Below are 103,041 nucleotides of genomic sequence, written 5' to 3'. Positions count from 1 at the left end.
CTGGGTTTAACAGCTCAGCAACACTGATTCCACTCCCCTCACTTAAAAAAAGATATGAAGAGGGACTGCTGGGTTGCCCAGTCAGTTAAGAGCCTGACTTTTGACTTCGGCTCAGATCATGATCTCGGGGTCGCGGGATGGAGCCCCATCGGACTCCACGCTCAGCAGGGAGCCTGTCTGGTCCCTCTCCGTCTGCCCCCCTCCCCAATCATGTGTACTCCCTCTCCCTGTAAAATAAATGCATAAAAAAAAAAAGTATAAAGACGTACAATGAGTTCTTAAGGTAATACAGCAGCTCCAGACACAAAGTCCTCGTTTTTAAAACCCATCCCCTATGAGAATTCAGGTGGGACGCTTCACACAGGAAACTGCTGGGTGACCTGAAGCCCCAGAGGGGCCCTGGAGGCGGCCTCAGCCTGGGGACGGCGGCCACCACCAGGGTCCCTGAGACTCAGAGTGGGGGCTCCCTGCCCTCCTGCTGCAGAGTCGGCAACGGGGAGACTGCAGCCTGGCCCCGGGGCTCCAAGGGACGAGGGAGAGAGGGACGGGCACACCCGTACACCCCGCCGTCTGGCGAACGGGGTCAGTGGCTGCGCTCCGCCGGCTCCGCAGGCCAACCACGGGGCTGCGGTCAGAGGAGGGAACGGAGGTCCGGGCGCACTCACCCGGGGGCGAAGTCGGCCTGGCACATGGGGCAGCTCCGCAGGGTCGGCGCGTTCTCCCACAGCTGCTCCCGGGCGCCGGGGGTCCCGCGGGGCTCCGGCGCGGGGCGTCGCTGCGGGGACCGGGCCGGGGACCCCGAGCGTCCCCGGGCCCCAAGGAGCACACAGTAGGATCGTCCTGGGCCCCCGCCTCCCCTCGGGGCCGGCGGGAAGGGCGTCCAGGAAAAGGTGCGCGCTCCCACGGTGAACACCTCGGGGGGCGCGCTGCGCTCCGGGCCGCCGCCGGGCTCCTGCCGAACGGGGTCGTCGGGCCGCGTCACCCGCGCCCCCCCGGCCAGGGCCCCGCCCCCTTCCACGCCCGGCCGCCCCGGGGGCCCCCGCCACGCACCGGGCCGGGGAAGGCGGGCAGCGGCGGCAGCTCTCCGTCGGGGCTCAGATCCGCGCTCGCGGCGCGCAGCAGCTCCGTCCACGGCCGCGCGCACTCGCCGCCGTCCCCCGGGAGGGGGCCCCCGCGGCCGCTGGGGGTGCGGGGAGCAGTCAGCGGGGGCCCCGGCGGAGGAGAGGGGTTCGGGGGGGGACAACCCCGAGGGGGCGGGCGGGCGCGGAACCGACTCGGGTTCCGGGAAACACGTGGGTGCGCGGCCCCGGGCCCCAGAGCGGCCGGGGAGCGCGGGCCTCCTCTCCCACCCCCGGCCCGCCCCACCCCCACCCCTCTCTCCCCACCGGCCTCCGGCCTCACCCGGCCCCCGAGGACGGCCTCCGGCGGCGTAGCCCAGGCCGCGGCCTCCGCGCAGCCTCCATGCGCCCCCAGCCGCGCGTCCGGCGGAAGTGAGAGGTCCGCCGCGGACCCCGCCCCCGCACAGCCTTCCCCCGCCCCGCCCCCCGCCGGGGACCCCGCCCCCGGCACAGACTGTCCCCCCCGCCCCGCCCCCGCCAGGGACCCCGCCCCCGGCACAGACTGTCCCCCACCGCCCCGCCCCCGCCAGGGACCCCGCCCCCGGCACAGACTGTCCCCCCCCCGCCCCGCCCCCCGCCGCGGACCCCGCCCCCGCAAGCCTTTCCCCCGCCCCTCCCCTCGTCGGGGACCCCGCCCCCCGCGCCAACCTCCCGTCTGAAGTCCGCCGTGGACCTGGACCCGCCCCCTCCCCGCGCGCCCCGCCCCTCCCCGCGCGCCCCGCCCCTCCCCGCGCGCCCCGCCCCTCCCCGCGCGCCCCGCCCCCTCCCGTGTCAGCGCTGGACACCGCCCCTGGACCCCCACCCCACCCCGCGGCCCGCTCCTCGGGCCGTGAGGCGGCCTCCCCTTTGGGACGCTGTCGGAGGGGAAGGTGTCCTGACCTCCACCTTGGAGGGGCGGAGGCCGCCGTTCCTTCCTGCTCCGGAGGTGGGACCGAGGTGGGGAAGGCCGGGCGGCCCTGGGGGGCTGACTTCCAGCTGAGACAGACTTGCGGGGGGGCCCGTCTCCGGCTGTGGTCTGGAGGCTTGGGGTCCGCAGAGGCTTGGGAGGCGGAACTGGGCGTGGAGTCAGGTCGCGGGACCCCTTCCCCTTCGGCCCGGGCAGCTCCCCTCGGCTGGAGCCCACCTGCCCCGCGGCTCCGCCGCCTCCGCGGCACCGCACAGCTCCCGGCTTCGGTCTCCCGCTCCGTCCAGGGGGGCTCGGCCTGCCCTTCTCAGGACCGTTGTGTTTCCCTCTAACGGGAGGAACTTGGTTCTCGGAGTTAAGAAAAAGAGAAGAGAGGCAACGAGTTCCGGGTGGCCCGCCGAGGCCGGCGTCCTGGGCCAGCGGCCGGGTGGGGTGGCGGGGGTCCTCCGGGTTCAGGGCCTGGGAGGGGATTCCCAGAGACTCGGGGCCCAGGTGCTCGGTCCAGCCGCCGCTCGACCCGCCACTAGGTGGCAGCAGACGCCCAGGGCACTCTCGGCCGCTTCTGCTCCTGCAGAGCCCTGCCCGGTGGGCCCCGAGGTGACCCCCACCCTCACCAGGGCTGCCGTTTGCAGGGGCCTGGGCGGCAGGGACTCCCCTCCATAGACAAGCAGATGTGCTGGGGTGCGGGGATCCCTCGGCTCTCCCCAATCCCAGCAGCTTTGGGGCTCTGCACCCCGTTCCTCAGGGGCTCCCACGGCACTGCTCCAACCTCCTCACCTTCGCCCCTCCGCAAGCCACCGTCCTGCCCTCCTCTAGTCCCAGGCCTTGGGCACCCCCTCACTGCACACTCCAGTCCAAGGGCCCCCCATCCCTGAGTCAACATTGTTCTCCGTGGCGCTGAGGTCACCCTGCCTCCAGTGGCCAGTGCAGACCTCCACAATGGGGACGGGCTCGTTCACCGAACACTCCCTACGTCAAGGATTGTTCTAGATCCTGGAGGCCTCCAGGGGAAGGAGACCTTGATCCTGACCAACCGGAAACAGGCCCCACGTGCATAAACGAGCAGAGTCACCATGCGGGGTGGTCCCCGGAGCGCCTGAAGGAGGTGGCCCGCAGTCGGGCCTGCTCCCAGGAAAGGGCACCCCAGATGTGAGGGCTCCCGGGTGGGGCTCAGTGCGGGTGTCCGGCGGACCCAGGACCACCAAACAGCTTGCGTCAGCGGCTCCCAGACATGGGCCCGTGGCCCGGCTCGAGGTTCAGCAGCTTCAAAGCCTTAGCCGGGCGCCACCGCACGTCTGCAGTCTGGCCCGTGGGGACACTCAGGGAGGAAGGCACAGCCGGGCCTCGGAGAGTCAGCGCGCACTCAGCTCCCCGGCCGTGCCGGGAAGGCGCGTGGGGACATTGGTGCGAGCAGCTACTGCTCCTGAACGGGGCTCCTGGAGATGGACACTGGGGTCTTCAGAGTCCCAGCCACTCCTGCCACTTCCCGTCCCCTTCTCTACAGGCCTCACACGGCCCCACCACCCGACTGAGAAGGGCGGAGCAAGGCATTGGCACGGAGGGGCCTTGAACGGGCCACAGACAAGGGCCCGGGCCTGAAAGCAGGTGCCCCAAGTCAGGGCTGGCCTGAAGGAGCCTGGCTGCAGCCTATGGCACAGAGGTGGGGGGGGTGCCTTGCTCCTTGCCCTAAGCCAGCCAGGGGGTCCTCGTTTGCCTTTGATGGCCAAGGGTGAAGCTGGGACCCCCAGGCCAGGCCTGCACTCACTGGCAGAACAGAGGCCCTCAGGACCTGGTCTTTTTTTTTTTTTTTAAAGATTTTATTTATTTATTTGACAGACAGAGATCACAAGTAGGCAGAGGGGCAGGCAGAGAGAGAGGGGGAAGCAGGCTCCCCACTGAGCAGAGAGCCCGATGCGGAGCTCGATCCCAAGACCCTGGGATCATGACCTGAGCCAAAGGCAAGAGGCTTAACCCACTGAGCCACCCAGGCGCCCCAGGCCCTGGTCTTCTGGGGGAAGCCGCACCGGAGCCCTGCGTACAAGCTGTCCTCCTGGGGGGCTTCTCCTCTCTGGTTTCATCCAGCTGCTGGGGATTAGCTCCCCTGTCAGGGCTGGACCCAGGGCCTGGGGCGCTTCCACGGAGCACGGACTGGGGGGAGCCGTCAGGAAGTCCTGCCCGCGCCACACACCTCCCTCCCCGCAGCTGCTCACCGCCCCTGCCCGCCCTGGGGCCTTCTGGAGCAGAGCACAGTGTGGATGATGGGACAGACCCACCTTGCTGCAGCTGTCCCCGAGTCACCGGCAAGACGCTGGAGGCTGACCAGTTGAGCGGGCTGGAAAGGCTGAGCCTGCCGCCGGGACAGGTGCTGAGTGGGGCTGCCCTGGAGAATAACTTCGGACTGGGACTGAGGCTGAGCCCAAATTCCCGTTTGCGGCGACCGTTTCAGCCAGGCCCCATGGGCAGAGCAGCAAGTGCTCCAGGGGCCAGGGTGGGGACGCCCGCCCCGCAGCCCCGTGCAGCCCACTCTCCGCTCCCCCGGCTTTGTCCACAGGGATGGGAGGAATCTGTGGGTGATGACCTGGACCTCCTCCCCGCCCAGGGGCCTGGCCCAGGACTGGACGTGTGTGGCCAGCTGGTCAGGGGCCTGGCCCAGCCCAGCACCTTCCAGCAAATGTCTCGGCTCCCGGTGCTCTCAGAGCCAGGGCAGGAACGGGGTGCTTGTTCCTCTGGCCAGTGCTAGCCCCAGGAGCCCAGCAGGTGCCCCCCAGCCGCCTCTGCTTCCCAGCAGGGCTTGGCCCAGGGCAGACCCATTAGCCTGATCCTGGCCTGGAGCCAGCCGCAGTGGTCTGAGCCCCGTTTAGCTTCTCCGCACCCACCTTGGAATTGGGGGGGGGCCTGGGTCAGCCGTCAGGCCACGGTGCAGATGGGGTCAAGATGGCGAGGATGGACAGACGGGGACTGAAGCTGGCAGGCGTGACCTGGGAAGCCCTGGAAAGCAGGGTGGCCTTCCAACTTCTAGGCGGTGTGTGCGCTCCCGGCAGCGGGGGGGGGGGGGGGGGGGGGCTGCCACCGCCTGGGCTGTGTGGCCCTCAGGGTGGCCCAGCTGCACCTGCTCACCAGGTGAGGACAGCCTCGAACGCTGGGCTGCCTCCTCCCCAGAGCCAGGCCTTTGGACGAGTCTAGCCGGCAGGTGACACTGGCCGGCAACTGCCAGCCGGGGTGTGCCAGGCAGCAGCATTCGCGGGGGCGTGGAGGGCCAGGCGGACAGGCCAGATGGAAATGGTTGCCTGGGAAGTGTGGCAGGGCCCAGGGGGCAGTAGGGTGGGGGTGTGGGGCTCACTCACCGGTTTGAGAACCAGAGGCCCTCAAACTTCCTCAAGGCATCGCCTTGCCACGGGGGGTGGGCATCCGTGGCCGAGCCCCACCAGAGCTCACTGGGCTCAAGCCCTGGGCTGGCACAGCCTCCAGCCGCCACCTAAGAGCCCCACAGCCAAGGAACAGCTGGGGAGTTGGCCCAGGAGGGATGGCAGCCCTGTCTCCACACCCCATCCAGGCCACCGCCTCTCTCCCGACAGCCCCCCTCTCCCAGCGGTCCTGACAGCCCCCCTCTCCCAGCGGTCCTCTCAAAGCCGGCTGTGAGGTCCCCATCTGCCCCACCATCCACTCCCTTCTCGGCTGCTGCCCTCTACCCAGTCACAGTGGTCCTTTCTCTGTCCTGGTCGAAGTCTGCAGCTCAGGCTTCTGCCCTCACTGTGGCCTGCAGGCGGGAGATCCTGCTGGCCCTGGGGCTCTGCTCTGGTGTCCCCTCCACCGAGAAGCCCTCCTGGCCCAGCCGAAGCTCCTCCACAAGGCCTCCCTCCACGCGGTGGGTGCTCCTGGGTTTTCCTGCCCCACGAGTGGGAACTGGAGGCTGGGGCTGCGGTGTGCCTTCCCAGGATGGGGAGCCCACACTCTACACCCAGAGCATCCCCAGGACCTCAGGGGACCAATGCAGAGGGACCCAGGTTGAAGTAGCCAGCCAGTCCTGAGGGTGACCCGGGGTGGGGGGAGTGAAAGTCAAGCAGAGACCAAGCTTTGGGGATATTGGGGGTTAAACAGCGTTGAACGAAATTCCGCGTCTGCTGGGAACCTGTGAGTGTGACCCAGTTAGGAAGCCAGGTTTTTGCAGATGGAATCTGGTTACGATGAGGCAGCACTGGGTTAGGTGGGCCCGCGATCCAGTCGGACTGACGTCCTGGTAAGAAGACGGGAGCTTGCACACGCAGCCACGAAAACACAGAGGCCGGGCCGGAGCCGTGCAGCCCGGAACCCAGAAAGCCCAGGGGGGCCGGAAAGTCCTTCCCGGGGCCTTCCGAGGGAGCCCCGCCCCTCCCACACCCTCGGTTTGGACTTGTGGCCTCTGGAGAGGTCCTGTGGTACCAGGCAGCCAGTTCCAAGCCCTTGTGCCACAGGCCCGGGTGCTCTCCTGGCTGCCAGCACCGAGGACAGTCTGGGCAGCTGCGGGCAGCTGGGCAGCCCGAACCCCCCTCTCTTATTCCCCCCTCCCTGGGTCCTGCCAGCCACCCCACAGAGCAGAGCCCGCTCAGCTTCCAACCCACGTGTTTCCTGGGAAGGGCCCAGGACGGGTGATCCCGGGCCGGAGCCCTCCCGGAGAGCCTGGCTTCGGCTCTAAGGGGAGCGGCTCTCCCCATCGGCCGCAGGCTGCGGGCAGATCTGCCCGCGGGGGCCTCGACTTCCTGAGATGCCCGCAGGTCCCTGTGCCTTCCAGGCCCCAGACGAGAACCACAGCCCCCAGGAGCCGGGGCCGTGTCACCCCCATGTCTGTGTGGGAGAGCTGGGACCTGGGAAGCTCCTGTCTCCTCCCCTGGAGGTGTGCTTGGGCCGCCTGCGCCCCTGGTGTGGCCCGCAGTGCAGGGGCGCGGCTGTGCTGTCGGAGGAGCTCCTGGGCTTCCCTCCTCCCGGCCTCTCCCTCCTCATTCTCCTTGCTCCTCCCCTCCCCTCCTCCCCTCTCCCTCCTCCTCTCCCTCCTCCCTCACCCCTCTCTTCTCTCTCCTCCCACTTCTCTCCTTCTCCTCCCCCACCCCCGCCCTTTCCCCTCATCCTCCCCCTCCTTCCTGTCTTCCCCTAACCCTGACCATCTTGCTCTGCCCTCCTTCTCCGTTTAAGGGCACAGAGGCCTGGGCCCTGTGTGGTGACACAGAGGCTGGGGCAGGGGCCAGTGGATGGCTATTGGACCTCCCTGGCGATAACAGGTAGAGGTCTTTGGGGACAGGGGTAGGGCGCACAGGCCCGGAGAGCAGCTTCTCTCTTACCCCACCCCCAGGAGTTATGGACCTAAAGTTATTTCATAATCTGAGTCTTACTGGGACCCTTTGGCCAACCAGAGGGCCAGGCTGCAACTAGAGGTCATAGGGTCATCAGCCTGCAACCCAGTGAGGGACACCAGTCCCAGCAGAGGGTCTGTGTCTCCCCTTTCCACTTGCCAGGTTTGGGGCAGGAAGCTCGTAGGGGCGGGGGTGGGGCAGAGGGCCAGGCTGGGGTTCTGCCCCGAGACCCTTGGCTTTACCCTCCAGGAGGCAGGAGCAGCTGGGACCCCCCCCTCCAGGGCCCACCCACCCGCTGGGCTTCTCCTGCCTCTGCTGCCCAGTCCTCAGACTCAAAGGCAACCTGGCCCCCCGAGGATCCCGTCTGAGGCCCGCAGGGGATGTGTGGCCAGTGGGAGCCCAAGCCGGGCGTCAGCCACCCCAAGCCCTCTTGGGCCACTGAGATGCGCCTGCCCTCCATCCTGCGGCCAGTCATCCCCCCTCCCCGCCCCCTCCCTCCAGCCCCTAAGCCACGGATGCATGGCGGAGGGGTCCTGGCCAGAGCAGCAGCCCAGGGAGCCAGCCAGCCCCTCAGTCCGAGGCACCTTCAGGCCCATCCGGCCACTCCAGTGGAGGAGGTTGGGGGCGGATGCCCGTGCGGAAAACACCGGGGATGGGGAGGGGAGGGAGAAGGGCCCTGCGGTCTGGAACACGGGACACGTGTGGGGTTGTTCTTGGGCATATCGGGGGCAACCCCCTCCACTCCACGGAGTCCTGCCCCCACCCCCCAGTCAGAGCTGGAAGGATTGAGGGAACCGCGGAGGCCCCTCCAGGCAGCCCCTCTCCTCCTCTGAGGCCTCCCCTTTTCCCACGGGGGATGCTGGCTTCTGTCTCCGGGACTCTGCTCACCCACAGCCGGGCTCAGGTCTCTGCTGTCGGTCATCCCACCCAGGCCAGGGCAGCTGAGTGGGGGGTCCCAGCCACCACCGCACATGGGGTTGCCCTTCGGGGGGCAGGCTTGGCCCGGCACAGTCCACGCTTTCGGGGAGGGCGTGGTGGGTAGCTGGGGTCTGAGCAGCCCCTGGCCTCCCAGTGGTGGGGCTGGTGGCCCCACGCCCTGCCTGGAGTGGAGGTGGGTACAGGTCCCTGCTTTCTCAGAGCCCTGCCCGGTGGAGGATCGGAGCCCGTGGCAGGGCAGAGCTGCTGGGCCACCCTCTGCGAGCTGCTCCCCTCCCCTCTCCCCCGACCCTGCCCTGCGAGCAGCGGCAGCCGCGCCGAGGGCCCGGGGCCTCAGGCCACGCTCACATCGGGGCCCAGCCCATTTGCCCACATGCAGCCCCGCGATGGAGGTGCTACTGTTCCGCCCCATTTACAGACAGGCCTACCGGGGCCCGGAGCCCTCCGTCCCTGTGCCCCAGACGGCAAGACCGAGAGCACAGAGCTCGCACTTGAACCCAGCCCTCCCCCGCGGCCGCCCAGGCTCCAGGTCTCGCTGACTCCGTGGCAGCCCGGGGCCTTGCACAGGAGGGCTGGAGGGCACAGCACCAAGCGAAGTGTGGGGGGCTGTGGGTACTCAGGAGACCCAGCCCAAGGCTGGGCAGACCACGAGGCTCATTCCTCCTGTTTGGGGACTCCCGAGCCTCGGAGGTCCCCCTGCCAACCCCCCAGACCCTTATGGAATGACTGTCCCACCCAGGCTCTGCGCCCAGGCCAGCCTGCCCCGCCCCGTCTGCCGAGGTCACCCTTCCGAGGCTGACACCCGGCAATCCCAGCTGCCCGGGGCCGCTGCCTCGCATCCCGCAAGCGTGGCCGGCGACCCCCCCGCGCCCCAGCCTTGGGGGCAGCAGGCCCGCCTCTCGCAGGCCTGTCCTGGCTCCGGCTGCGTCTGCGACCCGAGAAGACCCAGAAAGGAGTCGAACTGATTCAGGCTCCCCACAGTCGCTATCTTGAGGGGCTGTCCCCGGCTGGGAGGCACACTGGGACGGGCAGTGCCCCTCAGGGAGCAGCTTCTCTTCTCCACCGGATGAGAGCATCTGGCCTTGGGGGATGGGCAGAACAAGGAAAGGGCCACCAAGCCAAGTGGACAGGGAGGTTGCCGCCGAGGCCTTGGTCTGCCAGGACTCTCGGCCATAGGACCCCCACGGGGACAAAGAGAGGCCCTGGAGTCCTGTCGCTGCCCAGCCGTCCTCCTGAGGGCCACCCACTGGGGGGGTTTGTGCCCCACAGAAATGTCTTTTTCACGTGGCAGAGGCTGGAAGTCTGAGACCAGGTGGCTGGCAGGGTCGGCTTCTGGTGAGGACCCTCTCCTGGGTGACAGGAGGCCGACTTCTTGCTGCATCCTCGCATGGAGGAAGGGGCGAGGGAGCTCCCCGGGGTCCCTTCTGTAAGGGCTCCTGTCCCGCCTTAGAACCTACTCGCCTCCCGCAGGCCTCACTTCCCCACCTGTGGGTTAGGCTCCGACGTAGAAATTTTGGGGGATGCGCACGTGCAGACCAACTTGGCCCCGGCTACGCCCCCAGGTGCGTGGCCCCCAGGTGCGTGGCCCCCAGGCGCGTGGCCCCCAGGCGTGTGGCCCCCAGGCGCGTGGCCGGCTGCTACCGAAGGCGGGAGCGGGGCCCTAGATGCAGGCTTCGACGCGCAGTCACACGCACATCGTGGAGGGAACATCCTTATTCCGTCTAGGCCCTTTGTCCAGCTCACAAGACAGGTCACAAATCCGGAATTCTCAAGGAGAAAGTTCAAGTTTGTCTTTAGTGAAAGGGCAGAGGCTGAGGGGAAAGGGGCTCCCTTCAAGCATCTTCCATTGACGCGTGTTACTACGTGAGGGCGGGTCCGCCACTCTACTGGTCCTGGGGGCCCACCCAGCAGGTCCAGGCCCCCCGAGGGTAGAGCCAATCAGCAAAAACTCTGGGGTTGGGGGGGCGCATCTTCCCCTGGGGAAAACGCATGTTGGTGGGAAATGCGTCGTCTTAGATTTGCAGAGCGGCTGAGGGGTGGGGCCGGCCTCTGGCCTGGTGCGAGGAACTGGGCCCAGCTCAGGGCAGGCTTCTGGTGAGGGAGACAGGCAGACCCCATGGACCATGGGGACCCAGGGCGGCCTGTCCCTGATGCGGGGTCAAGCAGAAGCCTCTCCCCTTGGTCATTGGGAGTGGAGCCCTCCCCAGCACCCCTCAACCTTCTCGGGTGTGCCTGGTGGACGCCTGGAGCCGGGAGACCGCAGGGCTGGAGGGAGGGCGGCCCGGCAGAAGCGGCTACAGACGCCCACCTAGGGGCCCTGTCCTGACTGCGGCCCCGCCCCCGAGCCCCCTACCCACCTCCCCCCCCCCCCCCCCCCGTCCCAGGCTTCATCCTCACTTCCTGTGTTCAGGCCTCAGGACTGCAGGGGCCCAACGGCCACAGAAGATGTGTGTGTTTGCATGTTTGCTCGTGTGCGTGTCTGTGTGTGTGTGTCCGTGTTGCTGTATGTGTTGCGTGTCTGCATGTGTGATGTGTGTGGGTACTTGTCTGTGCTCTCTTCCCCCGAGCTGGATCCCAAGGCTCCTCCCGACCAGAGTGTTTCCCACAGGGGAAACTGAGGCCGGAGGGGCTCTGCCGCATGTCCAGTACATCTTCTAGGCATTTGGCCTGAAGCTCCCGCTCCCACGGGGTGGGCGCCTCGGCGGGCCCCAGCTCTCAGGGCAGGTCCCCGGGGGGGCAGCCGTGGTGAGAGCCCTCAGACCCGCCTCCCGCCCCTTTCCTCCCTCTCAGCGGTGCCCTTGCTCCCTGCCTCTCCCCCTCTGCCCCTCCTGGCAAGCAGACTGCAATCCAGACTTGTTGCTAACTTCTCCGCTGTAGCCCTTCCAAGTTAAACATTACTCACGGAGACAAGGCCGCTGGGCAGCACTTGGCCTGGAGGTGGGATGGTCCGTGGAAGGTGCTGGGCGGAGGCCTCTGCCAGGCCTGCGGCCATAGGACCCTCCCTGCGGTGTCTGCGGGGCGCGGGGTGGCAGGCCGGGCAGCCGGCTCCCCGTACACACGTCCCTCCCACCGCACGTCCGACTTTGAAGGTCCTGGGCAGGGCTGTGGGCGGGGGTCCCTGGGCAGGCCGGGAGGGGCTTCCCAGGGACCACAGAGGGGCAGGCCTGGGCCAGGTAAGGGCCCTCCTCTTGGCCATCCCCCCAGCCCCGTGGCAGGCTGGGAACAAAATGTTCAAAATGTTCAAAAGAGTAGTCTCGGCTGCTCCGAGTCGATTCTCTGTGCCCAGGCCTCAGTGTTCCCAGCAGCCAAGTGGGGCCAGGTGCTGTTTGCTGAACTTCCCTCCCGTTTACCCCACCTGGCAGCTGCTCCGCCCTGGCCTGTCAGCGATGGACCGTGGGGCTGGGGGCCTCTCGGGCTCAGAGCAGTGCCTCCCAAGACCCCTCCCCTGGAGGAGCTAAGCTGGGGCTGAGCAGCAGGCTTAGTAAGTCATCTAAGTGCCCCCCATCCCCCCCATCCCTCCTGCATACTCCCCTGCCGTCCCCCACCCCCCGACCTCAGCCTGAGCAGAACTCGTTGGCTGAACAGAGCTCAGCCTGGGGGCCTCCCATGGGGCCCGGCAGGGGCCCGGATGGTCGGGTCAGGAGGAAAGGGTAAGGGCAGTGGCAGCCCCCGGAGCCTGCCCGCTACATACAGACCGCGAGGGAGAAGGGCGGAAGGGCAGAGCCACACAAAGTCCGGGCAGGGCGGCCTGTGGGTGCTGGGGTGCCCTCTCCCCACCTGTTCCGGCGCCACGAGCTGTTCATCCTCGAATTTCACACTGCTCGTGAGGAGTCTGCTCTCCCGCCCTCCCTGTCCAGTGGCTCCCAGGACCCCGCGTGCCCCTTCGCGTCCTGTCTGGACAGAGCCTGTTGGAACAGGTGTTTCCCCAGACAAGCCTCGTCCACCTCCTGCGAGGGTTACCCCCACCTCGGGAGGCGCGGCGGCCCGCCCCGGGCCCCTGCAGGGCCTCCCCCAACTCGGCGCCCTGGGCCACGACCGCGGGACAGCGAGGCCCCCGGGGAGGGGCGGGCGGGAAGGCCCACCTGCGCGGCCCCCCGCGCTCCCCGCACGCCGTCTGTGAGTGCGTCTGTGTGGGGCTCCGGAGACAGGGCCGCCCACCTGTGTGCCTCGTGCCCGGGCCTGCGCGTGTGCCTGCCCACGTCAGACGGGGCGAGTTGGGGCTTCGTACCTCAGATGGAGCAGGAGGACAGGAATGTGAGCCTCGAAAACACCTTCTTTCAATACTGTCCCTGGGAGCAGAGAAGGAGGCTAACAGCACGGCGGCTGGGCGTCTCCTTTGCCCTTCCGGATGTCGGCAGGATGGACTGTGGCCCCGACCCCCCGACAGGCCGAGGCCAGGGGTGGCACACCCCCACGACGCGCTCTCTGCCCTCCCTGGGTCACTTCTTTCTTTGAACCCCAAGCCCCCTGTCTGCTTTCAGGGAGGGGGAGACTGCTGGGGCGGGGCTGGGGTTTATTTTGTTGTGGTCCCTTGGGGTGGTGGGGAGGAGCAGACTCTGCTTAGGGGCAACCCCCGCATCCCAGTAGGCCCCGTGACGGGCCTGCCCGACCTGGTGGGCTGCTTCGGGAAGGGAGAGAACGGTCCCGGTCTGAGCAGGAGGGGGTGCCCCCAGGAAGCTCTTCCCACCCCGAAGGCCAGCAAGGATACTTCGGCCACTTCCACTGGGGAGACAGCAAGTTCCCAGCGCAAACTAAGCACCCCCCCATCCACTACGTGAGGTGTTTCTCCAGGAGGGGCCGCACTCCCACCAGGTCCCAAGTGCCCTCGGACTGCGTCGGGGCTGATGACGGACCTTGGGCTGGGCGTTACAGGGACGGCTGGGTAGTGTGGCCCTGACAGACATAGCCTATTGATGGACTGGAGGGGACCCGGCCCCCCGAGAACGGGCCACAGCCCCTCAGTTCAGCTGCCCGATCAGGACCAAGGTGTAGAGCATGTGGCCCACGACAGGCCTGGACAGGGCAGCCGGGTGTGGGAGGGACCGCAGGCCCACGGGCACAGCCCCGGGGCCTCCGCCGACCAGGCCACAGGCCCTCCCGGCACCGCAGCCACCTCCGAGGCCCTCCGCCACGGTCCCCGCTTTCTGATGAGGGAGCCGCGGGGCCTTCCCAGGCCAGACAGGCGGCTGCCCCGGCAGCCAGCGAGGCCTGGCGCCGGCCTGCCCCAGCCTCCCCAGCCGCTAGGGCCCGCGGCAGCTCCCACAGGGCAGCCGGCGTGGCAGGGAGCCCGGAGCGGGAGGGAGGGCCGCCCCTGGGCCTGTGCCCTCCGCCACGGGGCTCCGGCGGCCGCGCGCGGGGAGGGACAGGGCCGCGGCCGCCGAAGGCGCCACCGCCGGGCCGGCAGGGGACAGGAGAGGCCACCGCGACCGCGGCCTCGGGGGCTCGGCCCGGGGCGCCGGGGGGGGGGGGCTCGAGCTGGGGTCCCGCGCGGCGGCGCCCGGGGGGCCTGGGCGGCAGGAAGGGGAAAGGTGACGTCATTGCCGCCTGGAATCTGCTGTTTGGAGGCGTCGCCATGGAGACCGGAAGGCTGGGGCGGGTAAAAATAGCAAACCCAAGAGGGTGTGCGTTCCAAGAACTGAGTCTCTGAAAAGAAAGGAGCCGTGGTCTTGTTTCGCGCGGGGACAGAGGCCGGGGCGGGGGCCGGGGAGGGACGGCGGCGTTTCCGGCTCCCGGTGTCCCCGCCGCCCAGGGGAGCTTTGTCCCCAAGCAGGGCCCGGCTGGGGCACAGCGGTCTGGAAGTCCCGAGCCGTGGGCTCCCTTGCGGGGTGCGGGGGTGGCGGGGACCCTTAGCTCCGGGCTGGACTTGGTTTCCTCCCGACTTGGTTTCCTCCCGACTTTTCCTTCGAGGCAAGAGGAAGCAGAGGGCTCCCCACCCCACCCAGGCCCAAGCCCGCCCCCGCCCCCCGCCAGCAGCCCCCCCAAGGAGCAGAGAGCTCAGAGTCCCCCAGTCCCCCCAGCAGCCCCCCAAGCCGACTGCCCCCGATTTTCCTTCCAGGCCGGCCGGGGCCCTGCCTGCTGCTGGCCGGGCCAGGAGAGGGCTCGGCCGCCCCTGAAATGCCAGGCTAGTGCTGCCTGCATGTCCCTTTAGCTGTGTCCTTTGGGGGTCCACTGTGTCCTCACGGGTCACCCTCAGTCCCAGCCACAGAAATGAGGCAGGGGGGCCAAGGTCCCCAGGCCCGTCTCCTCCAACAGCTGAGAACCAAGGGTTCTGGGAGGAGCTGTGAAGTGCTCCCTGGGCTGGTGCCCCCCCCCCAACCACGGCTGTCCTCCTGGGGGCTCCTCTCCTCCAGGTGGCCGTTCACCGGGGGGGCCTCTGTTCTGACCAAAGTGAAATCTGGTCGCCGTTCCTCCCAGCTGAACTGTCCCGGCTGAACCGTCTTTGGGCTTCGTGCCCATGGATGACCAGGTGTCCTCAGAGGAGCCCAGAGCCCCCAGCGGTGGGTGCCGACGGGGGGCGACTCCCAATCCAGAGAGAGAGGAAAGCCCGAGCTCCTCCTGGGGGCAATGACCAACGTCGCCCTGGGGAAACACCTGCTTTCTTCCTGAGGCCGAGGCGGGCTGGGTCGGCACCCCTGCCCTCCAGGGTGTCCCTGCCGAAGGACCTGCAGTCTCTTCTGTGCAGGAGACCGGCTTGTTCTCAGAGAGGTGCCGGCGGGACAGGGGCTGAGCAGCCCCTCCCTCTGCACGGGGCGAGGGGACCCTGGGAACAGGGGAGTCTCCCCTCTTAGGCCCAGACCCCCTTGGCTGGTGGCGGTTGGCGGCTGGAGCAGGAGAGGGAAATGGAGCCCCGTGCAGGGGGAGCTCATTCCCCCAAGAAATAGCTCACATGCCTTATGTAATGCGTGAGCTCACTCGAAGGCCTGCCAGGAATGAGGCGGGAGGGCGGGAGGGGGCCTGCTCAGGGAACCCAGTGTGTCTCTGATTTGCAGTTTCCAATTTTCAGGGAGAGGAGCCTGCGGCCTTGGCTCCAGGAGAGAGGGGCCCTGGGCCCTGGGTCCCCCTGGTGTGGGAGGAGGCCCAGGAGGGGCCCAGCACAGTGGCCAGGCCTGGGGTGCAGGCCCCGCTCCCCTCACCAGCCAGGTGCCGACAGGACCCCTGGAAGTCATCTAAAATTCTCTTGGGAGCATCTCAGGGAGGCCTGGAGGAATGGGCACTCCGCCCTCGCCCTCCTGCCCTGCCCTCCTCGTCATGGGGCGATGCCGCGCCGAGGATGTCTTCCCCATTTCTGCCTTCCCGGCCCCTCCCCACCGTGTGGTCTCTCCCCTTTGGGGTGTGTGGTGTCCCCCACATCCTCTACAGGAGGCTCGAACTCTAGACCCAGCCCAGCCACTCTGTCGAGATCTGGAGGGGCCGCCTGCCGTGGGGCTCGGGTGGCTCTTAGGGCGTGGGGGTCACAAGGGCAGTGCCTTGCAGCTGAGAGGGAGCCGGGCGGGGGGTGTCACTGGGCCACACAAGTCGCTCGTCTCATCTGATTCTGTCCGTGGCTCAGTTAGTTCACCAAGATTGAAGGAGTGTCTGTCTACTGGCCACTCACTGCTGGAGGGACAGAGCCCCCAACAGGCAAGGGCAGGTGACAGGCCCAGGCCGAGTGCAGCTGGCACCAGGCAAGAGGAGGCGGACCCAGCGCCCCGGTGGGGGGCACAGGAGGGCTGAGGACAGTACTGGGAGCCCAGGAAGTGTGGTAGAAAGGACAGAAAGGGGGGCAGCGGGAGGAGCCGTGGGCCCAAGGGAGGGAAGATGGCCTGTGTCCTGGTGCTGGGGGGGCGGGGGGGGGCAGAGGCGGGGGGGGGGACGTCACTGGTGGGTGTGGGAGCCCGGGAGGTGGGATGCCCTCTGCTCGGTTGGAAGGCAGACCCCGCGCCCTCCCCTGCTGCTGGGAAGTAGAGGGGCTCTCTGGAGGGACAGGCCTGCACGCAGGGCCAGGTACGGTCCCCCACAGCACGGCTCCTTGCTGGCCCTCTCCGGATGCTGGGGTCATTGGAGTCTGGCCCTCGGAGCTCCCACCAGCCCCTGCCGGCTCACCACAGCCTGCCTGTCCAGACCCTGGACACCACAGCCTACCTGTCCAGACCCTGGACCCAGACCCTCCCACCCCTGGACCGCTTGGCGCCTTGGGCAGCTCCCGGGCTGCCTGAGCCTCCTCGTGTGCCGCTTTGACAGGGGGATGGTAGCACCCCCATCCCCAGCGCCGGGAGGGAGCCGTACTTGAGTGGGCTTATAGCCCCTGGCACCCAGACCCCACTTCTTCTGACCACGTGGCCTTCTGCTGTCACCAGCAGTGTGGCTGCTCTGGCCCCGGGACGACTGTCTTCGGAAGGTGCCGGAGGAAAACTTCCTGCAGACCAGAGCTGGCCCTTCTGGCTCCCATCAGGGTCTCCACACCCACTGGGTGGCACTCAGCAAGGTCTGCAGGACAGAGAGAGAGCGGGGTTGGCGGCCTTGAAGAACACTGGTAATGTCCTGGCCCTGGCGTCCCCTCTGCCCTGCGGCGCCGTGCCCTCACCCCTCACTGTTGACGTGGAAGGGGCTGGGACTGTGGGCGGGCGGTGGCTGCCCTGTGATCGGTGGGGCACGGCCGGAGCCCTGGGCAGGTCATGCCCGGCAAGGTGCACATTCCAGAGCAGCACAAGGTGCTTGGGGGGACAGGGTCCTGGGGGCGGGGATGGGCCCGCAGGGGAGACCGCCCACACAGGCTCTCTGTGCACCCCTCCAGGCTGAGTCCTCTCTGGAGTGCCCCACCCAGAGCCGGGTCAGCAGGCCCCTGAGCGTGGAGCCCTGGCAGGGGGTGGGAGTGTCTGTCCCCCTCCCTCATTTCCGCTCAGCTTTCCTTCTGCTCTGGCTCCTCGACCTCAGGGTGCTCCGTGTTGGCTGAGCTGTTCTTCCCACCTGGACCCTGGGGCCTGGGCCAGGCCCCCTCCCAGGCTGGTGTGGGCCCAGAGGTGGGAGCTAGCAGCCACCTGGGTCCCAGGCAGGACTGCCCAGTCTCCCAAGAGCCCCAGCCAGCTTCCTCCAGCCAGTGAGGCCAAACGTGCCACGGTGGGGGGCTGCCAGGCTGGTAGTGCCATGGAGAAGCAGGATAGTTGTTTGGCATGGGAAAGGGCACCCTGCTTTTCCCTCCTCCCACCTCCAGGAAGACAAGGGCAGCTCCTGGGCAGGGGACAGGGGCATGGGGGTGTTGCCCATGGAGGGAGACAAGCAGGATTTAAGGGCACAGGGTGAGGCCGTCAGCCCCTACAGCAGTGTTCTGAGCTCACCTTCTCATTCCCAGTGGCAACCAGAGTGGGACCCCCGTGGCCACGGTCGGATCTCTGCTCAGCTGCCCAGGTGCTACCTTGGTTGACCCCCACAAGGCAGGTCTTAAGTGCATGCTGGATGCTGGGACCCGTGTGTGACCCTGCACAGCGCCTGGCCCCTGACCATCCCAGGGGAGGCAGATGCACCCCCTCAACCATGTGGGACGAATGGGCCATGAGGCCGACCCCACAAAATGTCCCATGGGGAATGGCGGGGGGGGGGGGTCCTTCCTTGCCAGAATGGGCCAGGAGACACAACAAGGGAACGTCAACAAAGCCAAAAACAGCTTCTTTGGAAAACTAGGAGACGCAGGTTGTCACAAAGAAGAAATTAGAAATATCTATAGTTCCCTCACTTGGCAAAAACCAGAATCTTGTTTTCTGATACAGGAACTGAAGTCTGTGAAAGTCTAAGCACCATGTCCGTCGCGGCCGGGAATTTTGATCGGCACCATTTTCATTATCGTTTTGCTTTAAAACATTTTGTAATTCCCATTTTAATTCCTTCTTTAATCAGTGACGTATTCAAGGTATCGTCTCCTGAACTGTGAATTTCGTGGTGGGAACGTGAGTTCATTTTTCTTTGTCATTTATTTTCAGTTTAGAGTTCTGGTTTGTGTGTTTTAATTCTTAGCAAAGAAAGACAGATACGTGGATGAAAAGAAGAGAAAGAACCCCAAAGGTTAGGGCACTTTCATCGAGTCTGTGGTGGTCCCTGAGCCCCGCTCTGGACTCTGGGTTCAATGGCCTGGCCTCGGCCTCTCTCGATTCTTTCTCCATTTCTTGTTTGAGTTTTCCCCACATTCTAACTTATGCGCTCTTGCTTTTTTTTTAAACCAGTTTTAGACATTCTGGGGGGTCACTGGGGGAGCTCTCACCGGTGCCCTCTGCTCCCACCTGCTTTCTTTTCTTCCGTCTTCCCAAGTGAACTATTTCATAACTTTGGTTCTTTTGTTTACACTATTTTAATTATGTAAATACTGTTCTCTGGTGATCCAAGGCGTGAACTCTGTTTAGATATTTTGTTTTTCCTGGAGTTAATATTTGTTTTTATGTTTTCGCCTGCTGAGTTCTCTCTGTGCCTATAGCTAACCCCTCCTACATCTTCTGACAGGCACCAGTTTCCCATCTAGTCGAACGCATCCTACATTCCATCGGTTCTAAGTTTCCCTGGCACCCTCTTTCCTGTCCTGGTCTGGGCGGGTTGCTCCCTGGACTCTGCCTCTAGACTGATGGGCAGAGTCGGAAGTCCCCGTCACAGACGGGACACCTGCATCTTTTTTTTTTTTTTTTAAAGATTTTATTTATTTATTTGACAGACAGAGATCACAATTAGGCAGAGAGGCAGGCAGAGAGAGAGGGGAGGAAGCAGGCTCCCCGCTGAGCAGAGAGCCCGACGCAGGGCTCGATCCCAGGACCCTGGGATCATGACCTGAGCCAAAGGCAGAGGCTTTAACCCACTGAGCCACCCAGGTGCCCCGGGACACCTGCATCTTAACTCGCGCTGTCGTGACGGTTCCAACTCCCGTTTCAGAAACGGCCTGTGACCTCAACTCTGTCCCACGCTGGCCTAAACTCTCAGCCCACAGTGGGCGTAGGGCCAGCCCCAAGCCTCATGTAGGCTGCTCGGTCTCCACTCTCCTCACCACTGTGGCTCGTGTGTCCAGCTCTGCAGAGCTGCCTCCCCTGGGCATTGTCACGGGACATTTAAAATACACGCCCCTATTCTCCGGCGTATGCGCTGCAGCGGGAAGGGGGCCGTCTCCTCTGCCCCCGTGGTTGAAGCTGGAGCCTATGCTCTTGGTGTTCTGCGAGTGTCCCCTCAGGCCTTACCCCGCAGGCACAGTGGTGAGCCTTCCAGCTGCCTCAGGCTAGAGCAAGCTCCGCCAGGCATCTCAAACTAAGCAGGGCTGAAAAGAGAATTTATGCTTCCTCCCTATAACATTCTTAAAAATACTTTTTGTGTTTTCTAACAATCTCGAACTTAAAGAAAAGTTGCACAACTAGCACAGGAGCCCCCGCCCCACCTCCCACAATCCGGAAGCACTGGCGATGGCTGGCCCGTTGCTCTATCACACGCCAAAGCGAGGGTGTCCTCGGACATAACCAGAGCACCTCGTCCAAATCGGGGACACTGCCGTCCAGTCTTAGATCGCATCCAAGACTTTCTGGTTGTCCCAGTAACGTCCTCTGCGGCAACAAGACCAGCCCAGGGCCACACGTCCTACTGAGCCATCACCTTTTTAGTCTCCAAAGGTCCAGAACATTCCTTGGCCTTTCCCTAACTGCTGAGACCCTGACCCCTTTAAAGGTTCTGGGCCCTCTCTCTGCAGAGCCCCTCCTTGCGGGTGTCCGAGTTTTCACCCGATCAGATGCGGGTTATGCTGCTTTGGCGGGAGAATCACAGAGGGGATGTGTGGTCTGCCGTCCCCGTTGGTGAGGCAGGATCGCCTCCGACAGAGTGATGGTGCCCACCTAGACCGCTGGGTTACGGTGGTGTCCGCCGGCCTCTCCCTGGGAACTCACTCCTCTTCCCTTGGTGATTAATGGGGACCTTGTGCGAGGAACTTGAAAACTAGGCAAATAGCATATTTCTCATCAAACTTCCAACTCACAAATCCATTTATTTTAATAAGTATCTGAATATGCGTGGACTTGTGGTTTCCTATTTTATTCCATGATCACAGCTCATGCCTGTAATTATGACCTCTGATTTGCCAGTGGGGGGGGCCCTTCGAGCTGGCACACGTCCTTCTGACACGTCCCCGTTATGCTTTGAGCCCTTCCGTACTTCTGGGCACTGGAAGGCATTCCAGGATCGTCCTGCACGCTCCCCGCCTGAGCCCTGAGATCAGCCATCCTGCCAAAGAATTCTGGTTCCCGCTCGTGGGGGATGGGATTTAGAAACCAGGATGCAGGTTCTTGTGTGCTCACTGCTGTTGGGGTGTCACTTCTCTCAGGCCCTCTCACCAGACAGAGCTAAGAATTACACAGATGTTTGTACAAACACGTTTACATCTATAGTTTTTCTCTTTGTTTATAAATATTTAAACTTGTGGGTTCACACTGGTATTGCTAATTCCAATTCAACACACACGATTCATTTATCCCTCTCCATATCTGTAATGCCCATCTCTAACAGCGAGAACCTGGACTCCTGTGACCCCTCAAGTCTCCACAGCACCCGAGGGACCTTACTCCTTTACCAGCAGATGTGTCCTTCCCTTGCCAGTCTTTCCACAGGGGATCAAAGCCATGTGGGTAGAACTTGCTCTCCCCCCACCCCATTGCTGCCAGCACTTGTCTCTGTGCCTTCAGGGGTACGAGCTCCACAAATGTGAACACACATGAGCTGCTGCCCACAATCGTCAGCCAGAGAGTTGGGGGGGGGTAGTGGTGGCACACAGGTGTAGTGGGTCCCTGTCCCTGCCCTCTGATGGAGCTGTGCCCGTGGCCTGGACCTTCTACCTGGCAGCCTGGTGTCTGGTCATTGGCAGTGGGAGAAGTGGAGGAGTGAGCCACCCCACCATCCAGCTGCACGGGTGGGTTGGAGGTTGAAGGAAGGACAGCAGGGTTGAGAGGCCCCCCACTGGGCCAGGAAGAAGACAGGGGGCCTGGCTGGCTCTGTCTAGGCATGGCTAGCCTGTGAGGTGGGCTTCACGGCTCCAGAGAACATCGCTTGGGGAGGAGGCCTCAAAGTCCACCGAGAAGGAAACGTTTCAGAGGCAATCCAGTCCCTTCCTGCTTCCCAGGGCCCTTTGATGCTCACCTGTCCCCCATCACATGCCCCCTGCAGCTCTGGAAAAATGCTGACCCCTGCCTTCGTGGAACTCGTCCCTAGACTCCTATAAAGCCAGAGGATGTAGAGGGAAGTGGCCCATTTGATCCAGGCACTGCCCATCAAGAGGACCACGGGCTCAGGGCCCCCAAGGGAGGGCCCGCTTGGCCAACAGAGCGAGAGAAATTCTGCGCTTGGCTGGAAACCGTTTCCAGCTCCCCCCAACCAGTGCCCCAGCCACCTCATTTGGATTACAGGTTGCCTGAGCTGTGTGGAATTCAAGTCCACATAGAAGGAACCAACCCTCTCAGGGTGCAACATAAATGAACTTTTTTGGCCCAAAATGTGGGCCAAGAGAATGATGTCCCCAAACAAGCACGAAGTCCCTTTTGTTTGGTTTTTAAATACCCCTTCTGAGTTTCATGTCGCAAGAGACAAACCTCTTGTAGGGCGGCTGCTCCTGGGGGGATCAGAGAGAAGGGTGGGAGGGACAGCCCTAGGACACAGGCGACAGAGAGAAGGGTGGGAGGGACAGCCCTAGGACACAGGCGAGGGGAGGGGAAGGCTCGTGCTCACAGAGGAGAGTGGTTGGTTCCGGACCGAGCTCGGCACCGAGTCTCCAGCCCCTCCTGGGTGTCTCTGTGCACCTGCGGCCATGCAGGGCTGGGGTGGTTGCCCGTCCTCGTGGCCTCTCCAGACACCTGCCTGCATCTCAGGGCATCATGGGCCTGTAGAGATGACAGGTCAGCACCTCAGGGCCGGTGCCACCCCCCAGGAGCTCTGGACTGGGGGCAGCTTCAGCCTGCACTGGGGAGGCAGGAGCAGGGGGTGACAGGCTGAAGTCAGGTGAAGCTCACCCAGGCTGAAGCGGGCTCGGCCCTCTCGCCTGCGCCCTGCTCCGTGGGTGTTCTTCACGTGTCACCCAGTGCAATACTCAGAAGGGGTATTTAGAAACTTGGGTGCCCTTGTCCTGTGGCGGAGAAGGTGCCACCACCTAGCTCGGCTGGACTGTCCGTCCGTGTCCGACTGGAGCACAGACACATCCTCTCTGGGATGTCCAGTCCCCAACCCGTCGGCCCCCATTAAGACGCTGCCTCACCTGGGGGCTACCTAGCCAGTCCCGCTTGGGGGGGCCCGTCTTCTCCCACCCCGGGAACACCCCAGTCCCTGGAAGGACCCACAGCGGGGTGTGTCCCCCCAGCTCTGCCGCAGACGCCCTCCAGACGCTAAATGGCTGTCCTGCCGGGGTCGGGGGTCAGGCCACCTGCCCGAGGTTCCCGGGACTCCCCCCAGGCTTGGCCCCGGCCAGGGCCGGAGGGCGCAGCGCGCGGCCGGCGCTCCCGGAGAGGGCTTGGCCCCCGCGGAGCCGGCCGTCCTGCCCTGCGGCTGCTGGCCCTGCCGGCGGCGCGCGGCGACCAGGGCGCGGGGCACGGGGTGGCAGGGCGCTCGGTCGGGGGGGGGGCCGCGGCGCCTGCACGTGCGGGGGCCGGGGACAGGCTGCACTGTGTGCGCGCCCGCGCGGGGTCCTCGGCCGGGGCAAGCCTAACGTGCAGGGACCCCCTTGTTGTCCCCGTCCTTCGACGGGACCCGGGTCGGGCCCAGGGCTGCCCCCGTCGTGTGCGGGGTTCCCTACGGTCGCGTGGCGTGGCACCCCCGTCCTGCCCGCCCCTCCGCGAGCCTGCGGTTGTGGCGGGGGCCGCGTGTGGGTTTCTGGGCCCCCGCGGCGGCGGTGGCGGCGGCGGCGGAACCGGCGCCTTCCCAGCCACGCAGGAAGCGGCCTCGGCCGGAAGGGGGGCCCCGGGCGCCGCCGCTGCCCCCGCCGAGCGCCCTTCCGGCGGGCGGGGCCGAGCGGAGCCGAGCGGGGCCGAGCGGGGCCGAGCGGGGCGGAGCGGGGGGCCGAGCGGGGGCCGAGCGGGGCCGAGCGGGGCCGAGCGGGGGCCGAGCGGGGCCGAGCGGAGCCGAGTCTCGGCCGAGCGGAGCCGAGTCCCTGGCGGACGGGCCCGAGTGCGGCCGAGCCGGCCCGAGCCCCGGGCTGGGTGGTGGCGGCGCGGGGGGAGCGCGCGTTCCTGGAAGAGCCAGGCCGGGAGGCGGTCGCATTCCTGGCCGGCGCTCGGCTGAGGCGGACGCGCGGCTCCAGACGGCGCGAGGGGCGGGGCGGCGGCGCGGGGCGGGGCGGCGCGGGGCGGGGCGGCGGCGTGAGCTCAGCGCTCGGCGCTCAGTCCGAGCCGGAGCGAGCCGCCGGGAGGATGTGCGCCGAGCCCCGCGCCTCCGCCGCCGCCGCCGCCGCCGCCGCCGCGCTCTGAGGGCCGCCGCCACAGGCGCTCCCGCCGCCCCGGAAGCCGCGCGCGCGCAGGCGGGCGGGCGGGCCGCGGAGCCGGGCGCGGGCGGCGGGGTGGGCGCGGGCCGGGCCGGGGCGGCCGGCGGCGGGCGCGACGCGGCCGGCCAGCGCCGCCGGGACGAGCCGGGCGGGCGCCGCGCGGTGGGAGGAGCGGGGCGGCGGCGGCGGCGCGCCGCGCGAGGACGGCCCGGCGGGCCCCGCGCCCGCGCCCCCGCTCCTCCCGGGCCCCTCGGCCTCGGCCGCCGCGGCGATTCGCGCCTCGCGGCGCCGGCACCTGCCCGCGCGCCCCCCGCGAGCCCCGGGCCCGCGAGCGTTGGCGTTGGCGTTGGCGGCGCGCGCAGGGGCATGCCCCGCGCCTAGGGCCCGGGGGGCGCGCGGGGGGCGCGCGGGGGGCCCGGGCGGCGGCGGCGGCGGCGGCGGCGGCGGCGGGCGCGGCGCGGGGCGCGTGGATGTGGCGCCGGGCCCGGGTGCCGGCGGGCTCCAGCGGCGGGACCCCTTCGCCCCGCCCGCCTACCCCTTCGCGCCCCCGGGCGAGGCCGAGGCCGCGGTCGTGATCGGGCGGGAGCCGGCGGCGGGGGGGGGCCGGGGCCGGGGCCGGGGGCGCCGCCGGGGCGCGCGGGGCGGCGGCGGGGGCCGCGGGGGCCCGGGTGCGCGGGAGCGGGAGCGGCCCGGGGAGCCGGAGCGCACCATGGAGGCGGCGGCGGGTGGCCGCGGCGGCTTCCAGCCGCACCCGGGGCTGCAGAAGACGCTGGAGCAGTTCCACCTGAGCTCTATGAGCTCGCTGGGCGGCCCGGCCGCCTTCTCGGCGCGCTGGGCGCAGGAGGCCTACAAGAAGGAGAGCGCCAAGGAGGCCAGCGCGGCTGCGGTGCCGGCGCCGGTGCCCGCGGCCGCGGAGCCGCCGCCCGTGCTGCACCTGCCAGCCATCCAGCCGCCGCCGCCGGTGCTCCCCGGGCCCTTCTTCATGCCGTCCGACCGCTCGACCGAGCGCTGCGAGACCGTGCTGGAGGGCGAGACCATCTCGTGCTTCGTGGTGGGCGGCGAGAAGCGCCTGTGCCTGCCGCAGATCCTCAACTCGGTGCTGCGCGACTTCTCGCTGCAGCAGATCAACTCGGTGTGCGACGAGCTGCACATCTATTGCTCGCGCTGCACGGCGGACCAGCTGGAGATCCTCAAAGTCATGGGCATCCTGCCCTTCTCGGCGCCCTCGTGCGGGCTCATCACCAAGACGGACGCCGAGCGCCTGTGCAACGCGCTGCTGTACGGTGGCGCCTACCCGCCGCCCTGCAAGAAGGAGCTGGCCGCCAGCCTGGCGCTGGGCCTGGAGCTCAGCGAGCGCAGCGTGCGCGTGTACCACGAGTGCTTCGGCAAGTGCAAGGGGCTGCTGGTGCCGGAGCTCTACAGCAGCCCAAGCGCCGCCTGCATCCAGTGCCTCGACTGCCGCCTCATGTACCCCCCGCACAAGTTCGTGGTGCACTCGCACAAGGCGCTGGAGAACCGGACCTGCCACTGGGGCTTCGACTCGGCCAACTGGCGGGCCTACATCCTGCTGAGCCAGGACTACACGGGCAAGGAGGAGCAGGCGCGCCTTGGCCGCTGCCTGGACGACGTGAAGGAGAAGTTTGACTATGGCAACAAGTACAAGCGGCGGGTGCCCCGGGTGAGTGTCCCTGCCGGCTGTGGGGGTGGGAGGACACCGGGGCGCTGGGTCCCAGGGCCTGGAAGCTGGGGGGCCCTCCTGGGCCGGGGACTCAGTCTGTGCAATTTGGGGTTTTTCTCAGCATTTGGGTTTATTTTGAAGAAATTCAGGGTAGCGTCGGCATCCCCGTCGACAGTCGTGTGGGAAGGTCCTCCGGCTCGACCCCTGTGATGAGCCAGCTGGCTTGGCGTGGGGGGGGGGGCTCGGTGGTCTGGGGGCTGGCTTGCTGGGTGGAGAAGCCTTCCCGAGGCCGCAGCCGCTGCCCGGGTGGGCTGGGAAGGGCAGGCTGCAGCGCTCGAGTGCTCTTGCTCTACGTCCTGGGCAGTTAGATCCGGGCTGGGCCCAGGCTGCAGCCTCAGGCCTAGGCCTTCCTCGGGGGCTGTGAGGGGGTGTGCAGACCGAGGCCCCCCCGCCCCCCGCTCACAGGCAGTGGGGTGCCTGCCGCTGGTCCTCCGCAGACAGAACTGGGCCGGATGGGGCCTGTTTGCGCCTTGCAGTCTTGGGAGACAGAGTCAGAAACGAGGCCAGGTGTCCAGGCTGCAGTGGCGGGGGCTGAGACTCAGCGGCTGCGGGTGTGTTTCCGCGGGCCTGCCAGGATGGGAGTCCCAGAGCCCCCCTGTATGGGGGCCGGGGCTGCTTGGCCCTGGGCTTGAGGCCTGGTCAGTGGGCACCTGGGGCCCTGAGTAGGAGTAGCTCCTGGCCTGTGATTTGTTTTGGACACGCCCGTTTCCGTGTCCCCCTCTCTCTGAGATGCTGCGGGCTGGGGGGAGGGCCACTGGCCCAGGCTCTGTTGTTTGCCGGGCGGAGGACCTGTGACCTGGCTGGGTAGCTGACTGGGTAGCTCCCGGGCCACTGGACGCCTAGACCCCTCACTGACGATCCTCACCGAGTTTTCATGGTGTCCTCCCCTCCCCAGGCGTTTGTAACTTTTCTTTTAAGCCCCCAGGCTTATTAAATTGTACACACAGAATGCTGCATTGGCTCAGCTATTCTGAGGAGGCCTAATTAATTCAGCTACTGCATCAAACTTTTTTTTTCTAAATCTGTGAATAGACGCTCCCGCCCGGTTTTCTCCGGGCGCCCCTCCAGCGGAGTGTCAGCGTCTCGGTGAGCAGAGAGGGGGCTGGGGATGGAGGGGCCTGTTGCCTGTGCTCGGAGGGGGCTGCCGTGTGTGCGCGCGCGCGCGCGCGCGTGCACACGCCTTCCGCGGCGCTCCTGCCCGCAGCTCTGGCGCCGCCCAGGTGGCCGCCTGCCGCAGACCGTGGGGCAGGGTCGGGCGGGGTGGGGGTCTGAGGGTCTGAGCAGGGGGATACCGGCGGGAAAGGCCCAAGCGTTTGATTTCGGATGACTTGGTGATGGGTGGCGGGATGGGCACCCTCCGTGATCCGCGGGTTTTTCCGTTTGGGGTGCCCGTACCTTCCGCGCCCAGTGTGCCCTGGGGGGGGGCCTCAGACTGCAGTTAGTGGCCGAACCGTGGCAGGGGCCCTTGTCTGGCAGGCTGTGTCCGTGTCGGTGTCTGAGTCGGGGGGCGTGAGGGGTGTGTGGTGTGGTCTCCCCGGCTCCCAGGGGCTGGCCCTTTGTCACAGCCGCGGCCCCGGGCCCGGGTCTCTGGTAGCCGGTGCTGTGGTTCTGGGCGCGGCCGTCCCCGGCTCAGGGAAGGCGCAGCCTGAGCGCCAGGCCCAGGCGCTGCGTGGGGAGCAGCTGGACCGTGCCCTGCGGCCCGGGGATCGGAGGCCGGCGCCGCTGTCTGCGCCGGCCTTCCCGGGAGCTGCTTGGGGCGGCCTTTCTTCCGTGCTTTCCCTGATGCTGCCCTAAAGGTCCTTCACGGATGAAACAAGAATTTCCCCACGGATAGGAAGGGCTGCGTATCCTAAGTGGGTGGGGTCCGCAGGCCACAGGGCCAGCCTGCCGTCCTCGAGCTGGTGAGCCGGACCGGGCGCCCGGCGCCGGGCTTCCTGGAGCGCTGGGGGGCTCTGCTGCTGGCTCTGCCGCCCCGCGGGGACCCCGCTCGCCAGCTTCTCTGTTCGGCCTGTGCTTGGGGCTCTGCCTGCTGCCTTGGCTCTGTGACCATGCAGTTGGGAGTCATGGGGTGCGTCGTCCTCTTTAAATGTTCTGGCGCAGCCACGTTCTCATCCGTGTGCGTGCCAAGGGCCCTGAGCGAGGCGGGTGGAGCTCAGGGTGGGAGGGGACCCCCAGCTGCCCAGAGCCGACTTGTGCTGGGAGGAGCTGCTTGGGAAGACCCCCCACCCTGTCGCACCCCCCCACAAAAGCCCTGCTTGTCTCCGATTGCTCCTTCCACTGGCCTTTGACAGCCTATTTGTGGAATTGGTTTTGGAATTTTTTCAGTTGTTTGGTAGGTTAGTTTAATATTTTTGACTCACCAAGGATGAGGACAGCAGGGAACAAAGAATGTGCTAGAATTCTCTTTGTAGGGGACACGGTTCCCCTGGGGCCTTGGGTTCTGTTGAGGCCACGGGAGCTGGAGTGTGTTCCAGGCTGTGGGGCTGAAGTGCCGCCCGGGGCTCCTGCCAGCCAGAGACTCGGTCAGCGCTCACTGCCGCGGGGGCCGGGAGGGGCCTCCGGGGTGCCGGGGAGCTGCCTCTGAGCCCCTTCCCCGCAAGTTGCTGTCCTCGGCGTCCCGCAGTGGGCCAGTCCAGCTGTGGACCCCCATGGGGCTGCTCCAGTAGCCTCATCGTGCCTCTGCTGGCTGCGTGACCACGCGCCAGTGGCTTAACCTCTCTGTGTCTCTGTGTTCTCGTGTGTGAAACGGGGACTGTAGTAAGTGGCATGACGGCGATGTTGTATTTTTCTAGGGCGTGCAGGTGTTCGCTGTCGGGGGGGGTGGGCATGGGGATGTGTCATTTTGTTGCTGGGGGGACATGTGGTGAGGAGGTGGGGACTCGGGGACTTCTCCGCTCCTCTGCCCCCTTGGCTCTGTCCCTGCCCCTCCGGCTTGTTGCTCACGGTGTTTGGACCAAATCAGGCCGGTTGCTGTCAGAGGCGGACATCGGTGCCTCCGGCTTGGCTGCTGTGTGGGGCCCGGCTCCTTGCGGGGCCATCAGGGGCTTCCCGTTCAGGCCGACCGCAGGGCGGTGCTTGGGCTCTGGAAACGGGCTCCTTGGAACTGCTGTCCTGCGGGGTGTCCCAATTCTCGGGTTGGAGAGCCAGGCCTGTGTGTGTTTCTCGAGCCCCTGCCTTCCAGACACCCGAGTTCTCAGAGGCGCTTGTCGCGTGGGTCGTTGTGCTCCAGGGGCCCGCTGTGGCATGAGTGCCGGTGACTGGATTTGTCTGAATTCCTCACGTGGGAAGTCTTCCCCGTGTCACTTGAGAATTTTCCCTGGTCACAGGGCAGTGTTTTCTGAAAGCAGAGGCCCGGCCAGCCGCGCTGGTGGCCTGGCGTCTCGTGGCCCTGTTGGAGAGTGACTGCAGCTTATAAGTGCACCTGCCAGAAAGGGGGTTCCAGCCCGTGGACCCTCCCCTAGTGAGGCGTGGTCTGCTCCTTGAAGCTGGAGTTCTCTCGGGAAGGAATGCCGTCAAGACCGTTCCTTCAGGCTGGAGCAGACTCTGACCCGTGTGCGTCATCTGGGACCCCCTCTTTCCTGGGGGGTACCGTGCTTTACCCTGATGCCGTCTGTTGTGTGGGCAGAGATTCAGAGGGTCGGTTGTCCCTTTGTCCCCTTGTTTTGCTGTAGGCTTTCGTGGGGTTCCGTGGTGATTTTCTGCCTCCAGACGCTTGGCTGAGGACGTGGGGAGCCATCTCAGGTGATGCTCTGAATTGTCTTGGGGGTGACCCTGGATGGGCTTTGGCTCCCGCCCCCTCCCCGCCATGCAGAAGGACGGGGTCTGCAAGTTGGTCTGGTTGCCCGGATGAAGGCCCTGGAGTGAAGGTTGGGAGTCGTCTCACATGGGGGCTATGGCAGCTTGAACGAGGCCTCTTCTTTCTCCCTGTGCCCCGCAGTGGGCTGTGCGAGAGTGGGGGGGGGCCTCAGGGCCGGCCAGGTGCCTCGGCCTGTCTGTGTGTGCAGAGCCGTGTCTGGACGGTCCTCCAGGCGTGGGCTGCCTGTCCATCTGTCTGCCTGTCCCTCTGTCGGCCACCCTGCCGTTTCCAGGACCCGTCTTTGGAGCTGGGCCCGGTCCCTAGCTTCTGGAGTTTTCCCAGGGCGGCAGCTGGCCTGGGGCAGCAGGGTCATTGGGTGACCTTCGTCTGTTCCCGCTACCTCTCCGGGGTCCCCCAGGCAGCGCAGAGCCTTGGGAGTAGGGTCACGGACTCTCGGCGTCTCGGTTTCTCAGCCTTCCGCAGCCGGTTTGTGCAATGTGTGTCTGAGATGTCGGGCCAGGGCAGACAGGCCAGGAGCAGGAGGAAGTCTGGGGGAGTGTGACCGAGCCCCGCCCCACACCCCTGGCTGCGGGGACCTGTGGGGGGAGGTGGTGCTTCCGGGGCAGCCCCAGCTGTCTGGCGGGTGGTGACCGCGGGAGGTGGCCGAGGCTGGCGGCCGGACTCTTTGTGGCCCGGAGACTGTTCCACAAGCAGCAATAATGTGTCTCTTTCTAAGGATTGCGAAAGTCGGGGAGGATTTCTCCACTGGAAGAATTATGCAAGTTTCAACTGAAATGTTTTTAAAAAGTTTCTTTGTTTTGAGTCAAAATATAGAGGCTGAATTATTTCCTTCAGGTCTGTGAGAGCGGCGGTGGGAGGAGAAGGCGTCCATTCTTGGTCAGGCACTCGCCCTCCTGGTTTGCTGTCCCTGAGGAAGTGGGGAAACAGGCAAAGTGGGCCGGGGGTGGGGGGCATTGGGATGCAGCCCGGGCGTGGCCAGGGGACCATACCCATTGCTCCCCATTTTCTGTTTATCGACCATCTCAGATGTGGGGGGCAGATCAGAGTTGCTGAGAAGGGACAGGAAGTCATTTCCTGGGGGTGTGGGGCTGTGTGTGGCGGTGGCTCCTCCCCGCACGGCCTCGCTTGGTCTGAAGCAGGTTTCGGGTAGCGTTGGGTTATCCGTGGGAATGAAGAGGTGTGGGTGGCCCTCGGGGGGCTACGTACGTGGTCCCCTGTTGCATGTGCGAGCACAGCACGGTTCCCCACCCTGCCCCACGTCTCAGAGGCTGCTCCCTCCCCCAGGAGACCAGGTGTGGTGTGTCCAGGCAAACTCAGGTCACACCCGGGAAGCCTCTAGCCTGTCCCCAGGGCTGGCGGTGGGGTCAGCCATAGCTCTTACGCTGCTCTTCGTGAGTCGGGGGCGCGGTTCTAGAGGACGGCCTGGACGCCCTCCTGCCTCTGCCGGCAGCATCACTGCAGGTGCTCAGCGAGGTGGGGTGGCCTTCCCAGTCACAGAGCTTGGGAGCTGGTTAGGGGGGGCGACAGGAGGGTCCTCTACTTCTGGGACTCACCACCGCTTGTGTCTCCTTATTTACTACGGAGGAAGGATGGTGAAGGACCCGGACTTGGGCGTGACGTTGACGTGAGGTGGTGGGGATGAGGGTAGCACTGGAAGAAGGACCGGAGCGGCCGGGGCGCCTGTGGGGGGAGCGAGGCCTCTGGCTGTGTGTGGGCCTGCCGGTGACTGAGGTGCCCGTTCTCTGCAGCGTGTGGCCTGCGTGCTGCTCTGGCTTTTGCTAGAAATTCTTGTCCCTTTGGTAATCCTCGTGTCTTCCGTGCTGGTGAAGCAGATGGGAGGCTTCAAGAGGGGTCTTGGCAGGAGCCTGGGAAACAGCGGAGGTTGTCGTGGTATGCGGTGTTTGTGTTTTATCTGCTGTAACTGTTTGACTTAGAAGGAATCAAAGGGCGCGTCCGCTTGGTGGTTTTCAGCTCTAGGTGGTGATTCAGGAAGTCTCCTCGTGCGGCTCTGGGCCTCGCAGCCCGCCGTGGTCTGGCTGCCCCCGGGCTTGGTTCTCCGGGCTGCCCTTGTTGCGGTGGGCCTGGGATCTGTGTGTTTGTGGTCGTGTTGTCAGCCTCATGGAGGGCGCAGGCTGGTCATGGCTGGGTCCCCAGAACGAATACTCCTTGAATGACTCACGGAGGCATGAAATCACTGGTTGTTGGGGGCTTTTGGGCAGCTCTGCTCTTAGCTGGAGAAGGCGAGGTATAAGAACTCTCTTGGGCAGACTGATGTCCCTGAGGTGTCACTCGTCCTGGTCGTGTGGCTTGAAGAAGGTGGCTTGCTTAGGCCTCTGGGGGGTGGTTGAAACCTTGTTTGAACCCGCTTGGCTCGCTCTGGAGGTAGACGAGCCTGGCCGTGGTGCCCGCCCCAATGTGGCTTCCGCCGGGATAGGAGCGGGCTCCTTTGAAAAGAAACGTGTCTTGTTGAGAACAGGCTTCCCGTGGGACCACCTGTGTTGCTTGGTGTGCAGGAACACCGCTGTGGGGGGTGGTGGTAGGAGGGCCGGCTGCAGGGCTGCTGGGGGGAGGGAAGCCCCAGCCAGGGGCTCATCCTGCCCTGAGGGTGAGCTGGGCTCTGGGGGTCTAAGGGCCCAGGGTGCTGGTGGGGCTCTGGTGTGGCCCTTCTCTTCCTAGCCCTGCCCCTAAGGCCACATATGAGGTGGCAGGTGGGGGTGACAGTCACACGATGACAGCTCAGCTGCATATCCCAGCCCCTGTGTCTGACCCTGTGGGATGGGCCGATGGGAAGGAATGGGGCTGAGCCCGCGGAGCACATTAGGCATGGGGGTGTGGGTGGTGGCTGTGGCTTGGGGTCTTCTGACCGGTGTTACGTTGCTCGTCTGTCCCACAGGAGCCGCCAGCCACATCATCATAGGAGCGGGTTGGTTGTGACTTCACGTCTGGGGACCGGCCCGGAGCCTGGCCTGGTGGCACGTTCTCCTTTGCACCCCGCTCTTCCCAGTGGGCTGTGCAGCAGGGTGGGGGGGGTGACTGAAGGTCTGTCCTGCTTCATGAGCAGGAACGGACCCCAGTGCTGCCCCGGCCCCACACTCTGGGGGAAGCGCAGCCACGCCCATCACCAGCAGCCTGCAGGGACCTGGCCCCAGCAAGGTTGGCGGGCTGCCTGGGTCTGAGGCTGGGGGTGTCTGGATGACCTGTGAGTCCCTGTGATGGTGGGCCAGGTCTGCCTTCCCTTGGGAGCAGAGCCAGCTTCTCGTGCCCTGTCCACGTCTGTCTGCTGTCAGCTGAGTGTTCTCTTTGTGATCCCAGCCCGACGGAGACTGACTGACTGGGAGGTGAGGCCTTCTCGGGGCCGGTAGTGGGGGTAGGCTGGCTGGCACCAGGCCGTGCCCCCTTTCCCACCTCGAGGAAGCTCCCTTTTCACACCCGATCTTCTGTCTCTGCGTACTCAGACCTGGAGTTTGCTGTTGTCACTGCTTCTGCGTGTGGCGTCCATGGGTCTCATGGCACCCATGGTGGTGCTCCCTCCTGGCATGGGACCATGGCGGTTGGGCACCACTCGTGCTGTCCGCCCATCACTGTGGACGCGTGCTTCTAATTGCCAGACGTTCTCTGTTGAGAGCCGCTCGGTGCTGTGTGGAAACCATCGGGACCAGAAATGCCTGTTGCCTCTGCAGACCCGTGTGGTCCAGCCGTGGGGGGCGTGCACGCTGGTCTGCCGTCTTTACTCGGGCTCTGCGCTAAGGGTCACACAGCAACCCCCGTTTGAAACACCCACGGCCTCTCATCTGCCTGGGCCTCATGGTGCCCAGTCTGGATCCCAAAGCCGCCCTGGTCAGCCGAGTTCCGTGTGTCGTGCTGAGGTCGGCGTCTGCCGTCCCCTGAGCCCCAGCGCTGGTTGGGCCCCTCGGCGCAGGGAGCTGTATGTTTCTCAAACGGCAGGGCTGGCGCTTGGTGAGCTCGTGGAGGAACCAGGGAAGAAGGGGGCAGTCAGGAGTGCTGCTGGTGAAGCTGGGAACCCTCTCCCTGGTGGAGGGGACAGGTGCACGCGTCCCACATGTGGTTCTGGAATCTGCCGGGCGTTCCCCTCTGGGTGGGGGGGGGGCGTTGAGGCAGAAGCGCTGGGCAGCAGGGAGGTGCTGTCCTCAGCCCTGGCCACAGTGAGCAGGTCTCCTCCTCTCCCCCTGGGTGGGGGGCCCTGGGCCACAGCGAGAGTGTTGCATCGGGAGCTGGCCCCGGGCTGGCTGGCCCTGTTGGGGTGGGTGACCCTCGCGCCTCGGGTACAGTCTGGGCGGCCTTGGCCGAGGCTCGGCCGCCCGGTGTGGCCGCGCGGGTGAGGTGGGTGCCGCCGGCTCCGCCTTACCTGCTGCCTCCTGCTTCCTGGCGCTACAACTGTGCTGCCCAAACCATTAAAAAAATTGTGCTCCCAAGTTGAATGATATGCAAATGTAGTCAATTAAGCGAGGGGATTTTAATTAGCAGTTTAAGTTCATGTGTGAAGTGCCTTGCCTTAATTACTTGACAGTTTTGTTGTAAATTTGCTAAGTTTTTTTTGCAGAACTATCAAAACTGTGATTTTTTTTTTTTTTTAAACATTCTTGTGTGCAGTAAGTGTCGCCCAGCCTGCCTGACCTTAGTTGATTTTGTCTCAGTTTAGGGAGCTCTTGAAGCTGTAAGAACAAGGTAAGCCGCTGGGTTGCCTCGGTGTGGCTCGATGAGTGACAGTGTGTCCCGTGTTTCCTGGAGTGTGGGGCCGGCTGTGGTCGCGGGCTCCTAACTCAGGTCCAGGAGCCCATGGCAACACCTAGGGCTGGGGCCACGTGCCTGGTCCCGGAAGGGAGGTCAGGAAGGCTCCTGACTGAGGGGACCACGGAGGACCAGCTCTGCCCTGATGACCTGTGCCTTGATGGGCCTGGGTCCTGGGGTGGCTATAGCATACACCCCGGGTCCTGGCCTGGGCCAGAGCGCACACCCCGGTTGGTCTCTGACGCCTGCTGAAGGCCCCGGGGAGGTCCGAACTTTGGAGCTCCTTCCTGGCCGTGCGGTGGGAAGCTTCCCTCCTGCATCACCCTCGTCCCCCGATCTTCCAACCCAGAGTGTGCTGTCCACCTTGTGGGCTCAGCCAGGGCCGGCCCACTGTTCCTTGGCTGCTGCTGGGTGGCTGGTCAGCGCATGTGTCCCTTGGGCTTGTGTTAGGATCTCCCGTTTACGGGAGAACTTGCTTCACTTCCCCGTCAGTGCTGTTGAGATGGTCTCGGGTTACTGAGGGGTCCTCTGTGGTATTCAGTGAACCCCTAGATTTCCCTGCCTGGTTGGGCTTGATGTCTCTTGTGCACATAGGCCTTCTATTTTGTCGGTTAAACATTTACATGTGAATTGTGATTTCTTTGGTAGATCTGTTTTCTCTCAGTCTCTGTGACAAACGCTGGGTCTCGTTCTCTCTGTGATCCGTGGGGGCTGAGGATGACAGCAGGGACCTAGCCAGGCTGACGCACAGCACGGCCTGCTGTCGCCGTGGCCCCCGAACCTCAGCCGGTGTGGCCCTGTCGGCAGGTGTGGGGGCCAGAGGGCTGGGCGAGGCGGGTGCAGAAGCTTGGTGGCGATGCCGGTGGCCCTGCCCTTGTTGCTGGAACGCGGCTGGCTGTGCGGAGCAGAAGCCCAGAGAAGTGACCCGGATCCCTTCCTGCGTCTCCCAGCCTCGACGGCAGGAGTTCTGTGTCCCCGCCCCCCGACACGGGGCCGGTGGGAGTGCGTTTCTTGCCCCGTCATTGGGACATGTCTGTGGACTTATGAAAACGTGCTGTTATGCTCGGAAATTTCTAGCTGATACTGAAATCGGGAGACTGGTTCTCACAAGCCCACGCGCCAGCCCAGCGGTTCCCGGCGTCTCGGTCGCTCGTTTCGTCCGACTGCTCCCTCCCCGCGTGTGCAGCGGGCTGTCGTTCTTTACTAAAGCGAATCCCAGCATCTTATTTCACAGTTTGGCGTTTCGGTATCTGACATACCCAGCGTTGCGGAAGGCCGTGACCCTGGTGCAGGTGGGGGACTGAGGTCACGAGGACGCCCGCCCGTGTTCGGCTCCTGGCTGTCTCCGAATTGGCTCTTCCGCCGGTGCTCCCCACGACCCAGAGCCACCTTTCCTGTGGGCGACGGGCCTTCTGTGCACACACGCCTCCGTGTGCACGTGCGTGTGCGTGCCTGGCCTTGCGCCTGTACAGCGGGGCGTTTCTAAGTCCTCGGGCCGTTGAGGGTTCTGGAAGTAACACCTGGGGCGCGTGCTGTGTGTGGCTCCAGGTGACGCTTTGGGGAGTGTCCTGCCTCTGATGCTTCACAGAAGCCTTGTGCAGCCCTGGGGACGAGCAAGGAAGGCAGGTGTCTGCTGGCTGTCGGCCGCTTTGTCCCCGCCCCCGGCCAGGGGGAGCCATGCACTGTGCCCAAGTTTCCCCGGGGATGTCCTCCCCTGCATCCTCCCACGTCTGGACCTGTGTCCCCGCGTAGCTGGCACGGCCCCATCAGTCATGCCCATCTCATCTCTGCGGGACTCTCACCTGGTGCTCTTGTCCCTCCCGTGTGTTGCCTCGTTGCTCTGTGGCTTTCTGGCTTCCCACGTGGATGGCCGTGGATAACAGCTGCAGCTGGTCGTTGGCCAGCGTGTGTGCGTGTGTCTGGAGCATGGGCTGGGGGCGAGAGGACCGAGTCAGGCGCCTGGATCACACGAATGGTTTCCTGACGTGGCTCCGCCGGCGGGCCAAGCCCCTGCAGGGAGGGCGGGTCCTCTGTCCCCTGGTGGCTGAGGTCTGCTGTCACTCTGAGTGCATCTCCTTGGGCACGTGTGAGGTCGGGTGGGGGCGAGTTTCTTATAGGAGGCTCGGCGGATCAAAGAGGGCGCACACAGCGTCCACATGTCTGTCTCTTCTACCTCATAATCCCTGCTGGGGGTGGCGCTGGTATGTGGTCTGACGGTTTCCCTGCTCGGGCACTGGGAAGGTGTAAGGCCTTTTCAGGGGTTCTTTTTAAAGATTTTTATTTATTTGTTTGACAGAGAGAGACAGAGAGAGAAGGAGCACAAGCAGAGGGCGTGGGGGAGGGAGAAGCAGTCTCCCCACCAAGCAGGGAGCCCCATGCGGGGCTTGATCCCGACACCCTGGGACCATGACCTGAGCTGGAGGCAGACGATCAACACACTGAGCCCCCCAGGGGCCCCTCAAGAGTTCTTGATTTTACCTGTTACCGAATTCTTTCTCGCACAGCTCTCCCGTTCACATCCCCACAGAGTTACGTAGGTGCTCATTCTCCTAACCCTTCACCACCTTTGTTTGGTTACTGTCATTCAGGATGCCTTTCTCTGTTAGCTTGGAAGGTGAAAATCTCATTGTTTAACTTTTTTCTAGTGGCATAGGCCGTTGTGTTATTTTTAGAATTTCTGTAATTTGCCTTGTGTATTTGTGTTATTGAGGTTAAAAAGCATATCTCACAAAACTTGCTATCTTAGCCATTTTTTTCAAGTAAGCTCTACACCCAACACGGGGCCTGAACTTACAACCTGAGATCAAGAGTCGCGCGCTTCACCGAGCAAACCAGCCAGACGCCCCTCTTTACCATTTTTAAGTGCACAGTTCAGGGACGTAAGGACGTCCGCATTGTCGTATGTCACGTCTCCCATCCATTTCTAGAATTTTTCATCTTCCCAACCGAGAGTCTGTTTCTGCGAAACACTCGCGCCCCCTCCCCTCGCCCCAGCCGTCCACCCTTCTCCTTTCTGTCCCCGAATGTGACTTCTGTAGGGACGTCCAGCGAGTGGAGTCCTGTAGGGTTTGTGCTCCTGTTTCTGGTGTGTCTCTGCAAAGCGCGTCCACGTCGGCCGCGCCGCTGGCACGTCCTTCCTGCTTGAGGCTGAACCGTCTGTGTCTCGCTCCGCCGGGGAGGAGCACTGCGGTTGCTCCCATGCTTTAGCTCTTAATGAAAGCGCAGCCTTGAGCGCAGGCGTGCGGGGGTGTTTCTGAGACCCCGCTTCCCGCCCTGGGGCGCAGACCCTGCGGGAGAACCGCTGCTGCTTCCTGGAGCCGCTTCCCTCGTTCGAGGAGCCCCCGTCCTGTTTGCCGCGGCGGCGCCCTCCTCCGCTCTCGCCCACCGTGCCCGAGGGTCTCAGTTTCCGCACGTCCTTGCTGAGGACGCTCGTGAGGGTATTTTCGGTGTTTTCGAGAAGGGAGCCGTCCTGGTGAGTGTCAGGTGGCCTCTGCCGGTCCTGCTGCTGGGCGTTTCCCAGATGCCGGGTGCTGGTGAGTGTCTTGTATGCTGTCGGCCACACGCATGTTGTTTTGGGGGAAATGTCTGTTCGGGTCCTTTGTCCTGTTTCGCGTCGGGCTGTTTGTTGGCCTGGAGGAGCTGTGTCTGTGTTCGCGTTATTCCCATCACTCTGTGGCGAGTGGCGCGCGGTGTCCTGTCTGCTGCACGTAGTGGGCTCGGCCAGCCCTCTGTTGGTGCGGCCGAGGCAGGGGCATCTCTGGGCTGGGGACACATCTTTTCTTAAGTGGGTTCTCCACACCCAGCATGGAGCCCGGTGAGGGGCCTGAGATCCAGCCCTGAGCTGAGACCGAGAGTCGGATGCTCACCCAGGCGCCCCTGGAGGACCCCCCCCCCGCTTCTTTGTAGGAGAGCCCGGTGCCATAGGAACTCTGTTGCACCTGGACAGGGGCTCATGCCCAGTGCAGAGGTAGCAGCGGCCTGTTGGGGTGGGGGGCTGTGTCATTGGGGGAGCAAGTCTCATGGCGGGAGCACGTGGCATTTTGTTATGGAGCATCTGCTGTGTGCCTGGCCTGTGCCCAGCCGGGAGAGAGAACCCGCTTAGGGCCTCAGGGTCAGGCTGGTGGGCTGGCGGCCCCACTCCGCTCACTGTGCTGAGAGCTACCTTTGCCTTGTACAGAGACCTGCATGAGAGCTGTGGCCTGTGTGCGTGTGTGCCTGGACAGGGCCAAGCTTGGGACAGAAGGCTGGGCCGCGGCCTGGGGATGGGAGAGGGCAGCAAGGGGGCGCAGGCTCTGAGGGCGGCTGGGCTGGCTTGGCACACATTTCCTCCCTCCTCCTCCCCCTCCTCCTCCTGTTTCTTCCTTCTTCTTCCTCTTTCTCTTCTTTTGTTTATTTTTACAGAGAGCACATGTGCGCTCAAGAGTAGGGAGGGGGGCGGGGGAGAGGGAGAGAGAGACTCTGAAGCAGGCCCCCCGCTGAGCAGGGACCCAGGTGCGGGACTCGATCCCAGGACCCTGAGATCATGACCTGAGCCGAAGGCAGAGGCTCAGCCGACTAAGCCAGCCAGGCGTCCCTGTTTTCTCTTTCTTAAGTTTGTACTCTGCCAGTGTCTGGAGAAATTCTTTTTTTTTTTTTTTTAAAGATTTTATTTATTTACTTGACAGACAGAGATGACAAGCAGGCAGAGGCAGGCAGAGAGAGAGAGAGAGGGGGAAGCAGGCTCCCCACTGAGCAGAGAGCCCGGTGCGAGGCTTGATCCCAGGACCCCGAGATCATGACCCAAGCCGAAGGCAGAGGCTTAACCCACTGAGCCACCCAGGCGCCCCATATCTGGAGAAATTCTTGAAGACAGAAATGGATTCACTGGGACGCCTGGGTGGCTCGTTCGGTTGAGTGTCTGCCTTTGGCTCAGGTCACCAGTTCGGGGCCCTGGGATCGAGCCCTGTTTCTGCTCCTTGCTCAGTGGGGAGCCTGCTTCTCCCTCTCCCTGTGCAGTTCCCCCTGCTTGTGCTCATGCTCTCTCTCAAATAAATAAGTGAAATCTTAAAAAAAAAACCCAGCAGTGGATTCACTGAAAGTGATGCTTCTCACCAAAGATCCGCCTTTCTTTTAGTCTCCTCACCGGGTGTGGGTGGCGTAAGGGACTCAGTGTGAGGAGACAACAGCTTGGGACAGCTCAGAGCCCGACGGCTTAACCCTGACTTCGCCCAGCAAGCAGGAGGAAAGGACCCTGGGGCTGCCCTTAGGCGGCAGGATGAAGGGAGGTGGGTGCCTGAGTGCCCAGGGCAGGCTCGGGGAGCGCGGGGGCTCTGTGGCCAAGTCCACCAAGCTTTAGAAAAGTCGGCGGTTTGGGAAGCACGTGACTGGGACCGTCAGCCACTTCGCTTCCCCTCTCCACCTGTGAACGTCCTTTCCCGTGAGGCCGGCGGTCGTCTGCGCGGCTCACGGCCCTCGTGTGCGGACTTTGAGGGCCAGGCCTGTTCTGGGCCATGGTTTGCATTAGTTTGCTTCTGTTGGTTCCAGGAGGCTGGGGGTGACGGGTGGCCTGGGGGACACTGGTCCTTCACACGGGCCACATGCCGCCATGTCCTGGCCCCTCGTGGGGAGGCGAGCGTGTGTACGTGACCAAGGCTGTGAGGCTGAAGGGGTGACTGCGGCCCTTCTCCCAAGCCCCGGAGGGCCTGGCCCACTGCCTCTTAGGGTGTTGGCCTGGAGGTCCTGGGGTGGCTCCAGGGGCCTGGGGGTTGTCCAGGCTAGACACGTGGGGCCCCCACTGCCTGTGTCCCCATCCCTTGGGGCTGCACTCACCGAGCCAGTGACTCAGCTGCCAGCAGCCATCCCTGTTACTTGGTTCCCAGATGGCCCGTGTTGGCCTCCTGCGTCAGGAGCAGGCGTGGAGCTGAGGGACCTGAGGCTCCTGGTCCAGGGGACAGCTCTGTCTCTGTGTTAAGGAGGGTAGGGCACTCTGGGAGGGGGAGGATCCTTGATGTTTGGTTTGCAAATACCAGCCTCCCCAGCCCCCCGAGTGCTGGTCAGAAGGAAAGCCTGGCTGTGACCTACGTGTGTGGGTGGGGGGTGGCCCTTTGTGTTTGGGGTAAAGAAAAATGGCAGTTGGAGATCTCTCTGCGGCTGCTCGGCTGCCTCTCGTGCTGCTCCCCGTGAGGCGCTGCTGTCCCTGAGTCTGATGTTAACCCCCTTACCTCACTTTCTCTGCAAGCAGGAGTCATTGAAGCTTTTTGGTATTTTTGGCCAAGTAGGAGTTTCTAGAAGTTCGGAGAGAGACAGAGAGCCTGGGCCCAGGTCTTGTCCTCACTCTGGTCACACCACCTCCCTGGGCCTCAGCTTACCCTCTTGTAGTGGGTGACGAGGGTGATGAGGGTGCCGTGCTATGAAGATTTGCACCTTCTGGTTCTTTCCAGAGCCAGGGCAGCTGACAGGAGGCAGCCAGGCCGGTCGGATGGACGACAGCAGGTGCTGTGAGCAGACCGCACGGGGGGGTGCCAGGTGCGGAGGCTCCCTGTGCCCATGTCTTGGGGCCCGTGCGGTCCGTTTTCGGTGACCCCCTGCAGGCTGTGCTCCTCCCTGGACTCCCACAGCGTGGTGTCGCCTGTGAGACAGGTGATGGAGTGTCTGACCCGGTTCTCTGTGTGATCAAGTCCACACGGTTCCTGACTCACCCGCTGGGATGCCGGGAGCCATCCCTGTCCTCGAAGCCATCCAGGCTGAGGTCGTCCCAGGCTCCTGGGCTCGGTGTGGTTGAGGGTGACGGCACACAGACGTGCCCTAAGCAGTGCCTGGTGATGGGCTGGTACCAAGTTTGATCTTCGGATGACTTCTGGCTGGAGGGAAGGCCAGAGGTCCGTTTCAGAGCAAGGCTGGTAGGAGGTGTCTTCCTTCCTTCCTTTCTTCCAAAGATTTTATTTCTTTGTCAGAGAGAGAGCCAGAGCATGAGCAGGGGTAGGGGCAGAGGGAGAAGCAGACTCCCTGCTGAGCAGGGAGCCTGACATGGGGCTCAATCCCAGGACCCCAGATCATAACGTGAGCCGAAGCCAGATGCTTCACTGACTGAGCCACCCCAGGCGCCCCAGGATGTGTTTTCCAGTGGGGTGGCCTTTGGTAATTCTTCAAACGGGGCTTTTGGTAATTCAGCCAGCAGTGGTGACTTCATCCACAGCCGTGATCTGAACCAGGTAAAATTGACCCCAGAGCGATTTTTATTTTCTTACATGGACTCCACGCCCCACGCAGGACTTGAACTCATGTCCCAAGATCGAGAATCACGTGCTCTACTGACTTGAGCCGGCCGGTGCCCCCGACCCCAGAGCAGTTCTTATCTGGAAAAGCGAGGTTTCTCAGAAAATGAAATCAGGGCAGTGAGCGGAGAACCAGCCACGAGAGCCGCAGTGCCCTGTCCTGCTCGTGCGGGGGAGGAGCAGTGAGGAGGGGCTCCTGGAGCAGACGTCTCTAGTCGGGAACCCTGGCTGCGGGCTAGGGTCTCAGGGTCTTGGCTCCGTGCTCGGCAGGCCTGGCCAGACCGAGAGCGCTTCTCTCCGTCCTCCTGCCGCTGTTGGTGCAGGTCCACACGAGCGTCGGATTCCTGGATCGTTGTATTGAAGCATTGAACGGGAATTTTTTTTTTTTTTAAGATTTTATTTATTTATTTGACAGAGATCACAAGCAAGCAGAGAGACAGGCAGAGAGAGAGAGAGGAGGAAGCAGGCTCCCCACTGAGCAGAGAACCTGATGTGGGGCTCGATCCCAGGACCCTGAGATCATGACCTGAGCCGAAGGCAGAGGCTTTAACCCACGGAGCCCCCCAGGCACCCCTGAACTGGTATTTGATACTGGTTTTTATGACCAGGGTTTGGTACAGTTCCTGAAATTGGGGATTTTGAGAGCCAGGTGTCACGTGGCTGCCGCTGAGTAGACTCCAGGGTGGAGTTCATAGTCCTGCACAGCCCACGGCTCAGACGTGGCACCTGCTGGGCCATCCCGAGGGTGCCTCATACCCCTTTCTGGCCCTCATGCGTTTGCCTGCATCCTCCAGGTGTGGGTGGCCGATGGAGGAGCCGAGAGGAGTCTGTAAGCCCGCTGCTTCTCCTTGGCTTGGGATTTTTGTTGTGGACAGTCTTCAGGCCTCCAGTGGAGTCACGACAGCTGCGCTCACCGAGGTTCGCGAGTGTGGACACCGTGTGGTGTTGGCTCACCCTCTGATTGGCGAGCGCGCGTCCTCGGCGTACGTTTCCTGCAGGTGAGGGCGTCCTCGTGTTGGCACAACAAGATGACCCTCACGGAGCAGCCCGTAGCCCTGATCTGCCCAGGACCCACCGGGACACACCTCTGCCCCCAAGCTGCCTGTCTTCGGGGCCCCTCCCCTGCCTTTGGTCCTTGGTGACATGGGTCCATTGGGAGGCCTGGGGCCAGCCTGTGGGTTGGGTGTCTACACCCGGGTTCAGGTGCGCCCCCTGGTCAGGTGGGAGCCTGGTGGTGCCATGGCGTCCTCCCCAGCGGTGGCTGGAGGCCCATGTGGCCTGCCTCTGCTCAGGCGGGGAACTTTGATCGTGCTCCTGGGTGGGGTCTGCCTTTTCCCTGCGCCGTTAATCAGTAACACGCGGAGGACTTTAGACCTCCTCCGCATCTGCCGTGCTGAACTTTCTCCCGGTGGGTTCAACGCCCCTGCCCTACCCCGCTGACCCGGTTACCATGATCCCGTGAACCCTGTGTCTGCTTCTCCCGGAGCACCTGCCCTCCCTCCTTCCTGCTGCCCGACTGTCACTGCCCACTGTGCTTGCTTTTTCCTTTTTTCTAAAAGATTTTATTTATTCATTTGACAGAGATCACAAGTAGGCAGAGGGCAGGCAGAGGTGGTGGTGGGGGAAGCAGGCTCCCTGCCGAGCAGAGAGCCGGATGCGGGGCTCGATCCCAGGACCCTGAGACCATGACCTGAGCCGAAGGCAGGGGCTTAACCCACTGAGCCACCCAGGCGCCCCGCCCCACGGTGTTTTCTAATTCAGTCTGCGACAGGGTTGTGGTCCGTTCTGGCCATTGTTCTGATGACTAAATTGTCCCTCTTTTGGCCACCCCCAGGACTCAGTCCCTCCTGATGTCTTTTTCCTGAGACCCCCTGACACTGTCACACCCTCGGGGGGAGCGGGTGGCTTGAGCGTTCTTGGAGGGGGCCCTGAGGGAACCGCATCAGCAGGGCGGGTCGGAGGCACAGAGCCCTGTCCCCACCATGGGCACGTCCTTCTCCCAGCTGGGGCTCCTGCTGAGGGTGGGGCTGGGTCACCCCAGGGCAGACGGAGGTGTGGAGGATGTCTCTCAGGTGGACGCTGGCCGTTTTCCCGACTCTCTTTGCCGTAGGTCAATTATAGAAGCTGAGCCACTTGCTTCCGCTCCACGATTTTCTCTGGCTCCTGGCTCTGGGGACCGCCCGCGACGTTGTGTCTGTTGACATTTCCCGGTCCCCGCGTCTGTGCCTCTGTCAGCTGTGCCCGGAAAGGCCGTGGCATGTGGTCGCTCACGTTCCTCCTCGCTCGGAGTGCTCTCCTGTGCTTGCTCCCTGTGCTAGGAGGTGTCCCCGGAGGCCCGGCCCCTGGTCCGTCCGGTCCTCCCGTGTCGTGTCGTCCTGTGTGGCGAGTGGGGTCAGGAGGGAGAGGAAGCCGGGTGGGGCGGTGGCCTCCGTCAGACGCTCGTCCCATTGCTTTGGATTGGAGTGAGGGCGTTGAAACGGTCCTTATCTCTATCTTTTCTTTTAGTTTTTGTATTACTGGGGAGAGCACAAGCGACCGAGGTGGCGAAGGGAGAGGGAGAAGCTGCTACAGACTCCCTGCCGCGCGCGGAGCCGGACGTGGGACTCGGCCACACGCACTCTGGGCCCAAGGCTCCAGCCTCGGCCGGGGGTCTCGCTTTTGCTCCTGAGGCCGTGTTCCCGCCGTGCGTGCTGTGCCGGTCCCCTGACTCCGGCAGCAGGAGGCAGAGGCGGGGACAGGCCTCTGCCTGCGGGGGGGGGGGGGGGGGGGGCCGGGCGGGGGCGCGTTGTGGGGGGTGGCTGGCCCGCCAGTGTGTTCCCATGCCCGGTGCGGTCAGCTGCCGCCCCGCCCTCGTGTCGGTCTGTGCGTCGCGTGTTGCACAGAGACCTTGGTTCAGATGGGGGGCTGCGGCCTTGGGGAGCCTGTGCCTCAGTGGGAAGGAGCCCACAGCTTCCAGGGAGCAGTAAGGGTGAGTGGAGGTGGGGGACTCGTCAGCAGAGGCCTCGGCCAGGGTTAGTGCCGGTGGCCCGTACACGTTGTGGACCAGAGCAAACGTCCCGGCCAGAGTGCTTCCCGTTGGGGAAGGTTCTCCATTTGTCTAGATTCTTTGTATTTGCGAGTCACGTTTGTCCTGTCGGTCCACGTCGAGGGCTTTGCTCTGACTGAGGAGTCATCCCAGGCCCCCCATGCCCCGCACCAAGGGCTGCTGTCCCGTTGGTGTGGCCTTGCCCTCGCTGAGGGAGGTCACCCCGCTGCCCCGCGGTCTGGGAAGGGCCTCCCCGGAGGTGAGAGCAAAGCCAGACCCTTCCTTGGGCTTCTGTGAGACCCTGGCCGTGGCAGAGGCGGCGGGGGTCACCTTGCATTCCCTCTGGGGCCGCGGTCCCATAGCGTTCGGGGTCCTGAGCTGTGCCGTGTGGTCTTTGTTTCAGACACCCAGGCTGCGTTCGTCAGTGGCCTCTAGGTGGGCCCAGGGGGACCGCTGATTCTCAGGGTCCTTCGGGTACGTGCTGGTTCATCTCCAGATAACTCTGAGGTCTGGAAGGCCTGGGGTACAGATCAGGCTGTAGCCTCGGTGGGTGGGCGTGCTCAGAGCCGGTGGCAGGCTGGTCCTCGGTCCCTCCCACTGCAGCACACGGGCCATGTCCTCTGCTAGGCCCCTCTGCCCAAGACGAGCCTCCGTGAGCCGGGTGACGGAGGGATCGCAGGGGTCTGTGCTGAGGGAAGACGCCTTCCTGCTTTGCCGAGGACACAGCAGTGCCCCCCTCCCCGCATCTCCTTTTGTCCCAGGTCCTTGGGGGGATGGCTGCCCCGTCGTGGGCCATCTTGTCTCCTCCCTGTCCCTTTAGTGGCCCTGCAGTGGTGCTGCCTCGCCCGGGGAGGACCAGACGGAAGCTCAAGATCATTAGATCTTTATTTGGCTGCTTTTCATTTTAATGTACCTGACCCTACGTCTGGACGTCTTGGACACGCCCCCACTGACTGTCAGACTGTGTCGTGTGCACGCCCCGGGGTTCCTGCTGCCTCGAGGGCTGGGCTCCGTGGGCCGGGGCGGGAGCAGGCTGCGGTCTTCCGCGGGCCCCCCGCCCAGCTGCCGCGGCCCTCTTCCCTCCAGACGGCTGTTCCCGCCTGTGGGGCCGCCCGGCTTGGCCCGCTGTGTTGAGTGACAGCGCCGCGGGCGGGCGGGCCGTGCTCCCTCGGCGTGGGTGCCGTCTTCGCCTTTCGTTGGCCGCCTAGGGGATCCCTGGACAGGGTCTGCAGCTGACCGGCGCACGGCACAAACCGGCCTCCCCGGCCTCTTCTCTCCACTTGGCCTCGGGCAGGGGCTCCCCGTGGTCCACTGTTAATCCTTTCGATCTCCTGTAACTGTCACCTGCGGCACCACTTCCCCAGTCCAGCCTCGGCCGCTAGCCCCCTGCAGCCCGCGCCTGCCGCTGCGGGGCCTGCCCTCGTGATCCGGGGCTTGTGTCTGATGCACCCGTCCTTCGTGCTTACTTTACGGCTGTGTGGCCGTGTCCCCCCAGACGTGGCATCTTGTACCTGACCGTGCTCCCTGTCTTCCCCGCCCCGGGGCCCTCCCTCTGCCCTGGGCCCTGGAGTTGGTTGCCTGTTTCCTGCTCTTTGGCACGGCGATGCCTCTGGCTGTGGCTCACCTCGGAGGCCGCCCAGTGCTGGACTGGCTGTGTGGCCCACCTCTCTGCTGTCCTCTGGCTCCCAGTGCCTAGAGGGTGGATGCAGAGGGCCTGGCCCCGGGCATCGGTGTGGTCCTGTGCCGGCCCCATGTGCCCTAGTCACCAGGAGGCTAGCCCCCGCTTGGGGTTGAGCTGCGGGTATCCCTGGGTCGCTGTGCTCTGGGGCGCCTCTGGCTGGCCGGGCCTGGCACGGCCTCGGTCCTTCTCGTTCTCCATCTCTGGTGTCGTTTTCCAGGGCTTTCCTGGGGTTTGTTGCCAGACGCTGTTTCCTTGTCCACTTTCGGGTTTTGTGATTTCATTTGTAATTTCTAAGATGTGCTTTGTTTTTGTTTCTTTTGTAATGGCTGTCACCTGTTCTTGTGCCGTGGCTCCTGGCTGTGAGCTCGTCTCCCGTCCCCTGGGATGCTAACGCTGGTTTCCTCCGAAATCCTGCTTCTGCCTTGTCTCGGAGCTCCGCTTTCTCTGCGCTTGGCCCCTGACCGCTCCTCGTGGGGACCCGCCGGCTGGTCCCTGACGTTGCTGCCGTGAAACCTCCCATCCGCGTCCCGTGGCGACCCGTCTCTTCCTGCCCCGAGCTTTCCCTTGTGGCACCTGGAGCTCTTTCCCGGCAGCTCTTTGGCCTCGGCCTGCCCCCCTCCTGGCCATCTCGTGCCCTCGCAGGTGCTCAAGGTCCACAAGCTTCCTCCTTCGTTGACGAGCAGGGGTTTGGGCAGGTTTTTTTGTGTTTATGACTTTATTTTTAAGCAGATCTGCACCCAGCCTGGGGCTCGAACTTACAACCCTGAGATCGAGTTGCTTGCTTCATTTTCAGAGCCGGCCAGGCGCCCCTCGGCGGTTTTCGAGAGCGCGGGGTGGAAGCATGTTTGCGCCTCCGTCTTAAAACTGGCTTTTCTTTACTCAAATGATGCAGTTTAATTGTTCTGTTTTCTTGATGCGTTTTCTGAATTCGCAAAAGGTCTTGGCATTTTAAGCATTGAGGAAGGAAGGACAAAGAGCTGCTTTGAAAAGGAAGACCCAGGAGCGCCGGCGGTGTGTGATGCTACTCAGAAGCAACCCTCAGACGGTCAGGACTTGTTTTCTTGGACTGTTTCGTGCTTGTGTGCGTGCGTGTGAGTGCGTGTTCACACACGGTTCGCTTCGGCGTCTGTGGCGGAGCGCGGGCTTGACTCCTGTTTGGAAGAGTGACTCAGACCCCGTAGTGTCAGATTTAGTCAGGCCCAAGGAATGACAAAGGTCCGGGTTCTGCTGCGTGACGTGCAGAGTGAAGGGGAACGTAAGACGTTCTAGAACTCGTTTTTAAAGCAGGTTGAAAACTTGGTCAAGAAGTGAAAAGAACCAGCAGCAGCCCTCCGGTCACAGAGGTTTGTCCGGAGGCGGCTCGTGATCCTTACTGCCTGTTTGGAGTTTTTTCTCTCGAGTGTCTTAGTCAGTAGACTGTTTCACCCGACAGCGCAGAGGCCCAGCGCCGCCCTCTCTGGGGAGCGTGGTCTGTAGCCTTCTGTTAAGCGTTTGGTTTGCTTTCTTCACTCTTGGCTCTGGATCAGTCCCTCGCTCTTGCTGGGTTTCTAGGCCAGTAGTTTCTTAAACTTGAGCTTCAGAATTCTCGGAAATGACGAGCTGCTGCTCGGTCTCACGCCCTGAGTGTCTGATCCTGGGTCTGAGCTAGGCCCTGGGCATTTGCATTTCTAGGAAGTTCCCAGGTGATGTTGCTGCGCTGTGGGGAACCCCTTGGGAGAAGCCCTGATCCGCAGCTCTGCCTGCTCTGGCCCTAGGCCAAATCCAACCCCCACCCAATTTTATAAATAAAGTTTTATTGGCTCTCAACCACGCCCATTTTTGTTCACATTGCTTGTGGCTGCTTTTGTGATACAGCAGCAGCTTTGAGTAGCTGTGAGTGAGAGCGCATGGCCCTCAGAGCTAAAAATACTCAAGATTTGGCCCTTTACAGGAAGAGCTTGCCAATTCCTGATCTAGAGAAAGAAGTGATTTTAATGCAGTGTTGCTGTATTTTTGTGAATCTTTATGGGATGGAAAAGGATATGTTTGGGATGAGCCGTGGAAGAAATGGTGGTTTTATCTGCTCGTCTGCACTTGTCGTTGACCTGTGGGGATCATTTAAGGCCACAGAACAAACGAACCCTGGTTTCTGAAGGGTTGAGTTGGGGTAATTGCTGCGTGGTTGTCTTTTAAAACAGCTTCGTAAAGATACGACATACTAGAGCCGCACGTAACTAAAGCATGCGGCGTGACACCTTTGACACATGTGTTCCCGTGGAGAACCATGACTGGAGTCACGCCGAGGAGCCTGTCCTGCACCTGTGAGTGTCCCTGCGTCTGTCCCGGATTCCTCCCTCCTGCCCCCCCCCCCCCCCATGCAGCCCCTGGGACTAGAGATGAGTTTGTCTCTCCGGAGCTTTATATAAATGACATTTCTCTCTGTGTGTTTTTTTTTTTTTTTTGGTCTGGTTTCTTCCACTCAGCAGAATTATTCTGAGGCTCTTGTGTGTAGTTGTGCGTGTGTAACTGCTGGCTAGTGTCCCATCGCCTGGATTTGCCCCGCCGTGTTGATGCATCCGCCCGTCCAGGTGATGGGCCCAGCCCCAGGCCTCAGCTGCTCCGGGGGACGCCGCCAGGAGCACTCCGGGACGGTGTTGGTGGGGCCGTGCTTCGGTGCCCTGTGGTGCAGCTCGGTGGGGAGCGGCTGGGTCGGGCAGTGCGTGCGTGCCGATGCGTGCCGATGTGTGCCGATGCGCGCCGCACTTCCCGGACGTGCCAGGTGTCCTCTAGCGCGCGTGCGGTGCGTGTCGCTGTGGTTTTCCCCTGTGCTTCAGGGAGGCCGCCCGGGCCGGGCTTTGCTTCGTGGCGAGCCGCGGGCCACTAGGGCTTCTGTGGACTCGCGTCTCTGCGGGACTTCGCCCGTCCTTGCAGGAGCCGTCGCCGTCGTGTCGAGCTCTGGGACTTCTGTGTCGTGGACGCACGCCCCTTCACGCTGGTGCTTTATGAGCCACCCCCCCCCCCCCCCGGCCGCCGCCGTCTCTTCTCACCCGCGGCTCTGAAGAGCTGGGGGCAAGCGTCGGGCCCCGCCGTGCTCCGGTGTCCGGACGCCGGACCCCGGTCACAGAGGCCCCTGCTCTGCTTTTCCCGAGAACTTCTGTAGCTTTAGGGTTTACACGCAGGTGTGAGATCCACTCAGAGTGGAGCCGGGGGGGACGCAGCGTGCGCGTCCGAGTCCGCATCTCGGCCTGTGCGGACCCAGTGGCTCCCGCATGTGTCGCCGGGTGGGCTCAGCCCCAGCGATTGTCGCGCTTCAGTTAGAGAGCCGTTGTCCACGCGTGGGGGCTTATTTCTGGACCCTGTTGTGCTCACTTGGTCTGTTTTTGTATCTTTGTGTCGCTCCCCTGCTGGTGTGGACCGTGCGGCCTCGTGTCCTGCCGTCAGGTGACAGGAGCGCCCGGCTCTGCCCTTCCCGCGTGCGTGGTAGTCAGCTTGCTGTTTTGTGAAGAAAAATCGGGCTGCAGTTGTGATTCGGATCGATGTGGGGTGTTACAGCTGGATCCGGGGAGAACTGACGTCTTAGCGACCCTGCGTTTTCCAGACCGTGGTCGAGCGCTCGTCCGCTCGTGAGTGACTCGAGGTTTCTCCGCGCGCTCCGTGGTCTCGGGGCGCAGGCCCTGGCGCCTTCTGTCACAGTTGTTGGATTCTCTCCGAGGTTTTCTTGTTTGGTGTTACTGTCAGCAGTGCTGCTTTTTATTTTTGATGCTTTTGTTTTTTTCTTTTTTATAATTTCAAGTTTTTGTCTCGATTCCAGTTAACATACAGGGTGAGAGTTTTTTTTTTTTTTAAGAGTTTGTTTATTTACTTGAGGGCGTGAGAGTGAACATGGTGGGAGCAGCGGGAGAGGGAGGCGCAGACCCCCCACCGAGCAGAGAGCCTGAAACCACGCTCCATCCCACCCCCCCGGATCACGAGCTGAGCCCAAGGCAGAGGCTTTACCCACCGGCCCCCCCGGGCGCCCCCAGTAGTGCTGCTTTCCAGGTTTCGGTTCCTGGTTAGATGCTGCCGGCGCTGTTGACTTCTGTGTGTTGACCCCGCACCCCGCACCCTGCAACTTTCCTAGTAGCTTTCTCTGTAGCCTCCAGCCTGTTCTCTGCATAGATGACGATGCCGTCTGTGATCAAAGAACACGTCACCTCTCCCCCTGCGGCTGGAGGCCCCCGGGCTGTGGCCTGGCTGCCCTGGAGGGGCCCCCAGCGCTGTGCTGGTGGGAGGGGGTGCGCGCGGCTCTCCTGGCCCCGAGGCTCGGGCAGGCGTGCGGTGTTCTCTCTGCCTCCTGTGCTTGGCCCTGGGTTTTTCGTAGATGCTGCTTATTGGACGGAGGGAGTCCCTCCAATTCTGGCCCTAGTTTGTTTTGATCAGGAATGGGTGTTGAATTTGATTAAAAGCTTTTTTTGCATTTGCTGGGATTAATAATATGATGAATGTCTTTTTAAGTTTATTAATCCGGTGAGTTACTGGGTTCCATTTTCTTCCATTTTTTGAAACATTCATTTCTTTTAAAAATTCCTGATAGCACTGAACCGCAGAGGCCCACCCGGGTCCAGAGGGCTTTCTGGGGGGAGTGAGCGAGGCTGGGCTGCCCTGGCTCCTGCTCCGGCCCGAGAGTCGGCGGGTGTGCGGGTGATCCACTCGCTCTGCGCCGTGGCTATGTTGTCGTGATGTCATTCCTCATGTTCCGTCACTTCTTCCTAAGCAGCCGCAGAAGTCAGTGGCAGTGCCACCTCTCACGGTCCCGATGCTGACCATTTTTTCTTTTTCTGATGAGTCTGGCTAGAGGCTTATCAGTTTTACTGATCTCAGAGACCCAGTGTGGATGTCACTGATTTTCTTTGTTATTTTTCTATTTTCTACTTCATCGATTTCTGTCTTGATCTTTATAGTTTCTGCCCTTTGGCTGGCTTTGGATTGAATTGGTCCTTTTTCTAGTTTCATAAGTAGGAAGCTGACGCATTTATGTAAGACTTTTCTTGTTTTCAGATACAAATATTTGGTTTTCTCCTAAGTCCCGTTTTAGGGATTTCGTACAGGGTCTGATATGCTGTTTTCATTTTCATTCAGTTCAAATACTTTATAATTGCTTTGATTTTTTCTTGGATGTATGGTTATTTAGAAGTCTGTTTGCAAATACTTGAGAATTCTCTACAGATCTTTTTGTTACTGATTTCCAGTTGAATTCCACCTTGGTCAGAGGACGCACTCGTGATGTGGACCCTTTTAAGCTTATGAGACTTGTATTTAGTGCAGATATCTTCTGTCTCGGTGAATGTTCGCGGTGCACTTGAGAAGGACCTGTGGGGAGCGCCGTGAGCTGGTCAGGTCAGCTTGCTGATGCTGCTCTGTGGTGGTGGTGGTGCTGTATCCTTGCCAATTTTCTGTTTATTGCTCTATCCAGTTTTGGCAGAAGAGGGTTGATGTCTTCTTGTGTAACTACAGATTTGTCTCCACGCCATCCTGTCGGGTTAGCCGCCTGTGTTTCGTAGCTTTGTTATTTGGGGCATTAAGGTTTACGCTTTTTTTTGGTATTCGATTACTTGACGTTTTACCAATACAGTCTTGCACGTTGTCCCTGGTTAATGTTCTTTGCCTGAAATCTGTTTTGACGTTAGTGCAGCTATTCCAGTTGTCTTTGGACTCTTGCAAGCATGACACACTTGCTTCTGTCCTTTTTTTTAACCTTTTATTTTTAATTTTTTAAAAGATTTTATTTACTTATTTGACAGACAGAGGTCACAAGCAGGCAGAGAGGCAGGCAGAGAGAGAGGGGGAAGCAGGCTCCCTGCCGAGCAGAGAGCCCGATGCGGGACTCGATCCCAGGACCCCTGGACCATGACCTGAGCTGAAGGCAGCGGCTTTAACCCACTGAGCCCCCCAGGCGCCCCTGACCTTTTATTTTTAAGTCATCTCCACACCCCGTGTGGGGCTCAAGCTCATGATCCCAGGACCGAGAGTCACATGCTCCCCCGACTCTGCCAGCCAGCTGCCCATTTTTCCATCCTTTTACTTTAATCTGTATCTATATTTTATTTTATTTTGTTTTTTTAATTTATTGTATGTGTGTCTGTATTTTTTAAATGGGTTTCCTGTGGGCTACATGTGCTTTTCTGTCTGATCTGATAGTCTCTACCTTTTGTTTATCTGTTTATTTACATATTTTTCTCTGCCTTTTGATTGGGGAGTTCACATGACTGACATTAAACGTGATTACTGATAAGATTGGGTCTGGGGCTTTCGTCTTGCTGTTTCTGCTTGTTCCATCTATTTGTAGCTTTCTTTTCTTTCTTTTTTTTTTTTTTTTAAAGATTTTATTTACTTATTTATTTGTCAGAGAGGGAGGGCACATGTGCACAACCAGGGGTAGCTGCAGGCAGAGACAGAGGGAGAAGGAGGCTCCTCGCCGAGCAGGGAGCCGCGCGGGGCTCGATCCCAGGACTCCGGCATCAGGACCGGAGGTGAAAGCAGACGCTTCCCGGACGGAGCCACCAGGCGCCCTTTGTGAGTCTCCCTTCAGTGGTTTCTGCTCTTTCTCACTGAATCAGGTGCTGTTGACGGTCCCATCACGGGTCTCTGCTGCCTTGTTTGCTGTACTCAAGACTCCTCTGGCGTTTAGCAGACGTGGGGACACGATGGTGCGCGTCCCCTCTGCCCCCCACCAGCCTGCAGGGCTCTGCCTGGAGGAACGTGGGGCCTCCGTTACCGTGCAAGGGACTTGGCCCGTGCTTGGGAGCTCTGTGATGCGTCCTCACTGCTTGTGCTTCTTAAAGGTGTTCAAGTGATAAGAGAAAATTTCTCATGTCGACCTGCATAGTTACCGGCTCTGCTACGCTGCATTCCTCTGTGTAGGTGGTTTCCGTACGGTGGCGTTTTTCTTCTGCCTGAAGGATGGCCTTTACTGTCCATGGCAGTGTGGGTCTGCTGGTGATGAGGTTTTGTTTTCCTTTATCTTCCTTTCATTTTTGAAAGATATTTGCGGTAGGTATAGAATTCCAGATTGTCAGTGTTTTCTTTCTTTTGATACTTTAAGGAAGCTGACCTGCTGTGGTCCTGGTTTCTCTTTACCTGATGTCTTCTAAGATTCTTGCTTTGTTCCTGGTTCTGAGCATGTTGATTATGATGTACTTTGTTGTAGATTTATTTATTTATTTACTCGACAGACAGAGATCACAAGCAGGCAGAGAGACAGGCAGAGAGAGAGGGGGAAGCAGGCTCCCTGCTGAGCAGAGAGCCCAATGTGGTGCTCAATCCCAGGACCCCGAGATCATGACCCGAGCTGAAAGCAGAGGCTTTAACCCACTGAGCCACCCAGGCGCCCCTTTTGTTGTAGTTTTTTAATTGCATGTGTTTGGGGGCGTTATGGAGACTTTGGGTTTATTGTTTTTCTTTGGAAAACGGCTTCCCTCCCTCCCTTCTTTCTTTCCAAGCAGGCTTCATGCGGGACTCGTACTCATGAACTTGAGATCAGGACCTGAGCCGAGACCAAGAGTCAGACACTGAGCCGACGGAGCCGCCTAGGGCCCCAGCTCGCTCCCAGGTGCTCTTGTCATTCTGATGCGCCCGCTTTCTCTCTGGTGTTTTCTGTTGTGCGTGTTCAGGCTCGAGGTCTCCTGCCCGTCGCCGCCACCTCACGTGGTGCTGCGTGCGGGTCTGTGTGTGACTCTGGACAGATTTTCCACGTCTCTGTGGAAGTTGCTGAACTGCGGAATACGGCGTTATGAGTGCCATTAATGTCCTTTGTGAATGCTTATGTCTGTGTCCTTTCTCATCAATTTTAGGGAGTGATTCTCATTATGGTTCCTATTTTCCTGCTTCTTTGGCTGCACACATTTTGAAACTTCTGTCTGGGTGTTGAACGTTTCTGTAACCCTTCTTGGGCTTGGCTCTGAGGGGCGGTTAAGTTCCTTGGGGATAGTGTGGTCCTTACAGGTGTTCTCTGACTTGTTTGGTGGGTCCAGATCAGTGCCCTTCTGGGGCTGACTGTTCCCCATCGTGTACAGAACCTTCCCGCGTGGACGGGGCCCCGTGAATTCAGAGGTTTCCCAGCTTTGTGCACCTTCCTGGCACACATGTGCTGAGCTGTGCTTGGCAGACCTGGCTCCTCTCTGTGCCACTCCCCTGCCGTGTGGGTCCCTGGGCCTTGAGCTCCATTTGCTCAGCTTGGTCACTGCGCCCGCCCGGAAGCCCTCAGGGTGGTCAGCGGGGGCTGGCCGAGGGCTCAGCGCGATTGCTTCTGTATCTGGGGGTCACTGTGCTTAGTCGCTTAACGCCCAGCGGCTGGAGGGCAGCAGCTCCTGGGCCTGGTCTGGGTTTTGGCCCCACCCCGGCCTCTGTGGTGCCATCTTGGCTGCAGATGGGGCCCCTCCTTGCAGTGTGGTTGCTGCCCCCAGCTAAAATCGACTTTCCTGCTTTAGACACTTTCTTCGTAAGTGACCCTGGAAACCTGAGATCAAAATTGAGTAGCTGTGCGCTTGCTTGGTGTGGATGGCTGTGACGGGGGGGGCTCCCTGCACAGGTAGGGCTTCCGGTGTGTCCCTCTAGGACTGGCCGCTGCAGAAAGCAAAGGTAACTCAAGACTTTGAGTGACAGATCCTTGGGGGTGGTCTCAGCTGTAGGAAGGAAGGTGAGCAAATCGAGCTCGGAGGTAGGTGGTTTTAAAAAATGGCTGAATTGTGCTGACTGGCAAGTCCATTGTGAGCAAATATGTTTTCCTTTTTGCAATAATTTTGGCTGCATTAAATTCGTTTTGTTAACATCTTCATTACTGCCTTTTCAATTTTAGTCGGAATTGATGATGAACAAAGTGCCGTGATTTTGACTATTCAGTCTGGCAGCTGCAGCGTGCCGGCGCCTCGGGGTCTGGTAACGGGCTCGCGTCCGCGCTCCGGGCGACACCTGGGAGACCAGGGTTGGCATCCGTGAGCTCTCGGCGCACCTGCAAGCACAGGCCCGGCCGGCAGCGAGGCGGCGGCCGTGGGGCTCACGCTTCCCTCCAGGTGCCGCGCAGGGGTCAGCCGAGTCAGAATCGCCCGTTTGGCTTGTTTGTACAAGTTGGCAGACAGTGTGATCCCCCCCCCCCCGCACCCGCCCCGTGTGAGGAAGGGACAGGTCTGTGACGCGGCTCAGGGTGAAGCAGAGCGGTGAGGCTGACCTGCGCTCTGTCGCGTGAGCGTCACCTGTGGCCCTGAGGTGCCGCGTCCAGCGAGAGCCTTCCCTCCCGGCCGAAGGCCTGATGGGGGTGGTGTGGCCTCGGGCGCTGCCTCGGGGCGGGGGGTGCCCGGGACCCCGGGTCAGCGCCGCTCTACTCTCGTCTGAAGCGCGCTGGGTGCACGGAGCAGGTGCGGGCCCGAGCACCGGGGAAGGGCTGCTTCCGCGGCGGGGGCTGCCCCGCTCGGCCCCCGCGCGTGCTTCGGGGACACCGCGGACTGGGCGCCTCGGGGCCGTCTCGGATCGCGGGCTGGGTGCTCCGGACAGTTCTCGGGGGCTGGTCCCGGGCCCTGCTGCCTGTGGGCGGGTGGTCAGAGTGAGCGGAAGCCCCTCTCGCCGGCGAGGTGTGGGCCTCCCGCCGGTTTGTGCTCAGAGCTCGTATGAGGCCACTTCGGCTGGAAGTTCTGAGCAGCCAGGGCCGGCCCCGGCTCTGTGGTCGGCTCCGTGCACTGTGGCTGCTGCTCCTGCACCGAGGGGACAGTGGCCGCCCTGGCTGTCTGGCCTTGCAGGTCAGTCCGGGGACGCCCGCACCCTGCCCCTGGCCCCTCAGGGGAGGTCGCTCGCTCCTAGAGACTCTGTCCCAGGGCTCCGGCACTGAGGACCCTTCTCGGGGTGCCCCACAGAGTACCATTCCCTCTCCCAGATGTGCCTGCCAGCCCTCACCCTGGACCTCCCGGGCACAGTGCTGCAGCACAGAGGACACAAGGTCTGCTCTGAGACCCAGGAAGCGGGTTCCATGTTGTCTATACTGACGTTCTCGGTCTTTCCCGGCGGCTGGCTGCCGCCGTGGTGCGGCAGCCCGAGTGTGCGTCCCCCTGTTCCCTTGTCCGGGCTCTTGGTCAGCTGTAGCCAGGTGTTGGATCGGTGTCTGGGGTGAGCACGCCTGAGTGTCGAGCGGGGTGGCCGGGGCAGACAGTACTGGCCGTGGAGCGGTGTCCGGCCTGTGGGGTAGGGAGGAGGCGCTGGCCGAGTCCCGGCTGCTGAGCGGCATTTTACTTCGTGTGCGGACTCAGCTGCTGCAGCAGGACCCCCACGGGTCAGGCCCCTGGGGCCCTCGCCCAGCCCCCCGGCAGTGGCAGCTGACCTCAGGGCGGCCGTGGGGCAGAGGCTGTGGACGCTGGAGAAGACGGTGAGGAACAGTTGGGGCCGAAGACCCTTGCCCCCCGTCTGCCCTCCCATCGCGGGTCGCAGACCGCAGGTCACTCAGAGAGGACCATCCCGAACCACACTTGGTTTGGTTTTGGAGGTGAGGGTGGGTTTTCCTGCTGGTTTTACCATGTGGTTCTCTCCCTGGTTGTGGGATGTCTTCCCTGATTTGCTTGAGGGGGGGCTGCAGCACAGAGGGGTGAGGGTCCCTGCCTCAGCTCAGGGCAGGCAGGCGGGGAGTGTGGGGCGCCGCCCGCCCTGGAGCCCTCCAAGAAGCCCGCTCTGCAGAAGCTGCGGACCGTCCCGTCGGGCTGCCGGTGGAGTTGTGCGCATTGCGGTCCCCCCGCCACTCACGGCTCATCGTGGCTCTGATGTCCCTGCCGCCCTGGGCCTTGGTGTGGCCCTGCTGTCGGGATTGCGGGAGCGTGCGCACCTGACCTGTGGCCCTGGGCGCGCCCTGACGTCTGTCGTGTACCTCTGGCCGGCACGGCGCACAGGCTGCCGCTGGTAAGTCCCAAGGAGGCCACACCGAGCTGCGGGGGCCGGGGGGACAGGCTGGGACAGGCCTGGCGAAGGTCTGGCTGTGAGCTTCTGTTCCCAGGGCCCTGAGTGACTGTTGAGGCTAGCGGTGGGGCTGCTGGGGACGTGAGCACTGGCTGGCAGTGAAGGGACAGGCAGGAGGAGCCTGGGGGCAGTGAAGGCACTGGCGGTTGGCCGAGTGACAGCAGCGCAGGAGAGGGTCCTTGTGGAGGAAGGAGGATCTGACCACGTCTGCTCTTGTACCGCCTGTCCCGCCTGGCCCCAGAGGCTTGGTGGGTGACAGTGGTGGCGTCCTCACCCGGAGATGGCGGGTTTGCCCTCTGCCCTCACCAGAGGCCCCGCACAACTGGCTCATCTTTGTTTTCTTCCTTGCCTGCGCAGGCCCAGGGAGTGGTGATGATCAGGGTGGGCGTGTGAATCCGCCAACACCCACCCGCGTCCCTGCATGTCCCCCTCCTGTGGGGCCCCGCCCTGGGCTGGCGCTCACTGCTCCTGAGTGGGGGGATGGGGGAGCAAGGGCTGTTTCCCTGCAGGGCAGCCCACCAGCCTTGGTGCCCACTCATCTGCCATCTGGGGCCGCTGCCTCTTGCGTTGTAGGTTGTTTCTGGTTCTCAGCATGAGCGGGTCTGAGATGCCGGTCACTCCCCCGCCCCATGCCAAGGGCTGGATGCAGCCGGCCGACCTGCAGTGCCCCCCCGCCCCGGGAGTGGGGGTGTGGCCGCAGGTCCTGGGCTCTGTCCCCGCTTATGTTTACGAGAGGTCACAGAGGGTGAGGAGGCCTGCAGGCCTGGGGCCTCCATCTGGTGATTGTAAAACGGGCAATACACATTTTTGGAGGGGGTCGGGGGAGGAACACACTGCCGATGGTGTCAGGCTCCCCCTCCCGGGCAGACACCTTTGTAGCCCCTTCCTCCTGATGTCTGTGCTGAGGGGTGAAAAGTTCAGCCTGTCCCGTCTCCAAGGGGAGCTGGGGGTGGGGCAGAGCCCAAGCCCCTTTTCCTCCTTCAGGTCCCTGTACGCGGGCGCTGGCGGTGGTGGAGCGGGGCTGCTCTGACCGCAGGCGACCCTTGAGCTGATGGCGCGGACCAGCTTGTTTCCTGCAGGGCTCTCAGCTGGGTCAGCTGTGGGCCCAGGCCTGGGACAGACGGACAAGTTCACCCGGGCCCCCTCCTGCTGTGCCATCCCTGGGCAAGGCCGTGGGGACCCTGGGGCCTGCAGCAGGATTCCTGTCCACCGGCCCGTGCTCTGGGACAGTCCCCTCACTTGGGGTCATGCTGCCCCCTTCCCTTCCAGCTTTCCCAGACTGATCCGGCTGGATGGCACTGGACCCCCAGAAGTCTGCTGGGGCTTTGGGGGAGCTGTGGGGAGATGGCCTCCTTCCTGGGGGGTTGACCCCAAAGCCTCGTGTGGTTGGCGTTCCTTAAAGGCGGGCCTGGGGCAGCCCGTTGCTCCTGCCCGCAGGTGAGGAGGGGCTGGTCTGGGGACTTGCTGCACACTGTGGCAGCCAAGGGCCTTGTGTTCTCTGCGCACCCTCTGTGGACCCAGGCGCTCCCGAGATGCTGAGTGGCTCCTGCCCCACAGAAACCTTTGTTCCTTGGAGCCCCCCAGTGCTGGGGTGTACCTCGTCACTCCTGCAGGGCCCCCCTGGAGCAGGGGTGCAGCCCTTGCCCCTGAGGGGCTCCTAGGTGGGCTGCCTGGCCCTCGGGGACCCTGGGGCACCCCTCCCCCATCCAGGCTGGCTGCTGAAGGGCCAGGAGGAGCTGAGGACAAATGTTTCAGCTGGTGAGGCTGAGGTGGGGGGAAGGGCCGCCTGGCCAGGTTTCTAGAAAGCCACTTCTCAAAAAAGGACCTGGTGCCCAAAACAACAGGCAGTATTCCCTGGTTCAGGGAGGCTGGGGGTGGGAGGTCACGCCTGTCCTGGTGGCTTGTTTCTTTTTCTCCAGGGGGCACTGGCCCCATGGGCAGGTGCAGGGCCATCTGAGCTGAGGAGCCTGGGGAGGGGGGCCTGGCGGTGGGGGCGCCCCACCCCCAGCCCCCTCGTAGGCCCTGCAGAAGCCCGGGTCGAAAGGTCACTGCCCCGATTTTTATTGCCGCCTCACGAGTTCCCACGACCCTCGCCCTCGGCGTGGACGCCAGGCGGGAGCTTGGACAAGGCCTTTCAGGGGTTGAAAAACATGCCAAAAGGTCAGAATTGCAAGCCACCAAGGTGACGTGTTTCAGTAGCTTCGAAATGGCGTCGGAAGCTGAGAACGCACGTACAGGCCTGGTTTCGGGCAGATGGAAACCGGAGCTGCTTGGGGCAGCGCCGCCCCCCAGAGCGAGGTGGCCCCCCGGAGGAGCAGAGCAGGCAGCTGTCCCTGGGGCTGCCCGTGCGCGTGGGGCTGGGTGCACGGCCGAGGGGTGCCCGGATGGCTGGTGTCTGGGAGTGCGGGACCGTGTGCGGTTGATGTACAGCTCACACCAGCTCAGGCACCGGGAGATCCTTTCTTTGTGATTTAAAAAAGACAAATCAGGGAGGGGGAGCTAGTTTGCATTTCTGCATCGTGACTGCTGGCCCCGGAAGCCCTTAGTTAGACACTGCCGGGGCTTGTAAACGCTGTCCTCGCTGTAAGTTCGGTTAAAACCGAGACTTCACTGTTGCCGTCTGAGCGTGTGGTCTGCAGGGCGGGCATCTAACTTTTCTCCTCTCTCCTGGCCCTGGTCTCGGGCTCCTGGGGCAGACAGGTTACTTGTTCCTGCAGGCGGCCACCTGGTGCCTCTCCCCCAGGGTCCCCCAGCATGACACCCCCCGCCCCTGGTGCTCTGGCCCAGCTTGCCTTACTGGAGGGGCTTCCTGCCAGGGGGCAGGGTGGGGGTAGGAGCGCCCAGTCTTAAATCAGGGACCACCCGGCAGGAGTGGGGGTGACTGCTGCCCAGGAGCACCTGGAGACACTGGAGACACTGGCCACGCGTCCTTCAGCCAGCAGCCCCAAAGCCCAGTTGTCTGTCCCAGGCGCGCTCTTCTGCTGAGGACCCCAGGGCCATCTGGCCCCTAACCGGCCCCAGTGGAGGGACCGTGGCATGCACCTGTGCCTCAGGCTGGTGGGCGCTGGTCTCCCTTCCCGCCCCGCTTTTCCATTTGCATCATTCTGGTAGATTCTTGGGCATGCTGGTGTAGATGGGTGTGCACCGGGCTTCTTGTGCTGGTGTTGCACAGACCCGTCCATGGGATGCGGGACAATGAGGCAGGAGCAGGCTGCCCGTCCCTCTCTGCTGGGCACCTGCGTGGTGTCCTGAGGGCCGTGACTCCCCGTGGGCCCCTGACCCTGGGATTCCTGCAGGGTGGAAAGGCTGCCGGGGTGGCTGGTGGGGCGGGGTATGCGGGGATCGCGGAGCAGTGTGCTTCGACTCTGCACACCCTCGGCCACCCTCTGCCCGGGGAAGAGAAGAGGATGGGGGTGCAGCCTCCCTCTGGAGGGACACCCTAGCTCCCTGCCTGCAGAGCTCCCGTGCCGGCTCCCGGTCCCTGGAAGGGGCTGTCGCAGCTTCTCACTGCGCGGGGCCTGGTGGCTAGGAGTGTGCAGGGCTGCTTGTGACCTGAAGCTGGAGGTCAGCGCAGGGGCGGGCCCGTGTGCTCCGGGCTCCGCTGAGGGGAGTGCATGGCCCCGGGAAGGAGGAGGGCAGGGGTTCTGGGGCTCTGGTAAGGGGGGGCGTGCTCGTGGTCCCGAAGGGGCCCTGCCTGTGGGCTGTCCTGGGGTCATTCTCCAGACGTGGGTGTATTTGGCGGTGGTGGGTGGCCTTCTGGGTCTCAAGGTAACAAGAGCCTTCTGGAAGGGCTGGGCAGACTCCTGGCCTGGGCAGGGGCAGTCCTCTTCCCTCCTTCCTTCCTGCAGCTCCGCGCCCCCCCCCGCCCCACGTTCCGGCCTCCTGTGATCTGCGTTAGTCAGGAACGGGAGATTGTTCACAGGCGGGAAGTGCTGCGGTATTTGGGGAAACCACCCTCACACCTCTGTTCTGGTTTCTTCTCTGAACTCGGAGTGTTTCTGCTGCGAAGCTTGCGCGCACTTCCCCGTGATGTGGCGCACATGCGTGCCACGCGCTCCCGTCCTCTGTCTGCCCCCGTGACGCCGGGCGGTCTGCGCCCACGCCGTGGCCATGTGTGCTCTGGCGTGTGGATGGCCTGTGTGCGCGCCCCCCCGGGCCGCCCGGCTCGGGTCCAGCCCGCCCCACCACAGGCAGCCCCGCTGTGGCCAGGGCAGGGGCCCAGCAGGTGTGTCCGTGGGACTGGAAGGGACCGCAGGGGCAAAGACCACTCCTGGGCAGCGCAGGCCTCTGGCTCCTGCTCCTGCGGCCGTGTCCCGGTTTTTGTTAAGTTTAAAAGAATTGCAGTTGGCATACAGGGTGGTATCTTGTCACGTGGACAGCATTGTGACTTAGCCCTTCCCTGTGACACTGGAGCTCGCCGGGGCTCCCTTCGGCCCCAACTCACACCCCCTCCCGTGGGGACCACCGGCGTGTTCTCTGTAGCCAGAGTCTGTTTCTTGGTTGGTCGCTCTCTGTTCTTCGCACGTGCTTGTTTTTGTGTGTTAAACTTCAAATACGAGTCAAGTTGGATGGTGTTTGTCGTTCCGGGACAGGCTGGTTTCGCTTAGCGTGACACCGTCTCGGTCCACGCACGCAGCGGTGGGTGGCGAGCGCTCCCTCTTGCTGACGGCCGAGTCGTCCTCCGTCGTGTGTGCGGCACGTCTCGACTCGGCGGCGGACACGCGCGTGCTTCCGTGTCTCGGTTGCGGGACACACGGGGCCTTCACGTCTTCCCGGATCCGTGTTGTGTGTCTGCGGGTAGTGCGGCAGCGGGGTCGCTGGGTCGCAGGGCAGTTCTCCTTCTGGCTGTGGACAGAACTCCGCACGGTTTGCCAGAGCGGCCGCACCGGCTCGCGTCCCCCCGGCAGCGCACGAGGCTCCCGCTTCTCTGCGTCCTCGCCAGCGCCCGTTGTTTCTCATGTTGTTGATTTGAGCCGTTCTGACAGGTGGGAGGTGACACCTCATCGTGGCTGTCATGTGTCCCGGACACAGACTGATGACCAGTTGCCATACCTGTCGTTGATCACCCGCTCTGGCTGGCGTGTGGCAGCACCTGCTGCCCTCCTTGCTCCAGGAGCACAGGGCCTCGGACATGGTGGGTCTTTGCTGTCCTTTGCTTTCTGGTGGCTCATGGTCCCTCCCGGGTCAGGCACTGCTCACCCACTTGGGCAGGAAGAGCTGTGTGGGAGACACTGAGGGTCTCTCCAGCTGGATCATCACAGGATCATCTCGGGGCTCCACCTGTGAAAAGGGCCACATGAGACAGTGACTGGCCTGGGGCGGGGGTGGGAATCCGGTGTTGGGTCATGAGAGAGGTTTGGGGCCATTCAAGACCGCAGTGCGATTCCCCGCTTGGGAGGGTGTGCTTCTTGTTGCCACGAGGCTCCCCGTGTATTTTCCTGCAGGGAGGGCGCCCCGCCACTTGACAGTCCAGCCGGAGTGTGGTGGGATGAGGGGTGTGCGTGGCCCCCGGGCCTGCCTTCAGGCTGCGGTCGGGGATTGTGTTCTTAGGTTGGGGGCCTGGTTCTTCCTGTGATCTCGGAGGGGTCTGGCTGGGATGCTTGGGCGGCTCTGCCTTTGGTCTCAGCTCCCCCAAGCCCTGGGGCAGGAGAGGGGTGTGGGGGGCTTGGTTTCTCCATGACCGTTCTGCTGTGTCTTTAAACGCTTGCCGGAAGCTGCTGAGGGAGCCTGGCCGGCCGGGGCTGGGGGCAGGTTGGCGAAGCCACAGCCCGCCCTTTCCCTGGCTCTGTGGGAGAGTCCTACACACTCCCCCCCACGGTTCCCCTGGGACATCCTGGCGCCCGGCCATGCCTTTGGCGGCTGGCCTGCCCTGCTGGCCTCTGCGTGAATTTTGCAGGTCCCACGTGCCTGGGAGGAAGCTGGGGCTGGGTCCTGGGGGGAGGCAGCTTCTCTCTGCTCCTGGTGTCTTCTCAGGGGCACGCCGACCCTGGGATCCAACAGTGTCATCTCGTTGTTCTTGCTGCTTCTGGCTTTTCTCCCTGAGCCTGGGGACGTCCTGTGAGAGCCTCTATCCACAGGAGCCTCTAGGTGCTGGATCTGTTCAGGCCCCCCGAAGCCTCCTCACCCGCTGTGCCCACAGCCCAGGCGTGAGGCCAGGGTGCCACGTTTCCCCCCGTTGAGCTTCCTAGAGGAGGTTCCCTGGCGCCTCTGGGACCGGGCGCCCTGCCCCCAGCACCAGGCCCCTCCCCACTTTCTCTGAAGGTCACCTGCTGCGTTCAGAGATCCTCTAAAGGAAGGAGGCTGTGCAGGTGGCCTGGACCCCAGAGGGAGGCTGGAAGCCTGGAGGCCACCTGCTTCTGCTGTCTAGGGCAGGGATGTGTCCTGGGGTGAGCAGCGTGGGAGCGGGCGGCCTGGGTGGGCCCTGCCCCAGAGGGGTGCTGTGGTCTCCTGCGTGGGACATCCTGAGCAGGGCCGCCTGAGGCCAGGAGGCAGAAGCTTCGGGGAAGGGCGGTGCTCTCCCGGGGTCTTGGATTCCTGGTGGCCGGCTCCGCTGGCTTTGTGCGGAAAGGATGAAGACCTCTTCCTGTAGCTTCTTCCCTAGCATGTTCGCGACCTGGGCCTTCGAGGATTTTCTCTTTTTTTCTGAAATCTGGGGGGGGTGCTGGGGCCCATCTCCCCTGGTGTGTTTGTGACGGGCACGGATGAGTGCTGGTGCCTTCTGTCCTTCGCCTCCTGGGTGAGGAGCGGTGCGAGGGTCGCCGAAACCCAGTGAGACCCCACGGGCGGAGGGGCGGAGCAGCAAGCCCGAGGACCCGGCAGGGCGCTGTGCTGTCTCCCCCCTCGAGTGAAGTCTAGAGACGGGAGCGCCGGCAGATGGACGCTGCTCGTGTCCTTGCCCACGCGCTGTCCCCGTTACTCGCTTCCTGCTGCCTCCTGCCTCGGGGCCCAGAGTGGCTGCTCCAGACAGGTCTTCACACTCAGCATACCAGTAGAGGCCGGGGCCCCTGCTCTCGAGACAGGGTGGCGTCTTGTGGCTGCCCCTTCTTGCAGAGATTGGCGGTGTGGCCCTCCCGGCTGGGCAGCAGCAGGCCGTCTGCTCAGGTGCCGGCTGTGTTCTGTCCCGGCCGGGAGGCTGTGAAGTTCAGCGGCTGATACGGGGGCTCTGGGGCCGGACTGTGGCCTTTCTAGGGGCCATTTGTGAATCTGAGGACTTCTAACCCTTGCTTGAAGACCAGTCCCGGTGGAGAAGCCCTGTGTGGTCCCTTACCAGGACAAAAATGTGTCCCTTCACATACGTCTCTCTCCCCAGCCCGTGCTTTGTCCTCGGAGCAGTGGGCTTCTCCTTCCTGCTCCGGAGATCGACGTGCTGGGCTCTGGGGGCTCCAGGCAAATGGGGAAGGGGCTGAGCAGAAGGCAGGGATCCTGGGGAGGGGGTGTGCGAGGCTGGCAGCGGGAGATAAGCCGTCGGCCACCATGGGACTGTAGTTGAGTAGTTCACAGTGTGCAGTTGGCATCCCAGCAGACCCACGAGTTCAGCGGGGTGGCCCCCAGCCACGTCCCTCTTCTGTGCCTGCTGACAGGGCACGGGTGCACCCTGGAGTGGGCATCTGAGGAGCTTGGCGGTGGCCTTGGGCAGGGGACCCCAGTTGGTCTCAGCTAGACTAAGGCAGATTTCGCAGAACAGCTGGGTACATCCAGCTGTTCTGGGGAGGAACCATCCAGGCCTCTCCAGGGATTGGGTGCCCACTGGAGTGGCAGTGCTGCTAGGGCTCCCGAGGTCCTTGGACCAGGAGGCTGTCACTGCCATTGCCTTGACCCCAAGGAAACTCAGGCTACCCCATGGCTGAGCCCCTGCCCCAGGGACTGAGGTGCCCTGAGACGCTCAGGGGCTCAGGTGCCCTGAGATGCCCGGGGGCTCATGACAGCATTTGAGGGGGGGGTCTTAGACACGGCATCCTGTGGCCTTGGCAGCAGGTGGGAGGAGGCGGTTGGGTGGGGCCACTGCCGCCTTATCCTGGAGCCTGCTTGTGCTTGGGACGCCCTGTCTGGCCTGGCCTCCTGCCTTCACTGCAGATGTTTCTTGAGCAGCTGCCATGGGCCTAGTGTCTCTGAACCCCAGGGCCACCCTCGGGGCTGCCACCTAGCCTAACGGGGAGCTGAGATGCTGAGGGAGGCTGGCAGTGCCCCCTGGACCCTTGCCACCTTTGTTGTGCCATGACTGTTGGGGGGGGGGACTTAGTGACCAATGACTGGACAGTCACCTGAACCCCTGCCCACCGGCTGTCTGTGTCCTGGAGGGTCATCTACCCCAAGACCGGGCACGCATTTCAGCCATTGTCCTGAAACCCCTGCCCACCTGCCCGTTCAGTCTTCCTCTGGCATCTTTATGGGGAGTGTGGGCCTGGTGGACACTCCAGCAGGAGGGAAACTGGTTTGGAGAGCAGACCTCGCCCCCCGCCCCCCATCTGCCCCATCAGCCTGTAAGCACTTTCTCTGGGCACTCTGTCTTCTGTCCCCCTGATCTGTAGTCCGGTGTGCCTGGGGGCACGCCTGGCCCCCTCCCCTGTTCTTGCTGCCTTCTCCTCTCTGGGCTCGCCGAGAATGTTGGGAAACTCGGGGGGGGGGGCACAGGAAATGCCTCCTTCCCTCTGAGGACGCTCCAGCTGCTAGTGGAGGGAGCTGGGGGAGGGGCACAGGCCAGTGGAAAGTTGTCGCCCCGCCAAGGCAAACCCACAGTCCCAGCCCAGCAGACAGAAGGGCTCTTTCTCCCTGATTCTGGTCCATTGTGAGTGTCCTGGGAGGGAAACCGAGGGCCTGCACGGCCTGCTCTCCTTACTTCTGCAGCCCTCCTGAGAGAAGCTGTTTCAAGTGGGGTCTTTTAAGAAGCAGATGAAGTGGGGACCCCAGCCCACTCCCCAGCCATCTGTGTTCTCTGTCCCTGAGGAGACGTGTCCAGAGTCGTGAGTCCACTTCCTGCCCCACAGCCCCTTCCCAGGGAAGCCACCCTTCATGGCACCAGAAGAGAGGCCTGGGCACCCCCGTCTTCTTGGAGCCTGGCTTCCTGTCCTCCATGTCCCCTCGGGTTCTGTCCTTCTGAACAACTCCCATGGTCTTGGTTGTGTGGCCTTTGTTGGTGGCCTGTAGAAAGGGCTCACCCTAGAAGTGTGCAGGGACACTGTCCTGAGCCCTCACGCGGACGCCTTCAGATGAACTTGGTGAGAGGACACGCTGCAGTGTGAATGTTCAAGAACAAAAACAGGAGGCCCTGGTCCGTCTCATTGGATCATTGGAACGTGGTCTCAGAGGAAGTGAGGGTCTGGGCCTGGGTGGGACCGGGGCGGGCCCCCATCCCTGTGGTGCCCTTGGCCTCAGTGAGCAGAGCAGGCCGCAGACTCGGTGCTGGGGTCAGCCTTGGCTGTCTGGTAGCTGCGGCTTCTGAAACCACTCCCGGCTTGAACACTGTCCCCGGCCCTCCGCCCTTCACGCCGGGGTCTCTGGAGGTGTTTGGGTCACCCTCCTCCTCTGCCGATGAGAGGCTGCAGGACGGCTGGGCTCCCAGCCCTGCTCTCTGGCTGGGCTGCTGCCCCGCCCAGTTGTTTCTGGGGAGACCCCACCCTTCCCCACGTGGTCTCTGGCTTCCTGGGTCAGGGGGCCGCCACCTGACTAGGGCTGGCCAGTGGGGCGGTGGGTGGTCAGGCTCCAGGCCTGGTCCCCCAGGGCAGGAATGTCACCGGGATGTAGGCCTGGCTGCTCCTCGAGTGTTGGTGCCCCCAAGCCCAGGCCGGTGTCCTCCCTTGCGGGGTGGGGGCGGGGAGCCTGTCCGGGGACTCTGAGGCAGGCCCTGGGGGCTTGGCTATTGGCCAGTTTGCATGTTCTGAAGAATTCAGAAGTTCAGGGCGGTGTCGTGGCTCTGGCTGGACGGCAGGGCGGGTCTGGAGTTGGTGGTCTGCGGGATGCTGCTGCGTTCCCTCTGCTGGCGCTCCCAAGACAGCAGAGCCTGTGACACCCCACTGTTCAGGTGACAAAGCCGGTGTGGTCTGAACAGTCCCCCGGGGCCCCTGGCCAAGGCCTCTGTGACGCGCACCGCCCTGGCTTTCCTCTGGGTCCCTCTGGGCCAGTGCCCACCTGAGCCTTTTGGGACCCACACAGCCACCTCCCCTGCCGGGAGCAGCTTGTCCCCTTGTGCCCTGCTCCCACCACCTGGCGGTGACTGCACCTCTGGACAGGAGGGGCTGTATCCCCTTGGAGACCTGGGTCCCAGCTTGCTGGCGTGTGAGAGGGACACGTGCGTTTTGCAGAGTGTGCTGTTTGTTTCCCAGGGAGAATCCGCGTTGTTCGTGGGCCCGTTCTGGTGTCTCTGGCCTTCTGCACGCGGGTCCGCGCCCCGGAGGCGTGGTGCCGGCCACCGGGCTCCACCAGGTCCCCGTTCAGAGCACACTCCTCCCTGCTGCTGTGTGACCCGGCTTTCAGCTGGGGCACCTGGGCCTTGCCAGTGGCGACTCTGCGGGTCCTTGGCCTCCTCCCCGCCACAGCCCGGAAGTGGAGGCGGCCCTGCGGCCCGGGAGCGGGCCCCCCCCCCCCCCCCCCCCCCCCCCCCGTCCGCTAGGCCTGTTGTGTCGGTTTCTATGGGGAGGGAAACAAGGCGGGCGCTGCGCAGGGGGAGGGGCAGGGAGGCCCGGGCGCTGAGGAAGCAAAACAGCGGGCGTGTGGGCGGGGCCGGCCTCGGGTTTCCACTTCCTGGCTGGGAAGGTGAAAGTGCTCAGTCTCTCCAGGGGCCCTGAAGGCCGCGACCAGCTCACAGAGGCGGTGCGCGCTCAGCCCGTCCTCCGTCCTCCGCAGTCTGGCTGCCTTTGCCGCGTGCCCTGGGGGGACCATCCGGGCGGGGAGACCTGCCCTGGGGTGGGGGGAGACTTGAGGCAGCTGCAGGGTGGAGGGCCCCCACCCGGGAACCCCTGTCCTGCCAGCGGGACTGTCCATCTGGGTGGAAAGTTGCGTGAGGTCTGGGGCCTTGGTGCACCACATGCTGAGCAGGCCAGGATCTGGCTTCCTTTCTGTATGTGCTTCCCCTCAGATCCTGCCTCCCACCCAGCCTCTGCTTCCTCGCTTGGCTCTGGGACACCCTGCTTGGCTCAGGGCCATTTGCATGTGTGGGTGTAACAGCCAGTGTGAAGGTAAGGGGCCCAAGGCTGTGTCACCCTGCTCACCGCCCCTCCAGGGCCCAGGCCCCCTCCCTGCTGGGGGCAGCCCCTTGGGAGCACGACCGCAGGGAGGCAGGGTCTCCTTCAGAACCGAACCCGTACTGCGGAGACTCTCTCCTTCCAGTCCCTGCAGCCTCAGGAGGTCTGGCGGGGGTGAGGTGGGTGTGACCCTCCTCTGGGGCCTGTCGTCGGGACAGTGTCCCCTGGCTGGAGGGTGGGGTCGGTGCTCAGGGCACAGTGTGGAGGTGGCCGGTGTAGAGGGGGCAGTGGGAGGATGACGTACATGCTTCTCTTTATGAACACACCCCCAGATTAGGCCTTCCTGATGATGAAGAGAATTAAGAAACTGTTTTACTCTTAGTTTGAATTAGGAGCACAGAAACCTTCTTTGATCTTGCTGATGTATAGTTTTATTTCTTTGTGGGCCAGAATATTCTTGAATCTTGGGCAGTTTGATAAGCGTGTTGAGCTCGGGCTCCCATTCGGAGATGGTGGGGAGGGGTGTTCCGGAAACATGGCCTTTCGGGGAGCCGAGCTGGGCCAGGTGGGTGGGTGTGGCCCGTGCTCCCTGGGCCCCGTGGCTTGGCTTGGCTGAGCCCTCTCTCCAGTGATTTCCGCCTTCTCTGACATCAGCTGGTTTTCCGTGCATTTGCAGGTGCTAACAAGTGGGCTTAAGGCTCTTCCTTCCGAAGATTTTGTTCTCAGGTTAGAAAATGGCCTTCCAGGGTCCCCCCATCTGGTGTGAGGGGCCGTCCGGCTGCAAGGCTCTGGGGTGGGAGGTCTCTCGGGGGACACTCACAGGTGCTGTGGGTCAGCTGGAGTCTGCCCTCTGTGGGAGGCTTTTGCCCGGGTTCCTCCGTTACCACGTGTGGCCGTGGCTGAGGTCAAGGCATGTGCCGGGCCCTGGGTCTGGGAGGCAGGAGGAAAGTGCGACAGCCACTGAAATGCCGACGTTTCTCTTCCTCGCAGTCTTTCAGCTTGTCATGATGGTTTTTATTGCTATTCAATGGCATTTCGAATAAGAAAAAATAGAAAATTTAAGTTCCTGCCCAGGTTGTCCCGTTCATGTCTGTATCGAGCAAACGCAGGAGCCTTTCGTTCAGATGCAGGGTCACTGGAGTCACACAGTTTGCGTTTTGTGCCTCGAACATGCGTCTGTGTTTCCTCCTTACCCGGAACAGTGGAAACACAGCACAGAGCTGACTCGGCTGTTCCTCAGTCACTTCCTGCGACGCGTGCGCTCCGCCAGTCCCCTCCCGGGGGGAGCAGGCTGACGGAAGAGAACGGTGCCCCTGTCCCCGCACATGTTCAGCTGGGCAGAGCGCTCAGGTCGGGCCCTGGGCCCTGGCTGTGCGGCAGGGGAGCCTTGGCCTCCTGGGGTGGGGGCACCCGGCTAGCTCTGGGGCCTCGCTCCTCCCCTTTACCTTCCTCGAGTCTCTGGCTCCGTGCACACTCCATAGTCGTCAAACTTCACTTACAAATAACGTTTTCTCGAAGATGAGATTATCAAGAATTCTAGGATGGCGACTGCAGAGCATTGAACCCGTTGTGCACACGGCACCCACAGAGCCAGCCTGGGGAGTATCTTCCTTTTAGATGAAAAAAATCAGGGAGCTGAGGCCCAGCTTGCGAACGCCCAGAAGGCAGGGCTCCTCACACCCCCTTTCCCAGCCATGGGGCTCAGATGGCCTATAGGGGTTTCTCAGCTCCTCGTGCGAGTCTTAGCTCTGGGGGGCCTGGCACGCTTTCCTGTTTTGTGCGGAGACAGATTGCGTGTCCTCTCACGAATGGACGCCGCTTGGGGATATTTTTATTTCGATTTTGAAGACTGGAAAGTGTTGGTCCTTTGCAGGAAAAGTTCCCCGGCCCGGGAGGAACGGGAATGTCCCAGTGTGGGCAGCCTGGGCTCTGTGCCCGCAGGCCCCGCCTCAGGGTGGGATGCTGGGTCTGCGGCGCACGGCCGGCTTCAGGAGGGGCCTCTGGCCTGCGTGGATGTGCGCTGCCAGCCTCCTCCCGGGGGGGCCAGCTGAGACGAGCGGGGATGCCTCACCCCTCTCTCCTGCTGCCTTTCTGGAAGCCTCCGTTCCTGGTGGTTCTGTCGGGTGGATTGCCTGAAGCGGAGGTCCGGTTGCGGGGAGCCCGAAGGCCGCCGCTGCCCTCGTGCGTCTCCCAGGGTGCTCAGGGCGGAAGGCATGGGGCTGGGTCCCGTGGGTCTTCCAGCTCCCCCCCGAGGGGCCTTCCCCACCATCGCTGGGGCCAGCAGCGGCTCTCCCATGCTTCGATGGGGTCGTGGGCACAGCAGGGCCCTCGGGACTCATGTGATAGCCAGCCGGGCTCTGGGACCCGGAGGGCTCGAGTTTGGAGCTCTTGGTCCTTCAGGTTCCCCCGGACTCCAGGCACCCTGTGCACCTCTGTCACACACACGTGGACGCCGGTAGCCCTGCCGCGCTGGGGTACCTCTGCCGCCTCCTCCAGGATGCCAGCCGCCAGGCTTCTCCTCCTCCCCCTCCTGGGCCCCCACGCCGGCCCTCCCGCGGCGCTGTCATAGCTGAGCTGTTATGCATAATTCATCGGGGGCGCTGGGCCTCGGAGCCTTTGTGCGTGGGAAGAGGGGCTGAGCGGAAGGGAGGCTTCTTTGCAAGGAGGCTTGGCAGGCTTGGACTTGCTGGCTCTCTGGTCCCAGCTGCTCCTCCTCCAGGAATGGATGATGGGGTGCGGCGGCACCCCGAGAGGTGTGTGGCCGGTGACACAAGCCTTGTGTGGGGTCATTGTCCCCGGGGGTAGGTTGCTGCAGCAGTGCTCTGCCGCCTCTTGGGGTCCCGTCTGCCTGCTGGTTCCTTCCTCTGAGCCGAAACACCTCTGCTGTGCTCCTGGCCGAGGCTCCAGGACTGCACCCGAGTCCCAGACGTGGGGCTGGCGGCGGACTGGGAGTTTCAAGGAGTGGGAAGGCCTTTTACTGGAAGGCGGCCAGAGGCAAGAGGCCCAGGTCCTGGAGGCCTGTGGGTGTGGCTCCCCGCTGGGCCAGCATCTGGGCTGGTGTTCTGGGAGGGGAGTGGGGAGGTCTCTCTTCCCAGGGCCACCAGTGACCCCGCCCCTGCCAGCCCTACTGGATTTGTGGTACGAAAGAAGTTTCTTTTGACATTTTGCTCAGCGAAAGACCCCCTAGGCCCCTGGGGTTGGGGCAGAGCTGACAGGACTCCCCTCATTTCAGAGCGTGTCACCCCACACCCCTTATCGACTTCCAAAGTACCCCCTCACCCGGCGCTTTTTCTCTGAGGCCTTCCACCTCTGACAGGCGACCGGTCACACGACACGCACACACCCCACGTGCCCACACGCACGCGCACACACACCGGGGAGACTGCACGGGCTCCGGTCCTTGTCTTTGTTCTGAGCACAAGGTCGGGGGATGGGGGCGTGTGGGAGGGACCCTGGAAGTTTGAGGAGGGCAGCTGAGGGGCTTCCTGGGGTCCCTACCCTCAGCAGGGTGTATAGATTCCCGAAGGGCGGACGGTCACTGGGACATGCCGGCGGGCTCTGTCCCCGTGGGAGGCGCTGGAGACCCTACAGAGGTGGGGAGGAGGCTGGCACCGCAGGAGCCGGGCACCTCCTGAGGGCAGGCGCAGGAGGCGAGGGCAGGGGCCGGCGGGGGTCAGGGGGCGGGAAGCAGGTGGCCGCTGCCTGTTGCCTCGCTCTGAGCGCCGTGTGCCGTGTATTTCTGCACGAGATGAGCAGAAACTCCAGGCTCTTGCTTGTGCGTCAGAGGGGGAGCTTGGCCCAGGGCGACAGGTGTCGTGGTCGGCTGGGGCATCTGGAGGAACATTACCGGTCAGTTGCCGGCCATGCTGCCCGCGGCCCGCCCTCCGAAGAGCAGCGCCCCTTCCCGGGTCTGTTAGGGCCCCTGAGTTGCCGGTTCTTTGTGTGGAGGCTTGTGGGGGAGGAGGGGTGGCGGTCCTTTCAGAGGGGACTTCGTGGGGCGAGGGCCTGCTGTCCGGTCCTCGGCCGGCCAGCTGTCCGGAGTGGAGCCACAGTGGCCTGTGCTCCCGTGCAGCGGTGGCTCTGACACCGGTCGGGCGGAAGGCACGGCTGTCGTCTCTGGCTGGGGCTGGAGGCGAGCCGTGACAGCCAGGCGACCAGGGAACTTTCTGCTCCCCACCTCTCCAGAACACAAGACTCCCACCGATTTTCAAAACAACTTCATTGTCCTTGGAGTTCTGTTTCGTTGTTTTCGTGCTTTTCGCAGCTACTTTCTGGTGACTGTCAAAGAAGGGAAGGATCCTGTTCCACCCCACCTTGTCCCTTTGGGGACTTCCCACACATTTCCTGATGCTAAAAGTGAGGTTTTGCAGGGGCACAGGACACCGTGGTATCCGGAGGGCTGCTGGTGAGTCCATGGGACAGGGTCAGGGCGGACATCCAGTGTCTGCATCGAAACCCATTCTCAGTCTCGGGTCCAGTGGACACCTCTGATCGGGGCCCCAGACCCCCTGGCCCAGTGGAGGTGAGCCTCTCCCTCCCCTCGTGAGGGAGGCTGGGCCACAGGAGTCACGTTGGAGAGTCTGCAGAAGGGTGGGGGGTGGGGGGTGGGCCACCCCAACCCTCTCCCTCCCACCCTCTACGTTTGAGAGGGCTTCTTTGTGTTTTGACAGACGGGCGGGTAGGTGATCTCCGCGCCCAGTGGTGCCTCCAGCCCCAGGGGCCTTCTCCTTCTGGGAGCTCGAGCCCAGAGTGTCCTGCCGCCGTGGTGTGCAGGCCTGGGTTGGCCGAGGTCTGGAGGTCCTGGGGGAAGGAAGGTGCTAACTGGAGCTGAGAGTGTCCGGGCCCTGGCTTGGGAGCATCGCTGGCCTCTCGTGAGGTCTGATTTTTGGGCAAGGGGGCACGAGACCCAGCAGTCCCTGACGGGCTGTCCTTAGAGGAGACTCGACTTACTCTCAACAGTGTGGAAGTAACTGAAAGGATGACCTACTTAAATTTTTTTTAAAGATTAAGGTGGATCTTTAAAATTGCTATTTTCACTTCATTTTGGGGTTTGGAGTTGTCTTGCAAATTTAATCTGCTTCCTCTGAACCACAGTAATCAGAAATAGGTTAACTTAAGCATAATATGAAACATGAATTATCCTGTGGAAAATATTAATGGTACTTAACAAAAATAGCTGTGCGGTTTCTCGAACTGTAAAATCTGCAGGAGTGGTCCGTGATGCAGGTCTTGGGCTGGTTTAGGGTGGCTTTGAGGTGGGGATTTCGAGTTTACCTGTAGGAGACAGTTGGACTCCGTCACAAAGCACCGAGCATCCCCAGTTAGAGAGACACCGGGGACCGGAGTCCCTCCCCTGCCGGGGCGCACAGAGTCGCAGTCTGGGTGGGAAGGAGGACGCCATTTGTGCCTTCCTGCCCGGCTTCTCCCCGGACTCCCTGCCCCGGGAGCTGCCCCTGCCCGCCGTGGCCAGGGCCTAGCCTGCCCGCGGCTGGGGGAGGGGGCGGTGTTCAAGCCGCCTGGGCTCTGTGCTCGCCCACATGGTCCCGCATCCTTGTGCTCAAGGCCGTGCAGACGCGGTCTGGGCTGGCAGGAAGGAAGCCCCGGCTGCCCGGGCGGGACCTTCCTTCCAGGTGCTTTCAGGCCCCGCCTTCGGTTGCGGGCCCCACATCAGTGGGGATTGATTTGCTCCATCCGACGCTGAAGCTGAGGCTTCGCGGCCCAAGAAGCAGGGCACACACTCGGATGTGTCAGTGCAGGTGACATGGCATGATGGTGTTGACCTTTAACCGGAAAGGTCAAGCCGCCGTTCTGGTCCCTCCTCCGCCTCGCCTCGGAAACCTGAAGGCTTGCCTCTCACCAGATCCAGACGGCCCGTGGCCACTGTCCCCCTGCTCCCTCCTTCTGGAATGCCTCCTCTCCTCGTTCACGTCTGTTACCCTCTCGTGTGTTCATCTCGTTTTCCTCTGCGCTGCGTTTGAATAATGTCCTTGGGAACTACTTTTATTCTGGAAAGTTCTGCTTTTTTTCCAATCTGCGCGATCTTTTTTGATGTCTTATTCTTTTCTCACATTTTTTTCTGTGTATGTTTACTCATCTTGAGCTAGGTCTGTTTTAGCATTTCTACCCGTTGTCTGTTGATGAGGCCGTGCGGCCCGGCCCGCAGCCTGCGCGCGGGGCCTGGGGGGTTGTGTGGTGCGGCCCCCAGACTCTGCTCCTCTCAGGTTCCACTTGGGGCTCGTGGAGGTCCGTGGGGCCCCTGTGTCCCAGGGGTGGGGCGTGGGGGTCCTTGACCCCTGGTGGTCGTGGCGGGCCTCCCTGGGTCAGCATGGCCGGCATGTCACGTGGTTTTCCTCATCTTTGGTCCCGGGCCCTTGGGCTTTTCCTCCTGAGCTCAGCTTTCGTCGGGGGATGTCGGACCGTCTTCTCTGGTGTTTGGAGTGGTTGTGGGGGAGGGTGCCTGGCCTTGGCACCCTGGGGTAAAAGCAGACGTGGTAGGTACCCCCCACCCCGACCTGTCCTTCAGGGATCAGGCCTGACAGCATCACAGGGTGGGCTGCTTTGAAGGCCTGATGACATTTCTGGGAAAAGTTTTCATCCCTGAATTTGTGGTCTTCGTTGTTTCCTGCCGACCCACTCAATGGAGGGAAATTACAACATGAGCGCTTGGACTGGGGGGCCCTCTCTTCGAGGGTCACAGAGAGATGCCCAGCGCCCCCAGCTGCTGGCCCTTCTCTGTGCACTCCACAGAGTCCCAGACTTAAGCCTGCCGACTTTGCTCTGGGGGATGAGACCCACAGGTTCACGGCCCCGGGCCATGGCCGTCTCAGTGAGGGTGATGTGACCAAAGGTCCCGGTCGCCTGGAACCTGTGGGCAGCCTAAATGCTGGGTCCTGCCTGCCCCTGTTCTAAACCTGCAGCGAGCTTCTGACTTGGACGTATCACTTAGTGGTTGGATTCCGTGAGAGTCTGCCAAACCATGAGGAAGAACTGCTTAGTTGAGTCTCTAAGGACGGAAATGGACGCATGTCTTCAGCTCCTAGATGTGGTTTTCCTGGGGCATCTCCCGCAGCTGAAGGCACTCACTTGTGCTCAGACACAATGTTGCTGATTTGTGAGAACTTCTGCCACTTGCCTTTCCAAGGCCTCAGTCTGTGGGGGCACAGGCTGGTCCTCCTGCTGGGCGGGGGCTGCTTTGTCTTCTGAGTGGTTCATAAGACAGTGATGGGGACACCCCCCCCCAGGTCCCCCTAGGTGCCAGCCCCAGGGATCTGGGTCTCCGGGAAGCCAGGGTCAGGGACCGGACAGGGGAGTGTCAGAGCATGGGTATTGGCGGGGGCAGGGAGGGCCCGGATGCTGACCCGGCAACTTGAGAGTTGGGATCTCAGGTCGGTGCAGGGGCGTAGGCACGTTGGCCCAGGCCCCACATGGTATGCGGTGGTCTCCAGCAGCCCTGTGTGCCCCCGTCTGTGAGCTGGTGCCAGGCGGAAAGAGCCACTGCCCGGGACACTGGACCAAGGACTTTGGGAGGTGGGGACCAGGTGGGCCTCAGGAACCACACAGATGCCCCCCTGCCCTGAGCCCCTGGGTTTACGTACGGCCACCCCCACTCCAGCCTTGGCCAGAGCCACGTCGTCATCCTAGAATTGCCCGGGCTGCCCAGCTGGGGACTGAGGCCTTGCCCAGAGCAGACATAGGATGCCTGTCCCTTGCCTGGCACGGAGTGGCTGCTGGGAGCCCCTTTCCCCCCCTCTCCCCTGAGCCAGCTGCCCCTCACACTCCCCTCCCCAGGGCTGCCTGCACTCCTGGGGGCTCAGTCCCCCACCCCGCGCTGCTGGTCAGTGTCTTGGCACCAGGTCCTGGCCCAGTGGGGGCAGGCTGGGGTCTGGGCCAGGCCGGGCCCCACCCGTTGTGGAGTCCTTGCCACCACTCACCCTGCAGCTTAGACCAGGGCATCCCATGGTCTGGGATGGGGCCAGACCGGAACATTCCCTGACCTTTGACAGGGGCGCTCCTTTCCTTATGGGCTTTGTGTGTGAAACCTGACGCCCCGAGGGAGCCACGTGGTGTCCAGTGGCGGTGCCGAAGGAACCCGTGAGTCCGTGCCGTCTGCGAGGGGCCGCCTGGTGGTGCAGGTACGTGCCTGGGTCCCGCTGGAGGCCCTGGCAGCTTGCTTTCCTGGTTTTATAACTTCGCTTTCAAGTCATTATGGTACGATTGGCCTGTCTCTTATAACTGGAGAAACTGCAGAAAGTGGGTATAGGCCTGTGATCCCAGGTCCGTGGTTTGTGAAGTTTCCCATGCTGCGTTATGACCGTGACTGTGATCCTACAGTCGTGAGAGCTTTGTGATGGCCCCTGTGTTAGCGGAGGGGCGAGGCAGCCGGGAGGCGGTCCTGTTGCTGCTTGGTGATCAGTGTGGGGGCTGTTACCCTATAATTACTTCCTATAGGAAGTACATGCGACCTGGCCAGTGTGTCCTAGTGCACGCATAGAGGACGTCGGTGTGCACTGAGGGGCCGCTCGTCTTGTAAACAGACCGTGTCAGCTGTAGCAGGGACAGCCCGTCCTGCAAATGTATTTCTTTCTATTTTCTTCATAACACTTTGTTTTCTGTAGCTTACTTTATCGTGGGAGGATGATGTATACGACACACACGATGCGCAAAACGTGTGTCGATCGACTGCCTGTGGGATGGGCCAGGCCTGTGGTCAGCACTGGCTGTTAGTCAAGTTTTGGGGACCTCACGGAGGGGGCTGGTACCCCTAAGCCCTGCATTCAGGGGTCAACTGTGCAGGTGTTTGGGTCCCTCTTCTCAGTCCTCCCAGGTCTTGACTGAGGAGCTGGCCCCCTTCCCCGCCAGTGCTGGTTCGGGCCCCTCCCAATGGCTTGAGGCCCTGCCCCGCCCCCACGCTGCCACCCTCCCGGGTGGTTGTGTGATTCTTGTCGGATCACAGCCATCCCGGTGGGTGTGAAGTGGTCTCTGGCGGTGGTTTTGAGGTGCCTTTCCCTGTTGCTGGGGGCGTGGCCTCTGGGGAGCTGCGGGCCCCTCGCGCCTCGTCGTAGCCGGGGTGTGTTGGCTTGCGCGATGCGGGTCCCCCAGCGGACGCCGCATCTGCACGTTGTTCCTCCCGGCCCGTGGTTGTCTCCCCATGTTCATGGTGGCACCCTCTGAACCGCATGAAGGCCTCGACTTGGACGAGTTCCCACATGCCCCTCTATCGCCGGCTGCTCGTGCTTCGGCGTCCTCTCGGCGCTCGGCGGTGGCGGTGGCCAGGGTGGCGGCGGCGGCCGGGGTTCCGCAGGAAGCCCGTGGGCAGCGGCGGCCCCGGCCCTGCGGATGCCGTGCTCGCGTTTGCTCGGTGACGGCGTAAGGAAGCACATGTTGGTAGGGAAGGCGCCTGCGAGCAGTCTTGGCCCCAACAGGCCTGAGGGGACCTCCCCACCCGAGTGCTGGTCCTCGTGGCGCAGGCGAGGCTCCCTTCACACAGCCGCTCTCCGGCCCCAGGGGAAACAAGCCAGGGGTGGGAGCAGCGCTGGAGTAGGGGCTCGGAGAGGGGCCAGCCCGGCCACAGGATCTCCCACAACCCTCGGCCACGTTTGTCTGGGACTCCTGGCCCTCGGGAGGGTCTGCGCAGGCTGTGGCCCTCCTGGTGGCTGTTCTTTCCATTTGAAGAACGCAGGTGTGTGTGGGTGATCCCACTCCTCCGGCAGCGCTGGTCGGTCCTGTTGGCCTCCTGGAGGAGGTCGCTAGTGCATGCAGGGGGCCGGTGACCTCACTCCCAGGCTTCAGCCTCTGCGGACCACACAGGTGCCGTCTCCACACGTCAGCCCTGCTCCTTCACAGAATTCCTTCCCCTGATGTCGCAACAGCTCTGGGTGTTTGATGAAACACTCTCCCTGGCTCCTGGTGCAGAACCGTCTCGATTGCTGGGCTGACCGCGCGGACGAACGCGGTCCGGTGCCGGGAGGCCTGGCGGACAGCGCGGTGCGGCCTCGGCAGGCTGGGGCAGTGGGGCTCTGCGGTAGAGCACGTACCCCTAGCTTGGTGTGAGCTCCCTGGGTAGGGGCCCTTGGCGCACCCAGGAGGTTGGGACGTGGTCCCTCAGGCAGCTGTCTTGGAACTTGTGCCTGCTCTGTGCCGTTCAGTTGTGCAGAATGGGGGCCACCGTCCTGGAGGGGCTGGCGAGCCTCCTGGTACCCGACTGCCTTCCTGATGGGCGTCTGCCCCGGACACAGCCGTGCCCCCTGCAGGGGCTCTGCAGCCAGCCCTGGCTTCGAGCACACGCCGGGTCCTGCGGGGGCGGACGCCCAGTGCCGTCCTTACCCGGTGGCCAGCGTGGGGCGGGCGTGCTGTGCTCCGCGAGCTGAGCTGCTCTGGAGCGGGATGCGGTGTCCTCGTTGGGTGAGGCATCGCCTTCACTCCTGGGCCAAGACGTGGCACCTCTGACGTGGCTGTGGTGGCGGCCTGGGCAGAGGTGGGACGTGTGTTGGCCAGGCAGCCGCTTCGCCAGGTGCTCTGTCATTGGACTCTTGCGCTGGGCCTCGTTACCAGGGAGGCTCTTTGGGGTCTGAGCAGTCAGCCTCAGCGTCAGGCCGCCTGCGGGCCAGGCAGCCGCGTCTTGGGAATGGGTTTGTGCTTTTTCGGGTCTTCTCTGGACCCACCCGCAGAAGGGGGCCCTGTGTTTGCTGATAAATAAGAAAGCCAGCGGGAGTCCCCCCTTGTGGCACTGGGCGTGTGCCGAGGCCTCCGAGCCGCCTTTTCCACCATCTGGCTGCGGCCTCCTTGGTGTCTAGGCCTTGTTTCTGGGGACCCTCTGCCATCTCAGTGCAGAGCCCTGCCTGCCAGCACCATGGGCCCTTGAGGGTGCCCGCAGCCCCTCTGGCTGCCTGGGACGACCCTCCCTGTGGGTGTGTGGCCGGGAAGCTCCACCCCTGAGGCGGGGCCTCGGGGCCCAGGCGCAGATGCTGCTGCTCTGTCTGGGGCCAAGGTGGCCTCCCCGACCCAAACACTCTGCTGGGAGCGTGACCGTGGCCTTCCAGGGCTCCGGGGGGCCCCTCAGCCCTCCTCCCCTTAGGGTGACAGACTGGGGATCCCTCCAGCGCCAGCCAGCTGGTGTCTTGGACCAAGGCACGTGGCTGACCCAGATCTTGCAGGAGCTGCCTGAGTCTGCTGAGACCGAGAGGGTGCGAAGGCCGTGGGGGTGGGGCCCGGGCCCTCCTGCTCCTGCCGGGCCACCCGCCCGGAGCCACACCGGGGCTGAAGCTGCCCGCGCTGCTCCAGGACAGCAGGACCCCTTGGGGGATGTGGGGCAGTGTTTTGTTTTGATTTGGGGTGTACAGACTCTCTCCGTAAAGATGGACTCAGACCCCTGTGCTGGGGAGGGTCGAAGCGGGGACCATCAGCACCACACGGGCCGTGAGAGGGAAAGGGGCTTTGGTCTAGGACCTGTTGTTTGGCGTCTAATTAGTAATTAATTAGTAACTAGGCATTAACAGCTGGGTTGGTGAGCACACATGGAGAGCTGAGGCTGAGGGAGGCCGAGCCGCTGTGCCGTGCCGTGCCCAGAGGGACTGTCCCTGCCTTGGGAGCCCCCAGTGGACAAAGTGGTGGGGTCGGCTTCCACTTGTCCCGGGCGGCCTCTCTGTGGCTTCCCTTCATGGGCCTTTGAGGGACTGGGGCTGAGGCCACAGCAAGGCCCTGCTGCCAGGCTCTCGGCCCCCCGAGCACCAAGTGGTCAGCCTGCGGTCAGTGGTCAGTGGAGACCTATAGTCCAGGCTCAGCCTGTCGTGGGGTCACCCGTGGCCACGCCTGCTGAGCTGCGAGCGACATACCGTCTGGGTGTGGTCCAGGGCCCTCCATGGTTATGGGATCTGCTAAGTCCATCCCCACCGTGACATCTGAAAGGGGCACATGTGCTCCTGAGCCCTGGGGAGCCTCTCCTGGGTCTGGGGCATTGGTCCTCTGTCCTTCTGGGACCCTGGACAGAGGTCTGGCCCCCAGTGAGCTGGGCTTCCTGGGATTCTGCTGTTTGTCCCACCGGTGACCTCCAGATTCTCTTTCCTGATCCCCAAGGAATTGACCAGCACTCAGCCCCAGACCACCTGTACACTGGGCAGAAGAGAGCCTCGGGTGGGTCTTGCTGACGTCCTCTGCCCTGGCATCTGGCTGAGGCCTGTGACTGTCGTCATCAGCTTTTGCCGGGACGGCCTGGGGGCCCACCCAGACTGGGCCACTGCTGCTTGAGCTCACGCCACCCGGGAGGCCTGCTCGCCACAGGGGCTCTTCCTGACCCTCACCTGGGCCTGCTGTTGCGGGAGGAGGCGGATCGCTGCCCGGTGCCTCCCTGGTTCCCAGCCGCGGCCCAGCTGCTGCAGGCTCTGGGACCCGGGAGTCTTTTCCTCTGGCGGGATGGCCCCCCGCCCCCAGCTTTGCCAGCCGTGGGTGGGGATCCGAAGCTCTGGGCGCACGGGCGTCCACACGGTGGCTGGCCACAGTGAGGAGGCTGGTCTTCTGCCCAGGTCCGCACTCCCCCGTCAGCGCCCAGGTGTGTGCTGTGCAGACACACTCACCTGTTCCTTCGGCCTCAGTGCCCAGTGCTGCTGGGCCAGAGGGACCTGGGTGGCAGTGGATGTCAGCCCCGCCATGTGGCACCTGGGGCAGCATGTGTCCTTGGCCTTGGTCCACGGGGCCAGAGTGGGTGGAGCACCTTAGCGTAGCCGGAAAACAAAACCAACCGCGGTTCCCACCTGCTCCGGGCGGGGCGGGGCTTGTACGCGCACTCCGGGTGCCCATGGCCTTTGTGGCTGAGAGCGACCCACACAGCTGAGCTCTGAGTGTGCGCTGGCCTGGCACCACATGCCAGCGGTGTCCAGACAGGGTACGGGGAGAGAAGGACCCGCTGGGGGCGTCTCAGAGAAGGCGGAGGGAGCCGGAGGCGAGCTGAGGCCACTAGCCCGCCCTCCACAGACGTGTTTGCTGTTGGACACTGGCTCCCTGCGGGCACACCGGGGCCGCGGGTCTGATTCTCAGCATCTGTGGCCCTGGTTCTCCTGACAGGCGGAGTCTTCGGACCGTCACAATCAGATCCTCAGCCGAAGGCCCCATGTCCCCCAAGTGTGCATAGATAAAGTTTGGGTTCTGTGGACCTGGGTGGAGAAGGTGACTTGATTCCGATTGACATAGAGGGACGTCTTTCTCCTGTGGGTCAGCAGCTCACGGCCCGTACCACCTGCATGAGCTCGGTTCTGGCGCCACGGCCCTGGTAGTGCTGGCTCTGTGTGCACGTGGGGCCTGGCACGTCTGTGCACGCGCGGCGTGCGCTGGCCTGGCCTTGCTCTCTCGACCTGGGCTCGGTGGGTGCGGTCCGTCCTCACGGTTGGCTGTCCCTACCCCGGGCCGCATGGGTGCATGGCACGTGGCTCTGTGCCCAGCTGGCCTCTGGCTGTCCTGGCAGTTGGGTGGGAGCTGGCCCTCTTCACCGCCAGTGTCACCGCAGAATCGGGACCCAAGCCAAGGGTCGTGTCTGCTGTGGCGGCCAGAGCTCCGCTCGGACGTGTGGCTGTGCTCTACGACTTAAGGCTGGTGCCGGCAGCATCTGGAACATCTTTTCCCTCCACTCTGTTCCCCCACGTACAGTTGTTCGTTCTTTTTGAAGGTGTCCGGGGAGGTGCACAGGAAAGGGGGCAGGGCAGGTCCTGGGGACCTCTCTTGGGTTCACCCCAGGCCAGTCTTGGGAGGCAGGTGGTCATGAGCTCATTCCCTGAGAAAACGTGGGGTACTGCCCGTGGCCTCTCTCGCAGGAGTCTTGCATCTTGGGGTTCTCGGCAGAGTGTGGGGGGAGGGGCTGAGAAATCCAGGGGCTGCTGGTCTCAGAGCCCGGGGCCCTCCTGCCCTGCCCTGCTTCTGGGCCTTGGCAAAGGCTGTCCTTCTGTGCGTTTGGGGCTCAGGCATGGAATGAAATACGGCCTTTGTGAGCATGAGGCCCCGGGGCTGATGCCAGAAGCCGCCCCGGCCTCCGGTGGCCGCTGACCTTGTCGTTTGCCTGCCCTCCCTGCACTGCCCCTGCACCGCCCTGTGCCCCACTCCCCGGTGCCTGCTGGAGCCTCTGACAAGATGGACCCCGCAGCCCGGCCTGACAGAAGGGTCACATCGTCAAGTCACCCTGAGGTCCCGCCCCCAAGTCCTCGTAAACCTACAGAGGCCCGTGGGCGCGGTGTGCGGAAGCCCGTCGCGGGGCATCCTCTCCTCTCTGAGGCGCACACGGCTCTGGAGGGTCCGGGTGCCTGCCGGCGTGCTCTCCAGCTAGCTTTTTTTTTTTTCTTTTAAAAACAGCATTTGTTTTTAAAAATCGTGGCAAAACATAGACAAGGTAACACTTACCGTCTTAAACACTGCAGGATGTGCTGCGGCGGCGCCTGGTCCGTTCCCGAGCAGCCGTTGCTTCCATCCGTCTGTTGCGTTTTTTCCATCTTGTCAAACTGAAACTCTGTACCCATTAAGCAGTAACTTCCCATTCCCACCTTCCTTCAGCTCCTGGCAACCACAGTTTTTGTTTTGTTGTGTTGTGTTTTTTAATTTAAATTCAGTTATTGAGGGGCGCCTGGCTGGCTCAGTGGGTTAAAGCCTCTGCCTTTGGCTCAGGTCATGATCCCAGGGTCCTGGGATCGAGCCCCGCATCGGGTCCTGGGATCGAGCCCCGCATCGGGCTCTCTGCTCAGTGGGGAGCCTGCTTCCCCCTTCTCTCTCTGCCTGCCTCTCTGCCTGCTTGTGATCCCTGTCTGTCAAATAAACAAATAAAATCTTAAAAAAAATAAAAATAAAAAAGTAAGTTCAGTTATTTGACATACAACACGTTATTGGTTTCAGAGGCAGAGGTCAGTGATGCATCAGGCGGAGAAGCACCCAGTGCTCATTCCCGCGCCCTCCTGACTGCCCATCCCCCAGCAACCCCCACCCCGCCCTCCAGCAGCCCTGTTTTCCCGAGAGTTAAGAGTCCCCACCGCCCGTCGGCCTCCCTCTTCATCTGGTTTTATTTTTCCCTCCCTTCCCCCTGCGATCCTGTTTCGTTTCTTAGATTCTGGTGTGGGTGAGATCAGAGGGTCATTGTCTCTTTCTCTGACTGACGTCACTTAGCACGACACCGCTGGTTCTGTGCACGTGGTTGTAAGTGGCAGCATTTTGGTCTTCTTGACGGCCGAGCGACACTCCCCTGCGTACAGACCCCGTCTTCTCTGTCCGTTCACGTGTCTGTGGGCGCCTGGCTGCCTCGCACAGCAGGGCAGCGAGGACGTTGTGCCGTCAGCGCCCAGCCGGGCGGCTGCTCCGGGGTAGGCCGGGGTCCCGGCGGCCGCACGTGTGCTGCGTGGGGGCACGCTTGGGTGTCCTGGCACGCGCTCTCGGCCCCGTGTGGGGCAGTGCCCTGCCCGGAGTCCTGTGGGCAGGCGTCTGCGGGCAGTGCCGTGGCCGGCCGCGGTAGCCCGTCCACGCTCTGTGGGACCCTCGGCAGGCTCAGCCCGAGGCCCGGGGGGGGTAGGCCTGCCGTGGCCCTCGTCTCGTTGCTCCAGCTGAGTCCCGGGCCCAGAAGCCTGCTCCCTCCGTGAGGGTTGTGGGCCCCCGTGATCCGGCGTGGAGGCCTTGAGAAGGGTCGGGAACCAGAAGTGACTGTCCTTACCTGCTCGCTGACCTCTTGTGGGATGGGGATGCCGGGGGCTGTTGCTGGGGCTCACGTGGGCCCTGCTAGGGACGGTGGCCTTCCAGGCCTGGAGAAGCACGGGCTGCCGGGGCTCTAGGCAGCTCTCAGGGGAGAGGGAGCCGCAGCCCTCCCTCAGGGCCAGTGTCCCCGTCCTGGCGAGGCTCCCTTCTGGCCCCTTGCTGCCGCCCTCTCACGTTCACGGAAGGTCCTGCTCTTGGGGTTTTTCCTGCCTGAAGACGCGTCCCTATCCTAGCGTTGACAAGCTTGGGGGCCGGTGGGGCGGGGGAGGCTCAGGCCCTTTTTCCAGAGCTCCCGGGCTCGGTTTGTCTCGCGGTGCTCGCAGGCCAGGCCCCTGAGTGGGAGTCCACACCCCCCCCCCGCCTGCCTCACTCCTCCCGCGGACAGGTGGGGCTGTGGCCTGTGGGTGCGGGGCAGGGGGTGGCCCTACAGCCTGAGTCGTATGCACCCCCCAGGAGTCTCCCTGAGGCCTCTAGAACCTGCGGGCGCCGGTGCCAAGCCTGTGGCTTTTCTCTCGGTGAGAACTGGGCTTGTTTCCTCTCCTCCCTGCTTCCTATCTGCTCAGACAGGAAGCTCCGCCCGTCGCCCGCCCCGGCCACCCGCTCGCAGGCGGCAGGAGGTGTCCGGGCTGCACAGACAGACGTCACTGCGGCTCTTTCCCCTAAAAAGCACCAACAAATGGGTCTTTATTTCCTGAATGATTGTTTCGTGTCTGAGCAGCCCGTCCACAGTCGTCTGGGCTCCGCTCGGGAGCACCTCCCCAGAGCGTGGCGTGGGCCTCTGAGCAGCGGGCCTCGGGCCTCAGGCGGCTGCTTCTCTGTGAGGACAAAGGCCAGTGCGTCCCTGCACAGGGTCCGAGGTCCTAGTATTTACGCCCTGGGGCCCGAGGCTGCCTATGTCCCCAGAGTCCTCGCCCTCTGTGTTTGTCCCCCGAGCAGGGCTGCCGGGTGGTGGGGGCCCTGCGGACGTGTGTGCATACGGGCGTGTGAGGGGCTTGGTTTGGCCCTCTGCCCAGGGTCCCGCCAGTCCCGTGTCCCTGGTGTTTGGTGACGATGGCCCTGGTAAGCAGGGCATCTCCATGGACCACTTACCTCCCTTCCCTCTTCCCCCTCCCGGGAAGCCCGTGTCCCCCCAGGGGGCCAGGTTTGCGACACGGTATCTTCTCTAAGTGCTCCGGAGGTGGGAGGAGCCCTTCTCCCCTCCCCCATCAGTGATCTCCCCTCCAAGGCTCCCCGACTGCCAGCAGAGCGCCCCCCAGTTCTCTCTCCTCCTGAGAGAGCCACAGGGCATTGTCGTGTCGGCCCCTGACTCTAGGCGGGTGACTGCGTGCTGGCTGCATGTGGCCCCGGCGCAGCCGCCCTGGGCGGGGGGCGCTGTCCACCTTCCACAGACAGCTTCGTTCTTTCAGGCAGAGGCCCCGTCCCCCTTGGGATCCTGCGCCATCGGGATGGGGGCGTCTGTCGTCCTGACACCGGTGCTGGAAGCCACTCTGACCACAGCATCCGGCAGACACACAACCTGGGGCCCCGGGAGGCTGGAGGCAGCTTTGCGAGGCGCGAGGAGAAAATGAGTGTGGCCTTGGTCCTGAAGCCGCGGGCACGCGGTGGAGGGTCGTCGCGCCCTTCTCCTGGGGTCTTGCCGGACGGCCGCTCTGGCTGACAGCAAGTTGTCTGTTCTGCTTGGTGGAACCCAGAACTCTGGGGCCCTGGGTGACCCCCCCCCAATGGAGGGCCCCACACTTGGCCAGTGAGCCTGCCCACCGGGCTCCTCCCTCCCCATCCAGGGAGGACTGCAGCAAGAGGCCAGAGTCTGAGCCTCCCGTCAGCTGTGTGGGCACCAAGTTGGCAGTGTGCAGACAAGGCTGTGGCGGGGAGGGGAGCACTGTCCCCTCGAGGTCCTGCCCGGAGCTCGGCCTGGGCGCCCTCCCCTGAGCCTTCTGCAGCTGTGGGGTGAGGTCCCAGCACGGCAGCCCCACAGGGCACGCGGGGATGCAACTTGTCCCTTGCTGGGGTCCGGGTCTGCATGTCACTGTTCACGCCTTGTGCACGGTCGAGTCTGCTGGCTGGGAGACCCTGCCCAGAGCTAGAGGCACCAGCGACAACTTTCGTGTCTCTCTCACAGGTCTCCTCCGAGCCCCCAGCCTCCATCCGGAAGACAGATGACGCCCCCGCCCAACTCCCCACATCTTCTGAGAAGGACAAACAGTCGGGCTGGCTGCGGACCCTGGCCAGCTCCTCCAGCAAGGTGGTGCGAGGCAGAGGACGGCGGGGGGAGGCGGGGGTGCTGCAGGGCTCCACACCCCAGCCTCTGATGACCTCTGACGCCGGGTGCCTTTCTTCCTGCAGAGCCTTGGCTGTGTTCACCCTCGCCAGCGCCTCTCCGCTTTCCGACCCTGGTCCCCGGCGGTGTCCGCAAGTGACAAAGAGCTCTCCCCGCACCTCCCGGCCCTGATTCGTGACAGGTGAGTGCCCTCTATGCCAGCAGGCAGCGAGGACACAGGGGCCGGGCTTGGGCTCTGCCACCTGGGTGTCCGTAAGCGCCTGCTGGGCCAGGAGCCGCCTAAGGTCTTTCTCAAAGTGGACACTATCCAAGAAAGGCTGTTGTTCTGCGCATCTCGGGGCGGGCTTCCCTCCTTTGGGGCGCTCCTTCGGTGGCTCAGTTGCCAGGGGAATGGAGGGCCCGGGGTCCTGCTGTGTTTGTTCCCGCCCGCGAGCCGCCTTGTGCTGGCCCAGAGGCTCTCCCCTCCTGCAGGCCTGCTGTGAGTGCCTGCACGTGGGGCCGCGTGGGCCTGGAAGCAGTCTGGGAGGGGGGCCGCAGGCGGTCACCACCGTGCTGGCCCCTTAGACAGGGTCGGGCTACGGCCACTGGCTTGCATCTCCTCCTTCTTCGCACCCTCCAGGGGTGGGTCCCACAAGGAGCTTTCACGGGCTGGCCATGGCGGGATGGGGGACTTGGGGTGGGGGCAGATGCCTGTGGCCCCAACGCCCCCCCATACCCTGCAGCTTTTACTCCTACAAGAGCTTTGAAACGGGTGTGGCCCCCAACGTGGCCCTGGCACCGCCGGCCCAGCAGAAGGTCGTGAGCAGCCCACCGTGCACCACCATTGTCTCCCGGGCCCCCGAGCCTCTGGCCACCTGCCTCCAGCCACGGAAGCGGAAGCTGACCGTGGACACCCCTGGAGCCCCAGAGACGCCGGCGCCTGTGGCTGTGGCCGCCCCAGAGGATGACAAGGACTCAGAGGCCGAGGTGGAAGTGGAGAGCAGGGAGGAATGTACGTGTGAGTTGGGGTCCTTGCCTGCCCCGGGCGCGGTGCTGCACGGCCACGTGCCGAGCACCCTGGTGACCTCCACTTCCATCTGTGTTTCCGCAGTCACCTCCTCCCTGTCCTCGCTCTCCTCCCCGTCCCTTACCTCATCCAGCTCCGCCAAGGACCTGAGCTCCCCCGGCGTGCACGCCCCACCCGCCGCCCCTGCCGCCCCTGAGGCTGCGGCCCCTGCTGACCCCACGAGCGGCGGCCTGGAGGCCGAGTTGGAGCACCTGCGGCAGGCCCTGGAGGGCGGCCTGGACACCAAGGAAGCCAAAGAGAAGTTCCTGCACGAGGTGGTGAAGATGCGCGTGAAGCAGGAGGAGAAGCTGAGCGCCGCCCTGCAGGCCAAGCGCAGCCTCCACCAGGTGAGGCTCCCCGCCCCCGCTCGGGCCTCAAGGCCGGCCTGGCCCTCGGGGCCGCACAGGCCGGGCTGCTCTCGGCCAGGCGCCCCACGAGGTGGCACGCCGAGGGCTGGTGCGCCTCCTGGGTGAGTGCGGGCGGCGGCCCCCGGGGTCCCTTGTGCACACGCGGGGCTGTCGGAGGGGGATGCGGCGGGTTCCTCTGCGGCAAGCGTGGCAGCTGGACCAGGTGGCTCCGGGCACAAGCGCACGTGCTGTGCGCACACGCCGGCTCCGAGCTGATTCTGCAGACGTGACTGGTTCCTTGTGCAGCGCGGACTGCGGGCCGAGGGTGTCTGGGCCCCGCCCGCACCGTCTCCCACCTCAGTAGGGCCCGTTCCCCTCAGAGCTCGTGGCTCAGGGAGGGTGGCCCTTCACCCTCGGGCTCTGCGGCCCTGCAGGAGCGCCTCCCCCCCCGGCGCCTGCTGAGTTCACACCTCCACGGCTGGCGTCTGGCAGCTTTGCACAGGGGCTCCTCGCGCACACGGCTCAGCCGTGCTGTCCCGAGAGCCCCAGGACTTCAGATGTGTCTGTGTCAGGCACTCGCTCAGAACGCCTTCTCCCTGGTTCCGGGTGGAGGTGTGACTGCACAAGCACGCGCCCGGCATCGGGGGCCCAGGCCCGTGCCCTGCCTGGAGGGGCCCCTGCGGCTCTGGGAGCCCGGCTGAAGCTTGCCCGCCGTGGCTGTCTGCTCAGACCGCAGGCTGGGGTGCGCTGGGGCCCCGTGGGGATGGGAAGTCCGGGGCAGCAAGGGGACGGGCCCCCGACCCCCGGCCCACTGTGTGTGCCGCCCGCTCTCTAGGAGCTGGAGTTCCTGCGCGTGGCCAAGAAGGAGAAGCTGCGGGAGGCCACGGAGGCCAAGCGCAACCTGCGGAAGGAGATCGAGCGCCTGCGCGCGGAGAATGAGAAGAAGATGCGGGAGGCCAACGAGTCCCGCCTGCGCCTGAAGCGGGAGCTGGAGCAGGCGCGCCAGGTGCGGGTGTGTGACAAGGGCTGCGAGGCCGGCCGCCTGCGCGCCAAGTACTCGGCCCAGGTACGGGTGGGGGGCCTCGGGGCGGGTGTCTGTGGCGCCACCCGGGAGGCAGGGCCCGGTGCCACGCCCGGCAGCGAGGCCACAGGGCGCCCCCGTCGGCTGCCGCTGCGGAGCGGCTCCCGGGCCGGGGTGGGAAGCGGCCGGTGCTCTCTTGGCACCCACGGGACCCGCTGCGGGCTCGGGAGGCCAGGGGGGCCCTTCTCTGGGCTGCTGGCGTTGGTCCTCCACGGAAAGGCGGTGCTCTGGTCGGTCGGGGCCACCGTGTGGGAGCTCCTTGTGGCTCTTTCCCTCCAGGCCGGGCTCTAACTTGGGGATTTGGCTTGAGGAGTCAGGTCTGAGCCGGCTCCAGGGTGCAGGGGGCCCCCAGGCAGCCCCAACTCTTTTTCTGGGGCTGGGGCTGCAGGCTGCCTTCCGTGGGCACTTTGGAGAGTCTCTGCACCGCCTGACCGGCTGTCCTGGCCGGCAGGAGTCCCAGTAGGGGGGCAGTGGGCCCTGCGGCCCCCCTCCTTGGGCCTGGCCTCAGGGGGTCAGCAGGGTCCCCCCCCCCGGGCCGCAGCTCCTAGGGTTTGGGTCATTACTCACCCGCTAGGGGCTGTGTGTGCTGCGTCTGCACTCGGGTCATGCTGTCCGGCCCCTGTCACCGCCTCCCTTGCCGGCCGCATCTCACACGCAGGAAGGGGGCCGGGCGGGGGGGGCGGGGGCGGGGAGGGGGTGCCGCTGACGCCCGCGTCCCTTTCAGATCGAGGACCTGCAGGTGAAGCTGCAGCAGGCGGAGGCGGACCGCGAGCAGCTGCGGGCCGACCTGCTGCGGGAGCGCGAGGCGAGGGAGCACCTGGAGAAGGTGGTGAAGGAGCTGCGGGAGCAGCTGTGGCCGCGGCCCCGCCCCGAGGCCGCCGAGAGCACGGCCGAGCCTGAGCCCTAGCGGACCCCACAGTCTGCCGCCGCGGGGTGGACGCCGCAGGGAGCGGGTGGGCGGGCCGCCCACGCCGGCCGGGGGGCTCGGGGGCTCTGCGCGCCGGCGGGCCCGCCCCCGCGGCCACATAGCACAACGTCTTACTGTGCCTATAACCAAGCGAGTGTTTGGAACCACACACTTTTGGAATCCACTGCAAAATTTTCTACTGGCCAAGTTCATGTGCGCAAGCAGGGTTCCCAGCTGCCGCCGGGGCCGAGTCCGAGCCTGCAGCGGCCCTGTGCTTGCCGGAACGTTCTAACATTTACATTTTTGTTATAAGCTATTTAAAACCAATAAGAAGACTTGATACTCAGAAAAATCAACAGGTTTTTTAATGACTAACTTTTAAAAGCCCCAGCAACACGTGACGCCATGCGAGGACCTGCTAAGGGAGCCGGGGTGCGGCCGCCCTGCCCCAAGAAGCCATCGCAGCTCGTCCGTGGCAGCCCCGGGACAGGGAAGGTTTTCTCCAGAGTCTATTTTTTCAGCGACGAGGACCCAGGCTTCCTGTGCTGCCGCTGGGAAGAGCAGGGAGGGCGCCGCGAGCCGGGCTGCCACCACCTCCTCCTGCCTGGCTGCCCGGCGGCACTGGGGGGTGGGGGTGGGGGTGGGGGCGGGGGTGGGGGCGCCGCCTCGGCCGCCCTCCCCGGGCCACTCGTGTTGCGTCGGACTGAGGCTGCCGCGTTGGAACAAAACAGCATTACTTCACTATTTTTTTTTTGTTTGTTCATTTAAACGTATATTTAGAACTGCACTTTGTCAAAAATCTTCCCTTCTCTTTTTATTCCCCAGTTAACTGAGGTTTTTACTTTTCAAATATTGCGAACCCGTTTATAGAGCAGTGCACATTCTAAGTGCTCGAGTGTTTAGAAACCCCCTCTGGTGCTTGGTTGAACAAGGGAATCACAAAACGAAAATGCAAAAACTGAACTTCGGGGGGTAGTTCTGTGCCTTCCAGCATCGTGTACAGCAAACCCGGACTTGTCTTTTCACCCCCGAGACACCGTCTTCAGTAGCGACTGCGTCGGCCACTATCCGAATAAGTTCCTTGCATTTATTCCAAATAATCTCGTTTACTCTCAACTGTTCATGCAAATTGTATAAGGTTTTTTATGCCCAAGCTTGAAAAATGATCTCCCAGTGGACGAGAGGCGGCTTACCCATCCTGAAATTACGGTATTTATGTACACGAGAAAGATCTTACCAGAATTCTTCGCTTGACCCCGTTCTACCGCCGAGGCAGCTGTGAGCGCAGACGGAGGTGGAAACCAGACCGCCGGCCCAGAGACCGGCACCGCCTGCCGCCGCGACCAGCAGAGGCTTGGTGACTGTGTCATCTGCAGGGTTCCCGCCCGTGGTTTACTGGGGGGGAGGGGCGCAGGTGCTGCTGGACCCCCCCTTCTAAAGTGCAATGCAAAAGGGACATCATATATATGCAGCGTTGGTTTGGGTTTTTTTTTTTTTTTTTTGCTTTGTTAATTTTGCAGTTACGAGATCTGTATGCATGGGATGGTAGCGCTCTGCCGTGCGTGCACCCGTCCATGGGCATTATTACCGGCCCCGGAAGGGGCTGCTTGTGCTACGCCACTCTCACAGTGCCGTGCTCAGCCTTGTTTTTCCAGAGTTGTGTGTTTTCAGTCGTTTCTTCAAGGGAAACTACGTGATTTCGCTGGGGCAGAGCTCTGAGCGTGCCCTGTGCTGCTGGCTGGCTGTGCTCTGGTGCCAAGTCCGAAAGTCCAGAGAGATCAAAGGGCCCCTGGGGCCTGCCACCCAGGGCCTCCCGCTCACTTTTCGGTTTGGGAGTTTGGGGCCCCAGAGGGTGGTGAGCTTCTCAGAGCTCTCTGCTGGGGCCCCGCCTCCCCTCGCCCTCGCCCTGCCCGCCTCTGGTCACCGTCTCTCTGCTGGGTCCATACCTCCCCGTGCCAGCTTCGTCCCGGAAGGTCGGGAAGAGCTGGGCGCACCACAGCTGCCCGGGGGTGGCGGGGACCGGTTGTCCCGGGCTCCCCGGTCACCAGCAGCTCGAGCCCTCCTGGGCAGCTCCCTGGGTGGAGGGGTGTCGAGGGGTGGGGGCATCGGCGTGTTCTGGCCACTCCCGTCCTCTGGGGGCCGGGCCGAGGGGCCCGAGACCCGGCTTTGGTTGGCGCAGCTGCCGTTTGGTTTCTCTGCAGAAGGGAGAAGAGGGATCTATCTTGTCGGCTGTTGACTCTCCCTGTGTGTAATATCCACCCATTATCCGGATGATTGTGTATTCAGTTTAATCACTCATTATTTCTATGCTGAAAGAGGATTTTTAACGAAGGGAAAAACAACAGCAATAACATTCATATCTTTGGAGCAGCTAACTCACACACGTAATCCCCTGCTTTTCGTACGGACTAGCCCCATGTACAGACGGTCCCTGTAAATACTGTTCCTGACACTGTTGTATCACATGCGTGTACGGTGGTTCCTTTTTCAGAAACTCTTTTCTTACCTGGTAGTTGTCTTGTTTTCGGGGTTTTTAACTGAGGAAGAACAGCTCCCCTGCCCGAGGGGACGGACCCCCCGCCAGCCCCCGGGCTCCGTCCTCCCTGCCCCTGCCCACCCACCGCATCCACCAGGCTCGAGCGGCCGTCTTGTTCTTGCTTTAAGTCAGGAGTCACAAGCGACTTTTTTTTCAATTAAGGAAAAAAAAAAAAACCCACAGCTCTACCTTTCTACCCGCCAGGAGCGTCCGCACCGCTGTCCGCGTCCCCTCTGCTGCTGCTAATGACGACATGATGACTTACTCTACTATCGAAAACTATTTTTATGTAATTAATGTATGCTTTCTTGTTTATAAATGCCTGATTGAAGACGAACACAGAGAAAGCTTGCTTATTTATGTACTTCGCTGTGTGCCGTAGTCCCTTGGCGCCCCTCCCCCAACAGATGACCTTGTACAATAAAGGACTTGGAGAGTGCGCCGCGGACAGCCGTGCTTGGGCTCCCCACCCTCCCCCCAGCCCGGGTCACCATCTGGGCCTGAGCCCAGGGCGGGGGCGGGGGTGTCCGTCTGCCTGTCAGACTGTGCGGACCTTCGGTCTCCGTCGACCGAGTGACATGGGGCTTGGGTGGGCAGCGCCCCGTCTGGGGTGCTTTCTGTCTAAGTCCCACCTGACTGTGGCCCACGGCTATCAGCTGGAGGGGACTGTGCCAGGGCCCGGAGGCCTGCCGTGCCCCCCCCCCCCCAGTTCTGGGGCAGATGGCCAGCTCCCCTCGGGGGGCCTGAGAGCCCTGGGCCCCAGCGTGCCGGCCTGAGGGAGAAGCTTGGGGACTCTGGCCGTGCTGGGCGCTGGGAACCCTGGGCTGCCACCTCTCCCGGGTCCCTGTGGCTGCCGGTGTCCCAATTCCCGGCTCCACTGGAGCCCTTCCGAGGTCATACGGGGGCCACTTGGAGAACTGGGTGGTGGGAAGCCCCAGTGCCCAGCCCCGGCTGCTGCACTCGCAGCCCCAGCAGTCCTCCGGAGTCCCAGGGAGGGGGACCGAGTCGGCCGGGCTTTGGACAGCCGCACCCGGGCCGCCGGGAGAAGCCCACCCTGCCGGAGCTCCAGGCTCCCATCCAGGCCGGACCTGGAGCGTGGCCAGTGGCGACCAGGAGGAAGGGCCTCCGTGTCCGTCACAGGCTCCCCGAGGCCAAGACCCCGGCCCCTTGTGGGGGGCCATCCAGGGTCTGACAGAGCCTGGGCTGGGAGGCGGGTGAGGAGGGAAGGTCCCAGCCCCTCTGCCTCTTCCCACTGCTTATGGGGCCCCGGGGCCCTGCCTGGGGTCCTGGGCCTGCAGGTGTGGACGACAAGCTTACACAGTGGGGCTCAGCCCCAAGAGCGGAGCCCCCCCATCACCTGGGTGTCACCTTGGCCTGACTCCCCGCCGTGAAGCCATGGGACCATCGGCCAGAATCTGAGTGCCCCCCTTCCCGGGCAGGGCTGGACACCTAGGGTGTGGGCCTCCCATTACGACATCTGCCCAATGTCCAGGGCACCGTGTGGCGCTCTGTTGGGAGGGCTGCTCCTCGCTGTCCTCTGGGGTCTCCCCAGTGGCCCTGGGTGGGAGCCGAGGGCGGCAGCAGTGGGCAGCCAAGGCCCTACCTGTGCCCGATGCCAAACACTTGCCCCTTTCTCGGCCTCACAACCGAGCCCACCTGGATGGGCGGCAGGTCCTCATGGGACCCCGCGGACTTGTCCAGACCTGCCATTCCCATAGGGTATCTATGCAGCCACTGATGTCCCCTCCCTGGGGCCTGCCCCACGGGTGTCCCCGCCAGGCCTTGTCCTTCCGCAGAGCATCTCCTGCTGCCGCCGCTCAGGGCCCACAGGCTCTCGGCTCCCCACCGGCTCCAGGGCGAAGGTCCGAGGGCTGCTCCAGGCCCCGAACGTGGGAGGAATGAGGCCGGTGGGAGGGGAGAGGCAGTCCCAGAGGAGGGCAGGAGGCCCATGGGGGCTGGGGAAGGGGGCCTCCCCAGGGTGGCAGGCCCAGTACAGGCCCGGGGGGCACCGCGTGGCCAGTGTGGTGCTCAGCCCGTGCGGGGCCTTGCAGCTGGGCTGGCGGCCGCCTCAGAAGCACGGACGCCAGCCAGTACCTCCCCGGGGCTGGGGCTCCAACTCCGGGTTCACTTTTGGGTATGAATTTAACTTTAAAGGCCCCTGGGTCGGGGCACCTGGTGGCTCAGTCTGTTAAGTGTCCGATTTGTGATTTTTGCTCGGGTCACGGCCTCATGGGTGGGGGGATGGAGACCCGCGTCCATCTGTCTGTCCAGGCTCCGTGCCGAGTGGGGGGGTCTGCTTGAGATTATTGCTGTCCACCTCCCCTGTCCCTCCCCCTGCGGCCTCTCTCGCAAGTCAATCAGTCTTCCGGGGGCCCTGGGCGCCCTGATCCAGGACGCGGGTGCCGCCCACCCTTCCCAGTATTCCGGGCCTCGCCCTGCCTCTTTGCCCCACCTCTGGGTCCCCCGGCTCAGGACTGCCCGCGCCGCTGGCACAGTGCCCAGGGATCCACGAGGCTGTCCTGCCGCTGGGCCTCGTTTGCCCAGAACCCTGGCCTGAGCCGGGCTCCGGGGGCGGGCTGCTCCGAGGATGCTGCTGCTTTCCACACTGCCCGAGGCCCCGGGGATGCGGGGAGCCTGGGGCAGAGGGGGTGCTCCCGGGCGCCTACCCGGGACCTTGGTTTCTGGGCCTGCCCTGTGACACTGCCCCCACCCTCCGCTTTCACTTCTGCCTCTACGGCCAGCGGCCCCGGCCCCACCCCGGTCCCCTGTGCACTCAGCCATTCCTGCCCGTCTCTGTCTGGGATCTCCACCCTCCCCCAGTCTGTTGGCCCCAGAGCCACAGTCTGGCCCCCCAGGCCCCACCCAGCACCCTGTGGCCAGGGGGGCTGACCGCAGGCCAAGAACTCGTACCCTTATCTGGGGAGGCGGATGCCAGGCGCGCCCTCCATGGAAAGAGGAAGCCGCCTGCCCATTTACAGTAACAGCTGGGACGGCCCAGCCTCCCCTGGGCCCCCAGGGAGGGCTGCGGGGTCAGCCCCTGGCACTCAGTGTGGTCCCCCACCTCCACCCCACCCACACTCCCAGCTGTGGCCAGCAGCCCCCTCCCTGGCTCGCCCAACCTGGAGCCTGACCTACCTCCACTCCACTCCCCACCGACACCCCCTCCCTCTCTGCCTGTCCCGTCGGAGGTCACCCCCCCCACCTACGGGCCAGGCAGGGACAGGCTGGAGGGCTCCCGAGAATCCCAAGGTCCCACACCCACACTCTGCTGGCCAGGGCCCAGCACAGTCTGAGTCTCCACCACCTGCAGGAAGGCAGGGGTCCTGTACGGAAAGTGGGCGGAGATTCCCTCGGGACAGTGTGCCCCCAGCAACAGGTGGGCTGACCCCAGCCGGATGCGAGAGCCGGGCCTCGGAGGGGGCCCTGCCCCTGCCCACGGAGACCCACCGTCCTCTGTGCCCTCCTGTGTGCTCTGCCCACCGCCAGGCAACCCTGGCACGGGGGTGCAGAACTTTCCGGGCCTGGATGCCTGCCTGCCCCGGCCCCCCCACCCGCTCCCACCCGCAGTGATGACGTGAGCCTTGTAGGCCTCACACGCGCGGCCATCTGTGCTCAGACCCATGCCAGGGGCTGGGGACCGAGGGTGCTGGGGCTCCCAGCCCTGGAGCAGGTGGCTCCACTGTAGGAGGCGGTAGGGACAGGCAGGTGGGGCGGCCCATGCCAGGCAGGTGTCTGGCAGGGCTGGGGTCGGGCCTTCCTGCTCCAAGCCTGGCCCAGGAGCCCTTACTGGCAGGAAGCTTGGCCCAAGCTCTTACCCAGGTCACTCCTCCTGCCACAGAAGCTTGCTCTGGGAACCTCCAGGGACAGGCACCTCGTGAGGGATGGAGCCTGAGGTCGGGGCTTGGCCCCTACCAGAGGACACACCTGAGTCTAGCTCAAGGCCCAGGCAGGGGTGGGAGAGAGAAGGCAGGAGAGGGCCCAGCACGGCGGAGACGGAAGGCAGTGTCCAGATCCCCTCGGCAACCCACGTGGGCCATGGACACTGCTGTGACGTCCACACACTTGTGTGAGTGCAAAGGGCAGGCCGGCCGGCTTGCACAGAAGCTGGCAAGTGACAGGGTGCCCACGAGGGCCCCCATGTCCCCCACCTCTGCTCTCTCTCCGTGTTCCCACAACCCCCCAGCTCAGCCCCACCCAGGAAGACAAAGATATCCTGGACCTTCTCTGCTTTAGGCACCCGGGGTTCCCTCGTGCACTGGGCGCTGGAGGCACGGGGCAGGGTGCTGAGTTCCCCTGAGGTCCAGCCCCCCTCCCTGGCCCTTGGTGGGGCCTTGACCCTGTGGAGGTGGCCCACACCCCCAATTTCCCGCTTCTAAGAAAAAACAGCCCCAGCAAAGGCGCTGGGGTTCTGTGGAGACTCCTGGCCAAGGTCTGGGGAGGGGCTGGGAAGGGGTTTTGTTTTGTCCAGAGGCCCTGGGACCAGGGGCAGGCCGCAGCTGGTGTGGCCAGGCTGGTGTCACTGGCCCCTGTCACTGGTGGGCCCTCTGCCTTCCCTGGACACCTGCATTCCCAGGCAGGAGGGCAGCAGTCAGCTGGGACAGGGGCCCAGGTCAGGGCTCGTGGCCACGTCGGGTCCAGCCTCCCCCTAAGCACCCACGTCGGGAAGCAGACCCCCCCGCCCTCGGACCCCCAGGTCTGGAGTTGGCAGCGAGCAGGGGTGCCGGCTCCTGCCCCAAGCCGGGTCCCCCAGCCCCCACCCCTTCCAGCGAGATGCAGATGACGCTCCTCTCCGCACCCCCGCCCCAGGGGGTTGGCCGGGGCTGGACCGGCCGGGAACTCGAGCGCCGGTTCCAAAACCTCCCCGATTCCTGCTCCTTCCGCCGGGGCCGGAAGCCCGCCCCGGGGAGGGGTGCGCGGGGCGGGGGCCGCGCTGTCCCCCTGCTCGCCCCCCGGCCGGGACGCGGGGTGAGCCGCAAGCCCCCTGCGGCCGTCCACACGGCGGGCGCTCCGGGTCCGGGGGTCCAGGCCGCGGACCGCCGGGTCAGCGCGAGGGCGCGCCCCTGGGGGACGGGCAGGCCGGCCGGTTCCCGCTTCCTTCCGCGGAGCCGCTCTCTGGGGCCCGGTGCGGGGGCCGGGCCGGGCCGGGGGCCGCGGCCTCAGTTTCCCTTTACGTCTGGCAGGAGCCCGACTGGACGCCCCCCGGGGCTGCGCCACCGCCCGCTTTCACTGCCCCCCCCGCTCCCCGCCCGTCGTCGCGTCCCAATTCCTCCCGCAGCCTCGCGCCCGGGGCCCGGGGCCGCCCCTCCCCCACGCCCCCGCCCCGCCCCCCCGCGCCCCCGCGAGGGGCGGCCCCGGGCCCCGGCCGCCGGGGGCGCGCAGGGAGCGGGGGTTCGCCGGGCCGGGCGCGTGCGCGGGGGCGGGGGCGCCGGGCGCAGGAAGTGCCCCCTCCCCCCGACCCCGCGTCCCGGGCGCGGTTAACCCTTCCGGTCCCTGCTCCGGGCGGCGGGCGGGCCGCGGACGTGCCTACGTGTCGGGAGCCCGAGCTCACCGGCGGCCCCCGGCGGCGGAGGCGGGAACTGCAGCCGCGGCCGGGACGGGGCCTGAGCGCGCCCCGGGGATGCGGGAGCCCAGGGGGACCGCCGCCTCCCTGCCCCGCACGGGCGGAAAGGCGCCCCTGCCGCCGGACCTCTGCCCCTTCCCGGGGCTCCGTAGACGCTTCGTTAAGGCCCCGGGCTCTGTGCCCTCCAGGGGTCCGCATGCGGCCCTGAGTCACTGCAGGGGGGCGGGGGAGGCGGGGGGGGGGGGCGGGAGCCCATCCCCCACCCCCCACCCCGGGCCCAGCCGCTTTCTTTAGGCCCCTCTTCCTCACGCCCCGATGGCTTGGCCCGAGTTCTGGGGCCGCTGTCAGGGCCCTGGCTGGGGAGTGGGCTGCGGGCCTTAGCAGGTGCGGCCACCGGAGACCCCAACACCCAGGGAAAGCCACAGCGTGACCTGTGAGCCCCTCCTGCCTCTCCCTTTCTCCTCCAGGACCGGCCCCTCCTGCGGCGGGGGCTCACCCTCAGCGGGGTGATGGCCCCACAGGCCACACGTCCTGCTTCTCCCCAACACTGCCCCCCAACTTGGGACCCCACTGACCTAACCCTCCAGGCCACATCCAGGCCTGCCCCCACTCCTGCCCCAGCCACTTGGGCTGCTCCCTTCTTCCTCTGCTAACACAGAGCAGGCCTAGACCCCACAGCCGGCCTCGTTCCCACACCCCTTCACTCCCACGTGCCCCCCCACCCCGTGAGCAGCCAACCCTGCCCCGCGGCATCCACCCAAAGGCCTTCTCACCTCCGTGTCAGCCCACCTTTGCCGTCCTTCCTGGGGGGAGGTGCTCTTCAAGCGGGGGCTCACTAGAGATGTGCAGAGGGAGTGAGGGACCCCGGAAGGCCAGCCCCGCCCCATCTTGGCCTGCACCGAGGCTCCGGTGGCTTCCGTGGCCTGTGGCCAGCACCCGTGTGTGGGCAGGGCTGAGGATGGTTAGAAGACTTGGAGGAGTGGGTAGCACCCCTCCTGCGCCCGTCCCCAGACTGCCCCAGAAGAAAGGCCCATAGACTGGGGTCCACCCTGCTGGGCACTGGGGGGGGGGCGTTGTCCTGGTTCCTGCTACCTCTGGTTTTCCAGGGAGCAGGGCTGGGGGGCAGCTGGCAATTCCCTGAACCCCGGGGCAGAGTTGCCAGGAGGAGCAGTTTTCTAGAATTTGGGGGGGCACCACCATCTGGGGGTCACACGGGGGTGGGGACGGTCGAGCCCAGCCCTACCCTGCCCCACCGGCCGACGACAGCCCTATGCACAGTCTCTATCAGAAAACTCTGTGGCCACGGCAGTGGAGTGGCCGCCTGCCCCTGGATACCCAGGGCCTCGTGCCAAGGGGAACCCAGGCCGGGGCAGCTTCGGCCAGTATGGGTTGCCGCCTGGCCCACTCATGGCCCCTGGCCATCCCCTCGGCTTGTGGAGGAACCACAGTGGTCCCCGGCCTGAGGCTGTGGACCCCCAGGATTACTTGATGGGCAGGGGACCCTAGGCAGCTCCTCTGCACCTGCTCAGGCCCTCGTCTGGCTCCCAAGGTGTCCTGTGCCCACTGTGGCCCAGGCTTCTGTCAGAGAGGCTGTGGGATGGCTCTCAGTGGCTGTGTTCTGCCTTAAGGGGACAGGGGCGGGAGGGGGACGGCCCACGCAGTTGTGACCGTTGCCCGTGCTGAGAGCTGCCTGCCCCGAGATGGTCTTGCTGAAGCTGGCCTGGTGACCCCACTAACACTTGCCCAGGACCGAGGAACCCCAGGGAGCTGGGGGCCACCTGGGACACGCGGGTGACTGGCAGACTGAGCCAGGCCTCAAAGGAACACCCCAGGAAGCCCTGCCCGGGAGCCAGGGCTCCACACGGCCGGCCTTGCCGCCCTCCCGGCACCGAGACCAGGTGGCCTGGCCAGGCTTTGCGGACAGGAGGCCTCCCCCTTGGGCGTCCCCGGTGACCGGCCGGCCAGTGGGAGAGGAGGCTGGGCGAGCTGTCTGTGCCAGTTGGGGCCCTGTGGGTGGGTGGGCTCGGTCCCATGCCGACACCAGGCTGGCGAGGGGTGGCTGGGGACATCACACTGGCCAAGGCCCTGCTGGGAGGTGGGCCGGGCAGAGAGGGACAGGCGTCTGATCTCTCTGTCTCCCTCATCTCTAAGCTCTTGGGCTCTGACTCTGGCTGGACAAGTCCTTGTGAAGAATGAGTATGTTCTCTTCGAGGCCCTGCCTGGCGAGGTGCTCAGCACGGGGTTCGCCTCTGTCGCTGTCCACTGAGCGAGGGCACGGCAGGAGGAGAGACCACGGGGAGAGATTGGCCAGGAGGGACGGCTTGCTCTCCAGATACTGCTGGGACCAGAGCCTCCTCCCCGAGCCTCCTGGGGCTGGGTCGCTTCTCGGTGCGTAAGGCACGTGGAGGACGGCCGCCCGCCGCCCGCGCTGCAGCCCCTGCCGGCCTGCTGGGTCTCAGTGAGACGCGGAGAAGTCGCCTTGCTCTGGGGAGAAGGCCCTTGGGATGTCTGCGGGGGCCTGAGGGTGCCGTCTCCGCGGGTTGTCACGTTGCCACTCAGTCGGGACCCCAGGTGTAATTTGCCCCCCCCACCCCCCGCCTCCCAGGCCACTGGGACAGCACAGACGCTCCCTGCCCTGACTCAGGGAGCCGTGACCAGGCTGGGGCCCCTCTTTCCCCCGTTGAGGACCCGCATCACAGCTGCTTGGAGAACCGGGGAAGCTCTCCCCCAGGCGCCACCCCAGGCTCCGTCCTACCCCGGGATGGGCTACGCGTCCGTGTCTGTGGCCTGGCCTCTGCTCACCCTCCCTCTTCTTTTTTCTTGAGAATTCAAATTTCTTGTGGCTTTGCCTGTGGGGCCCAGTGTGAGGACAAGGGGTCTGGTCGGGGTGAGAGCCGCCGCGTCTGGTGCCCACCCAGCTGGCCCCGCGCCGACGGCAGACGCGCGCACGAGTCCCAGGGCGGAGCCCCAGGAAGGGATGCTGGTCCCTGGCTCAGAAGCACCTCACCCAGGCACCCAGCAGAGGGGGGCAGTGGGGCGGGGCAGGGGACCTGCCCAAACACGGGTCCGTGGGATCTGAGCGCTCCCCAGGCCTTGCTGAGGGGCCCCCGCCCCCGCAGGCCATCCAGGGCGCGGGGGTGGGGAGAGCCGCTCTGGGGTTTGCTGGGGTGACTGGAAAGTAGGAGGTCTCGGGGGCTGTGTGTGTGCAGGCCTGCAGAGTTGGCCTCCACGTCTGCCCAGGGGCCAAGGGGGCTGACCTTCCTCCCCTCCCGCCGCGTCCAGGGCTCCAGGGGCCTAGGTCTGTTCAGTGCTCTGACTCTGAACTTGCTCCCTGGGGTCTGTGACGGAGCCCCAGGGTGATGATTTGGATAGAAATACCGAAGGCCCAGCCCCCGGACAAGTTGGGAAACACAGGAGTGCTCTGTGCCCCAGCACGCTTTTCTTCCTAAACTTAAACATCACTTTTGTTGTTTTTCTTTTGACAGAAGCGTGGTTTCATCTGGAAACGAGGAAAGAGCCACAGAACGAGCTGCCGAGCCTCAGGGGCAGACCCGGGTGGACGGTGAGTGCAGACGAAGCTGGGGGACTCCGGAGTGGGTGGCCCTCCTGACCCCGGTCTGTCCACGACGTGCAGACCCATGTGGACGCAGCCCTGAGGACCCAGGCGCTCTGACCCAGGAGTCCGTGGGTCCCGGGAATGGATCCTTCCTGGGGACTCACCGCTGGAGACACCTATGCAGGTGGCCGGTCCAAGGCAGAAGCCGGCTCGGGCAGGCTGGCGGCATCTGTGGCCGCCTGAGCTCACCGGCCGGGAAGGGCGGCGGCTGCAGCTTGTCCCCCACGCCTCATTCCCCGGTCCGGGAGGTCCCGGAGGTCCGGGAGGTCCGGGAGTGCCTTTGCCTTTCGGGCTCTCGTGTCCCCCAGTGGCCTGCCGCTGTGGTCACAGCTGGCTCTTGGGGGGCTGCCCCACCGGCTCTGGAGGTGGGGACGGGGCAAGGGGTGGAGGGTGGGTGGGGCCGCCCGGTCCGCGTCAGTCCTACCGGGGCGAACTGGCGGGGAGTCGGACTAAGGATGTCAGGGAGGGCGGCGGGAGGGGCGGCTGTCGGGGCGAGAAAGGCGGTCTGGTTTGGGCTGGTTTTGACCCCGGGATCCTTTCCTCCTCCGCCGCTCTTGCCTTCAGCGTAAGAACAGAACAATTCCACGCGAGCCTTCCTCCTCGACCGGCGGACCTCTGCTCCGGCCATCCGTCCCCGCCGTCCTCCCACCTGGCCACACGTCTGTCCCGTCTGTCCCATCTGTCCTGTGCACGTCCTCACCCATCCGCTGATCTGCCCAACCACTGTCCGCCCGTCCATCCACCCACCCACCCGACCATCACCCATCCATCTGTCCATCCACCCACCACCCATCTGCCCACCCACCATGCACCCAACCGCGGTCCATCCACCCATCCACCACCCACCCGTCTGTCCATCCACCCACCCGTCTGTCCGTCCATCCCTCCTCCCAGTTACTCAGCTGCCAGTCCCCCTGCACACGTCCTCTGCCCGGTTTGCCTCCACTGTCCCATTCTGCCTGGCACAGAGTAGGGGCTCCCCATTCACCCGCTCATTCAGCCGACATTGGCCGAGGGTCTCTAAGGGTCACACTGGGTCCCGGTGAGACGCGGAAAAGCCACCTTCCTCTGAGGAGAAGGCCCTCGCTAGATGCTGAGGCTATGCGAGTGAGCAAAACCGACAGAACACCTCCCTTTGTTTGGAGGCTACAACCAGACGCGTGGCCGGGCCGGGCAGCCCCTTACCTGCGCATGTGAGCAGGAAGTGTTCGCTGGAGGTGGGGTGAGGCTTCAGAGCTCGTGGCCAAGGAAGGCCTCATGAGAAGGTGGCTTCAGGGAGGTGAGCAGTGTAGGCAGCATGAAGAGCGCGTGCAAAGGCCCTGAGGCAGAAACAGGCCTGGCAGGACAGGGCAGCTGCAGGGGCCGGTGTGAGTGGAAGGGCAGAGAGCCAGGGGGAGCAGCAGGAGGTGAGGGCAGTGAGCGTGGGACCCGCTCTGGCTGGCCCGGAGGTCCTGGCACAGACGTGGGGAGTGAACCCTGACGGCGCCTGCTGTGTGCAGGGTGTGGGCAGGTGGGGCCGGCGGGGGATGCGCTTCGAAGCAGGACGGACAAGACTGGCCATGGACCACAGGGCAGGAGAGCAGCAGAGGCAGGACCAAGCATTTGTGCCTGAACAATGAGGACTGTGGGGCGAGGGGCAGGGGGTGGCCCAGCAGGGGGCCCGAGGGAGCCTCGGCTGCGTGGATGCGTGTGGCGCCCTGAGGGCGGGGGCGGGGCTCCATCCCGGAGGGTGGGGGCAGAGGGCAGGCGCAAGCACCGGAGGGCAGCGGGTGCTGGGTGGAGGGGCACGGGGTCCGTAGGGTTCCGGGGACAGGAAGCAGAAATGTGTTTCCCGGGGCTGGGG

At 63.8% G+C, this 103,041-nt stretch overlaps 2 protein-coding genes across 4 annotated transcripts in view; one reads left to right on the top strand and one right to left on the bottom strand.

Moving 5' to 3' along the window:
• Positions 1-1,482, bottom strand: part of FAAP20 (FA core complex associated protein 20) — a 5,374-nt gene extending 3,892 nt beyond the window's left edge. Inside the window, exons 1-3 of the mRNA XM_080800751.1 lie at positions 1,402-1,482; positions 1,051-1,180; positions 666-952 (exon numbers count right to left, since the gene is read on the bottom strand). Coding sequence (XP_080656877.1) covers positions 666-952; positions 1,051-1,180; positions 1,402-1,463 — 479 coding nt within the window. The 5' untranslated portion in view covers positions 1,464-1,482. The remainder of the gene's footprint in view (positions 1-665; positions 953-1,050; positions 1,181-1,401) is intronic.
• A 22,883-nt stretch (positions 1,483-24,365) lies between these two features.
• SKI (SKI proto-oncogene) lies at positions 24,366-90,098 on the top strand. Of its 3 annotated transcripts, none has more exons than XM_080802567.1 (7): positions 24,366-25,408; positions 85,948-86,070; positions 86,172-86,287; positions 86,829-87,097; positions 87,197-87,498; positions 88,334-88,564; positions 89,304-90,098. In XM_080802567.1, exons 1-7 carry the CDS (start codon positions 24,440-24,442, stop codon positions 89,484-89,486), a joined length of 2,193 nt encoding a protein of 730 aa, XP_080658693.1. In that variant the 5' UTR covers positions 24,366-24,439; the 3' UTR covers positions 89,487-90,098. The 3 variants fall into 3 exon arrangements, with proteins under 3 accessions (XP_080658693.1, XP_080658694.1, XP_080658692.1); XM_080802568.1 differs by having other exon boundaries at positions 86,829-87,103; positions 88,334-88,504; XM_080802566.1 differs by having other exon boundaries at positions 86,829-87,103.
• Positions 90,099-103,041: the final 12,943 nt, after the last annotated feature.

Source organism: Martes martes (assembly GCF_963455335.1).
Source record: "Martes martes genome assembly, chromosome: 4".
NCBI lineage: Eukaryota > Metazoa > Chordata > Mammalia > Carnivora > Mustelidae > Martes > Martes martes.
The sequence above is the reverse complement of the archived record's forward strand: the minus strand, read 5'-3'. Positions and strand labels throughout refer to the sequence as shown.

Bases quoted from the DNA above. Each gene is read 5' to 3' on its own strand.
- SKI (XM_080802566.1), top strand. From the start codon at position 24,440: ATGGAGGCGGCGGCGGGTGGCCGCGGCGGCTTCCAGCCGCACCCGGGG. The intron at 86,071-86,171 runs GTGGTGCGAGGC...TTCTTCCTGCAG, and splicing joins TGGCCAGCTCCTCCAGCAAG to AGCCTTGGCTGTGTTCACCC. The intron at 87,104-87,196 runs GTGAGTTGGGGT...GTGTTTCCGCAG, and splicing joins GAGCAGGGAGGAATGTACGT to TCACCTCCTCCCTGTCCTCG.